The 112747-nt window shown below is 38.0% G+C and overlaps 3 protein-coding genes and 1 long non-coding RNA gene across 7 annotated transcripts; 2 read left to right on the top strand and 2 right to left on the bottom strand.

Annotated features, from left to right (window-relative positions):
• The first annotated feature begins 29528 nt into the window (after positions 1-29528).
• On the top strand, positions 29529-30372 carry LOC149820774 (uncharacterized). The gene is made up of 2 exons (XR_016426738.1): positions 29529-29691; positions 29800-30372. It is a non-coding gene; the product is annotated as an uncharacterized LOC149820774 (long non-coding RNA).
• Positions 30373-43236: 12864 nt separating this feature from the next.
• On the bottom strand, positions 43237-45984 carry LOC149820773 (uncharacterized). Its single transcript, XM_089983552.1, has 2 exons — positions 45743-45984; positions 43237-43911 (listed from the first exon to the last, which is right to left on the bottom strand). The coding sequence occupies exons 1-2, from the start codon at positions 45912-45914 to the stop codon at positions 43616-43618; spliced, it is 468 nt and encodes a 155-aa protein (XP_089839678.1). The 5' UTR covers positions 45915-45984; the 3' UTR covers positions 43237-43615.
• A 10767-nt stretch (positions 45985-56751) lies between these two features.
• Positions 56752-77160, bottom strand: LOC149820772 (folate-binding protein 1-like). Of its 3 annotated transcripts, XM_089982928.1 has the most exons (5): positions 76987-77153; positions 58100-58458; positions 57688-58022; positions 57183-57281; positions 56752-56908 (listed from the first exon to the last, which is right to left on the bottom strand). In XM_089982928.1, exons 1-4 carry the CDS (start codon positions 77063-77065, stop codon positions 57194-57196), a joined length of 861 nt encoding a protein of 286 aa, XP_089839054.1. In that variant the 5' UTR covers positions 77066-77153; the 3' UTR covers positions 56752-56908; positions 57183-57193. The 3 variants fall into 3 exon arrangements, with proteins under 3 accessions (XP_089839054.1, XP_089839053.1, XP_089839055.1); XM_089982927.1 differs by lacking the exon at positions 56752-56908 and having other exon boundaries at positions 56987-57281; positions 76987-77160; XM_089982929.1 differs by lacking the exon at positions 56752-56908 and having other exon boundaries at positions 56987-57281; positions 57627-58022.
• A 20374-nt stretch (positions 77161-97534) lies between these two features.
• LOC149820771 (protein LURP-one-related 8-like) lies at positions 97535-109463 on the top strand. Of its 2 annotated transcripts, none has more exons than XM_089983308.1 (3): positions 97535-97882; positions 101229-101450; positions 109341-109463. In XM_089983308.1, exons 1-3 carry the CDS (start codon positions 97592-97594, stop codon positions 109356-109358), a joined length of 531 nt encoding a protein of 176 aa, XP_089839434.1. In that variant the 5' UTR covers positions 97535-97591; the 3' UTR covers positions 109359-109463. The 2 variants fall into 2 exon arrangements, with proteins under 2 accessions (XP_089839434.1, XP_089839433.1); XM_089983307.1 differs by lacking the exon at positions 109341-109463 and adding an exon at positions 102829-103014.
• Positions 109464-112747: the final 3284 nt, after the last annotated feature.

Below are 112747 nucleotides of genomic sequence, written 5' to 3'. Positions count from 1 at the left end.
ACAAACTATCCTATTACTACTGCCGTTCTTTTCATTCTTCTTGAAGATCGTGAACTTGTCTCTTTCAAAAAGACCTTTTAGGACAAGAATTGGCGTGATACTATGCAAAAAGAATATGATGCACTTCTAAAAAACAAGACATGGACTTTGGTGCCAGATAGTGAAGCTCCACATGTAGTTGGTTGTAAGTAGATCTCTAAAATCAAAAGGCATGAAAATGGGTCTCTTGAGTGTTATAAGGCTTAGTAGCCAAAGAATACAATTAACAAGAGGACTTGTATTATTTTGAAACTTTCAACCCTATTGTAAGACCTATTACTATTAGACTGATTTTTTTCTTGGATGTATTGTTAGACAGTTGGATGTTCAAAATACCTTTCTACATGGATACTTGTCAAAAAATGTGTTTATTCAACAACCTCTTGGGTTAAAAAAATTTTAATGTCCCAACTATGTGTGCAAACTTCAAAGGGCTCTGTATGGCCTAAAGTCCTTCAAACTCTTGGCTTTGTTGGTACTAAAACAACACATCCTTATATCTATTGAAGAGTAATCAAGGTGTTGTCTATGTTTTAATTTATGTAAATGATATTATTATCATTGGGAGTTCATCTAGATTAGTGTAACAATTAATCGATAAACTTAGTACTGAATTTGTCATTAAAGATCTTGGTCCTTTACACTTCTTGAGAATATAGGCAAGTTTTAGTAAACATGGTATGATCTTGTCTTAGAAGAAATACATCTTAGATCTTCTCATGAAGGTGTCTATGCAAGGAGCTAAACCGGTCTCTACACCCATGGCTCTGTCTCCTCCTCTTTCTGCGAACTTTGGATCAAAATTCAGTAATCCTACCTTGTACAGAAGTGTTATTGGTGCCTTGCAAAATGCTAGTCTCACTCAGCCAGATATTTATTTTGCAGTAAACAAAGTGTAACAGTTTATGCATTCTCCAACAGACACTCATTGGGCAGTTGTGAAGCATATCTTACAATACCTGAAAGGAACTCTTCATTATGATTTTCTTTTGAAGCCATCCTCATGACCTGTTCTCTCTGCATACCAGTAAGTCCACTGGTGGCTATGCTATCTTTTTTTGGTCTAGTTTTATCTCTTGGAGCTCTAAAAAGCAATCTATTGTATCCTGATCTAGTACCGAGTCAGAGTACAAGGTTATTGCCAATTCCACAATTGAGTTGACTTGGCTTTAGTTTCTCTTAAAAGAATTGAAAGTGGCTTGCGTTCAAGTTTTGATCTTGTGTGCGATAATGTTGATGCTTCCTATTTAGCTACTCATCATGTCTTTCACAACTGTAGCAAGTATATTGAAACCGATCCTCATTTTGTGAGAAATAAAATTGCCAACTAAGAGCTTTTGTCAAGCATATCTTTTATCAAGATAAATTTGTTGATGATCTTACTAAACCACTTACTTTGCCATGCCATCAGTTGCTTTGTCATAAGTTCATTGTGGTCCCTATCCCATTGAACTTGAGGGGGGATGTTAGAGCATATAGTTCAGTTGGACCATCCTGTGTATTAGATCCAGTTCAAGAACTGGCGTTGGCTAAATACTCCATGATAAGCAACAAAAGATAGTTGCCAAAGCTATCTACATTACCTATTAAACTGTGTTTAGTTGTGTGTGTGTATTCCTTTGTGTAGTTTTAGAAATAGCTAAACTCAATTTTTGTTAGTCAAACAGAGATTTGCCTATACATCAAAATAGTAAAACTCAATTTGTGAGACTTACTTTTTTTTTACCTCATTTCTTTCACTTCACCCCAACCATCCCCATCACCACCACCACCACCACCACCACCACCATTACTACCACCATTTTTTTCACTTTACCCTTATCATCCCCACCACCATTCATCACCATTTTCACCACTGCCATCTACCATCATCACTCTTACCACCACCACTATACTCACCATTTGTTAGTACTTGGATGCTCCAATGCAGAATTGTTGTGGAGTGAAGAACTCAATGTTACGCTCAAAATTGCCAGAGAGGTCCATACTCTCAACTCACTTATAATTTAAATGTTTTTCTTGTAACCGTTTCTGTTATTGTTTCTATATGTTTTCCATATTTTTTCACTGCATTTATAAACTTGTAAGGAGTTTAGGTTTGGGGACACATTCCTAGGAGAAATCCCTTCACCCCCAAAAGACACGTCTCTTTGTATTTGAACATTGTGATTGTTGGAATACCCCCAGCAGTCACCTTATGGCCATATAGCCTTACATCTCCCACTTGGCCATAAGGGATTTCCTATGTTTATATGCTTGTTCTAAATCAAAACCTTGCATACACACTTTTTGAGTGATCTTTACTCACTCACAACTTAGACATATTTGAGTCCCATCTGATTCATATGTCTAGTGAAAACATCTTCAGTGACTACCTTGGTTAGCGAATTTGCTACCATGTCACTTGAAGAAATATATCATGAATATATTGATATTTAACTTCAATATGCTTACTTTTAGAGCTATCAGCTTCTATTTGTATTAGTTTTATAATAGCTTTATTGTAACAATAAAGTTGAATTGGATCTTTTGAAATATCCAATTTCAACTCATTTAAGAAGTGATTTATCCACACACCAAATGTAGTTGTCATGTTACAGACAATATACTCAGCTTCTTAGGTATGTTGTGTCACACACTCTTGTTTCTTGCATGATCATGTAATTACTCCACCTCCTAACACAAATATATAACCAGAGGTGGACTTTGCTTCATCTTTATCACCAGCAAAGTCAGCATCTGAGTAGCCTACAAGCTTTAAACTATCTGACTGATAGCATAGCTTGAGTTCCTTAGTTCCTTTTAAATATTAAAAAATCATTTTCACTGCTTCCCAATAAGAGAGCCTAGGATTACTTTGATACCTACTCACTAGACTTACATCAAAACTTAAATCAGGTTTAGTGCAAAACATTGTATACATCAGGCTTTCAATTGCCTGAGCATATGAAACATTTAACTTTTCTTGTCCATCTTTTGGACAATCATTCTTACTTAGTTTTTGGCATTTTATTACAAGAGAACCCTTTGCCTTGGTACTTTCTATTATAAATTTTTTTAGAATGTGGTCAAGATATTTTTCTTGATTTTGACATAGCAATCTCAATTTTCTATCTCTCTTTATCTTAATTTCAAGGATATATGAAGCTACACCCATATCCTTTATTTCAAATCGAGAACTTAACCATGATTTAGTCATATTTATTTTGTCTATATCGTTTCTTACAATTAATACATCATCAACATAAAGGGATAACACAGTAAACTTACTCTCACTATTCTTGGCATATAGATAGTGGTCCAAACTATTTGCCTCATAACCCAATTTGGTTATAACATTATAAAAAGTCAAATACCAATGCTTAAGTCCATACAAGAATTTATTTAACTTGTATACCTTATCCTCTTGACCCTTAATTTCAAAAAAAAATTGGTTATTATAATGGTTGTTTTGAATCAGGTCTAGTGCAAAACATTATATACATCAGGCTTTCAATTGCCTGAGCATAGAAAACATTCAACTTTTCTTGTCCATCTTTTGGACAGTCATTCTTACTTAGTTTTTGGCATTTTATTATAAGAGAACCCTTTGCCTTGGTACTTTCTATTATAAATTTCTTTAGAATGTGGTCAAGATATTTTTCTTGATTTAGACATAGCAATCTCAATTTTCTATCTCTCTTTATCTTAATTCCAAGGATATATGAAGCTACACCCATATCCTTTATTTCAAATTGAGAACTTAACCATGATTTAGTCATATTTATTTTGTCTATATCATTTCCTACCATTAATATATCATCAACATAAAGGGGTAACACAATAAACTTACTCTCACTATTCTTGGCATATACACAGTGGTCTAGACTATTTGCCTCATAACCCAATTTGGTTATAACATTATGAAAAGTCAAATACCACTGCTTAAGTCCATACAATAATTTATTTAACTTGTATACCTTATCCTCTTGACCCTTAATTTCAAAAATTTTTGGTTATAATAATGGCTATTTTGAATTTCATGTTAACCATTGTTGTGTGAAGGATGGTCGTATAGAGAATTGTCTTCTATATGGAACAAGTAGGAAAAAGCTTTTATTAGTTTCATATAGGCAACACATCAAAAGAGGCTTATATTGGTGAGAAGACATCCATTGGTTAGTGGCACAAGAGGTTTGGTTATCCTGCACTTAGTATAATGCAACAAATGTTAGATAATTTTGAGTTGCGATATGATAAGTTTTTTTATAATAATGTGTGAAGTGTGTTTGAAAGGAAAAAAATATAATTTACCTTTTGAACGTTTCTCAAACACTTCTTATAGTCCTTTAGATAATTTATTCTGATGTGTGAGGGTCTGCCTCAGTGACTTGCAATAATAGTGATAGATATAACATTACATTCATAGATGGTTATTCTAAGTTTGCTTGGCTTTATATCATTAAGCATAAATCCGATATGATGAATGGTTTTAAAAATTTTAAGATGCATGTTGAAAATATCATGAGAAAAAAGTAAACTTAACAATGATTTAGTCATATTTATTTTGTCTATATCATTTCTTACAATTAATATATCATCAATATAAAGGGATAATACAATAAACTTACTCTCAGTATTCTTGGCATATACACAGTGGTCCAGACTATTTGTCTTATGACCTAATTTGGTTATAACATTATAAAAAGTCAAATACCACTGCTTAAGTTCATACAAGAATTTATTTAACTTGTATAACTTATCCTCTTGACCCTTAATTTAAAAAAAAATTGGTTGCTGCATAAAAATAATTTTATTTAATTCACCATTTAAGAAGACCGCTTTCATATCCATTTGATATAGGTCAAGATTAAAATAAACTGTCAATGCCAAAATGATATGAATAGATGCCAGATTGACTACAAGAGAGTAAGTTTCTTCATAATTAATCCCTTCTCGTTGGCAATAGTCTTTTGCTACTAATTTTGCCTTGAATTTATCAATAGATCTATCTACCTTAAGTTTTTTCTTGAGAACCCACTTACTACCAATTGCCCTATATCTATTAGGCAAAGTGACTAGTTTCCAAACTCCGTTCTTTTTTATGAAGTCCAACTCATCTTTCATTGCTTCTTTTTATACTTCAAACTCATTAAAAACAATTGCATCTTCAAAACTTAAGTTATCAAGTGTTTTATCAAAATCCATAGAATAACATAATTTTTCACTCAAGAATCCATAATAATTATTCAAATACGATGGAGGAGTTTTTGTTCTTTTCTATTCAATTACTGGTTATAAAATTTTCTCATTATTCACAACTAGATTGTTATGCTCTAACTCTTGATTTGGTACCCCAAAATCATTTATGATATCCAGAATGACACTATCATCTTCAAGATAAAAAATACTTTCTTTTGTTTCTAGGAATTCTACATATCTACTCTCTATAAATTCTTTTTGAGAATTATATAGATGATATCATGTTGATCATTTTGGCTATTTTATGAAGATGCATTTGATAGTTTTGCTATCTAACTTGTTTCTTATTTAACTGGGAATTAACACATGAGCAGGTGACCATCACTTTTGTAAATGAGTCAAGTCTGACTTCCTACCAGTCCATAATTCATTGAGTGTAAGCTCTACAGCCTTAGAATGAACCTTTTTTAGGATATACATGACAGTGCAAATTGCTTCTCCCAAGAACTTCTTGAAAAGATTTGCATTTGCCAACATAAACCTTGTCATATTCAATAAAGTTCTATTCATTCATTTTGCTACACCATTCTGTTATGGTGTGTAACACCCCGGATTTCCAAAACAAAGCTAAGTTAAAATTTTCATGAATTTCTTTTTTTTTTTTCTTTGCAGCGGAACTTACAAAAACTTTTAGCAGCAGAATCAGACGATAATGAGTCGTCAGTTTTAGAAAACCCCAGGCACATTACAGGTATGTGGCCAATCAACTCATTAACCACCAAAGTATTTCATTTTATCGAAAACCATATGTTTATTACAACATCACTGCTTGGAAAAGCAGTATAGGTTCAATAAAAGGAAGCAGTACAACTCTGTCTAGAGAAACCCTGAAACTCGATGCCGCCTTGCTCCACATATCGTAACGCAGGTCCAACACCTGAAATCCCCATTAAACGGGGTCAGAACCACTGATGGTCTGGTAAGCAATCAATCGCATGTCCATTCAACTCAAGTAAATACGTTAACCATTCAGGGTCGCAGTTCGCAATAACAACGCTCAAGTCTCCATGACTTAGCGTATATCGCAAGAGCCTCCTTAGGGCTATAAGTTGAACATCTGCTCAAGTCTTCATGACTTAGAGCAAGCCTCATCAGGGTTGTGATTTGAATAACCGCTTAAGTCTCCACAACTTAGCCTTGACCCCTTCCGGGTCACAAAGGGATGTCTAGCTCAAGTCTTCATACTTGGCACATCCGTATCTCACGTATCTAAGAACAACTCCTCGAGCTTCGCTTAGTCAGGCGGATACAACACGGGTCTTTGCCTAGTCGGTCCAGTCGTATACCGATCATGACACCTTCACAAAGGTTATGCAGGACTGACTCAACAACGTCTATACACTCATACATTCAAGCATCGCTGAACTTAGAGCTAATGCATTATTTCGATAATTAACCTCTTCCATCCTTGGTACGCAGGCGAAGCAATTGTCCAGGCATCAACTCGACGTTCTGGGGGTTGATTATTCTATGTATTTTAGATACCCCAAAGGTCTGTTGACCCTATCCATAGTAGGACAATGTGTTTCAACTGGGAGAACCCTACTAGACCCATATTCTGATGCATCCTTTACTTGCAGTAGTTGGGTTCAATCCTTAGATCTTAAGGATAACCACGACCCCAAAACCCATGAGTGATTAAGGCCATCGTGGACTCTATCAGGTCCAAAGTTTAATACATGTCACTCAAGGTTGTACCATCACTGTCATTCCACAGTGAACATAATTCCTGAAGGGGTCTGCCAGTCTTACAATTACTTGGACAGATATTTACATGCCATTTAGGCAGCCCGTGCCTCAGCACTATGGGAGTATGTACCCGACCCCATTTAGTATGCCCCAACACAGTCATCAACTGAGGGGGATACCCCTAACACGATTTTCAACTGCGGGGTATATGTGACCTTAAGTCTTATTCATATGCATGCAGAACACCGCTCTCGGCACTGCGGCCATCACGAGCATCACACCTCTTCTGGGTGAAAACAACACACTCTTGCTCTTCGGCCCTTACGAGTCTGGTTGTGTAACCGTTTTCAATGAGCATGCATATAACTCGATCTAAATAGATCGGCTGCTCGGCGTATTTTTACGCAACGAGTCAAAACTTAGTTAAGGCGCAACCTCTACTTTGGCTCAGCGGCCCATACGAGTAAGGTGCCCTCACAGGCACAGGGATACGAGTCATTCTGGCATCGTTCCATCAATGGACATCATTATGTTGTTCAACTGGTTCCAACATCTCTTCTGCCAATCATTTCGTCAGCACCTCTCCTGCTCTATCGGCAGTGGTGCGATGAACCTTTCTACATCGTAGAAAGCGTGAACTGGGTAGCACTCTGTTATATGACATAGTATACTGCTATGTTCTTTCTGAGCTATTCTTAGCTTCTTTCAGAAATTTCAGCAACACTTCCTCTCTTTAACGGAGAAAGTGTGCGTTTCTTTTATCCATTTCAGTGACATCTCCCCTCTTTGGCGAGAAATCACTACGCTTAACTCAGGAAATGGATGTGCACCGTTGTGTGTACCTTGCATCTATCAAGGTTGTAGGAACCTTGGGCCATATCCAGGCCATATGTAATTGACTTAGTATTTACGAAAAGAGCATTTTGCCAAAAGGCGAAGCCTTTCAAATAGGGGCTTCATTCGTCAAGCAGAATCTTGAATGAGCAGCGGTAAGAGAATCACATTGACGATTTCGAGTTGATCTCCATTTGAACACTCATTTTACGCGCCATATATGTAGTATAAGCAGAAGACTGTGCTTTATACAACGGCGACGTAAAGAAAATGCATATACATATTGTTCAGGGTGTGTAACTGAACGAAATATTCTACATATATATTTGCAGAAAGCAGAAGCCTTGGTGTCTTTCAACACAACGGCGTAAGTAAATGCATAATCGAAAATTGCTGAAAGCAGGAGCCTTGGCATCATACGATGCGACAATGAATGGTAAATTACAAAGCCTGTGCGATATAAGACGCATCAGTAGTATCCAGTCGATATACAACTAAGTTTGTATCAAATGAGAGTTACGAGGCGAGCGAGTGAACACCGAAGTGTTCTAAAGGGCTCAACCAAGAACTATGGTAAGATACCATTTTTAAAAACGCATATACTGCGTATTCAACATATATATTCGACGATAGTTACGAGGCGAGCGGTTGAACACCGGAGTGTTCCAAAGGGCTCAACCAAGAACTAGGATCACATATTATTTCAGAAAGTATATGCTATATACAAACAATCAAATACTCAAGAGAGATGGATCAACGAAGCGAACTTACTTCAAATCATGGAAGAAACGACTATGGGGTACTTCTTCTGCTTCGAGCCTTCCTTCAAGAGGTCAGACTAAGTCAGATGAAGCTGACTTAGTTGAGAAAGATGTAGAGTAGGTCGAGCTGCTCAACCTATGTGGTTTAACTAAATTGGGTTCGGTCCAAGTCAACTGGGTTCAGCATGTTCGAACTCAGCCCAAGTAAGCTAAGTCTGGGTTCAGAAATCCAAACTAGAATCTTGACCAAAAAGGACTTTGACTTTGACTTCAAACCCAACTAGGTTCAAGTCAAGTCAATTGGGTTTGGACTAGGTCAAGTAGGTTCAGACCTAGGTCAGGTGGGCTAGGACCAGGTCAGGCCGGCTCAGACCAGGTCAGGTGGGCTCAGGTGGGCTAGGCTAGGTAGGGGAGGTTTAGGAGAGAAGGAGAGAGAGGGATGACGATTTTTCAAGGAGGGGGGCTCCTCTATTTATAGGCCAAGGAAGGCAAGCCTTCCTTGCCTTTCTAAAGGATAAGCCTTATCCACTTAAAGGATAAGGCTTAGCCTATTTACTAAACTACCCCTTGCTTTAAATTAAAGACAAGAGGTTCCTTTGGTGTGGGGCCCATATGGAAATTCCATGGGATATTTTTGTGGGTCTCACCAGATATTTTCTGAGAAATATTTTTGTGGGTCCCACCAACATTTCCGTGGGTCCCTCAAAAATTTTGGCTTTTCGGCTATTTTTTTCAAAAAAATCTGAGTACACCATTCTCTTTGTATTGATGTGACTAAGAAAGTTGGTTCGAGGAAATCTCTTGATTTTGTCCAGGTAGAAAGCTATGGCTTCTAGAGTGTTTGAGCATATATTCGCAAAGCGATGAATATCTTAAGTATAACTGGTTCACAGGAATTGATTTGTTTCGCATTCTGAGAAAAAATGTTATTTTTACCGGTAAATGCCTCATGAATTTTATTCAGATTTTGTCTGAAAAATTACGGGTCTTACATCATTACCCCCTTAAAGGAATTTTGTCCGCAAAATCTAGTGAAGAGTACAAAGTGAATAACTGAGGATACTTATCCCGCATATCAGATTCGGGCTTCCAAGTGCAGTCATCGATTCCATGATGTTGTCATTTCACTTTAACAAGTGGAATGACCTCTTTTCTTAGCACTTGCTCCCGTCGGTCTATGATCTCTACTGACCTTTCCTCCATCGTCATGTCTTCTCGAATGTCAATATCTTCATGTTGGATGATGTGAGAAGGGTCATGAATATATTTTCTAAGCATTGATACATGGAATACATTGTGTATCAGTGCATACTGCGGTGATAATGCTACTCGGTAGGCGGTCTCTCTGATCCGTCTCAAAACTTTAAAGGGACCAATGAACCTGAGGCTGAGCTTCCCCTTCTTTCTAAAATGAAACACACTCTTGGTTGGGGAGACCTTGATGAAAACCTTATCCCCAACCGCAAAAGTGAGCTCCCTACGCCTTTGATATGTGTAACTCTTCTGTCGACTCTGAGCAGTCAGTAGCTTCTTTATGATCATGTGGACCTGCTCAGTATAATGCTGCAACACAATGGGCGAGTCCAAGGTCCGTTCACCCACTTCACCCCAATGGATTGGAGATCGACAAGGTCATCCGTATAAGGCTTTATACGGTGCCATCCCAATGCTAGCGTGATGGCTATTATTATAAGCAAATTCAGCTAACGCTAGGTGAGAATCCCAATCACCTTTATATTCCAATATACAGGCTCTTAGTATATCTTCTAGAGTTTGTATGGTTCACTCAGATTGCCCATCAATTTAAGGATGAAATGCTGTACTGAACTTGAGTTTCGTCCCCAGGGCTCTCTGCAACTGCTCCCAAAAGTGAGAGGTGAACTTCGGGTCACGATCAGATATGATCGATATCAGCACTCCATGGAGTCTGACGATTTTCCGAACATAGATTTCTGTCAATCATTCCGTGGAGTATCGAGTGTTGATTGGCAGAAAATGAGCAGACTTGGTGAGTCTGTCTACGATCACCCATATTGAATCATGCTGTCTCTTGGATCGAGGTAACCCTACAATGAAATCTATCGTAATGCCTTCCCATTTCTATTTCGGAATCTCGATCTGTTGTATTTTTCCACTAGGTCGTTGATGTTCGATTTTGACTTGCTGGTAGATCAAACACTTCGAGACAAACGTAGCCACGTCCCGTTTCATACCCCTCCACCAGTACTTTCTTTGTAAGTCCTAAAACATTTTTGTACCTCCAGGATGGATAGTGTACTTGCTACTATGAGCCTCCTGGAGTACTTTCTTTCTTAGCTTAGGGTTATTTGGAACCCAAATTCTTTCTTCCATCCATATTCCTCCATCTTCTTTCAAATGGAAGAAAGTATCATCCTTTTTAGCACGAACTTTTAATTCCAAGTACTGGGGGTCCCTGAATTGTTCGGCTACAATGCGATCGAGGATCTCGATATGGATTGTCAAACATGAGAATCGAATCTTTTCTATTTCAGCCAAGAATGGCTTTCAGTTGACAAAATCCTCCATCAGCTTCCATTATCCTGCGAGGCTGGCAAGAGTGCCAACAGTCTTCCGACTAAGAGCATCCGCTACGACATTCACCTTTTCAGGGTGATAGGAAAGTGTGAATTCATAGTCTTTGAGGAATTCCAGCCATCGTCGTTGCCGTATATTGAGTTCTTTTTGAGAAAAGAGGTATTTTAGCTTTTTATGGTCCAACATGACCTCAAATTTCTCTCATACAGGTAGTGTCGCCAGATTTTTAGGGCGAACACCACTGCGGCAAGCTCAAGACCGTGGGTTGGATAGTTTTTCTCATGAATCCTTAATTGCCGTGAGGCATAAGCGATCACTTTGCCGTGTTGCATCAACATGCAACCCAGACCCGTCTCCGAGGCATCAGTATAAGCCACGAAGCCTCCCTGACCAGAAGGTAGAGTAAGAACAGGAGCAGTAGTAAGCCTCTGTTTGAGAACTTCAAAGCATTCCTTACACTGGTCGTTCTATTCAAACTTGACTCCCCTTTTCAATAATTTCGTCATGGGTACGACGATTCGGGAGAAGTCTTGGATGAACTTCTGATAGTATCTGGCAAGTCCAAGGAAGCTACGGACCTCAGTGATATTTTCTGGTTGCTTCCAATCCATCACAGCTTCCACCTTTGCAGGATTCACTGCAATCCCATCTTTTGAGATCACATGGTCAAGGAACATCACTTTGTCTAGCCAGAATTCACATTTTGAAAACTTGACATAGAGTTGGTTATCTTGAAGGGTTTTCAAGACTATTCTCAAGTGCTCATTGTGCTGTTCCTTATTCTTTGAATATACAAGAATGTTATTAATGAAGACGATGACAAAGCTGTCTAAAAATGGTCTGAATATCTGATTCATCAGATCCATGAAGGCAGTAGGCGCATTAGTGAGTCCGAAGGGCATTACTACGAACTCATAATGGCCATATCTCATTCTGAAGGCAGTTTTGGGTATATCCTCCTCTTTAACCATGAATTGATGATACCCGAACCTGAGGTCGATCTTGGAGAATACTCTAGCAGTTCTGAGTTGATCGAATAAGTCCTCAATCTGAGGCAACGGGTACTTATTTTTAACAGTTGCCTGGTTAAGCATCTGATAGTCGATGCATAACCGAAAGGATTCATCCTTCTTATTTACAAACAGCACCGGGCTCCCCATGGTGATACACTCGGACGGATGAACCCTTGCTCCATCAGTTCTTCTAACTGACATTTCAACTCAGTGAGTTCAGCATGCGCCATTCGATACAGAGCTTTGAATATCGGCGTTGTTTTAGGTAAGGATTGAATTCCAAATTCAACCTCATGAAGTGGCGGAAGTCCTGACAATTCCTCAGAAAACACATTGGAAAACTCTCGCACCACTTCCAAACTCTTAAGAGGCTGGTCGTTGGATTTTTCCACCGAGAGACTCAACAGGAAGGCCACACAACCCTTCTTAAGGTATTTTTGTACCTTAAGTGCTGATATGAGTCTTTTCTATGGAACATGTTTGGATAACCGGTATTCCATCTTAGGCAATCCCGATCGAGATAGGATCACTCTACCTTCGCAGCACAAAATCTTGGCATTATTCTGGGCCAACCAATTCATTCCCAGAATGACATCATATTGTACCATATCGATCAGGATGGCATCAGTAGGCAAGTGTTGCTCAGCTATCTCAATAACTAATTTTTTCACACACTGGATACATTTGGTGCGTGAACCCAATGGGTTGTATACTTCTATCATTTTATCAACTGGTTGCACCAAAGCGTGGAGTTGTTCGGTGAAATCATCAGAGATAAAGGTATGAGTAGCACCACAATCAAACAAGACATAAGCTGCATGTTCATTAATAGGTACGGTGCCTTCAATCAGGTCACTATTTTCGACTTGTTCAGTCGTTACAACATATACACGACCTACAGCAGGCCTTTGTTCTATTCTAGGCGACGGTCGTTGGAACTGAGATCGTTGTGGTGCTTGTCAAGAGGGTCCGACAGATCCGACACTACTCCTCTGTTCATTTGCAGTCTTCTTGGTGCAATCACTTATAAAGTGACCCATTTTGCCACAATATAGGCAACCACCAATGTCACGAGGACATGGCTTCCCAGGGTGGTTTACACGACACTTCAAGAAGCTGAAACTGGACTGTTGACCATTCAGAGTCGTGTTCTGTCTTGGCCTTACGACTTGTTGAGTATTGTTTCTACCTTGGAACTTTTTCTTTTGAAAGGGTTGTCATGAACCCTGGCCACTTGGGAACGTCCTCTTGTGGTTCCCACCGTTAACTATGGGCTTCTTTGCTACAATCACTTTAGATCGGGCATAATCCTCCTAGATTTTTGAAGTTGCTGCCATTGCCGCTTGAAAAGTTGAGGGCATGCTCGTTATCACTCGAGATCGCAGCCCTTCGCGCAGACCATTCACATACTTGTCGGCCCTTTCTTGGTCTGTCTCGAAGAACCGAGAGCAATACCGCTCAAGGTTTTGAAATTTGGTGGTATAGTCCATCAGACTCATACCGCCCTGCTCCAACTCCAGAAACTCAATTTTCTTCTTGTTTCTGGAATGCAATGGAAAGCGGTTATCCATGAAGGTTCTCCGAAAGTCAGTCCAAGGAATGACTTCGACTTGTGAGAACTGACTAAGCCTGGTGGTATCCCACCACTTTCGGGCATTATCTTTCAATCGGTACGTGCCAAAATTTGTCTTTTTCTCTTTCGGTACGCCCAATACCAGGAAGGTAGGTTCAGTCTCTTGGATTCAATTCTCTGCTATTTCTGGATCTACCGATGAAAACTGGCGGGTCAAGTTTGAGGAACTTCTCATAAGTTATTCCTCCCAAGTTCTCATTGCGAGGTGTGACTCGTTCTGGCCTCATTTCGCGAATGGCTATAACCCGGTTGTTGAGCGTCTTCAGCAAGAATCCTTGCATATGGGACTCTTCGCTCGGCATGGTTCTCCTCATCGTAGAAGTCATTTATCTATTCACACACGAGCACTTGTTTTTAGTTTCTCGATGTATATGAGGAAGTAAAAACTTTATTTACTTATATACATTCATTTACACAAGCATCACCTTAAACACAAATGTCATGCCGCACTAGCAGACTTAGGCGGTAAGAAACTATATACATGAGTCTATTGACTCTAAAACATCATCAGTCTCTTAAGACCTGGATTTCCTTGATGAAGATGAACTCATAAAAGTCCATTTGTGACCACATTGCCTTGGTTTAGGCACGACAAGAGTCGGCTTGGGTGACACTTCCGTACTCTCAAGCAAGTTTTGGGGATAGATGAGGGATGCCGGTCCACTCTCCCAATTGGCAGTATCGAGACTTGTGAAATCTGAAATTATGATCGGTGAATAAAAGGAATCCCTTCTTTCATTCGAGTCATTCAAGCTCGGCGTATGTGATGCCGGATGGTAGCTTGGCGAGTGATTGACTTCTACGAAGAAGTTCAAATCGAAGTCTCTCAGCCTTGGTGATCCATCATAAGTCGTTGGGGTATGGTTGCTCCCAACACTTGAGTGATGCGGTCCACTGACACGCGAGGTCTCATCCCTAAGACCCTTTGCTGCCCTCCGACCCATATCAGCGGTATATTTTCTTTGGCATTTGTTGGCGGAATGCCCATCCTCGCCATGAAACTGGCAGTCTTGGAGTTCATACGGGCATATCCATTCATCGTGCATGATATTACATCGATAGCAATAACTGCGAGAGTCGTGAGTTGCCATCTATACAAAGATGCACCCAGATCAGAACAAAAGTATAAAATTTATACTTACAGTGCGATATCGTGAACAAGACGAATCTTGAACCAGGTTTCTCAGACATGCTCTTATACCAATTCTGTAACACCCCGGATTTCCAAAACAAAGCTAAGTTAAAATTTTCATGAATTTCTTTTTTTTTTCTTTGCAGCGGAACTTACAAAAACTTTTAGCAGCAGAATCAGACTATAATGAGTCGTCAGTTTTAGAAAACCTCAGACACATTACAGGTATGTGACCAAGCAACTCATTGATCACCAAAGTGTTCCATTTTATCGAAAATCAAATTTTTATTACATCACTGCTTGAAAAAGCAGTATAGGTTCAATAAAAGGAAGCAGTACTACTCTGTCCAGAGAAACCCTGGAGCTTGATGCCGCCTTGCTCCACATATCATAATGCAGGCCCAACACCTGAAAACTCCATTAAACGGGGTCAGAACCACTGATGGTCTGGTAAGCAATCAATCGCATGTCCATTTAACTCAAGTAAATACATTGACCATTCAGGGTCGCAGTTCGCAATAACGACGCTCAAGTCTCCACGACTTAACGTATATCGCAAGAGCCTCCTCAGGGCTATGAGTGAACATCTGCTCAAGTCTTCATGACTTAGAGCAAGCCTCATCAGGGTTGTGATTTGAATAACCGCTTAAGTCTCCACGACTTAGCCTTGACCCCTTCCGGGTCACAAAGGGATGTCTAGCTCAAGTCTTCATACTTGACACATCTGTATCCCACGTATCTAAGGACAACTCCTCAAGCTTCGCTTATTCGGGCGGATACAACACGAGTCTTTGCCTAGTCGGTCCAGTCGTATACCGATCATGACACATTCACAAAGGTTATGCAGGACTGACTCAACAACGTCCATACACTCATACATTCAAGCATCGCTAAACCTAGAGCTAATGCATTGTTTTGATAATTAACCTCTTCCACCCTTGGTATGCAGGCGAAGCAATTGTCCGGGCATCAACTCGACGTTCTGGGGGTTGATTATTCTATGTATTTTAGATACCCCAGAGGCCTGTTGACCGTATCCATAGTAGGGCAGTGTGTTTCAACTGAAGAACTCTACTGGGCCCATATTCGGATGCATCCTCTACTTGCAGTAGTTGGTTTCAATCCTTAGATCTTAAGGATGACCACGATCCCAAAACCCATGAGTGACTGAGGTCATCATGAACTCTATCAGGTCCAAAGTTTAATATATGTCACTCAAGGTTGTACCATCACTGTCATTTCACAGTGAGCATAATTCCTAAAGGGGTCTGCTAGTCTTACAATTACTTGGACAGATATTTGCATGCCATTTAGGCAGCCCGTGCCGTAGCACTACGGGAGTATGTACCCGACCCCATTCAGTATGCCCCAACACAGTCATCAACTGAGGGGGATACCCCTAAGACGATTTTCAACCGCGGGGTATATGCGACCTTAAGTCTTATTCATATGCATGCAGAACACTGCTCTCTGCACTGCGGCCATCACGAGCATCACACCTCTTTTTGGTGGAAACAACACACTCTAGCTCTTCGGCCCTTACAAGTCTGGTTCTGTAACTGTTCTCAATGATCATGCATATGACTCGATCTAAATAGATCGGCTGTTCGGCGTATTTTTATGCAATGAGTCAAAACCTAGTCAATGCACAACCTCTACTTTGGCTCAGCAGCCCTTACAAGTAAGGTGCCCTCGTAGGCACAAGGATACGAGCCATTCTGGCATCATTCCATCAACAAACATCATTATGTCGTTCAACTGGTTTCGACAGCTCTTCTGCCAACCATTTCGTCAGCACCTCCCCTGCTTTATCGGCAGTGGTGCAACGAACCTTTCTATATCGTAGAAAGTGTTCTATGAACTGGGTAGCACTCCGCTATATGATAGAGTATACTGCTACATTCTTTCTGAGTTATTCTTAGCTTCTTTCAGAAATTTCAGTAGCACTTCCTCTTTTTAACGGAAAAAGCGTGCGTTTCTTTTATCCATTTCAGCAGCATCTTTCATCTTTGGCGGAAAATCGCTACGCTTAACTCGAGAAATGGATATGCACCGTTATGCGTACCTTGCATTCATCAAGGTTGTAGGAACCTTAGGCCATAGCCAGGCATACGTAATTGACTTAGTATTTACGAAAATAGCATTTTGCCAAAAGGTGAAGCCTTTCCAATAGAGGCTTCATTCGTCAAGCAGAATCTTGAACAAGGAGCGGTAAGAGAATCACATTGGCGATTTGGAGTTGATCTTCATTTAAACACTCATTTTATACGCTATATATGTAGTATAAGCAGAAGCCTGTGCTTTATACAACGGTGGCGTAAAGGAAATGCATATACATATTATTCAGGGTGTGTAACTGAACGAAATATTCTACATATATATTTGCAGAAAGCAGGAGCCTTGGTGTCTTTCAACACGACGACGTAAGTAAATGCATAATTGGAAATTGCAGAAAGCAGGAGCCTTGGCATCATACGACGTGACGACGAATGGTAAATTACAAAGCCTGTGCGATATAAGACGCGTCGGCAGTATCCAGTCGATATACACCTAAGTTTGTATCAAACGAGAGTTACGAGGCGAGCGAGTGAACACCGAAGTGTCATATAGGGCTCAACCAAGAATTAGGGTAAGATACCATTTTAAAAACGCATATACTACGTATTAAACATATATATCCGACGATAGTTATGAGGCGAGCAGTTGAACACCGGAGTGTCCCAAAGAGCTCAACCAAGAACTAGGATCAGATACTACTTCAGAAAGTATATGTTGTATACAAACAATCAAATACTTGAGAGAGATGGATCAACGAAGCAAACTTACTTCAAATCGTGGAAGAAACGACTTTGGGGTGCTCATTCTGCTTCGAGCCTTCCTTCGAGAGGTCAGACTAAATCAGATAAAGCTGACTTAGTTGAGAAAGATGTAGAGTATGTCGAGCTGCTCAACCTATGTGGTTTGAACCAAACTTGGTTCGGTCCAAGTCAACTGGGTTTAGCAGGTTCGAACTCAGCCCAAGTAGGCTAAGTCTGGGTTTAGAAATCCAAACTGGAATCTGGACCAAAAATGACTTTGAGTTTGACTTCAAACCCAGCTAGGTTCAAGTCAAGTCAATTGGGTTTGTACTAGGTCAAGTAGATTCAGACCTAGGTCAGGTGGGCTGGACCAGGTTAGGCAGGCTCAGACCAGGTCAGGTGGGCTAGGCTAGGTAGGGGAGGTTTAGGAGAGAAGGAGGAGAGAGAGGGGATGGCGATTTTTCAAGAAGAGGGGCTCCTCTATTTATAGGCCAAGGAAGGCAAGCCTTCCTTGCCTTTCTAAAGGATAAGCCTTATCCTCTTAAAGGATAAGGCTTAGCCTATTTACTAAACTACCCCTTGCTTTAAATTAAAGACAAGAGGTTCCTTTGATGTGGGGCCCACATAGAAATTTCATGGGATATTTTTGTGGGTCCCACCAGATATTTTTTGAGAAATATTTTTGTGGGTCCCACCAACATTTCCGTGGGTCCCGCAAAAATTTCGGCTTTTCGGCTATTTTTTTTGAAAAAAATCTGAGTACGCCATTCTCTTCGTATTGACGTGACTAAGAAAGTTGGCTCGAGGAAATCTCTTGATTTTGTTCAGGTAGGAAGCTATGGCTTCCAGAGTGTTTGAGCATATATTCGCAAAGCGACGAATATCTTAAGTATAACTGGTTCGCATGAATTGATTCGTTTCGCATTCTGAGAAAAAATGTTATTTTTATCGTTAAATGCCTCATGAATTTTATTCAGAATTTGTCTGAAAATTTTTGTGGGTCTTACATGGTGTATAAGACATAGTTGTATGAGACGTTATATTATTATCATTGCAAAATGTCTTAAACTTATCAGAGTTATATTAACTTCCCTTATCAGATCTAATAACCTGGATTTTTCTTTCTAGAAATCCTTCAACTTCATGTTTATATGCCTTAACTTTTTCTAGAGCTTTAGATTTCTTAGAAATTAGGTATATATATTCATACTTTGAGTAGTCATCTATAAATGTGATGAAATATGATTTCTTTTCATGTATTTCTACTGCTAAGAGTCCATATATATCTGTGTGTACTAAAATTAATAAGTCACATGATCTACTTCCCTTAGGAAAAAGGTTTTCTAGTCATTTTACCTGATATGCATGGTTCAAATCTTTCAAATTCTATATTTTTAGAGAAGATAATAATCTCATGCGAATTATTCTTTTCATTTTATTGACATTTATATGTCCTAACCTTAAATGCCATAAATATGCATCGACATTAAATACATAATCAATATAATAAAAAATATTCATTGCATTATTTATATGAGTTACATTTAAGCGGAAGAGACCATGGTGAGCATCATAGCGACCCCTGAGCTTCACTTTTTCATCTTTCCCAATAGTGACCTTGTCACCTAGAAAGCAAATTTAGAAGACCTTTTTAGCAAAATCTCCAACTGCTAAAAGATTACTTCTCATGAAAGGTACATAAAGTATATTTGTTAGTAGGAGACTGGTCCCTTCTACTTGGAGCCTGTAGGTCTTTATCCCGACCACATCACTATAGGTGTTATTTCTCATATACACCTTATGATCTCAAGGCTTTAGCTCCTTCAACTTCACGAGTTTTTTCTTTGACATAGACACATGTCGCGTCACCTCTGAATCAATCCACCAACCTAGGAGATCACCATCTACAATCAATGATTCAGACACAGTGCAAACTATTTCTCGTTCTTCATTTACTTGCTTTCCTTGATTCTCTTTCTTGGTTCTATTTGGACAATTATTCTTAAAATGCCCTACTTTTCTGCAAGAAAAATATGTTCCCCTGGTTGCAGTCATGGAGTTCTTGGTTTGCACTGGACCTTCATGTTGAATTTATTCTTTTTAAATTTCTTGAAGAATGTGCCTTTAGGCTTGAACTTGTGAGAGGTTATCGAAAAAGATTCTTGGGTATTCATGACTTCTCCCTTCCTGTCTTTTGACATGTGATCTTGCTCAATGACTCATTGCAGAGGGAGCTCAGTTAAAGTAAGACTTTTCTGGTTTAATCTCATGACAATTGGCATCATCTTCTAAGTTGGAGGAAGGTTGTTTAGTATGGTGGAGATTTGAATTCGCTCATGAATGTTATTTTAAGCTATGGCTAAGTCCTTAGCCATTACCAACAATCGATTCACATGATTGACTACATTATCTAATTCTTTAATCCTGTATGAATTATATTGCTCCAGAAGAAATTGAATATGGGTTTATGAAGTCATATCATATTTCTTTCTAACTTCTCTCATCATTCTCTTTGTAGTGTCAAAGTCTTTAAATACTCGGATGATGTCATCTTGCATAAATGTTAGAAGCGTAGATCGAGCAAGTTGATTGTCTTCGATAAACTTATTATGAGCTTTCTTCTCTTCTTCACTCGATTTATCGTTAGTAAAATTTTTACATTATTTATTGCATATAGGGTCTTGTCATGTGTTAATAGATATTTCATCTTCCTTCACATTCTGAAATTCGTCCCATTGAGTTTTTCAATTTTAAACAACTCAACCATGACTATTTAATTTGCCACATTCTTAATTATAAACAAATATTAGAATTAATAAAGCTTATTTCAACTAATATTTATAAATATAACTAGTTTTGATCCTTCTAAACGAATTTAGCATGAACGTGCAAGAATATGCACAAAAATGCTAAATTCTAAATACTTTTAATACAAACAAGTACTGGGTGGTTTTCAGAAACTCAGAACCATTTTTCTGCAATTTAAAAAAACAAAAGAAGCGGATTTATGTAAGCAAAAACACATAAACCTTTTTCTGTAACTTTCTGAGTTAAACAAAAAGTTTTTAACCCTCTTTCTTTAATATCACAAAAGATTAAATGCTATGTTCTGCAAAAATTCAATAAAGCATAACACTTTCTGAAATTTCTGAGTTTATCAGAAAAGATAAATGATTTTTCTGTTATTTTCAAAAAAGTAGAAGCCTTCATAAACAAAAATGAAAATAGAAACTTCAAACTGAAAATTTTCTGAGTTAAACAAAGTGATTCAACACTCTTTCTGTAATTTCAGAAAATATCAATAGCCTTTTCGTAATTATCCAGCAAATTATATATATGTTTGAAATTTCTTGAGTTTAACAGAAAAGAAGAGAACCATTTTTTTGTAATTTCAAAAAAGTCAATGTACTGCTTTTCTATTTTTCAGAAAAAAAACCCGAATTAACAACCTGTTAAAGAGATCCTTTTTCAGAATTCTTAAGAAATTTCAGTTTCAAACTGATTTTTTTTAATAAGTGAAAGCTTATATGTAAAAACCGAAAGGAAAAACCCGATTAGGGTTCCCTTTCTATTTTTTTTCTTTGTTCTTTTCTTTGAGAGAGAAGAATGACAACTGGAGCGACGTCGTCTTTTCTAGCAACAAGTGGCAGCCCGGTGTTTCTACTGGTGAGCCACTGCCTGAGGGTGGGTTTGAGCCATCCTTTGCTTGGAGGAGCGTCAACGCGTGAGATTTTTTGGTGAGTCACCATCCTCCCCTTTCAATGGTTGATGGCAGCGATAGGGACGAGGAGGTTCTACTACCTCCTTCGGCCTGTCAGGCGATGCCCAGACACCAGTAAAGGTAAAAGTCCCTTTTCCTCTCTTCTTCTTCTCCTTTTTTTTTATTCGTTTGCCACTGCAGCCAATGATCGGTCTGGTAAAGCAGAGGCCGGCTTTTTTTTTTGCCAACAAATTGGCGAAAAACTTCATGCGAAATGGATTTCAGGCAAGTTTTTCATTCCTCAGTGGGGTCGTAGTGTTGTCTGCCCTGCAAGCAGTGATTTTTTTCTACCGCTGTAGTCGCTCTCCGATGAGAAAGCGGATGCCAAAAAGGAGGGAAGAGGGCAGCAACTGAATCCTCTTCCTCTTCCTTTTTTTTTTCCTTTTCGACACTACGACCCCAGTCGTGAAATTAAGTAATTCGGGCTAGGAAGAATCTTGTCGATCGATGCACATAGAGAGAGAGAGAGAGGGTGAGAACGATCGGGCCACCACCGGTGGTGATTTCTTCTTCTCTACCCAAAAAAACGAAACCGAATAGGGTCGAACCCTCTTCCTTTCACATGTTTCTTTTTTTTTCTTCGACTTTATGCAAATCGGAAACCCTTGGTTCACTGTTTAAAAAAAAAATGACTTTTTGCTCTTTTCGATTTTTTTTTATATTCCTCTTTTCTAGTGATGAGTCCCTACCGTGAAAGGGGTGTTTCAGTCTGGCGTCACCGACGTTCAAATCTTGCATCAATACACTGGCATGCACATGCTGCTTTTGGTACTGTCATGGATCTGTCGAACCCGCTTTGATACCAATGTTAGTACTAAGATGCTCGAATGCAGAATTGTTGTAGGGTGAAGAACATGTTGTTACGCTCGAAATTGTCAGATAGGTCTACACTCTCAACTCACTTACAATTCGAATGTTTTTCTTGTAACCATTTTTGTTAATGTTTATGTATGTTTTTCATACCTTTTCACTACATTTATAAACTTATAAGGAGTTCAAGTTTTAGGACACATTCCTGAGAGAAATCCCTTCATCCCCAAGAGACTATCTCTTTGTATTTGAACATTGTAACTGATGGAATACCTTCAATAGTCACCTTATGGCCATATAGCCTTACACCATTGCTACCACTTTCATCTATCATCACCATAATCACCATCTCCATCCACCATCACCATCCTCACAATTGCCACCACCTTACATCCAAATAGTGATTATGGTATTGGTGGTGGTGATAGGGACAACTTGAAATTCTACTAGAGGGGGGTGAATAGTGAAATACGATGCAAGTTGATATAATAAAAAATAAAGCAATAAGGCACAACACAATAAACACAGGATTTATACTGGTTCGGTCAAAACCCTGACCTACATCCAGTCCCCAAGCAAACCACTTGAGCTTTCCACTATAACATCCGAGTCACCGGATAAATAGTACAACACCCTCTTCCTCAGAGGTCTTCATCTCTCAACAGAGAAGGGGCACACCCTCTTCCACAGAGGTCTTCTTCTCTCAACAGAGAAGGACAACACTCTCTTACACAAAGGTCTTCTTCTCTCAACAGAGAAGGGCAACACCCTCTTTCTCAGAGGTCTACTTCTTTCAATAAAGAAGGAATACAGTGAATAACAGAAAGTTACAATACTTCCTATAGAACCTTCAGGATGATATGAATGCACGAATAAAGGATTCTCAGAATGTTCTGTTTGTCACTCAGAAGATACTCTTTGTCAAAGAGTTATTTTTGACTTTTTCTCTTTCTTTTCTCTTTCTTTTTTCTAGGCTCTCTTTCAAATATCGAATAGGTATTTTTCTCGTTGTAAGCTCACTTGTCTATTCCATTCCCTTCTGTATTGAATAGTTCATTTGAGTGTGTTTTTATAGCTTAAAAAATAGTCGTTGGCTTTTTGAAATCGTAGCCTTTTTGAGATGTGAAATGTCATGTCATTTCAAAAAACATCTTTAGAGAAATTCGAGAAAGTCTTCTTTCCATAAAAGTAAAATATAGGATACACTAGTCGTTGTAATATTTTAGGTAATATATATTTTATGTAAAAAGTCTATTTCTTACAATAGTACATTGAACGTTGGATTGTAGGTTGTCATGTAGTTTTGTCTTTATCCTAATTAATGATTTGTGGTACATAAGTACTTCTTTACTTTAAATGAGTGTAAGTACAATAAATGCTTTGAGATATTTATTTATACATAGTCATGTCAGGAGTTTTCTTTATGTTGTGTTTTTCAAAGTCTACAGAGAGAATGAAGACTACAAGTAAGTCGACATTCTTGAGAAGGATATTTAACAAGGATTTCTTACAGGAGGTATTTAATGCTATACAAAGATAATGATGACTTCAAGTAAGTCGACATTCTATGGGTTTGTAAAAAGGTAACTAGAGTCTTTTCAAAACCAATATTATATTTGTTTTCTTTGTGTAGCCGATTTCATGTTTTGTCTTTTTCCTATATTTGAAATCATTTCTTTAAAGAAGGTAACTAGAGTCTTTTCAAAACCAATATTATATTTGTTTTCTTTGTGTAGCCAATTTCATGTTTTGTCTTTTTCCTATATTTGAAATCATTTCTTTAAAGAAGGTAACTAGAGTCTTTTCAAAACATATTATATTTGTTTTCTTTGTGTAGCCGATTTCATGTTTTGTCTTTTTCCTACTTTTAAAATCATTACTTTTCAAGTTGTCTTGTATATGATATAAGGTACAATTATTACATTTTGAAATCATGTCAAAATACCTTTTTCATAAAGGGTTGTAAGAAGGTACAATTATTTGTTTTAAAAAAGGAGCTTTTTGAAACTATCGTATACTTTTATGAAATAGTTTTTATGAGTGAGAATGTAATATGCAATATGCATGCTTCTGAAGGTTCTGTTACATATGACTCTAAAGAAGAAAAAATCTTCAACTTGAGGAAGCCGATCTCTTTAGATGGTCTTTAGGAGTGCATGGATCAACAAGTTTTTTCTTCAAGGAGTATGATTGCACCATAGTTGTACTTGAACAAGAGGTCTCCATCCTTTTTGAGTGAGATATCCTTGCATCAAATACTCGTTAGATATATGGCAAAACATATCCAGTCATTATATAACATTTTTCAAGAAGACATATTATCATATTATATGAAATCAAATAAGACAGTGTATCATATTATGTGACATCAAAACAGAGTTTCTCAACATTCTCCCCCTTTTTTATAATGACAAAATATGCTCCCCCTGTCAAAAAGACATTATGCATAGAAAGAATACTTATCATAAAAATATTGAAAAATGTTAAATACGAGTATTTTTCTCCAATAATGGAGACAGGTTTTCTCCCCATTTGTCATAGACAAAAAAGAAGGGATCAGAGTAAGTAGAGTTATTCCAGACCAAAATTAATGTAAAGTTATTACAGTAAAAAGGATAAATTATTACAATCCAAAAAACAAATGAGTTTATTCCGAAGGTGGAGAGGATTGAAGTAAACGGTTGGCTTGATCCGACTGGAGGGTCTGTAGAGTTTGCTGCAACGAGACTTGACGGCGAAGTATGCAATCCTGAGAACGCTGGACATCCATCAGTGCAGAGAAGTAATCAAAGTTGGATGTTGGATGTTCTTCATCAGAGCCGGGAAGGTGCAAGGACCTTAGATTGAAGGAAGTAGCATCGAGGACCTGAGAGGGATAGAGGATAACTTCATTTTGAAGGGGTACTTTGAAGTATTTTAAAATGGGAGTTATAAAACACCCGAAAAGAAGAGGCTGGAATTTTTGATAGCGAATAAAAAGGTCGAAAAGAATGTTGGACCAGTTTATCGGAGTAGAAAAAAAATTGCGTAGAGAAGGAGAGAGATTTTTCTTGGTACTAATCCCTTGTGTGGAGGCTTGGGATAGATATTGTGGAGAAGAATCTGGGCAATCAGTTGAGCATGAGGTTGGAGATTCCTCATGTGTCAGGGAAGTTGTGAGCAGTTGGTGCAGAGAAGAATTTTTCGAAGTACCGACCGGTCAAGCGGTACTATGTTGTCTAGGTTTACGCCAGTGGAAGGAAGGTTTAGAATTCTGCCTAATGAGGAAGCATGAAAGAACATCAGGCGTCCGCGTACTTTGGTGGTGATGGTAGTTTGCTCATGATCAGAAGAAAAGTTTGTGTAGAAGAGTCGGACGAGTTCGGGATAGTAAGCAGCTTGGGATGAAGAAGAGTCGGACTAGAGTCTTTTCAAAACTAATATTATATTTGTTTTCTTTGTGTAGCCGATTTCATGTTTTGTCTTTTTCCTATATTTGAAATCATTTCTTTAAAGAAGGTAACTAGAGTCTTTTCAAAACATATTATATTTGTTTTCTTTGTGTAGCCGATTTCATGTTTTGTCTTTTTCCTACTTTTAAAATCATTACTTTTCAAGTTGTCTTGTATATGATATAAGGTACAATTATTACATTTTGAAATCATGTCAAAATACCTTTTTTCATAAAGGATTGTAAGAAGGTACAATTATTTGTTTTCAAAAAGGAGCTTTTTGAAACTATCGTATACTTTTATGAAATAGCTTTTATGAGTGAGAATGTAATATGCAATATGCATGCTTCTGAAGGTTCTGTTACATATGACTTTAAAGAAGAAAAAATCTTCAACTTGAGGAAGCCGATCTCTTTAGATGGTCTTTAGGAGTGCATGGCTCAACAAGCTTTTTCTTCAAGGAGTATGATTGCACCATAGTTGTACTTGAACAAGAGGTCTCTATCCTTTTTGAGTGAGATATCCTTGCATCAAATACTCGTTAGATATATGGCAAAACATATCCAGTCATTATATAACATTTTTCAAGAAGACATATTATCATATTATATGAAATCAAATAAAACAGTCTATCATATTATGTGACATCAAAACAGAGTTTCTCAACACAACTGAAAATAAAATAAGCAGTTATAAAAAAAAGTAGGTCTCACAAACTGAGTTGTTATTTCAATGTATAAGCGAATCTTAGTTTTGCTGCCAAAATTGGAGTTTGGTTATTGCAATGTAATGCAAATCCCAATTTTGTTAAAGTCCAGTTTCACTCAATTATGTTTAGTGAAAAGGTAAAATCGTTAGAATTAGGTAGAAATCAGGTGGGTAGGTATGAGAGAAATATTCCGATATCTTGGATAAAATACCATTATTTTCAAAGATAGTTCAATCATTTTCTGAAAAAAAATCCAAGGCAGATATGTGAGACCATTATGATGTTACAATTAATCATGGCAAACTGACTTTGTGACACTGTTTGAGCGGATCCCATTAAAAATCTCTCTCACCATGTCACAGAGACACGCTATTTTTGGGTGTGTGTCCTTAGTGACACGAGCATACATGCCCTAACATGCTGACAGGAACACGACACATACAACATTATTTTAATAATGTTTTGATATTTTCAATAAAAATATATATTTTTACTATTAAAACATAAATTTTTTGTTAGGAAATTTTATTTTTAACCGCCTAACAACAAAATTAAGTTTAACCGCCTATGTTTTAAAACTTTTTAAATAGACTTGTATTTTCATTTTCTTGCCAACGTTACTAATTTAACCTTAACTGTGCTATAAACACAAAAGTCACATTCAATTATTTAAAAAAAAAGTAATTGTTAAAGTATAAATTAGGCCAGATAGACTTGTCATTCAACCAATTTAAGCTTTATTGTCGTGGGTGTCTTGAATTTGGACCCATTTCGATTCATCAGTCTGAAATATTTTGGTGACTGTGCAATGCAACTTTTCAATGGGGTTGGTAGTTTTCTTTTGTTTTGACTAACATTTTATGTTCGTGACATTTGTAGTCATATCTCTCGAGAGCTAGGTTATGATAATTTTGGGTGCACTGGGGATTAGGGTTTGAGAACTCTGTGTTTCTGTATTTCTCTACGTTTGCTAGTAGATTTCTTGTTCTTTCTGAATTTGAAAGGAGGAGGGTTAGGGTTTATATAGGCCCGGCCCCATGCCACCATTAAGTTCATAAGGAAGCCAAAATGTCTAGCTATAAAAGGCCATAGCCGGCCAAAATGACCAGTTATAAAGGCTCAAACGTTAGGCAAAATATATACGCCAAACAGGGATAGAAATGACCCTAAAAAGGTCAGATCTGTTCAAGACTGAGTCCATAGTCAAACCAGTCAACGATAAGGATGGCTATTGAACTGTTTTGAAACTTTTAATGCCCATGCAAAACAATTGGACAAGGTTTAAACAGATCCGAATAAGATCTAGAAAGGTCCGAATAGATTTAATGTAAAGTCAATAAATAAGATGGTCAAAGTCAGTTTTAGGCTTGAAGATTAAATCCATCCAAAGTATAAAAAAAATAAATCAAAGACCAAATCAAAGCCTAAAGCCCAAAGCCCAGGTCAAAGGGATCAAAGTTAAAGTCAAGATCAAAATCAAAGGTCCAAAAATATGTGATGCATACCCCTAATATCTAATGCCCTTAAGGGCTTTGCCCAAGGCACCCACAAGAGATTCTCAAAAACCTTAAATGTGAGACTAAACTTTTAGAGAGAACCTATTACCTACAACCTTAAGGAAAAATGAAAAAATAGAAGGAATGTATAAGGTATAGTTTTGAGCCAAAATCAACAGTTTTTCTCTATGTTGACTGCACAGTCCACCTAGGTTGATCTTTGGCTCTCATGATTTCCTGGCAGCCAACTGAGTTGATTTTTGACATTTTACCCATCAAAGTTTTGGTTGGGGATGTTTGGTTTGGATTTTCCCTTGCTAGACTACATCATTGATCCTAGGGGGGTTGGCAGGGGGTTTGGTGCAGTGGGGTGGGGGCTTTGGCTGCTAGACGGGAAGTCAAGGATCATCTCATGGACATTGCCCACTGCGCAAGCCAATGCATTACATAGGCCTTGGAGTTTTATGCTGTCAGCACGATGACTGTAAGTATGGCAGCGCAACCAGGTCTTCCTGTCGGGTTAGGTTTCTTTGGGTTATAAATGAAAAAAAAAAGACTAAAATGTTGGGGACAGATCTGACTGCCACAGCGTGTGTGAGAGAGATGAGGTTGTGATATTTTTGCTTTGAGCCGTTTAGTCCTGAATTTTTGTCATCGTAATTACAGCTATAACTCCTATCCTTCTAAGCTAACGATACGGGTTTGACTCCCGCTACCTGCTTGATATGAATCATATTACATCCATCATTTTCCTTATCCTGGAGGGTCAAAGGCAAAGCCTTCTAGAGGCTCCAGCACCTCCAAACAATATCTTGTTCAGTTCAGAACCTGCCTCATAAGTCTACTACAGTGATGCTACAGATGCTCTTCTGCCAGTATCCAGGCTTCAAGGAAGTTAGAACGGTGGAAGCAAAGCCAGGGATTTCTATTGTTGAAATGTGGATGAGATGCAATCGACCATTGCAATGCAGAGCCTTCAGGGCTTTAAGATGACCACAGAATTCAATGGCCATCACCTATGCAAAGGAGTGAGGATGGCCTAGTACAGTTCATTACATGATTCATGCTGGCATTGTTCTTGTTATGCACTATTAGTGTTAGTTTTAGCTTTTGTATGTTAAACATTCTAGTCGAGAAATTGTATATTAGTTCTTTAGCCTTACCTGTGGAACTGACTGCAATATTTCTTCAGAATTAGAAATTTTGAGTGATTTTCTTGATGTTAAAGCTGTACCCATGATGGGATATGTAAATTTTGTGTGACATCCATGGTATTGGTGCTTCAAGGAAGATGAAATGATTTGTCTGAAGACCACAGCATCTGATCTTTCTTGATAGTCTTACTATTTCTTTTTTCCTGTTTTGATGGCTGTAATGTGCAAAGTGTTTCTTGAAGGTATGCTTTTAGTTGGTCAATACTGTTCTTGTGTATCGAGTGTTTCTTGAAGGTATGCTTTTAGTTGGTCATTACTGTTCTTGTGTATAGATTCTTACAATCACCATTGATGCTGGAAGAACATTGCACACTGGTGAAGCAATGAACAATATTAAACAATAAACAGTATCTTTGTGGCTATGTTGTGAGAAAGCTACGTTCTTTCTGGTGATTATTTGACAGGGGTAGCTCTGAGCAATGGATCTGATGAGGACAGACTGGGATGGGAAAGAGAGACTTTAGATAGCAATTGGTTGTCGGCAAAGTTAAAAGCTCGCTGGAAACCTTGGTGGCATTCTGAAGAGATTTTTTGGCTGCCACAAAAATTGCAACCGCAGAAATGTGTGACAAAAGGTGGCTTCTTCTTCTTGTGCATGATATCTTCATACTTGTTAACAATGAATTTCCAGTAGCCATGGAGGTCGTAACTGGTTTCAATGTGGACGTGTTTTTGCGAATCAGTTTTGTTGAGATTGAGAAGGTAGATGAGGGCGCTTTGATCGTCGGGATCCCACTCCTTCGGTCGTTTCAGAACAGAATTCAGTGCCATCTTGGAGGATGATAAGTTAGATGGGTCGCCGTATCTCTTCCAATTCTGAAGAAAATTATGTGACCACTCACAGTTCTTGATGAGAAAGATGCCTGCGTTCAGTGACATCCAGTCGGGGTCTGCAGCATAAACCTGAAATAATAGGACAATCATCAATGATACCTCAAGCTGTGTTTTCATTTTTTGCCTTTTTTTCTCTGTTAACAGGAAATAATAGGATCTGCATTTAGCACTGAGAGCATCAATGTGAATGGTGCATGAAGCAGATGTCCTATCATACACACATGTACATGCATGTTGGGTGCTGTCACATGGATACGGCTGTGGATACGGGGATATGGACATTTTTATAAAGTTTTCAATATGGCTAGTATATAAGGGGATACACTATGGGGGCTAAAATGGAGTATCCGTGTGACAGGTTGGGTGAGTACAGACTCATGGTTGACCATTCACTTTTAAATGGACCACAGTTCTATGTAAAATATGGGTTGTGTTCTGTATACTGCTTGTTCTCTGCCCTCAGTCAAGAAACTTCACAAAGTGATGGTGGCATTCAACAGTTCTTGGCTAACTCAACTCTACTCATGATACTGCTACCAAGCAACAGGGGCAAGTTTTTGGGTCTCTTTTATAATTTTATCCTTCACTGTGAGGGAGTTTTCAAATTATATTCACAGTTGGATCTGCTTCAAGTTCTGTGAACCTAGGCATGAACAATGTCTGACATACAGCCAATGTCACAAATCTTGGAATCAAGATTTTCTAGGAAAGGGAAAATGGCGAATTCGAAAAATTAATCTTTCTGGAAAGTCTTGGTCAATTATCAGCATATGTAAAATTAAAACATGCAGAAAAGTATATAAATATAAAAATTATAGAAACTTCAATCATGATACTTTTGAAATACTATGATTTGTCAGGATTTATCTGGCTTTGGATATCATGATAAAATTGCAATATTTTCAAAATCTAGTATTTGTGACTAGAACAGGGACCAAATATGAGGTTTTTTGCATAGGATTATAGGTCTAAGGTATTTAAGTGCCTAAAGACCCGCATGTGCTGGGAACCCTGTGTGTGTTCTCGCCTATGCACAATTTGCCGGTTAGGATGTTTGCTGCAAAAGTTCCATGATCGACAAGATAGGATGCAGATAATAGGACTTCATCATATCTTCAAACAGAATCGATTTTTTACTCAGGTTCAGTGAGTGACAATATCATGTGAAACCTGAACAAGTTCATGAACTCTAACATAACTACCATCTTTTTTTATCATGACAGAGAAGTTTTGAACAGGGGATGGTAGAAGTCTTCAATATTGGCTACCAAACACGTCAGGGCCACTAATGCCCACACCTACTGTTCAAGCTCTTACAAGTGTAGGAGGCTATCCATTTTGCTAGAAATAAATTACAATTCATACCTTTTAATTTTATGAGTTTAGAGAAATGGAATTAATAGAAATTCTAGAAACAGAGAAGGAGATTCATGTTACTAACCTTGTCTGGGTAACCAGGCACAACCATCTTCTTTCCCCACTCTTCATAGGTACGTATGGGAATAGTGAAATTAAAGTCTGTAAAAATGGCATCAGAATCCATCCACATAAACCATTGAATTGTGGGGTTGGCCTTCATGAGATTTAACAGCAAGGGGCACCTCACCCATGTCCCAGTGAACCCTGTTTCCCATACCTCCAAAGCATACCATACCTTACATCCATGAATGTTACAGTAATCAATCTTATTCTTATAAGACATCATCATCACATATGACCCCTTGCTAGTCTTGCATGCCATGGGCCTTTCTCCAGTAACCAGCATGAACTCTATTGTTTCAGTCTTGGGCGTCGATCTCTCCACGTCTTCAGCAACTCGTGCCAGTTTTCGGCTTGTCCCGAGATTCCGAACAGAATCAATGGGAGTGAAAGAGAGCAGAACAGAGACAGGGATCATCATGGTGCATGCTAAGACCAGTGCTATAAGAAATGAAGTGATCACACAATTGCCCATTGGCAACTTCTGCAAGTAGGAGGCACCCATGAAGATTTTCTTTTATGTTCTGTCATGGTTGGTCACTTGTCAATAATAGGAAACAGTAAATGGAGTTCATTGCAGATGAAGATCACCTTGGATATGGAAAATTGACAACTAAGTTAGATATTTGCTTTGGAAAGAAAAATATCCCACAGGTGTGTAGCATGAAGGGCCCAGCTCAATATAATAAATGAAAATTATGTTCGTATAAAGAAATACAAAAGTTAGAGCGGTTATGCTTTTCAAAATTTGCTATATGTTATACCATTCTTTGTACCTTAGTGGCTTACTAAATTTGTGTTTGTTTTAACATCAATATCATGGACGATATTTCACCTATTAGTTTCCTGTTCACATTCTTAAGGCCATATTTATTATCATCATAATTATATAAAAAGGCAACAGCATCCTATGTTGTCATTATAGCCGTGTACCATCATGGTCATGATATTTTCCCGTTCAGCACCACTGTCATCATCATCATCATCATCATCATGCACCAATGTTTTTTATATGCCATTAACATTTAACTTACCCCCAGAATTGCAACCATCTTAAATATGCGTTTAAAGGAAAGAGACTTCTCTGGGCAGTTTCATGGTCGTGATGTCAATTGTCATTTGTAGGCATTTTCCACTTTATACTTGAGTTGGAGAATCAGTTTGCCCATCTCTCTGGTTTGGGATAACTTGCAACCTCAAAAGGCCATCTTCGTCCACCTTTTGAAAAAACAATCTCTCTCTATATATATACATATATATATATATATAGTGAGGAAAACATGAAAAAATGAAATACGATAAATGAAACATGTCAAACGGGTTTTTTGAGTTTTTTTGGTTTTATTTTTAATTTCTCAGTTACATATGTGATCTATGTACTTGATTTTATAAGGATCAGCTACTGGAGTGTTTGATTCCTATGCATGGCTGAGTTTTTATAAGGTTCAAAAAATCAACAGTCCAAAATCTTTGTAAAACTTTGAGGCTCCAAGTATCATTTTTTTATCGAAAACACATGGTTCTGGCATCAATTCCTAGTAAATTGATCATGCCCAACACATCTATGGGGTTGGAAGCACGAAAAAAGCATCAGAAAAGATGAAAAACCCATTTAACATGTTTCTCTTATATATATATATGGAACTAGAAACCTACCAAATGGGCACCGTGCCAAATTAAAAATGATATTGGATTTCTGGTATTTTTTTTTTGAAATTCTGACCCCCATAGCTGTGTTCAGCATGATTGGTTTACTAAAAAACAACACTTGGATCATGCATTTTGGATGGAAAATGGTAATTGGAGTCTCAAAATTTTATGAAAATGGTTGGCCATTCATTTTTGAAACCTTATAAAAACCTATTCATGCATCAGAATCAAATGCTTCACAAAGTGATTCCTATAAAAACAAAATATAGACCACATCTATACGTTCAACATTTAGAAAAAATACCGAAAATCCATTAGCATATATTATTTAGCACCATGCCCATTTTGTAGGTTTTCATATATATATATATGCAAACGTGTGAAAGAAGTAAGGTGACTCCTTTCTTTTTCCTCAATCCAAGCACAAGCTAAGGACAACCACTTGTCTTGTAGATAGACTTCAGTTGGTACTAATAAGTAGGGATGTCACGGAGGATCAAACCCTATAGGGTTCAGGTATGGTGACAAATAAGAAGACCTGGGTTCAGACCCGAAGGTCCGATTGATACATGGATCCTGGTATAGTTTATAAAATTTTATACCAGACCCGGGCCTGACCCGAGTTCTGATTAAGATCCACAAATTTTCAATGTAAAAATGATAAAAAATATTATTTTACCGGGTCTGGTCCATGTAGTTCTTATCAGCTCCGGGTATGGTTTATCCTATAGTAGACCCGATTGGACCCAAGTTTGAACCCAATACCATACCCGAAAATCTGGTCCAAGTCTGATTTTACCTGGATCCGAACCAAACCCCACCCCACCCGTTGACACCCCTACTAATAAGGGTGGACATCGGGCCGTTCTGCCCCAGGGCCCATTAGAGCTGAGAGGTCGGGTCTAGATCTAGATCTAGGCTTGCCAAAAGCCTGACTGATTCTTCCCAGATCTGTGCTGGGTTTCTTGTATTCTATTTGTTGGAGATATCATTGTAAATACAAACTAAATGTTGGGAAAACAAATCAAATAAAACTAAATACAACAAATAAACTAAATATAAATAGGCATTGTGTCCCAACATTTTCCCGGTTGGCCAAGTTGAACTGGTAGAAGCCTGAAGGCTTCAAACTTGTTTCACTTGTTTGCCATTTTGAAAGTCATCATACTCATTCTTCCTGAGATAATGGAGATCCTAGCATAGGAATGTCAGGGTCCAGGGCTACCCTGGTGCGCAAGGCTGTAGAGCAGCTAGGCAGGTCACTTGATGGGGTTCCAAGCAATGTTGAATCGGACCTGTATCGTTTGGCCAATGATTCAGGTGAATCAGCCGATAGTGATTCTCAAGTGAATCGTTCTGATTCGTGTAAAAAAAATTAATAAATATTACATATCAATCAGAATGCGACACGTGGTAAAGCTATTAAAATAATATTAAAAAATTTAATTTTAAGCTATTTTTTTATAATTATTAAAAAATAGCCTATTCAAGTCAGTATTGTATCGATTTTCTGGCGATACAATATGTATCATCCGATTCAGGCCGATAAGCACCGATACTGACAACACTGGTTCCAAGTCTAAGTTGATTCCAAGACAATTAGGGTGCATTTGAATGCCTCAGATCTCTAATACATGTACTGAATCTGGCATGAGAGCCATGCTGAGATTTGAGGTAAAACAAATGTTGAATTTCAGATCCTCCCTCCAAAATGAGGATCTGAGACTTTTTACTAGATATTCACGAATCTCTGGCTCAATTGAGGTTAAGGCCGGAGCATGCTTGGATCTAAGATCTGCGGATCTAACCCGATGCCCCTCATCAGGCTGGATCTTATATCTTCTCGCTCCCTTTTATCTCACAAAAAAAGGATCTCAGCTCCAAGGTAGCTTCAAATCTGAGATCCTGTATTTGATACACCTCCCTACTGGCTATGAGGGAAATTTTCTTGAGAAATTGTGCATTCTTCTACAACCTTGACTTGTTTCCTTAGTTGTAGCAAAGGCCCAAATTAATAAAGGATAACTAAATGACATTACATGACAATGCCTAAGAAGAGAGAGAGAGAGAGTGAGAGAGGTTGGGCTGGGAAACAAGCCTAGCCAGCTCGTGTTTGGCTAATAAAAAGTTTGTTGAAACTCATGAATAGGCTCGGCAAGCTAAATATGAACAGTAGGTACTCAGCTTGGCTCAACTCATATAAGCTCGTTGAGTAGTAATGCCGCTTGTCTGGTAGGAGCAGCTAGTGCCCGTCACCTTGTGTTGGAACATTGCAGGTTCAAAACCCAATGATATGGTTGTTTAACTGGTAGGGGTCTCCCTAAGCCCAGCTTGCCTTTCAATATATATATATTGATACATTTTACATGTATATTTTTATAATCATGTTTCTTTCTAAAAGAATGTGTTTTTTAATACATAAGCCAGCTCAATCTCGGATCATTTAACTCAGGCTGATTATGAGCTCAAACTCTGCTGGGCTGGCCACAAGAATGAGCTAAGCTTGAACACTTCAAGCACGTGTCATTCATCTAGTTTACCAGCCCTAAGGGTTGGGAAGAGAAATGTAGGTTTTTGGTAGACATTGAACGTTACATTTTACACTAGTTTTAGGCAAGGATGGACCTGTCAGGTAGGGAGGTTATCTAACATTTGTGTTATTACATGTAACAACATACTTTAAAGGAATGTATTTCAAATACACATACTTTAAAGGAATGTATTTCAAATACTTGTCTGGGATATTAAATGATGTTTTTATTGGCATTCTTCAAAATAAAACGGGAATATGAAAGCAACAATATATACTGGTAGATGCCATAGATGAAACAACACGAGTGCTCGGCATTCTCCTCAGCCTATCAACGCCCATGATGAGCTTAGGCCGTCATGTCGATGGTGATACACGTCTTAATTGTTCTCATCAAGCAACCAAACCTCTTTTTATAGACTCCCGAGAGAGGCCTGTACGGTTGCAATAACTGCCTTATAACCCCCGTGAGTTATGCCATCCCGTGATGTGCACATGTCAAACTGGGTCACGTCAGGTTGGATCACAATTATATTCCAACAGATTTGTCATGTTTTTTTTTTAAACAACTCTAGTTGCATTTGATTAAATAAACCAACAATGTGAACATTTTAGCCACTTTTATTACACAAAGGTCAACTTTGATGATTTTAAGACCAATAGGTAACATTAGGAAACACTTATAATAAATTAATTAAGTGGATTTTTGTAAATTGCTCAAAAAGGTATGAAAAAAGAGATGATTTTGGCATGAACCAGTATGAGATTGGACCGAATGGTTCTTTAAAAAATCAGTGCAATTTTTAATGGAGTAACCTCTCATGCTCCCTGCATATCATTTGCATTTTTCACTTCTCCATTGCCATCTTGCCTTCACTGATAACATAAGAAAAGTAACCAGAATCTTAGGTGTGTTGAGCAGGCCAGTGGCAAATTGGAGACAAGAAATAGGGTTTGCTTAGACATAATTAATATGGAGTTTGTTTATGTCAACTTTAACAAATGAAGAGAGATAGATCGGATGGGAAGGTATTAATGAATCTAGTGATAGAGACTATCTCGGTTACCATTGACACACAAAGTAAGCGATATGTTGTTTATATATAGGTGACAAATTAAGGCAGTGCTAGGCTTGGGGTTACGGTCTAGCAGCTAGGGTTGGGAAACTAACCGAGCAGCTCACAGCTTGGCTCGTTCATGTTTGTAAAATGAGCTTGGCGAGATGAGCCGAGTATGAGCAATAGGTGTTCATCTCGTATAAAGACAATATATATAATATACATGAGAAATATGTCACAAAAATGCTTTTGGTGTGGTGGTCAGTATTTCTTTTTGGATGAGCCAGCTTGGGCTTGGCTAGCCTAGCCTAGCCCCCGAGCCCGAGCTGGGTCCAGTGGTAAACAAGCCAAGCCCGAACAAGCTACGCTCGGTTAGTTTCGGCTCATTTTTGCAGCTGGATGAATCATACTGAATATGTCACCACTTTTCTCAACGCCAAGGGATCAGGTGCAATGTTTCCCATCCCCTAAATTATGAGGTCAGATTAGGTGATACTTTTTTGTGTTTTAAATCATCATCGCCCATAGTTTTTATCTTTGTGCAAGGATGACATCAGTTTCTTTGATGGGCTCCAGTTTTTGTATGGTAATGATTTAAAAAAAAATGCAAAAGAATTTGTATTTAGACGTATCGTCTGGTCTCTCTCTCTCTGAAATCCAAAACCGCTGTGCCATTCGCTCCCCAAGTTTTTGATAAGTGAGACCTATCCATCAAACCATCTCATCCAACTTTGACAAGGCATTTCTAGTTTGTTAAATATATAAGGAAAATAATTTAGAAATGCTTTCTTCATCTCAGTTTTATTTGTTTATTTATTTTCATCTTTTAATATTCTTGAAGACATGCCAGAAATGTTAAGACATGCGAGAAATGTTGGGACCTTTATACACGGATGCAGAATTGCAGTGGGGATGAAGATGTTGTTACGCTCAAAATCGCCAGGGATTCCACACTCTCAACCCTTTCACAAGTTTGAATGCCTTTAGTAACTGGAATTGTTTTGTGAATGCTTGTATGATTCCTTGTATGATTCATCATATTTGTACCATACTATTTCCACCGCATTTATAGTTGTGAAGGGTTCAAGTTTTTGAGACACACCCTTAGGAGAAATCCTTTTATCCCCCAAGAAACATGTCTCTTGGATTTGAGTATTGTGATTGTTGGAATGGCCCTCAAGAGTCACCTTATGGCCACATGGTCTTACATCTCTCACTTGACCATAAGGGATTTATTGTGTTTATATGTTTGTGCTCAATCAGAACCTTGCATACACACTTTTTGAGTGATCTTTACTCACTCACCACTTAGACATATCTAAGTCTCATCTGACTCACATGTCTAGTGAAAACATCTTCAGTGATTGCCTTGGTTAGCGAGTCTACTATCATGTCACTTGAAGGAATATAGCTCATTATTATTTTATTTTTCATAATCATATCATAAATATATTGATATTTAACTTAAATATGCTTACTTTTAGAGTTATCAACTCATGTTTGTATGTCTTATAACAACTTTATTGTCACAATAAAGTTAAACTAGATCTTTTGGAATGTCGAATTTTAACTTATTTAGGAAATTATTTATCCACACACCAAATATGGTTGTCATGTTACAGGCAATATACTAAGCTTCCTGAGTATGATGTGACACACACTATTGTTTCTTGTACGACTATGCAATTGCCCCACCTCCTAACATAAATACATAACCAGATGTGGACTTCATTTAATCTTTATCACCAACAAAGTTAGCATCTGAGTAGCCTACAAGCTTTAAACTATCTGATTGATAGCATAACTTAAGTTCTTTAGTTCTCTTTAATTATCGAAAAATTCTCTTCACTGCTTTTCAATGAGAGGGCTCAGGATTACTTTGATATCTACTCACTAGACTTATAACAAAACTCAAATCAGGTATAGTGCAAAGCATTGCATACATTAGGCTTCCAATTGCCTAAGCATAGAGAACATTCAATTTTTTTGTTTATCTTTTAGACAGTCATTTTTATTTAGCTTTGGGTTTTTTTACTATAAGAGTATCATTTTCCTTGATACTTTCTATTCTAAATTTCTTTAGAATGTGGTAAAGAGATTTTTCTTAATTTAGACATAGCAATATCAATTTTCTATCTCTCTTTATCTTAATTTCGAGAATATATGAAGCTACACCCATATCCTTTATTTTAAATCGAAAACTTAACCATGATTTAGTCATATTTATTATGTCTATGTCATTTCCTGCAATTAATATATCATCAATATAGAGGGATAACACAGTAAACTTAGTCTCACTATTCTAGGCATATACATAGTGGTCCAGACTATTTGCCTTATAACTCAATTTGGTTATAACATTATAAAAAGATAAATACCACTGTCTTGGTGACTACTTAAGTCCATACAAGGATTTATTTAACTTGTATACCTTATTTTTTTTACCCTTAATTTTAAAAAGTTCTGGTTGCTGCATGAAATTAATTTCATTTAATTCACCTTTTAAGAAGACCGTTTTCATATCCATTTGATATAGGTCAAGATCAAAATAAGCTACCAATGACAAAATAATACAAATAGATGCCAGTTTGGCTACATGAAAGTAAATTTCTTTATAATCAATACATTCTCGTTGAGAATAGTCTTTTGCTATTAATCTTGCCTTGAATCTATCAATAGATCCATCTACCTTGAGTTTTTTCTTGAGAACCCATTTACTATCAATTGCCCTATATCCATTAGGCAAAAGTAACTAGTTCTCAAACTTCATTCTTTTTATGGAGTTCAACTCATCTTTCATTGCTTCATTCCATAGTTCAGACTCATTAGAAGCAAATGCATCTTCAAAACTCAAGTTGTCAGGAGTTTTATCCAAATCCATGAAATAGTATAATTTCTCACTCAAGAATGTATAATAATCATTCAAATAGGATAAAAGAGTTTTTATTCTTTTCTGTCCAATTACTGGTTATACAATTTGCTCATTAATCACAACTGGATTGTTATGCTCTAACTCTTCATTTGGTACTCCAAGATCATTTATGATATCTGGAAAGACACCATCAACTTCAGTATCAAAATTGCTTTCTTTTGTTTCTAAGAATTCTACCTCTCTACTCTCTATAAATTCTTTTTTCAGAATTATATAGATGATATCTCTTTGATTTTTTTGGGTATCCCATAAAAATGCATTTGATAGTTTTGTTATCTAACTTGTCTCTCATTTAACTAGGAATCAACACATGAGCAGGTGACCCCCACTTTCGTAAATGACTCAAGTCTGACTTTCTACCAGTCCATAATTCATGGGGTGTAAGATCTATAACTTTAGAAGGAACCTTATTTAGGATATACATGGCAGTGCAAATTGCTTCTTCCTAAAATTTCTTGAAAAGATTTACATGTGTCAACATGGACCTTATCATATTCATTAAGGTTGTATTCTTTCGTTCTACTACACTATTCTGTTGTGATGTATAAAGCATAGTTGTATGAGGAGTTATACTATTATCAATGCAGAATGTCTTAAACTCATCAGAATTATATTCGCCTCCTCTATCAGATCTAATAACTTGGATTTTTCTTTCTATTAATCTTTCAACTTTATGTTTATATGCCTTAAACTTTTCTAAAGCTTTAGATTTCTTAGATATTAAGTATATGTATCTATATCTTAAGTAGTCATCTATAAATGTGATGAAATATGATTTTCTTTGTTATGTTTCTACTGTTAAAGGTCTACAAATATCTGTGTGTACCAAAACTAGTAAGTCACATGACCTACTATCCTTAGAAAAATATTTTCTAATCATTTTATCGGATATGCATGGTTCATATTTTTTAAATTCTATATTTTTAAGAGAAGGTAATAATCTCATGTAAATTATTTTTTATTTTATTGACATTTACATGCCCTAACCTTAAATGTCATAAATATGCACCAACATAAATGCACAATCAATATAATCAGAAATATGCATTGTATTATTTATAAAAGTAATTACATTAAGACGAAAGAGACCATGGTCAGCATCATAGCGACTTCTGAGCTTCATTTTTCTATTTTTCCCAATAGTTACCTTGTCACCCTGGAAGTGGATTTTAAAGTCTTTTTTATCAAAATCTCTCACTACTAAAAGATTTTTTCTCATGAAAGGTACATAAAGTATATTCTTTAGTAGGAGACTAATCCCTTCTACCTGAAGCTTGTAGATCCCTATCTCAGCCACATCATTATATGTGTTATTTCTTATATACACCTTATGACCTCTAGGCTTTAATTCATTCATCTCCACAAGTCCTTCCTTTGTCTTAAACACATGTCGCGTCACCCCTGAATCAATCAACCACCCTAGAAGATCATTATCTGCGATCAATGATTCAGATACAGTGCATACTAATTCTTGCTTTTGATTTACTTGATTTTCTGGATTCTCTTTATTGGTTCTATTTGAGAAATTATTCTTGAAATGCCCAACTTTTTCATAAGAGAAACATACCCCCTGGCTGCAGTCTTGGAGTTTTTGGTTTGCACTGGACGCTTCTTATTGAATTTATTCTTATTAAATTTCTTGAAGAATATGCCTTTAGGCTTGAACTTGTGAGAGGTTGTCAGAAAAGATTCTTAGGTATTCATAACTTCTTTTTTCTTGTCTTTTGACATGTGCTCTTGCTCAATGGCTAATTGCAGAGGGAGTTCAATTAGAGTAAGACTTTTTTTATTTAATCTTATAGCAATTGACACCATCTTTCAAGTTGGAGGAAGGCTATTTAGTATGGTGGAGATTTGCATGCACTTAGGAATATTATTTTCAGCTATGGCTAAGTCCTTAGCCATTACTAGTATTTGATTCACATGATCGATTACGTTGTCTGACTCTTTCATTCTGCATGAGTTGTATTGCTCTAGAAGAAGTTGAATGTGAGTTTCTGGAGTCATATCATACTTCTTTTCGACTTCTTTCATCATTCTGTTTGCAATGGCAAAGTCTTCAAACACTCAGATGAGGTCATATTGCATAAATGTTAGAAGAGTTGCTCGATCAAGTTGATCGTCTTCGATAAACTTATTATGAGTTTTCTTCTCTTTTTCACTTGATTTATTAGTTAATGAAGATTTTACATTGTTCAATATATGCGCCTTTTTCTGGCGATGAGACGTTGTTGTCACCGACTTTCGATTTCTGCATCAACATGCCCACACGCAGAGACTACTTCTGGCATCGTCAGGGATCTATCAAACCTGCTCTGATAGCAATGTTGAGACCTTTATACACGGTTGCAGAATTGCAGCGAGGGTGAAGATGTCGTTGTTACGCTCAAAATTGTGAGAGAGTCCACACTCTCAACCCTTTCACAAGTTTGAACACTTTTAGTAACTGAAATTGTTACTTTCTGTGAATGCTTGTATGATTCATCTTATTTGTATCACTGCATTTGTAGTTGTGAAGAGTTCAAGTTTTTTTGACACATTCCTTGGAGAAATCCCTTCATTCTTCAAGAGACACGTCTCTTGCATTTGAGTATTATGACCATTAGATAACCTCATGGCCACATGGCCTTACAAGAAATAGTTTAGATCACATCATTTGACATAGAATGGGTTTCATTGTGCATTCAATCTTAGACGACAAACCAATGGCTAGGATTGGTCCAGTGGACTGATCCTTAGCTGTCCAGATGTATCAGCCAGCTGGCTACGAAAGACATATATATAGAGAAATGAAAACCTAATAATGGATTTCTGGTGTATTTTTTTTTAATTCTAACCCTGTAGATGTGTCCAGGATTGATTACTAGAAATGGATACTTGGATCATGCATTTTGGATTAAAAAAATGGTATTTAAAGCCTCAAAAAATTATGAAAATTGTAGGTTGTTGATTTACAATTTTTTTGACAGGCAATTCAGTTCATCCATTATGTCGCCTCTCATGATTATAACCCATTGGAGTTGCAACAGATGCAAGTTATGGTGATCAAATCTGAGCCAATAGATGGATTTAGCATGGACAATTTCATAGGCATAAACTCTTGGATTGCATTTTTTTCAAAAATTATGATGACTTCAATAAAAAAATTTGTGGCATGTTTATAGCTGTTATTTTTTAAATCGCTAAAAACTTGAATGTCTTTCGCTAAAAACTTAAATCGCTAAAAACTTCAATAATATATCCTAGCCATTGGTTTGTCGTCTAAGATTGAATGCACAATGAAACCCATTCTATGTCAAATGATGTGATCTAAACTATTTCTTGTAAGGCCATGTGGCCATGAGGTTATCTAATGGTCATAATACTCAAATGCAAGAGACGTGTCTCTTGAAGAATGAAGGGTTTCATTATTTTTTTAAATCGCTATCTTCAACATGCCCACACGCAGAGACGCTAAAAAATTTAAATCGCTAAAAACTTAAATCGCTAAAAATTTGTCAAAATCTCTCTCTCTCTCTCTCTCTCTCTCTCTCTCTCTCTCTCTCTCTCTCTCTCTCTCTCACACACACACACACACACAGTATATATTATATGAAGAAACATGAGAGCCCGCAAACACAAGTATTACACAGGAACATGCTTTTATTTGATGGCTTACGAATACATAGTATTGCTGACTGCCATACTTGTAGTAGTATTACACAGCCAAGGCTTGACGCCTTTAGAACAGGATAAGAAATCTAACATTACAATGAGAGAGAGTTTCTAATATATTTAGTACGAGAGAGGGGTGAAGGAAAACCAGAGTGGAGAATGTTTGACGATTCTCAAGGGCCCCTCAAATTAAGACGTCATACATTACAACTTGGTATCATACTTAGAGGGAGTACTGAAAGGTTGACAATTATCAAGGGCCTCTCTCAGAAGACGTCATTAATAGGACTGCTTGATTGTATTACTGCAAAGCTAACAATGAGAGACAGAGAGAGCAATAATTAACTTGGTATCATATTTTTTTAGGAGAGGGGAGTGAAGGAGAAACCAGAGGGAGAGAGGTTGATGATTCTGAGGGGGCCCTGAATGACGTTATTGATGAGGCTGAGCCTTGATAGCAGATTCCCGGGGCTGCTTAAGGCGCTGCAGGAGCCCACAGGAGTCTGCATAGTCACCACACAACCACCACCACCAAGAAGGAGGCTGCTAAAAAGGTACTGCACCGGCTCCATCAGGAAAGTGAAGGCACCATCTGAATTGGTGTTCACCGTAGCAAGAACCGCCTGGTTGCTCCCGCACCTCAGTGCCACCGTTCCATCTGTGCCAACAAACAAATTATCAACATAGAAAACAACCCAACAACCTCCACAGATCAGTCAGGTCATGCTGTATATAACCGATTTATCGGTTAAATCCCATGTTACAATGACACAACAACACCATGTCCTAGCCTGTCCTTCTGTGGACAGTTCTGGACAAGGAGGGATGGGACACATTTTTTTCAAAGTTGTCATATCCATCCCGTCCTGACCTGTTTCAATGAGAAGGGCAGAACACTTTTGGGACAACAAAACATGTCCCAAACATTGTCCTGCCCATCTGTGCGTTCTGCGTTTGTGTGGGAATGTGTGCAGGAGTGTGCCCCATGCGTTTTGCATCCTGAGGACAGCACTGTCCGTGGAATAGGGTTCGTGTTTAGGGGACACAAATTGGCCACCCTCAAACGCACTGACACAACTAGGACACGAGCAGACATTATTTTAATATATTTTAATAGTTCTTATAATTTCTTATTATATTTGATAAAAAAATACATTTATATTTTTTATGTATAACAAATATAATCACCTTTTTATCCATTAAAAAATTAAAGAACTTGTGCCCGTGTGTCCTATTTTTCAGAAAAAATTACAAAACTCACATCACAAACATGTCTTGCATTAGGCTTAATAGACATGTGATTTTAGAGTGTGGAACTTGATTTCTAGCTTGATATAAAATTCTTAATTTTTATGGAGCTTGATAGAAAAATATTTTGGAGGGTAGTTTTATAATTTTATTAGGTTCTTTACTCCTTGTATTTAAAGAGGGCAATCCATCTTTTGTAAAAATGTGTGTATCTCAATCTTAATAGTAGATCTCACATGCGGCCGTGCGTAGGCAACTCCTGCTGAACTACGTAAAATTCTTGTTCCTTGTATAGTTAATTTTTTCTTATTTTGTTTCTATCGTGTTGAATCTTTTCTAACATGTATGTGGGGCTCAATATCAAATTTTCCAAGGTACACAGTTCACAAGTGAGATGTGAGATGGGGATTGAATATAATAGATCATCAGTTATACACAATATGTCCTGATCATCTGACCTCCCTAACAGGGAAGCAGATCAGGTCATGCTGAAAATGAGCGTTTTTGCTCATGCGGACATTGTGGCCGTCTGTTTGCATTTTGGATGAATGCCACGTGGTTTTGTTGACTTTTGAGATTTTTAAAATGCAAATCGGATGGCCACGATGTCAGCATGAGCAAAAGCGCTCATTTTCAGCATGACCTGATCTTCTTCCCCCTAACAGCATGTTCTAAGGAGGCATTTGAATAACCTCTATTTTTTTTTTCTTTTTGTTTACAAAGTTCACCGCCAAAGCAGATAATCTCTGGATGCCAAAAGGCACCCGGTGGGAGTTGAACCTGGGATGAAGTAGTTGGCACTTTCTCTCAGGCATGTCACCGCTCCGGCAACCCAGGCGGGTGTATTGCATTTGACACATAGCCTAGATTGGGATAAGAAATAAAACAGATGCTGAATCTCAGTTCTATCCCATAATGAAGACTAAGACTCATGGATCTTTACTCAAAGATCTCAAACACAAGGTCTGAGATGGGCGCACTCAAACGCACCATGCACGAGCTACTCGTTCAGCACTTTCAGTAACTGCAAGGCAGTAGCACAAAACTTCCCACTACATAACAGCATCTATAATAGCATGAATTCTCAAAATGATTCCAACTTAAACATCATGGAAGAAATAGTTCATCCTTGTCACATAGACTCTGGCAACAAAAATATGGTCCAGCAACACTCAACTGCAATTGCAAAGCAAAAAGAACGTATATATAGCAATAGATACTGTAAGATTACACGTTCATACTTGCAATCACAGAAGTGGCTGATCCACCAGAGCCAATATTGCCGTCAAGAGTGCAATAGACAACTCCGGCGACACGAATCAGCCCTGATAGGAAACCAAACAGACTAGCTTGTGTTGATGCAACCAACATAGCCACCATGATTAGCACTAGCACTAGCTTCATAGAACCCATTGTTGAAATGAAACCAAAAGTGAAGTGCAACTGTGAGCTATAAAGAGAACCAACAGGAACAATGGTGACAAGGAAGACAAGTGCAGTGAACACAAGGTGCTTCCTAACTTCAATTTATAGAGGGAGAAAAGGGCCAGTTTGGTGTGCCTAGTTAAGAAAAGGGAAAATGCTGCACTTGCTTAGAAAGTAACAAGCACCAAATTCATAGCCTTGTCTTGTTCTACTTCAGGCCTTTAGCGTGCCCCAACAAGTGGACATCAACGGGGAGCATAAGACAGAATATGAGGTCCCCTCTTATAACATATAATGGTCATATGCGTCCTATATGTTGATAGAATCTTGTCTGCTTCTGTTTAACAACAGAATTCATAAAAAATCATGAAAAGCTTGTGAGAGAATAAACATGAGATTAAGATAATAACTCTATGCAATTTTCAAGATTAATAACATTGGCTCTATATGTTAGGTGTAAGAAGGAAGGGAGAGAGAATTTAAAGGAGAAACTGAGCTGTTTTGGAAAAGGTGGTCTTGATGAGGTGGGATAGTCTCATATTGCTTGTGCTTGAGTTTGTTGTGGGATTTATAAGCCACATGTAAACTCATATACTTGTTCTTGAGAACAAGAGGGTGGGATGACCACCACACACACATGCGCGCGTACGCTAGTTGGGTTTGAGTTACCTTTTTACCCAAAGTTTCTTTGGATTTTTGAATTCTGTAACGGGTTATGGGAAAAGATAACGGGTTACGACTCCTCGTAGTCCATGCCCGTTATGGCTCTTCGGATTCCTTTAACGGATCTCAACCCTTCGAAGTCCGTTAAGGGGTCACGTCTCCTCAGAATCCGTAATGGGTCTTTCCACGCTTTGTAACCATTCGTGAGTTATAAAAGCGTGGTGAGGGTGGGGTTACGGGACAACAGAGACGCTCTTGTTTTCTGAAGAAGAGCATTGTGATTTTGCATCTCCCTGTTGCTCTCTCTTTCTCTCCTGAGTTATCTCGAAGGGGGTTCGTCTGCAACATTGGTTCGTTGAGGCTGTTTTCGAAGGACGATTCGTCAGAGTGCACCGTTCTGATCGTCATGGCTATTGTATCCTGGGGGAAGGACGCCGAACCCTGTTTTGCACTGTATGTGGGGGCAAATCTTCTCTAAGGAGAGTACTTTCGTACGCCTTAGCCTGTTACATAATCTAAACATGTTTCTGTTGTTTTCTTTATGTTCTTTGCATCTATTTGTTCGTATGCTATTGTCTAGATTTTGGTTGTATGCGGAAACCGACATGCCTGCTCCATGTTATTGTTTCGATCGTCTGTTAATCATGTTGTATACACTGTTGTATTTCCTGATTTATATCGTGTTTTATATCGTGATGACAATTGTGAAACTGTGTGATCTGAAAAATGATCCAACACTATATACTATAGATAAGAACAAATTTTTCTTTTTAAATTGATCAACAGTCCATTGATTGGGTTAAAGGTTAGTGATAAAAAAGGATTTGTTTATTTTCTTTTTGTCTAAGTTGCTGTGTCCTTTCTTTGGGAGTATAAGGAATATCCTCATTCATAGGTCCAAGATCTGCAACTATGAATTGAAAGGTCTCTTTACCTTTGTTTTTTATACTCTTTCAACAAATGACCATTATATCATTTCATAAATACCATTATCTTAGCTTAGCTAATAATGAATCGCTTCCCATTAACAATTAGGATTAGATCTCATAGAACGATTGTTCTAATGTATTATAGAAAATTTTGGCTTTGAGATGTAAGAAGCAAATAGTTCTCTGTGGTGGAGCAGATATCGCTCCCCCTCCTCTACTAGGGCTGCAAATGGATCGGATATGATCAGATATCTGATCCGAGTCTGACATGTATCCGGATTAATTGAATTCCTTAAGTAAGATCTCACTGTGCATTCGGATATGTTCAGTTGAACAATAGAACCGTTCAGTATTTTACATTGGATCTGAAATTGATCCAAATCAAAATTAGATCCAGTTGCATTTTTTTACATTGTTTTTCTTCTATTTTCCCGGACCCAATATTATCACTTGTGTTCCGGATTCTGATTCAACCTTACCTCATCGGATGATCTGGATTTGGAATCGAATCTACTGTTTGCATTTCGGATTCGGATCTGGCAGGACCCAGACCAAACCAGTTTGCACCTGTATCCTCTACCTCCTCCTCCAGGTATCCCTTCTTTCAATTGGGTCAACACCACCCACTGGATCTTCTGCTTGACCTATGGAACATTTCTCCATCAAAAGGTAAACTCGCCCACATAACAAGGTCCACAGGATGTGGAAAATGTTATGTATCGGATCTTACCATATCTAATGTGGCCTCATCTAATACAGGAGTGTGGTCACCCTAACCCTAATAGTTGTAGGTGATGGCATAGTGCTGTCGTAATGTAATAATCTCTAAGCATCAGCCAACCAACAGCCACTCATTTAGCTAGCGGGGTCCTATGTCTAGCCGTTGCTTTATCATGGTTGGACTTGGACATGTAAGGCTGGGTGGTGGTGTCCTCAACCCAGAGTTTTACCTCACAGGGAGGCGGACACATTAAGTAACCCGGTTCTCGGTGAGGGTTTTCCTTTGTCATAAAAAAAAAAAACTGCAGACCTAAGGGGTTTGGTGTAATGGGATGGGGCCTAGGCTGTTTGACAGGCAGCCTAGGTTCAAATCCCATGGGCATCGCGTAAGATGAAGCTTGGTGATTCCCTGGGATCGGGGGGTAAGCCCTCAGAATTTTACGCTGACAGGACAGTGACCATAACAGGCTGAGCCAACGCGTCAAAGTCTCTGGGCCTGGGGCGGTTTCTCTGAGTAAGAAAACAATCTGCATAATTATACTCTTAAATTTAGCAAGAGATTATGAACATGTTTTGAGCTAACTGCATGTCGAGCGCTTAAGTGGAAAGTTGCTTGTTCCTTGATACTCATCATTTCAGTTGCTTTGTAAATTTGATATGCTTCAAATACACCCATTTTTATTCAAACTAACCTTCCCATCACGCACTAATTCCGTGCATGAAGAGATAAAACCAGCAAATGCTTCAGGACAAATGAAGTAGGCTGAGACGTTTGCAGAAAACAAATGGGTTTAAACTCTGGGACCAAGCTGAAAGCAGTGATCCTTAAGTCCCAACAATTTGTTTCTGTTTTTTTTTTATTCAAGTATGCTTCATTTGGATGCCATGCTTGTTGAAATACCTTGAATTCTCTGTTATCAGTTAGTTATTTGAGTATCTGTAACATGCACAAATTTGATGGTTTTATTATTTTAAATTAAGCATGCAGGGGCACAATGCCATTGTGTTGCATTGGATTGAAATTTTTTGTTGCATTTAACAGACACCACTTAAGCGGATTCGCTGTTAACCAGAGGTGTTACTTAAGCAGATTCACTGTTGAGCACAACCGTGTAATTGTGTGCCACGCCATAAATGGGATGAAATCTGTGCTGCGTTTTCTTAGTCTGCATTAAGTTGGTTGTTTTTCTTCATACTATTCTGATCTCCAATATGTTCTTTTTCGGAATGCATTACCATTTTTTTTTCAGTGAAACAACACGTATTAACCAGCTCTCTGTCATACATCCAAGATATTGGACATAGAGGACTGAATGTGCCTCATATTGCCAATTAGTTATAGTGATGACATCCATGGTTCAATATGTGGATTTAGCAATAAAGTAGCAAGAAGAGACTAAATAAAATTTAGTAAGAAGCACCTGCAATATTTGTCACCATATTGTCTGTCACGGGCTTATTTTGGAAGCCACGTGCGGCACCTGGCAACCCAACCAGGTCAGCCTTTCTAGTTCAGAAAGCACGCAAACACCCCTCACAAGGGTGTCTAATCACATCCGAGCATACACAATCTCAAAGAGGGCAGCAAAGAGAGAGAGAGAGAGATAGCAGCATAGGCAACGAAAGCAACTTCCATTCATAAGTTGGCAATTACAAAAGGGGGGGAGAGCAAGAGAGAGAGAGAGGGGAGGGACCCGTTACTTTTCTTGGTTAACGGGGGATCTTAGGCCAAAGGCCATTTATAGAGCACTCGCAGGGGTCCTAAGAGGTATTTACATCAAGTAAGCAGGAATCAACATGGCAGGGTGGAACACACTCCCCCACCCAAACTGGCGTCGTCCTCGGCGCCATCTTTTTTCTGATAGTCTTCGATTGCTTGCTGAAACTGACGAATATTTCGTGGAGTCTCCCAACTGGCATCACTCACTGGTAGACCTTTCCATTTCACTAGATACTTCTTCACTTCTCCAAGATAGTTATGGACATGATCAATGATAAAATCAACTTCTCGTGAGACTAGCACTGTTGTAGAGGGGGCTCGTTGAGGAATAGGAGCTCGTTGAGGCAGACTGCGACTCAGATCTTCTTCATCTTCGTGGAATGGCTTCAGATTGCATACATGAAAGACAGGATGTACCTGAAAGCTGGGAGAGAGGTCTAGTCTATAAGCTAGCTTGCCGATTCTCTGGACGATGGGGAAGGGTCCATCATACTTTCGAATGAGTCCCCGATGGTGCCCCCGAAATATAGCTGTCCTCTCAGGGTATAATTTGACCAACACTTTCTCCCCAACTTGGAATTCAACGGCCCGTCGTCCCTGATCTGCCCACTTCTTCATTCGCTTAGCTGCTTTGTGTAAGAATGCCTTTGCTAGTTCTGTCTGATCATGCCAGTTCTTAACAAAATTATAGGCAAATGGCGCCTTTCCTCGACCTCGAGCAGCTAAGGAGTGCGGTGTCTGAGGCTGCTGTCCTATCACAATCTCGAAGGGACTATGCCCTGATGATTCACTCTTTTGAAGATTATAGCAGAACTGAGCTATATCGAGTAGATCCTTCCAATTCTTCTGATTAGCGTTCACAAAGTGTCTCAAGTAGTCCTCCAACATCCCGTTAATGCGTTCGGTCTGGCCATCAGTTTGGGGATGAAAACTGGTAGAGAAGTGCAATTCGGATCCCAACAACCGAAAGACTTCTCTCCAAAACTTACCTGTGAACCGAGCATCTCGATCACTAATAATGCTCTCTGGAATTCCCCAATACTTCACAACGTGCTTCACAAAGAGTTGAGTCGTGTCCTCTGCCGAACAATGATTTGGGCCTGGCACGAATGTTGCATATTTTGAAAATCTATCAACCACGACAAAGATGATACTGCATCCCTCAACTGTTGGTAAGCTGACGATAAAATCCATCGAGATACTTTCCCAAGGTCGACTCGGCACAGGTAGTGGCTCCAACAATCCTGCTGTCTTCTGATTCATGGCCTTGTCCTGCTGACAGACCAAGCAGGTACGCACGTACCCATCTATGTCATCGCGCATCTGCGGCCAGTAGTAAACTCGTTCTATCAAGGCAAAGGTTCTCTCTTGGCCTGGGTGACCAGCCCATAGGGAGTCGTGGCACTCCTTCAATATTTCTCGTCGTAGTGCCCCCCACCGGGGAACATAAACTCGACCCCCAACTGTCATCAGCAATCTATCTTGTTCCCAAAATCGCCTGGTTTTCCCCTCTTTCACCAGAGAAAGCAGCTGTCGTGCCATGGGATCCTTCCGTAAGCCCTCCCGAATTCTATCAAGGAGGTCACTTCGAGGTCCAGTACTTCTACTAGCATCTTCCAACAAGGCCGCCAGTCCAGCCTTCCTACTCAAGGCATCCGCCACTACATTAGTCCTTCTAGGTTTATACTCTAAAACCATGTCAAATTCTGCTAGAAACTCCTGCCACCGAGCTTGTTTTGGACTGAGCTTTTTCTGAGTTTGGAAGTAGCTTGTGGCTACATTGTCGGTGTAGGTAATGAATGTCGACCCCAATAAGTAGTGCCTCCAGGCACGTAAGCAATGGACTACGGCAGTCATTTCCCGTTCATGCACTGTATATCGCTGCTCAGCACTGTTCAACTTTCGACTCTCGAAAGCTATTGGGTGACCATTTTGCATTAGTACACCTCCAATTGCAAAATCCGACGCATCTGTATAGACTTCGAATGGTTTTCCTTGGTCCGGTAATTGCAACACTGGTTCCTTGGCCATGACGTCTTTTAGACCTTCGAAGGCTTGCTGACACTCTTCTGTCCACTCCCACTTTTTGTCTTTCTTCAATAATTCAGTTAGCGGCGCCGCGATAGCTGAATATCCTTCGATAAAGCGCCGATAGTAGTTTGCCAGACCTAAGAAGGATCGAAGCTCCGGAACCTTGGTTGGACTTCCCCAATCCTGAATAGCTCTTATCTTCTGGCTATCCATCCTTAAGCAGCCTTTCCCGATCACGTGGCCCAAGAAACTTATCTCATCCTGGCCGAACATACACTTTTCCCTTTTTACACATAACTCATTGTCTTTTAAAATCTTGAACACTATGCGCAGGTGTCGCATGTGTTCTTCCATATCCTGGCTATACACCACAATGTCATCGAGGTATACAACCACAAAACGATCCAAGTGAGGATAGAATATTTGATTCATCAGTGTAGAGAACGTTGCAGGAGCATTCGTCAAGCCAAACGGCATCACCAAAAACTCGAAAGCACCATACCTCGTCACACAAGTGGTTTTGGCTTCGTCTCCTTCGGCAATTCTGACTTGCCAATACCCTGAACGCAGATCCAATTTCGAGAACACACGGGCTTCCCCTAATTGGTCAAACAAATCAGCGATCAGTGGCAGGGGATATTTGTTCTTGACAGTCAGTTTGTTCAGTGCCCGATAGTCCACACAGAGCCTTTTGGACCCATCATGCTTGGTCTGGAATAAGACAGGGGCTCCAAAAGGGGCTTTTGAAGGGCGAATGATTCCGGCAGCCAACATTTCGTCTAACTGTCTTCTGAGTTCAACCAGCTCGAGTGGGGCCATTCTGTAAGGCACCATGGCAGGGGGTCGTGCACCTGGCACCAACTCAATCTGATGATCTACTTCTCTTCGCGGTGGCAACTGTCTCGGCAACTCCTCGGGCATTACTTCTTGAAATTCTTCCAATATTGCGGCTATAGGTGGTGGCACTTCCGTAGGAAGTTTCTCACTGGTTTCCTCTCTCATTGTCACTAGAAATGTTTGATCACCTCGTTGGAGGCCCTTCTTGATTTGCAGGGCGGAAACCAAACGAACATTTGGTGCCCCCAACGTCGAGGCAGGAATCATACATGGTGATTCTTCACTCATAAAGCTGACAACATCCAAGTGAGGCATAGGCACAGCCTTGCTTGCTCGTAAAAATTCCATCCCCAAAATGACTTTGAAGTCATCCAACGGAACAATAGAGAAGTCTGTTCTGCCAACCCACTGACCAGCCCCAACTGTCACATTTCGAGAGACTCCCAGAATAGGTTGTGCTGCGGAGTTCACAGCCTTTATGCGACTAACTTTTTGTTCCCATCGTAGGCCCAACCTTCGGGCCTCATCTTCGGCCATGAAATTATGAGTAGCCCCCGTATCGACCATTGCCTTCGTAGCTCTTCCGTTGATGGACATCGCTAGGTACATTAGTTCCTTCTTAACCGTGGGGGCTGCAGAAGAAGATTCTCCTAGCGCATTCACCCTTTGTACCGCCCCCATCCTGACGTCCTCCTCTACCGGGGCTTCCTCCATCTCAATGGCATTAGCCGCCCTTCTTCCTGCATTCCCCGCATTTTGATTAGGGCAATTTCGAGCAAAGTGATTTCCGCTGCAATACCAACACCGAAGATTTGGGTGAATCGGCCTGTTCCCTAGAATCCCCTCTTGACGTGCTTGTTGCTGATTTCTCTGATCTCTAGAGGGAGGTCGATACTGGTTCCTGGCTTGACCTCCGGCAACATTGCCTTGATTTGGCCGTCCCTGAGCGGCCCCGCGATTTGGGTTCTCAACTATCTGTTCCGCTATAGTCATTGCACTTATCAGGTCTGTCGGTCTCATACGAGTTAATTCCTGTTGAGCCCAGAACTGTAGGCCCTTTTTGAAGCAATACATGCGATCAATTTCTGACATATCTTCTATGTCAAGCATCATTGTGGAGAATGCCGCTACATATTCCGAAATACTTCCTGTATGCCTTAAGGCCATCAGTTTGTCACGAGCAAGCTCCTCAGCGTTATGTGGAAGGAAATACCCCCTGAGTTCCCTTTTAAAGTCATCCCATGATTCAATAGGGACCCTTCCACGTTTCATGCCACGATATTGCGTCCTCCACCATACAGCGGCGTTCTCAATCAAGTACCTGGTTGCCGTGCGTATTCGATCAGCATCGATGTCAATCTCTGCTTGATCGAAGAATTGTTCTACGTCCCATAGCCAGTTCTCCACGATTCTGGCATCCCTTTCACCTTTGAATTTTGCCGGTTCCACCGGTTTCAATTTCGGTCGTTCATGATGAACCACCACTGCATTACCCCCGCGATTCCCGGCATTGGCCACACCACCAATTCCATTTCCCAGTAGTCTTTCTAAGACTCCATATCGTTCCCGAAGTTCCCGCATGTCAGTTTCCTGAGCCACCAACCGATCAGATAGTTCCTGGACTGTGGCCCTCAACTCTTCGGCCTCAGCTCTCACATCCTCATTCAACTTTTCAAAATCTTCATGTGCACCTTCTAGCGCAGCTGAGCAACCACGAACATCACTTGTCAAATCTGTCATCTTTTTCTCCATCTTGGTCACTCTTTTATCTAGAGGACCAACCGTTTCTTCAAGGCGAGACATCTCTGTCGACTCTACAACAGATTTTTCCTTGTCTGCCTTTTTCGCTTTGTGAACTTTTCCGACGAGTTCACCAAACTCAGTATCCATTCTTGAACGTCACGAGGGTTTCAACAAGTACCCCTCCTTTCTACTTCCCAAATTCTCAACTAGGCTCTGGTACCAGTTGTCACGGGCTTATTTTGGAAGCCACGTGCGGCACCTGGCAACCCAACCAGGTCAGCCTTTCTAGTTCAGAAAGCACGCAAACACCCCTCACAAGGGTGTTTAATCACATCCGAGCATACACAATCTCAAAGAGGGCAGCAAAGAGAGAGAGAAAGAGAGAGATAGCAGCATAGGCAACGAAAGCAACTTCCATTCATAAGTTGGCAATTACAAAAGGGGGGAGAGCAAGAGAGAGAGAGAGGGGGGAGGGACCCGTTACTTTTCTTGGTTAACGGGGGATCTTAGGCCAAAGGCCATTTATAGAGCACTCGCAGGGGTCCTAAGAGGTATTTACATCAAGTAAGCAGGAATCAACATGGCAGGGTGGAACATTGTCAATCTCTCACCATGATAATGCAGGCGTAACACAAATAAAACTACATGGTGTCCGGCACACACGCCAACCTGATTCTGAAGAATACCATAATCCAACTGAAATGCCACATTTTGATTCATTGATATGCTTGGATTCAGGCTTCCAACGATGCATACGTGTGCCTGTGTTTCATTTTGACAATGACAATTGTTTTAGGGGGAAATTAGATGTGGAGACAAAAATTAGTGTGGCACATTTGCGAGAACATAACTAGAGGCACTCAGCAGGCATTTCGGTGTACCAACTTGAAGTTTTGTAAAAGTTAAAAATGACATACTAATGAGAATAATGAAAGAACATGACAAAGTTCATGACATAATTTATGCAAGAATATTTTGGAATTTAACTTTTAAAAATAATTGCCAAATTATGAGGTAAACATAAGTGCTTATTTTATTGTAAGCATCTGCACGACCACAGGTTGTTGGTGTGCCTTGTGATTCTTTTGAGCTGACATGCACATCTCTTGCAGATTTGTACTACCAGAAATAGAGAGACTTGTAATTGTTGTAAGAATCACATTAAATCTAGGTGTTCCCAAAATTTTTGGTCAAGTAACGATGTAATAAAGCCTCCAAAACAATGCAATCTTGCTCTGCTTAGTTCGTAATTTTCCAACCAGTCAATAAATTGGAGAGGGTCAGGATTTTAATCTCTAGCCTGGTGTTCAGAATACATAACTATGTAAGTTTTGGTTGAACCTAAATAATCCCTTCCCTTTTAGGAAAAACAAAAAACCAAATTAGGGCATATTGGCAACACCTGTGATTTTGAAACTTTTCACAAGTTTCTTGTGAATGTGATTCACAATCTCAGAACTTTCACAGGGTGTTGCAAACATGCGAAAATGCATCATGTTAAAGTGATTCAATCTGTTCGAAGCCTTAAAACTTGTAAAAGTTTTACACAAGTCTAACCCTGTGAATAACTTGCAATGCTTAGTTGTGAAAGTGATAAAGCAGTGACATGACATGACACATTCTCACATGATAGATTTTCACACAAAGTCAAATTCACAACCTAAAAGCAAACATCAGAAAGTTGTGTATGAAAAAGTGAATCATGTCATAAACATTCACAGAGGCAAAACTTTTACATTTCCTAGCCGTGTTCAAAACAAACAAGCCCTTAACAACACAAGATATCAAAAAGTTCAGGTGTGCTCTTTGAGCTACCTAGCTACCTCATATGGACACTGAGGCGTGCTCTGTACCCATGTCAAATGCTCATGGTGTCAAACAAGGCAAGGGCCTTGAGAAATAAAGTGCTTTCCTGATAACTTCAACTGAACCATATACACATGCATGTATAAGCTTTAAGTTAGATTTATAAATTACAATATGTTAGAATTGTGAATCATGATTCCATGAACTGAGTATGTATACTCATGCTTTGATTTCTGAATTATCAGTGTGTGTGTGTGTGTGCACGTGTGATGCACAAACCCATCTGAATTTACTTTTTTCCCCATCAGCTTATACATTGTGAGGTTGCCATATGACTGCATGTATCTGTAAATGGCATAAATTGTGATAGGGGATCATATGTATAGTTGTATGTTTTGTTTGAATGGGACAGGACACATTTGGAATGAAGCCAGTCAAGCCTTGCTTATGGCATAGCACTGCTTTTTGCATTAATAGATACACTGGTGGCTGTATCTGAAACATACTTCCTTGTTGAGGCATTCACACTTAACCTGAACATCAAAAAACAGGAAAAGAAAAACCAGAAAAAGGGCAAAGCCTTAAGACCAATCATACATAAAAATTAAATAAAAAAGAGCATTATTTTTACTGTAAAAGCAAAACTAGAATAAAATTTGATTTTCAATTCAAAATGATGACAAAACAAATACAACCCTCAACCAGAAAGACCATACTAGGACAGAACCATCCACAAGCTCTTGTATAACCAGAAGGAATGCATAGGTATTGGCTAATGCAAAATATCACTGGAATATCCCTTCCAACCTGCGTGAGCACTAGCGGGTTGCCGATCCTCTTCTGATCCTCTGAGTTGCCCGATGAAGTGCTGCTTGCTTCTGCCGGTGACTATATCTCTTCCTTTTACTGCACGTAATCCAGCAGATGGAATATAATGTCATAAATAGTGAAACTAATCAAGCCAAAACTGTAGCACCATAGCCTACGAAACCTACTAATATCAAATGCATACAACACAGACAGTGGTGAATGCATCAATCTCAAAAGGAAATAAAAATATTAGGGAAAGAGATGAAAGTGAAAACTGATTTGCTATGTACATGGTTAAGGTTTTCCCACTTGCAGCAAGGATAACCAAATTGCAGTTTCAATAGCTCTGTGTGGAATCTCTAGTAGACTAAAAGCAAATGAAAGTTACAAGACCGTGTTTTTTACTAACTCAAAATTTGTGTGGCTCATTGATAGACCTACAAGCAACTTCCAGCTATGCATGTTGAAGCATGATGAAGGTTACACTTATAGTAGAACCAACCCGAAGAGCAGAAGCCCAGCAGTAAGGACCAATCCTCCAACCGCCCATGAAACTTTCTCACTGAAGGTCATTTGGCCAGTCCATTGAAGGAAATCATTCAACAGCCCAAGCTCTTGAGCATCTTCTGATGATTCAGACTGTGAGCGCCTCCATGAATCTGAGATCGAGTCAAAAGTGGTTTTCCCACCATAGCAGAAGGAATCTTCAGTGATATGGTAACCGTTGCTAGATTGTTCTATAGAGAAACCTGCAAAGCGGCAAAGCTCTGAACCATTTGAAATTATTTCAGATGCTTTACTGCAAAGAATGTCCCTTGATCCACAAGGTGATAGGACCTGTCACAGCCACAGCAATATGAAATCAAGCAGTGATGAACTTTACCAAATTATCCAAAACCTCTAAGCATACCCACCTGGGTCTTTCCATCAACAGCAAAATAGGCATTTGAGCAAGACTGGAAAATTGCATCACAAAGAGAGGCACATATGACTGGCAGTCCTCGTCGAACACCAACATGTGGATCACATATTGAGCATTCCAACAGTTCCCATAAGTGCAAGCATTCTTCATTGGCTTCCCCAAAAGAAGCAAGTCTTCTGATGGATAGTAATGCAGGATATGTCTGAGCTACATCACAGCATGTGCTTTTCCGAAATACACGGCAAAGGGTCAAATCCTTAGGACCCTTTTTGGCTTTCCTGGGAGGATGTCCATCAAGTGAGAATGGAGGGAAGCGTCCACCAGGAGAAATACACACTCCACTTGATTGTTCTACAGTGCAGAAAAGCAAAAAATGCTCATTTTCTTAGGAAATCCTTCACAATATCAGCTCAGTGAGAATTTCTCAATTTCATTCCAGGAGAACAAGATAGATTTCCAATAGGACCCTTTTTTCGAAAATTGAGCTGAAAATACTTGTTAAAAGAATAAGCAAATACAAGAAAGTGACAAGCACCCCAACACAAACGAAAAAGGATCAAATTCCAAAATAAACAAGAGCCTACTTGAACTAATAAACCATAAATCGTCTACTTAACAAAATATACAAGTCCTCCGGTAGTTCTAGGTATGCTAAGGGGTGGGACATTGGCCCAGGTACCTGATGGGCTTCAGGTACCCAGCCCGGGAAGAGCCACATTTGGGTTGCATATGCTGCTCGAAGTCCAACTAGGCCCAAGTCAGGCTTAGATCATGGTAATATATTTTTCATGCAGCCTCGCCCATCTCAACCCAAGTCCGACCCCGTTAACAATATGCATGGGTCCAAGTTCCCTCAGACACTCATAAAACCTGACCATCAATGGATCAGTCATAATCCCTGACTGCCAGGCTTCAAGGGTCTGACCCATTTTCCAACTCTAACTATGCCAGTATTCAAAAATACCGAATGTAGGAGAGCACACAAGAACTGGTCCGAAATGGAGTGACTTTTTTTGTATGGCATGAAAATGAAGAAGATAACCCTCTTCCAGCAGTAACTAACTCGTTGCCCATATGATACTTGGCTGGAAGTAAGAAAAAAAGGAACCACATATTTAAATTATGGTCACAATAATGCAGTTCAGTTCAAGTTAGAGGCTTCTTGCATTTGCATGACATTTCAAGTTATATAGCCATTTCCTTGCAGAAGATGAAATTTTCACCATAATAAAACATCAAGTGGAGATATTTTACACAGTATAACATGACAGATTCTACAGAATTCATCCCTGTTACCAGGCAATAGAGCTTCATAATAACCACTAATGTCCTTGGTCAATGTTTGTTGTGATTGTGAAACATTTTTAAATGCAGCATAATTACACGACAACAGAAAACCTTGTTACTCATGAGTTTGAAAAGCAGTTGCAATTTTCATAAGCATAAAACAAATTAACTTATTTACATGTGTTGAATTTTGAATCAGATAAGGGAATTGAGTCACATGAATGTGATCACTTTTGCCTACAATCTTGTATTCATCATCCTGCTTTAGCACAGTTCACTAAGTTGCAAAGCGCCTAAAGTCTACAGTTTACTAAGTTGCAAAGCCTGAGATGGTGTGCAGATTATAACTTATTCCCAAATAACTCCAATATTTCAAAGTATCATGATGATAGGAGCTGTAAACTAGAACCCATGTAGCCGTGATATGGGTTGAGCAATGACTAGAGAATATCATGATATTATCATATGGTTTCTCAAAATTATGTTAAAAGCACTCTGTTGTGTTTTTTTGAATGATACCAGAAGGCTTAGGTGAAGGGTTTGAAAGGGAATGAAGGGAAAATGGGAAGGAGGTAGAGAAAATGGGAGAAATGAGAGGGGGTCTAGGGGATCGGATAAGTGAGAATGACAAATATGAAGGGTTCTATCTAGCTCTTAGTGGATCCTAAGATCTAGAGCTTCTCTAACACAAGGTTAAAGTTAATCCTACTCTACGGAGATTACAGTAGGATATCAAATCTCCAAATAGAGCTCTCAAAGCAGTTCATTAGCCAAAAGATGTTAATTTATTACAAGACTCCTTACTTATAGACCTATCATGGGTCCAACTTCCTCTAGAAGCCTATCTACCCACACAATTGTAATGAAATGTGATCAACACAAACAAATGCCTCTTATGGGAAAGAACAACATACACAAATGGAGACCACTTATGGGTCAAGATCAAGGTTGCCAGACTAGGAAGCGGAAGCGGGAAATGATCAGAAAGCAGAAATGAGAATCGATGCATTTTAAAATGTATATGAAGCGGGAAGCGAGTAATAAAAAACAATATAAAAATTAAATGAGAATTAAAATGGAACACAAATAAAAACTAAAATAAAAGTGACTTCTTAAATTTAATGATTTTTTAGTGTAAATTAAACTTTTAACAAAATCTAAAAATGATAACTGTCAATTTCCAGAAAGCACATGGAAGTGAGTGAGAAGCATGAAAGGAAACACATAAAAAACATGAAAAGTAGAGTGAGAGAACATATAATAGAATAGATGAAGCATGTGGAAAGCAAAGGAGAAGTGTGGGGGAATAGAGATTCTTATCAAGTTTCGGAAGCGAGGAGTATCAGGCTTTGGAAGCGAGCTTCCCACCTATCTAAGAAGCTTCTCGTAACTCTGGTCAAGATACAATCACAAACACAATGCCACTTATAGTTGTTGGGAGCACTCTCAACAACTCTATTTCAAGAGCATTATAAGGACTATAATGCCCTTGATAAAAAAACTAAATTACAAAAATAATAAACACCTAAAGTGCCCCTAATGAACACAACTAATTACGTAAAGAGAAATGACAAAAATACTCCTAATGGGTTTATTAAGAAGTCGATCAACTAAAATTCTGATGTTACATAAGGCAGAATGATGGTATTTTTCGAGTACTCTTCGCGAACATAGTGGCAATCCATTTCAATATGTTTGGTGCACTCATGAAATGTGTGATTGTCGTATATGTAGATAACGCTTTTATTGTCAAAGCATAACTATAAGGGTGATTGCATATGCACCACGTCTTCCAATAATCTTTTCGACCACACAATTTCAAATGTTGTGGTGGCCATGGCACGATACTCAGCTTCGGTTGATAACAACGACACCTTCTAATGCTTCTTGCATTTTCAAGACACCAATGAGTTACCTACAAGCACACAGAGACCGGTAGTTGAGCGTCTATCATTAGGATCTCCTCCCCAATCGAAGTCAGTATAAGCAATTAATTCAAGTGAGGAGAGGGAAAACAAAGCAACCTCCTTAGAAACAAAATTTTATACATATCTAATGATATACATAACGGCACTCATGTGCACAGTGGTAGTAGAGTGATAGAATTGATTGGCAGTATGGATTGCATGTAAGATATCATGTCTACTAATGGTCAAGTATGTAAGGGCTCAAATCATTTGACATTAAGGAGTAGGATCATCCAGAGGTGTGCCATCATGTATCTTCATTTTTTCATTTATCACTTCAAAAGTGTCCATTCTTTTTTCATTTGTAATTTTAGACATGTCTATGATGTCAAAAGCAAACTTGGATTAAGTTAGAAAATAACCACGAGTGGAATGTGTAACCTCAATCCCTAAAAAATATCTAAGAAAGCCTAAATCAATCATTTCAAAACTTTGTTTTAAAACATTCTTAATAAAACTAACTCCTTGTTTGTCTCCTATAGTGATGATCATGTTGTCAACATAGAAAAGGAAGAGAATAATACCTCCATCAGAATTCTTAATAAACATAGCAGGGTCAGTATAGCACGAGGTAAAACTCAATTTTACCATAACAGAACTAAAACGATCATATCAAGCTTTAAGTGAATGTTTCAAACAATGAAGGGTTGTCTTCAAGTAAAGCACATTTCCAAGAGGAACCTCGTATCTAGGTGGTGGGTTCATATAAACTTCTTTCACCATTGAGGAAGGCATTCTTGACATCCATTTGATAAATAAGCCAACATGGCATCTACAATCATAAGAATTTAAATGGAAGTCATCATAGCAAATGGGGCAAAAGTTTCATCATAATTTATATCATACTCCTAAGAGTAACCCTTGGCCACTAATCTAGTAATATACATTGTAAGAAGATGAAGCCCACAAACGAAGCTTCAAATGAGGCTCACAAAAGATCTCTCTCAATGAACACAATGGTTCATTCAACACACTCACAATAACCGAAATACTCAGAAGAGTATACACAACAAGAGAGGGAAAAATTATATAGCATTTAAGTGGGAAAACCCACACTCAAGAGAGTTAATATTACAAGGGTGAATAACTCCATATTTATAGAGCATAAAGGAAAGAGCTGGAGGGAGTTGTTGGGAGCCCAACGACTCCAATAGTACATGTTGCTTTTTTACTATGGTCAAAAAGTAACATGTCCTAAATTGTCCAAATTAAAAACCTAGCCTAATTCTAACTAGTTCCTAACTAAACTAAAAAAGATAACTAAACTACAAATACATTATATATGAATATTACATTTTTTAACATATATATATATATACACTTTTTAACACTCTTATGAGCAAAAACAACATACACAAATGAAGACCACTTATGAGTCAAGATACAATCACAAACACAATGCCATTTATGGATATGAAAAACAACATAAAAAGTATAAGGATTTTATTGAGAAAATGCTTGAAAACAAGCTTGACATACAAGAGAGGTTACACCCCCTATTTATACACAAAAGAAAGCAAAGAAGAGTCATTGGGATGTTGGGAGCACTTCCACCAACTCTATTTCAAGAGTATTATAAGGACTATAATGCCCTTGATAAAAAGAATAAATTATAAAAATAATAAAAACCTAAAGTGCCCCTAATGAATGCAACTAATTACATAAGGAGAAATGACTAAAATACCCATAATGGGTTTTACTTATTACATCAAGAAATATATATATATATATATATATATATATATATATATATATATATATATATATATATATATACTTTAACAACAATGACTAAAATGCCAATGATATAACACTGCAATACTTCTAGCGACCCTTTAGAGGGCATGGAACCCCCTTTTACATGAATATCCAACCCAAACAAGGGACCAAACCAGTTACAAGAAAATCCACCCAACATGAAAGATCTAAACCGAATAGACAAGGGAGATCCAAAGCAACTCATAAAAGTAAATAGTAACTACACATAGCCTATAATCTTCCTTCAAACGGGCATGGATCTGTTAAAATGTATCTCTCTTTATGTAAATATTTACATATATATATAAAGAGAAATACATATACATATATATATCATGTATATATGTATATGTATCTATCTTTATATATATGTAAATATGTATGTTTCTTTTTGTTTCTTTCTTTTCTTGTAAAACCCGCAAGGGTATTTTAGCCATTCCTCTTTTGCGCATATTCATAATTATGAATATGCTGTAATTCTTTTTACTTTTTCACTTTTCTTCTTTGTCTTTTTTCTTTTTCGTTTTTTTGTCCTTATTTTTCGTTGACTCAAAGTCAACTTGGAGGGCTCAACACTAGCTGTTGAGCCTCTCCAACGGTTAGAATTCTAACCGTTGGAGGGGCTCCAACAGCTAGTGGAGCCCCTCCAAGGCTCCTTCTCTTATTATAAATAGGGGAGTTCCCCCTTTGTATTCTTCACTTCTTGGAGCTTTTGTTCTCCAATCTTCTCAATAAAATTCTTTATATTTTGTATGCCTTTGTGCATTTGAGTTTCTTTATTGTACCTTTGTGTACATTTGTTCTAAGTGTTCTTGTGCATTTGTGCACATTGGTGGTGTTGTGCTCATCGCACACTTTATCTCATTTTTGAGATATTTTCACATGGTATCAGAGCTAGGCTTAAAGGAAAAGAAGATCGTGCTCTTTTTCTCTTCGTTGGAATACCTCGTAAAGCGTGCCATTAAGTTGTGGTGGTTGAAGTGAAGACTCGGCTCTTCATTCTATATTTTGGAAGCTTCCTACATCAAGAAGGGACTCATTTCGCATTGTGGTACGCATTTATTTCTCTTTGTATCCTCTCTAATGGGCGAAAAGGATTCTCACTTCTCTCTTGGCTTCAAATTGAATGGAACGAATTATCATGTATGGGCCGGGAATATGGAGGCCCATATAAAAGGAAAGGGGCTTTGGAGATATGTTCAAGGAACTATTCCCGAACCCGTACCAAAAATTACTACCCTTGACAAAGGGGAGATCAAGGTTCTTGAGGGAGAAGAAAGAGAAAAGGCCTTTGAAGATTACAATAAGAAGCATGAAGAATGGGAAATGAAAAACTACAAAATACTCTCATGGTTCTTCTCTTCGGTTGAGACCAAAATTAATGTCAATATTCTTAAGTTCAAAAAGGCATGTCAAGTATGGGAATATCTTAAAAGAATGTATACTTCAAGAGATTTGTCCCATAAATACTATCTCCAAAAGAAGGCCTTAACCCTTCAACAAGGAGAAATGTCCGTTAGAGAGTATTTCGCCGAGTTATCCACTATTTGGGATGAGCTTGCTCTCCAAGAACCTAAATGGAGCGGTGAGGCTATTGAATTGAGAGCCAAACAATTAAAAGAAGATCATTTCTTTAATTTTTTAAATGGGCTTAGACCCGAGTTTGAACAAACTAGATCCTCTCTCTTATCTTCTTTCTCTTCCCCTCCATTGGAAGATGTGCTTACCAAATTAAGTGGAGAAGAAACTAGATTGGGAATGAATAAAACCAATCTAAGTGTGTTGGCCGTTCCCTCTAAAGATGAGGATGAGGGTGCTTATGCCGTCTCAAGACCGGGGAATAATGTTAAAACCTATAACCCCCCTCATTTTAACAAAAATCAAGGAGGAAGAGAAAATGGTGGGCATTATGGAAGGAGAGATTATAGTAAGATCATATGCCATTTTTGCAAAGAACCAGGTCACATTAAACCGGTATGCCCTAAATGGAAGAAGATGGTGGCTATGCCTACTACTTTCCAATCAACCAAGGAAGAAGGTCATTCTACTTCCAATCATGCTACTTTGGCTCTCAATCAAATCATGGAAGCTCTTCAACCACTCCTCAAGGGATCCGTTTCCGGAGCCGCCATGACCACCTTCTCTCCTCCCGGTAAGACTCTTTGGCTCTTAGACTCGGGTGCATCCTTTCATATGACTCCAAATGTTTTTTCACTTTCTAAATACTCAAAAAATTTGTCACCCTCTTTTGTCTCCACTGCGGATGGGGCTTCTCTTGAAATAAAAGGAATTGGTGATTTTGAAAGACAAGGTTTTTTTATTCCAAAAGTTAGATTTATAGCAAAACTAAATTTAAACTTGCTTTCCGTCTCTCAACTATCGGATCATGGGTGTGATGTCAAATTCTCATCAAATAAATGTTGGATACAGGATCGCCGGTCCGGGAAGTTGATTGGGGAAGGCTCTAGGAAGGGAGATCTTTATCTCATGGAATTTCTTCAAATTCCAAAAACCTCTTTTTGTAATGTTGCCCAACATAAGGATATAAATGTTTGGCATAAACGCCTTGGGCATCCAAATATTGTCAAGCTTTCGTATTTACATTTTGCTAAAACCTTATGTAAAGACAATTTCAATTGTAATGATTGCATTCTTGGTAAAATGAGAAGCTTACCTTTTGGACAAAGAACTATGTTTTCAACCAAACCTTTCGAAATTGTGCATTCGGATGTATGGGGACCGGCACCCGTTGTGTCTAAGGGAGGTTTTTCATATTATGTTATTTATGTGGATGATTTTTCGAGGTATAGTTGGATATACTTCCTCAAACATAAACATGAGGTTTTCTCTACTTTCAAGATCTTTCACATGTTAATACAAAATCAATTCAATAGTAAATTACAAATTTTTAGAACCGACTCCGGGGGAGAATATCTCTCAAATGATTTCAAAAGTTATATTGAAAATAATGGGATTGTTCATCAAAGGTCTTGTCTCAAAACTCCCCAACAAAATGGGTTGGCCGAACGAAAACATAGACACATAATTGAAACTACAAGAACTTTGCTAATTTCTCAAAAAATTCCAAAAAGATTTTGGGCCGAAGCGGCTCTTGCATCGGTTTATCTCATCAACCGACTTCCATCTAAAAACTTGAATCAAATATCTCCATATGAAATCTTGTATAAAAAAGAACCCGACTACAATAGGTTAAGAATTTTTTGTTGTAAATGTTTTGTTCTCACCGATAAGAATGATAAATTATCCCCCAAAGTTATTCCTTGTGCGTTTTTAGGATATTCGGAAACCCAAAAAGGTTTTAGGTGTTATGATATTAAAAATGATAAACTATATGTTTCAAGAAATGTAACCTTTTTAGAAAACATAAGTGGTTTTGAAGAACACAAAACTCATGAAGATAATGTCGATTATTCTTTTTTGTTTGAACTATTATCTAGAAATGAAGATTTTTTTAGCGATGATGAATTAAAAGAGAATGAGGATATAAGTGAAAGTATTCCTCAAACCATTCATGATGAAGAAGAAATGATAAATGAACCAATTACCTATACTCATAGAGATAAAAGCACTTTTAGAAGTGCAATAGATAAATATTGTGATCTTAGTGAATCTTCCAACAACTCTCGAAGAACTGAAAGATCTAGGAAAAATCCTTCTAGATTTATATCCTATGAGTCTTTTTCTCCAAAACATAGGGCATGTCTTAGTGCCATTCACTCATATCAAGAACCTAGAAATTTTAAAGAAGCTAAGGAAATGATTGAATGGAGGGATTGTTAAATTATGTACATTAATCATATAATGTAATATATATATTTTATATATATATGGTAATACATATACATATATTAATATATATGTATATGTATCTACTCAAATATATATATATATAAAATATATATTTCTATTTATTTTGTCATAAGGGTAGTTTAGTCTTTTCCCTATTTTTGCGCACATTCACTTTTCGGATGTGACTGTAATTATTTTTCTTTTATTTTTATTTTTCTTTTTGTTCTTTTTATTTCTTTTTGGATGTGTACCTAAAAGGTACCTTGGGGGGCCCACCAACATAGTCGTTGGGCCCTCTCCAACGGTCACATTTGTGACCGTTGGAGGGGCTCCAACGACTATGGGTGGAGCCCCTCCAAGGCCCCCTTTAGTGATGTTATAAATAGGGGTTCTCCCCTTTGTATTTCTCCATGGCTTTGAGTCAAAGCCCAAGTTCTCAATAAATTGATTCCATTATTTTATGCATTTGTGAGTTATTTGTGGGTTGTGCTTTTTGTGCACAAGTGTTCTAAAGTGTTCTTATTGTGCTTTCGTGGTGGGTTCAATATCAAGAATATTAAGGTCTTGATATTAGTATCTTGTTGGAGATACTTTCACATGGTATCAGAGCCTCGTTGGAAGAAAGAAGATCGTGTATCTCGCCTCTTGTGAAGCACCTCGAAAATCGTGCCCTCGAGCTAGTGAAGTTTTTGAGTAAAGCATTTGCTCCGGGCAATATTTTAGAAGCAACTTTTGTCAAGAAAAGGTTGAAAATCCGTTAAGGTACGCTTTATTTTTCATCTTCTCTTCTCCATAATGGGTGAAAAAGACTCCCACTTCTCCCTTGGTTTTAAACTTAGTGGTTCAAACTACCATGTTTGGGCCGGCAACATGGAAGCCCACATCAAGGGAAAAGGTCTTTGGGGTTATGTTCAAGGATCCATATCGGAACCCGAACCCAAGCTTTCTATTATAGAGAAAGGGGAAATCAAAATTCTTGAAGGAGAAGATAGACAAAAGGCCTTAGAAGAATATTCCAAAAGGCATGATGAGTGGGAAATGAAGAACTTCAAAATATTGTCTTGGATTTTTTCGTCCGTTGAAACCAAGATCAATGCCAACATCATCAAATTTAAAAGGGCCTCCGAAGCTTGGTTATACCTTGAAAAAATGTATACGTCAAGAGACTTGTCTCACAAATACTACCTCCAAAAGAAAGCCTTGACTCTTCAACAAAATGATTTATCTATTCGGGAATATTTTGCCGAATTATCATCTATTTGGGACGAGCTTGCCATGCTCGAACCAAAATGGAGTGGAGAAGCTATTGAGTTAAGGCACAAACAACTTGAGGAAGATCGTTTCTTCAACTTCTTAAATGGTCTTAGACCCGAATTTGAGCAAATTCGGTCCTCCCTTCTATCGGCTTTTACCTCCCCATCTATTGAAGATGTCATCACCAAGCTAAGTGGTGAGGAAACACGTATGGGGATTTGTAAAAATAACCCAAGCATTCTTGCTACACCTTCTCAAAATGACTATGAAGTGGTCAATGCCGTGTCAAGACCCGGTAATAATTTGAAGACCTACAAACCGCCCCATTTCAAAAATCAAGGGCAAAATGATCGATATGGCAAGAGAGATTATAGCAAATTAACTTGTCATTTTTGTAAAGAACCGGGACATATCAAACCCAATTGTCCTAAATGGAAGAAATTCCTCGCCGCGGCTTTAGCATCCCAATCGGAGGAACGGCCTTCAACATCGAATGAACCTCTTTCGCTTCATCAAATTATGGATGCTCTTCAACCTCTTCTCAAAGGAGGCACTTCTGGAGCCGCCATGTCATCTTCTTCCTCTCTTGGTAAGACATTTTGGCTACTTGATTCTGGTGCTTTGTTTCATATGACTCCAAGTCATTGTTTTCTCTCTAATTATTCTGAAAATCGCCTTCCATCTTTTGTCTCAACCGCGGATGGAACCCCTCTTGAAATTAAAGGAATGGGTAATTTTGAAAAACAAGATTTTTTTATCCCAAAAATTCGTTTTATTCCAAAACTAAACTTAAATTTACTTTCCGTTTCTCAACTCTCGGACTATGGTTGCGATATAAAGTTCTCTTCTAATAAATGTTGGATACAGGATCGCCAGTCCGGGAAATTGATTGGGGAAGGCTCTAGGAGAGAGACCTCTACTATGTTGATTTTCTTAAAATTCCCAAGAATCAATTTTGTAATGTTGCTCAAAACAAAGATATTCATGTATGGCATAAGAGATTGGGTCATCCCAACATTGTTAAAATCTCTTATTTGCCTTTTGTTAAGCATCTTTGTAATGAAAATTTTGTTTGTAATGAATGTATTCTTGGAAAAATGAGAAGTCTTCCTTTTCCTCAAAGATCCATGTTTACAACAAAACCTTTTGAAATCGTTCACTCCGATGTATGGGGTCCAGCTTCGGTGATATCCAAGGGAGGTTTTTCGTACTATGTTATCTTTGTGGATGATTTCACTAGGTTTAGTTGGATATATTTTCTTAAACATAAATATGAAGTTGGTGGAAAAATTTCATATGATGGTTTTAAATCAATTCAATGGAAAGTTATCTTGAAAAATATATTTCCAATGAATTTAAAAGCTATCTTGAAAACTATGGAATTCTTCATCAAAAATCTTGTCCCAAAACCCCCCAACAAAATGGGTTGGCTGAACGGAAACATAGGCATATTATTGAAACCACACGAACTTTGCTCATTTCTCAAAATATACCGAAAAAACTCTGGGCGGAGGCCGCTCTTACCTCTGTCTATCTCATAAATAGACTTCCATCTAAAAACTTGAACAAGATTTCCCCGTTTGAAAAATTATACGAAAAAAAACCTGATTATAGCAGGTTAAGGGTTTTTGGATGTAAATGTTTTGTCCTTACTGATAAAAATGACAAACTCTCCCCTAAGGCCATTCCTTGTGCCTTTCTTGGTTACTCTGAAACTCATAAAGGTTTTCGCTGTTATGATGTTAAGAGTGATAAACTTTATGTTTCCAGAAATGTAAGCTTCTTGGAAAATGTTAGTGGTTTCGAAAAACTTGAAACTAATGATGAGAATATAGATTATTCTTTTCTGTTTGATTTATTAACTGAAGATGATGATACTAGCGATGATGAAACAAATCTAAATGTTGAAACTCATACTGATCAACCCATTAATGAAGAACCACATAGAGATCCTATAACCTACTCTCATAGAGATAGGAGTACTTTTAGAAGTGCCCTCGAAAGATATGATAGTGAGTCTACCCCTTCAAGTGAAGGAAATCTTCGTAGGACCGAAAGATCAAGAAAACCCCTTTCTAGGTTCATCTCATATGAGTCTTTTTCACCAAAATATAGAGCCTGTCTAAGCGCCATTCACTCGTACATAGAACCTAAGGATTTTGAGGAAGCACGTAAATACCCAGAATGGATAGTTGCTATGAACAATGAACTTGAAGCCCTAAAGAAAACAAAAACCTGGGAGTTTCAAGACCTTCCTAAAGATAAGAAAGCAATAGGGTGTAGATGGGTGTTTAAAGTCAAAACTAAGTGTGATGGGTCTCTTGAGAGATATAAGGCCCGCTTAGTTGCAAAAGGGTATGGTCAAAAATATGGGATTGATTATGAGGAGACTTTTGCCCCCGTTGCTCGGATGGTCACCGTCCGATGTCTTATAACTGTTGCTTCAATAAACAAATGGAACATCTATCAGATGGATGTTAAGAATGCGTTTTTAAACGGAGATCTAAACGAAGAAGTATATATGGATGTTCCTCCTGGAATGGAGTATCCTAAAGGGAAAGTGCTTCGTCTTCGGAAAGCACTGTATGGTTTAAAACAAGCTCCCAAAGCTTGGTATGATAGGTTTAACTCTGTGATGTTAGATAATGGTTTTTCATCATGCTTTACTGATACTGCTTTGTTTGTTAGAAAGTCTAATGCAGAGATTGTTATTCTGTTGCTATATGTGGATGACATGCTTATTACTGGGAGTGATTCTAAAGGGATTAAAAGCATAAAGTCCATATTAAAGGATAAGTTTGAAATGTCTGATTTGGGTTTCTTAACTTATTTTCTGGGTATTGAGGTTGCATACTCTCATAGAGGGTACTTTTTGTCTCAAACTAAGCTTGCATCTGAGATTATTGACAGGTCAGGTATTACAGATGATAAAGTTTGTGAAACTCCTACTATAGTAGGAGCAAAAATGAAGATTGATGATGGTGTTCCTCTCTCCGATCCTACTCCCTACAGGCAACTAGTAGGCTCGTTGATGTATCTAAGTATCACCAGACCTGATATCTCACATGCGGTGCATACGGCAAGCCAATTTCAGCATGCACCAACTTCTGTTCACATGGGTGCTATCTTGCGTGTCGTGAGATACCTAAAGCACACTATTAATAAGGGAGTTTTTTTGTCTTCCTGTTCTGAGTTAAAATTAATTGCTTATACTGACTCTGATTGGGGAGGTGACCCAAATAACCGTCACTCCACCACTGGTTTTTGTGTTTTCTTAGGAGACTCATTGATCTCATGGAGATGCAAGAAGCAGCAAAAGGTATCTCTATCATCAACTGAAGCTGAATATTGTGCCATGGCAACTACTACCATGAAAATTGTTTGGATTCATCAGTTGCTGGAAGATATGGGAATCAAAATTGAAGGGCCTACCAAGCTTTGCTGTGACAACAAAAGTGCGATTTATATTGCTAAAAATCACACTTTTCATGAGCGGACTAAACATATCGAGATGGACTGTCACTATGTTCGGGAGGCGTATCTCCAAGGAATCATTGACCTTCCATATGTCACGTCTGAGTATCAGTTGGCAGACTTCTTCACTAAAGCCTTGTGTGCTCCGCGCTTCAACTTCCTTCTTAGCAAACTCTCGGTCATCCTGCCCTAAGTTTGAGGGGGGGTGTTAAATTATGTACATTAATCATATAATGTAATATATATGGTAATACATATACATATATTAATATATATGTATATGTATCTACTCAAATATATATATAAAATATATATTTCTATTTATTTTGTCATAAGGGTAGTTTAGTCTTTTCCCTATTTTTGCGCACATTCACTTTTCGGATGTGACTGTAATTATTTTTCTTTTATTTTTATTTTTCTTTTTGTTCTTTTTATTTCTTTTTGGATGTGTACCTAAAAGGTACCTTGGGGGGCCCACCAACATAGTCGTTGGGCCCTCTCCAACTGTCACATTTGTGACTGTTGGAGGGGCTCCAACGACTATGGGTGGAGCCCCTCCAAGGCCCCCTTTAGTGATGTTATAAATAGGGGTTCTCCCCTTTGTATTTCTCCATGGCTTTGAGTCAAAGCCCAAGTTCTCAATAAATTGATTCCATTATTTTATGCCTTTATGCATTTGTGAGTTATTTGTGGGTTGTGCTTTTTGTGCACAAGTGTTCTTATTGTGCTTTCGTGGTGGGTTCAATATCAAGAATATTAAGGTCTTGATATTAGTATCTTGTTGGAGATACTTTCACAGGGATGCCATGGACAACGAACTTAGAGCCCTCAACAAAGCCAAAACGTGGGTTTTTCAATGTCTTCCAGAAGAAAAGAAAACAATAGGATGTAGATGGGTTTTTAAAGTCAAAACCAAGAGTGATGGCACTCTTGAAAGGTATAAAGCCCGTCTTGTCGCAAAAGGATATAGTCAAGAATACGACATTGATTACGAAGAAACCTTTGCTCCTGTTGCACGAATGGTTAATGTAAGGTGTTTGATCACCATTGCATCTATTAAAAAATGGAATATTTACCAAATGGATGTTAAAAATGAATTTCTAAATAGGGACCTTAATGAAGAAGTCTACATGGATGCTCCTCCTGGTATGAACATACCAAAGGGGAAAGTCCTTCGTTTGCAAAAAGCGCTTTATGGTTTAAAACAAGCTCCTAAGGCTTGGTATGATCGATTTAATGATGTAATGGTTCAAAATGGTTTTTCCTCATGATACACTGACACTGCTCTGTTTGTCAAAAAGTTTGATGCAGGAATTGTGATTTTACTGTTGTATGTTGATGATATGTTGATAACAGGTAGTGACATAAATGGCATTAGAAACATTAAAACCACTTTAAAAGAAAGGTTTGAAATGTCAGACCTGGGGTATCTGACTTACTTTCTTGGTATCGAGGTAGCCTACTCTCATAGAGGTTATTTTTTGTCTCAAACTAAACTTGCCTGTGAGATTCTTGACAGATCAGGTATTACTGATGATAAAATCTGTGAGACCCCTGAAATTGTGGGATCAAAAATGAAGATCGGTGATGGGAAACCTTTGGAGGATCCTACCCCCTACCGGCAACTTGTGGGATCTCTAATGTATCTTAGCATCACAAGGCCGGACATCTCTCATGCCGTGCATACTGCAAGCCAATTTCAGCATGCTCCTACATCCGTTCATATGAGTGTCGTTCTCCGAGTTGTCAGATACTTAAAGGGAACTTTAAACAAGGGAGTTTTTCTTTCCTCTTCTTCTGAGTTGAATTTAATTGCATATACTGACTCTGATTGGGGAGGTGACCCAAATAACCATCACTCCACTACAGGCTTTTGCATTTTTTTAAGTGAATCTCTGATCTCATGGAGATGTAAGAAGCAACAGAAGGTATCTCTATCATCCACCGAAGCAGAATATCGAGCCATGGCGTCTACAACTATGGAGATTGTCTGGATTCATCAGTTGCTGCAAGACATGGGGAATTCAATTAAAGAACCCACAAAGTTGTGTTGTGATAATAAGAGTGCAATCCATATTGCTAAGAATCACACGTTTCATGAGCGGACAAAGCATATTGAGATGGACTGCCATTATGTCCGAGAGGCATATCTACAAAAAATCATCGACCTTCCTTATGTAACGTCAGAATATCAGTTGGCAGATTTCTTCACCAAGGCGCTTTGCTCTCCAAGATTCAACTTTCTCCTTAGCAAACTTTCGGTCATTGTGCCCTAAGTTTGAGGGAGGGTGTTAAAATGTATCTCTCTTTATGTAAATATTTACATATATATATATAAAGAGAAATACATATACATATATATATCATGTATATATGTATATGTATCTATCTTTATATATATATATATATATGTAAATATGTATGTTTCTTTTTGTTTCTTTCTTTTCTTGTAAACCCCGCAAGGGTATTTTAGTCATTCCTCTTTTGCGCATATTCATAATTATGAATATGCTATAATTCTTTTTACTTTTTCACTTTTCTTCTTTGTCTTTTTTCTTTTTCGTTTTTTTGTCCTTATTTTTCGTTGACTCAAAGTCAACTTGGAGGGCTCAACACTAGCTGTTGAGCCTCTCCAACGGTTAGAATTCTAACCGTTGGAGGGGCTCCAACAGCTAGTGGAGCCCCTCCAAGTCTCCTTCTCTTATTATAAATAGGGGAGTTCCCCCTTTGTATTCTTCACTTCTTGGAGCTTTTGTTCTCCAATCTTCTCAATAAAATTCTTTATATTTTGTATGCCTTTGTGCATTTGAGTTTCTTTATTGTACCTTTGTGTACATTTGTTCTAAGTGTTCTTGTGCATTTGTGCACATTGGTGGTGTTGTGCTCATCGCACACTTTATCTCATTTTTGAGATATTTTCACAGGATCCACACAAGATGGTCCACTCCAATAGGCCTGATCTCTGTAACCGGTTGGTATCATTGAAGGCTTGAAGCTATGCAATTTGTAAGATAGGATACCACTAAAAAGTATTGAATCTAAAGAAAAATCTTTTCGTCTATAGATTTTTTTTTATTGTTGTAGGAAAACATCGTTCTTGTTTCTTCTTTTATCCTTTTCTATCTTTCCTTCTTTCAAACTCATTAAAATTTTCCCAATAAAAACAATTACACTTGAATTTTCCAAGGAAGTTGCCTCCAAAAATATGATTAATCATAGCAGGTTCTGAAAATCACAGTGTTAAAGAAGCAAGAGCAAGATCCACAACAATAGAAGGATCATGCTCCTAAGGAACCATCCAAGGGCATCATGGTTTTGTCCATTGGTCTGGTTTGGAAGTTTCAACCACAAAAAGTCAAATATTATATCTTGAAAAGACTGCTCTACATGATAAATGAACTATGACCTATATTATCAGGATATGGATAAGTGAAGGAACATCATGTCTGCATCTACCACACACACACACACACAGTCATTGGTATTGGAGTTGCTAAACTATTATTATTATTATTATAGCAAATCCGAGGAGAATTTAAACTAATAATTTTACTTGGGAAAATCTTGAAAAGATATTGGCAATTAAAAAAAGAGATTTAAAGAAAATAAAGAAAAATGACAGTGTTTTTGTCATGATAGAAAAAGTAGAAAAATAAATATTTCGAAAGAAGAGACAACAAATTTTCTCTTTAAAGAAGAAAATGAGCTTTATATGGAAGTAGTGCAATATATTAGCAAATGCATATGTTTTAGAGATACTGCAATAGATGTTCCATTATAAGCATGAAACAGGATTCACCAATATATGATAAAGAATTTACTGCAAGCAAGTTGATCAACTTCATTTAGTTTTCAAAATGTATAGCATGTTGATCCCACTGTTGTTTGTAAATTTCCCAAGAAGAGTTTGACAAGCACTGCTGAGACCTTTTACATCAAGTAATTAAATGCTCATCTAATCTATGTTTTCCACTAACAAAGACAAAGATAATAAAAGATGATGTCAATGATGCCTAATTCCATACCAGGATGTTTATGAATCAGTTACCCGACGAAAGAGACACTGCCTACTTGACAACCCTCTTAGACCAAATGAAAATGAGCCACATGGGAAAAATTACACTGAAAACATGCACTGCTACAGAATTTGAAAAGCAAGAAAGATGATAAATTTCAAAACCCAGCAACCAATAAATTGGACCCACCTTGGTAAAAACACAATATGAAAATATGAGTAGATGACTAAACATCACTTTCTATAATTCGTCTTATGATTGACGAGTTACAAAAATTCTGGTATGAAATATTAAAATCTCATTATCTATCTCCTTCACATGTTCTAAGACATGTTAGTAGGGCATTTCTTCCATGAGTTCCATCGCTGGCTTCTGAATCTTCAAGTACTCTCCTGGTAATTTTCATGAGTTGCTTTCTCATAATTGAAAATAAAAAATCACCTCATGTACTTGTTTAGGTGGGTGTCGCTGGTATATGCTTAAGAAGGCCATCAAGATGGTGATGCCATGACAGACCAGATACCCAAAGAATTATGTTCTTGATCCATTAGGAATCGTCATTGTTTGTAATGCTCTTCAACAATTCATGCTCTTGGTCGATTCAATCCACAATTGAAATGCCACCTATGAAACTTGCGGTATCTCGTTCGATATTAACCAAAATGCTTCTTCACAAATTACTATTTCAAAAACATGACCAAACCAGCTCATTTACTGACTTTCACTCGAACCAGGTTTGCCCAACAAGACCACATGGTTCGATTGAAGACCAGAGGCATCTAATAACCACCGTGGTACAATAAGAACATAATCACACGTACACCAAGAAACCACTCTATCAAGATAAATTGTAATTGTATAAAGAATTGCCTGGTGGAAATATTGCATCGTTTCCTTTCCCCTCACAATCAATCACTCAGAAACCGATCAGAAATTTATCGGCAGGAAGCTCAAGACATCATCGATGAGCAAAATTTCCAAACATATGGTATGCATCAACTCCGCATAGAATGCACAAACAAAACAACAACCAACAGAATCAAGAGACTCCTGTGCATCAAAATTAGCATAGAAAGCATGAACCCGACCACCGTAAATACAAGATTCGGAGACGAGAACAGCAACCAACTACATAAAATTCGATAAAAGAAAAGAAAGTGAATCATGGTCGCACGCCCAATTCTAAAATAAACAAAAGACGGGTATAACTTAGATCCTATTACCAACTAGAAAATAACCCAAATACCAAAGTGGACCAAAAAGAAAACAACACAAACATAGATAGATAGAGAGAGAGAGAGAGAGAGATTTACCTTTAGAGGAAAGAGTGCTGTACAGTGAGAGGCTGAAGAAGAGAGTGAACGCCGTGGAAGACAATAGCACATAACCCATCTCTCTCTAAGCTCCCTGTTTCTGCATTTTTTACATTGTTGACGCAGCAGCAGAAGAAGAAGAAAGAGAAGGAGAAGGAGACGAAGACGAAGACCAAGCGACCCGACGAACCCAAAAGAGAGCGACCAACGCGGCAAACGGGCCAAGACCGAGCCTAGCACGAGACGGGGCTAGGTACGAGCCAGGTTCGCCCACCCCCGAACCAAAGCCCGGCTTGGTTCGCCAGATCTCGCAAGGCCAACCAACTTCACCTAGGCTTGACGCTGCCAAAAGCTTAGGCCTAATCATAGCAAACGGGTCGGGTTTGGTATCGGAGTACCCAACGTGACTTGGACCTAAGGGGGTCTCTTTCAGTGTTTGCAACCTCAGATGCAGGTCGCTGCGATGCGAAAATCAAATCCCTGGGGTCCGACTCTGGTGTCTCAAAGGAAAAAGAAAGAGACAAAAATACCCCAATGGAGACTGTTTTGTTCCGCCGCACTTGCATACAGGGGTATCAACGGGTCGGGTTTGGTTCAGACCTAGGTGAAACCAGACCCATACCTGACTTAAGATGATGGTATCGTGTCTGGACCCGGGTCTAATTGAAACCATACCCAGATCATATAAGGATTACATGAACCAAACCCGAACCAAATCCAGTAAAATAATACTTTTTATTATTTTTACATTGAAAAATTATGGATCTTAGTCAGAACTCGGGTCAAGCCTGACTCTGGTATGAAATTTCACAAACTATACGGCTCCAAATATTAATCAGACCTTATTTATCACCAAACCCTGACCTCATAGGATTTGGTACGGGTCAGGTTTGGGTCAAACCCAATCCACTTACAACCCAACTTACATATCATAGGATGCCCTCTAAGTATAGGGATGCAAACGGGTTGGATCTGGAACGGCTAAATAAGTAGAGGAGTCGAATTGAGGACAGCAAAAAATTGCAAAACCAACATCCTGGATCTGACCCATTTGCATCCTCACCCCTAAAGCACAATTGTCTACTCTATAGTCGTGTTTAACACGCCCCCCTAAATGACCAGATATGGGTATAAAAATGCCAATAGTGTTTGAATTGACCTGAACCTGAGCCGAGTATTACGTGGGTGGGGTTTGAGTAATGATTTTTGTCAAATATCTTATCAGACTTGATCTTATTGTTGTGTCTGCATGTGCTTAATGAAACGTGCTTAATGGGGTTTTTAATTATTTTTTTTAGTTTTTAATTTTGACCGTACAGATGTGATCTATGTACTTGATTTTATAGCGATCAGCTCTTGAAGTGTGCAATTCTACACATGAGTGGGTTTTAATAAAGTTTGAAAAATCAACAGTCCAAAATCTTTGTAAATTTTTTAGGCTCCAAATATTATTTTTTTTATCAAAAAAATACATGATCCAAGTGTGGATTCTTCATAAATAGACCATGCCTAACACATTTATGGGGTCAAAACTGCAAAAGAACACACCAAAAGAGCAAAAAACCCCATTAAGCACTTATCATTAAGCATGTTTCATCAAGCAGCTAAGCTCTACTGTATATATACACACACGAAAATTGGTAGTTGTGCACTCGTTGGGTGCTCAAATGAAGGTCACTCATGCAGACTCGGCATGATTGGCCTTCATTTATGCACCTACCGAGTGAGTAGCTATGCATCACTCTATACAGAGAGAGAGAGTGAGTGAGGGGTAGGTGCTTAATGAAATATGCTAATAATATGTCCTTAATGGTTTTTTAGGTTTTTTCATTTTATTTTTACATTCTAACCATGCAGATGTGATCTATGTACTTGATTTTATAGGGATCAACTCTTATTCCGACACATGGGTCGGTTTTTATAAGGCTTGAAAAATCAATGGTCTAAAATCTTTGTAAATTTTTTAGGCTCCGAATATCATTTTTTTTATCGAAAAATACATGATCCCCAATACAATTATGGGGTTAAAACTGCAAAAAAAAAACACCAAAAGACCAAAAAAACACATTAAGCACATATCATTAAGCATATTTCATCACGCAGCTAAGCTCTACTATATATATATATATATATATGTATATATATATATATATATATATAAACAAAAATTGGTAGTTGCTCACTAGTTAGGTGCTCAAACAATGGTTAGCATAAGTGACCGGACTGATCACCTAACGAGTGAGTAGCTATGCATTACTCTATATATAGCGAGAGAGAGTGAGAAGTTGGTGCCTAATGATATGTCCTTAATGGTTTTTTCAGAGTTTTTTTTTATTTTTAAATTTTGATCGTATAGATGTGATCTATGTACTTGATTTTATAGGGATTAGCTCTTGAAGTGTTCGCTTTCGCCACATGTGTAGGTTTTTATAAGGTTTTAAAAATCAACGGTCCAAAATCTTTGTAAATTTTTTAAACTCCAAATATCATTTTTTCATCAAAACCACATGATCCAGGTATGGATTCCTCATAAATCGACCATGTCCAACACATTTATGGGGTCAAAACTACAAAAAAAAAATAAAAGAGCAAAAAAATCCATTAAGTATATTTCATTAAAACACCTACCCATTTCTCATATATATATATATAGAGAGAGAGAGAGAGTAAAGTGTAGGTGCTTGAACATTAGGTGCTTGTGATAAGTGCTTGATGGGTTTTTCAGGTTTTTTCATTTTATTTTTAAATTCTGATTGTCCAGATGTGATCTGTGTACTTGATTTTATAGGAATCAACTCTTGAAGTATTTGATTCAGCCACGTGTGGGTTTTATAAGGTTAAAAAATGCAACGATCCAAATCTTTGTAAAATTTTTAGGCTCCAAATATCACTTTTTTAATAAAAAACATAGGATGCAGGTGTGGATTCCTCGTAAATCGACCATGTCCAACACATTTATGAGGTCAAAACTGCAAAAACAACACCAAAAGAGCAAAAATACCTATTAAGCATGTATTGCAAGCACCTCTCTCTCTCTCTCTCTCTCTCTCTCTCTCTCTCTATATATATATATATATATATATATATATATATATATATATATATATATATATATATATATATATGTGTGTGTGTGTGTGTGTGTGTGTGTGTGTGTGTGTGTGAGTGAGGGGTGGGTGCTTAATGATACGTGCTTAATGGGTTTTTCTGGGGTTTTTTGTTTTATTTTTAAATTTTGACTGCACAAATGTGATATATGTACTTGATTTTATAGGGATCAGCTCTTGAAGTGTTCTATTTTGACACATGGGTGGCTTTTTATAAGGTTCAAAAATTCAACGGTCCAAAATCTTTGTAAAATTTTTAGGCTCCAAATATCAAAATTTTTATCAAAAATACATGATCTAGGTGTGGATTCTTCGTAAATCGACTATGGCCAACACATTTATGGGATCGAAACTGCGAAAAAAACATCAAAAGAGCAGAAAAACACAACTAAGCACGTACCCAATTATCTCTCTCTCTCTCTCTCTCTCTCTCTCTCTATATATATATATATATATATATATATATAGAGAGAGAGAGAGAGAGAGAGAGAAAGAGAGAGAAAGAGAGAGACGAAAACATGTATCATAAAATGGGTTTTCGGTGAACTTGGGTCAGATGCACAGCCTAGGACCTCGCTCTTGATACCCTCAAGTAGATTTGAAGCTTTGTCAAACACCATTGAAGTGAGCTCCCAAACAACCAAGCCTGATGATCAGCCCAAAGAAAACACCAACCCAATATCCTGAACGATCAATCCAACAATAGCCTACCAAAGAAGGGGTATGCCTTCAATATCCTAAAGGATTGACAGGATAGTAAATATAGAAAGAAAGACCCCAATACCTTCTCCATAGTGTCAATGAGCCAAATCCAAAATCAACCTCCCACCCACCCCGTCTGCCACAACTACCCGAGACCACTTGAATGATCTTTCCTCCTTCCAACCTTTCCAATCTCCCATAGGTCACAATCCCTAACATCTAATGATCCTCCTTCACCCCCCCCCGCCCCTTTACTTCAACCATGCATCGTAGCCTTTTACATTGTCCTTCATCTATCAACTAGAGCATGTTCGACACTTTCTCCCAACCTTTCAACCATGACCTCAATCTTTCACAAGAGATCCTTGCAAACTTCAAATTCAAAGCAACTTGCATAGAGAATAAGACTCTAGGAGCAAATATCCCTCCTCATCAAAAGGATGCATATCCTGCTCTTGATAAAGATTTGATGGATCTGCTCGGCAAGGTTGGGGGCGGCCCAAGCTTGAGGAAACCTAAACAGAAGGTTGTCTGTCTGCATAAACCCCTCTAGCCATATTCCCCTCTTCAAGATATTTTGAACTAATTGGAGAACTAGAAGCGGTCTAGTCTGTTCAAATCTCGCAAGAGTGTTTCATCTTTCAAGGCCTATATTGAAGAAGATGTTTTTAGTTGTCAAAGTGTATTTCATCTTGAAACACCCCTGGATGAGTTGGGGTTGAGTTTTATTGGAGTTGGGTGCTTTCAACCCCTAGCTTTTGGTGTTTCAAAAGTGTGGACCCAACTAAAATGCCTCAGAAGTCTGCTCCTACGTTTCTCGGGTTGACTCCTGTACATTTTCACATTTTGGTTGACTCTTCCATGCTTGTTCTTTCTAATATTGTTGTGAGGCAAAAGAGTTGACTCCTAAAAAATAGTTTATTCCTTTGTATAAGAGTTGACTCTTTTTATAAAAGAGTTGACTCTTGTACCAAAAGAGTCGACTCATTTATGCACTGAGTTGACTCCTGGAGTGAAGAGTTGACTCTTGATATAGGAGAGTAGACTCTTTGACATTGTTTATGCTTAGTTTAGCTCAAAGTTGACTCTTGTACTTGAAAGAGTCGACTTGACTCTCTTGAGTGGATTTTTCGATAAATATGGTAGAATATGTGTTGTTTGGACAGTTTGGCTTGGGTTTTGGTAGAACCAGCCCAAATCAATTGTACTTTGGTTGGTTAGACTAGTGTTGTTCTACTTATTGATCTACACTCATGTTTTTCATGAATTTTCAATTTAACTATGTGTTTTATTAAGTCTTTCTTGAAGTTATGTTTTAATAACAAAAAAATATATTTTTGTAGCTATTGGAAAAAGTGTATATGCAAATCTATATCACTTGCTATTACATAAAGTGTTCACAAATCAGTTTTCTGTAATTGTTCTATGAACTGAATTTTTTGTAGCTCCTACTTGTTTCCAAATTGTTTAGAATCTAATTTTTGTACATGGTGGATAAACAAAAATTTCCATAGCCCCTCATATTGCAATGTATGCCCAATATATGAAATAAAATTTTGTTTTAACTTGATGATTGTTTTCAAGAGTATTTTATCTGAAATCAAGATTGTTGATTTTAAGAAAACTCATATTTTAAAGATAAAATTTTCAGAAACTGAATGTGCATCATATTTCATGTGAAAATGAATGTTTGAGCATGTTTCTTGGTTTTACATGCATCTAGTGGTGTTGATGTTTTGGCTTTTGGGTAAAAGCTGGCTAAAAATGATATACATTTGTTTTGAAAATAAATTTTTTTGAAAACTTGTTAGAGATAAATCTTTGATAAAATATACATATGTGCTAGCTTAAGTGACCTAAGTTCTTGTCCATGTTATGATAGCTTAAATTTGTTTTAAGCTTGAGATTTTTTTTGTTAATCATATATGTAATGCTTGTTCGTTTTAACTCCTAGTAGTGGATTGGAGTTGGATGTGGTAAACCATCATTTGGTAGAATTTTTGCAGCTCAAATCATGTTTTGGTAGAGCTACCCAATTCTGCCAAGGGTAGGAGTCAACCCTTGTTGTTTGTAGCAGGTTGGGTAGACCTGAGGGTTGACCCCTACTTCTAGGTGTTGACTTCTCTCTCTGGACAAAATTGACTCATGTTTTTAAAATAAGAGTCGACTCTTAGTTCTGAAGAGTCTATTCCTGTTCAAAGGGGTTGACTCTTTGTTTTGAAAAAGTTGACTCCTAAAAAATAGTTGACCTTGTTCTCTATTTAAGCTGACTCTTTTCAAGAGTCGACCCTTTTTAGTGGGAAAGTTGATTCACTCTATGAAGAGTTACCCTTGTAACCTATGAATTGATTCCTGAAACATGGGGAGTCGATTCATGGGTGTGATATATGTTCTGATATGCCTATGAGTCAACTCTTGTGTTCAAGAGAGTCAACTCATGTGCCCCATAATGTGATATATTAATGTTTTGAGTTCGAGTAAAGGTTGTTAAGCCTAGGATTTAAGTGAACCATCCTGAGAATAGGTTGGTAGACCCATGTTTTCAGTATTTTTTAGCTTTATGCATTGATATGTGTTAGATGGTCCAAGGAGAGACTCAATTTATATTGAAATGCATAAGTGTATTAGCATGCATGCATGGAATGATTGTACATATGTAAGTTCATATTTTTTTTTCTGTCAATTGAGCTAATAAGAGTGGTTGTATGTACATGACAACATAACATTGTGTGGTTTAAGCAAACATGATCTTCTTTGGCTAGAATTTGCAAAGGTTATAATACGAAGTTATGGTGCTGATGTGGGCATTACATAGTTGTATGCATGGCATGATATACATTGGGGTACAAGAGTGACCTCATACATGCAAGGGTATTTGCACAAAAAAAAGAATGTATATTGCATAATAAATGTACGTGTAGCTGGTTGGGCAAGGGCCCAGGGTACTGGTGTGGGTACCTAGATAACTTACGTTAATATACATGAACTAAATTTTAAATAAGTTACACGGAGATTAAAAGTTATACCTTGATAGATGGGGTGACTTTAAATGAACTCTGCTCGTTGAGCGAGTTAGCACCAACCACGTGAAATGTTGAGTTGTCGATGAAGTACTCTCTGCGATATTAGGTTTAGACCCCTTCTTGGATACTGATGGTGAACCAGTCCCTAACCACAGTGGCTTAGGGGATGGGGATGAAAACTTTTTATGGAGGAGGTCAAAGTAAGTACGCTAGCGGTAGTGTATTATGACTTTTTTAATGAAAGGAATCTTTAACGAAGGGTTCTAAACTCTTGGTGCTAGTGTAATAATATGTTCTTGAGGTTAATAAAATACTTAAATTACCTATGTTTGAAAATACACCATCATGTAGACTGATGAACCTATAGTATCTCAGGCAATGGTGCCTATTAGACATAATTAATTAATAGTAAAACAAGTTGCATGTGCATTATGTAGAGAGCAAAAGAGACAAACCTAAATGGAGAAGGTAATTAAAATATGTACATGCATTTAGGATTGTGTATGTCATGGTATGTATGACCTATTGTTAGTATTTTTCTCTAGAGCTAGAGGATGTGTTGAGTCTTTTCCTTAAAGTGGGACATGTGTTCAACTATGGTTGTGTTTTGGACCTTTGGTAAGTCAGTTTGTTTGTAGACGTAGTCGTGTTCGCTATCGCAAGATGAGAGGTCAAGTTACTTGCTGAGACAATGGTTAGTCTCATCCCTGCTTACTTTTCTTTTTTCAGGTACCCACTGGTAGGTGTGATGTGGTGGCGATGGATGCATGAATTGAGTATCTCTGGAGCTTGATCACGGACCCATCTAGTCTTGAAATCGTTGCGTGTTTTGAGACTTTCACGTGTTTTAAATTTTTATATTTGATAAATTAATATTTGTAGTTCATCAGATTTTATAAATGGATTATATATTGATGAACTTTCTTTTGAATAAAAAGAAAAAGATGGTTTTGAATTTTGAGCTCAGTTCAGAGTTGAATATGCTTTCTCTTGATTTGGTTTTACAAACCAAGTTTTTTTTCATTGTGTTCTCTTTTCAATATCATTTAAAATTATTTAAAAAAAAATTGTTGATTTTTGGGTTCATCACACCGTTTGACACTGGCAGTCAGGTTTAAATCTCATGGGCATCACCCCCCATAAGCCAAAGCTTGGACACTCACTAGGGTCGAGGGGTAAGCCCTCAAAGTTTTATGTCGGCATGGACAACAACCATAAGTACAACCGTCTGAGCCAGCATGGCTAGGTCTCTGCACCTGGGGTGGTTTCTCTAAGTAAAAATTACAAAAAAGGTTTTTGAATGATTGGCATTTTGAAAATTATTTTTTGCTCAATGAAAGTTATATTTGTGTATATCAATGTTGTCATAATCGAATTGAATTACCTTAAACGTCTGAGCCGATTGGAATTGAATCAACCCTTCTTTAATGTTATTTCAATTTTCTCTTTTGGAAAGAAAATATTTCATTAAATTGACTATAAATTGACAAATAAACCACGGTCTCTTGGGATAAAGTGTCACCCATGGCGTTTAAATGAAAAATAAAGTAAAAACATTTTTTGATTTCAATGGCCCCCAGTTCTGGGAGTACCTAGTCATTGCATGTCTGATTGAGGCCACTTATGTCTCTAATGTTGCTTGAGTTCCCATTGAATCATATCCAATTTTCTTGAGAATCACCTTAATTAGTTTTTTTTTTTTTAGTTTTATGATAATTACGACATTTATTGGCCATTATATTATTTATACATTAAATGCATATGAGCGATTACTACAAAATTTTATGCTATTAATTACTGAAGTTGGCCGCAGTTAATGCTACAACAACCGTAGTAGATAATAATAGCATTAACTATGGCTAATAGTGAGAAAACTCACCCTATAGCCCCTAGTCAATGATGACTTTTAAGTAAGACCAAGGGCCATAGTTAATGGCAGTAGTCATTATGTGGTATTTTTTTTACATGCACAGGTGAAAGATCCAGGACTACTTGAATACAATTGCATCATATGCAATTATCAGAAAAACACATTAATGAAGTCTCACCACCTCCACGAGCGGAACGGACGCTTGCATAGTAGTAATGCATGACAAAAAATAATTCTTCTTTATAGCTTCTTACCTATATAATGAAATTAACATCCAAAGACAATGAATAATCATCAAACACATAGGAAATTCAATAACTAAATTGGAAATAAGAGAGCTCTGTCTTGAGTGTATCCAACAAGCAGGTTCAGTACCTGCTTTTTGCATATATATAAAAACACTGAGCTTATTGTTTTCCAGCAAAACACAAGCACAAGAATCCCCATGTATAATCTTCGACCAAGAGTCCTCATGAAGGTACAAAATGCCCCTTGCCATTCCTAGAATGATCTTAAAATGTGTCACCCAGTCCAACAACTCATGTTTTGATGTACCCTTGTCCATAACATGCACAAGAATCTCAAAATCATCATCTAATGTAACAGTATAATCTTAGAAAAGCATGAGTCCCTTGTTTTGACAGAATTACAGATGATCCTTATATAACCGTGTTGATTATGAGCAACTTGCGAGGGGAATCCATGGCAAACTGAAAAAATATTTACGAGGCAGAGCATTCTCATCAAGGATGTTCAAATAACATAAGAAGATGAGGAATTCATTAATGGTAGTGTCTAATAACGTGAAACTATCTAGTACCTACTTGGTGTAATAAGAGAAGAAAAAGGCAGTCGCAAAAGAAATGAACCAACATACCAAACAGAAATGGAGGTTTTGAATTTGAGATATTAACCTGTATTTTGGCAGGGCCAATGGAACTGCTAAACTGGAATGTCCATTTTCATGTGCAAAATCTTTTTCATTTGCAGGTTCAGGACATGATGATGGGAATCCAAGTGAATGCAAAACAGAACCTGGAAGGTTATTTGTCCCTGGTGCCTTTAGAGTGTCATTCATTTCTTCTGCAGAGTCAAACAAGAAAACATCCCATTGACATTATATTTCCATATTTTCAGCAATGTACTAGCTAAGGGCTTTCCCAAAGTCTATCAGAGTAATGGACGAAAATACAAAGTGGACATTGTGTCTTGAGTTAGAAAGTGAGCAGAATGTCACTGGCACGCACATAATGTCTCTAGTTACAAACGTGCATGCATGGACTCCCACACTCATGTACACACACATGCACTTGCATAGATGCACATACACAGGCAGGCAGACATACATACACACAAAAATGCATCAATAAATACTCTCAATTATAATAAGCAATCCCTTCACTAGCATAAACCAATTGAATAAATACTTATAATGGAGAAAGTAACATTTTCATTTGTGTGTTTGTCCGTGGAACAAACCAAGGACATTAGTGTATCCTCTCAATTATTCAAAATGCCTTCACTACTAGGTACACTAATTCCCAATGAACATCAAAAGAGAAGCTAATGTTGGACATTTCAGATCAGGTACAATCAGAGGTGACTCTGTTTGACACAAGGCACTTAAAGGGCAAAAAAGAGAGTGAGAGGGGGTCACATGAATGTACGTGATTAGTTTACATTCAATGAGGGCATGTGAAAAGTTCACATGAATGTACCAACCTGCATTTTGATGACAAAAAAATTGATACTCTCATTTAGTTGAAAATTCCATTGACAACAAATAATAGATATCTGGGTTACAATAAATGTTTGAACACATTTTGCACATAAGCTTTAAATCAAGAACCACAGTGATAAGATTTTGTATTGCTTGACATACCACAAACACGAGGTTAACACCATCGCTTGTTGAAGCCACATAGTTACTCATCTGGTGTAAGTTTTGTGAAGTATACGAGATGAGAGACCTGATCAAAATATGAAAAAACAAAAACATAATTTTTAGGGAGAAAAACAAGAGAAAGGTTGAATGTCATCCATTTTATATGAAATCAAATGATTCTAAAAAGTGGACACCATATCAGTTCAGAGGCACCTATGGTAATAATATTGTCTAATGTCGTTCATCCATGAGATGAACGGCAACCCAAAGCCACCATTTTTTCCTTTTTTTCAGTCGTTCATTTTTTGTGCTTTTTAGATGTCGTTCATCTACATGATGAATGGCTGTGAAAATTTTTGTGAGACCCATCTGAGAGGTAAACTATCCAACCATGGTTTTTGGGTTGTCGTTCATCACATGGATGAATGGCATCTAAGGCACCTCTGATAGTAATCTGTCAGAGGTGCCTCTGACATGATCCAATCTCTTAAAATTGATAAAAAAGCAAGGCAGAAAAGTTCAATCTGGACATTAGGTTACCTTTCATCTTTTTCCTCCCGTTTAGTTCCATTTATTTTGCCCTACATGTTGTAGTGCAGATCTAGAAGTCTCAAATGACATTGGCATCTCCCTCTTAGTGATAACCTCTTTATGAAACTTGGAGCTACGGGTGCGCCCGGTCAGACTCGGGCTGGATCTTGCCAAACCTGAATCCAAAGGCGGAGTTTGGGGGGGGGGTGACTGGGTTGTAGCCCAGTTCTGCCTCCCGGCCCAGTTAAAAAAAAAAATTTAAAAGCCCAGTCCTAGCCCAGCCCTGATTCCCGGGTCGGATCCAGCACCTGGCGAGGGCGGGCACCCGCCCCTGCTGAATCCGACCCGTTTAACTTATTACCCCTCAGCCCCTCTTCTTCTTCGATCTTAATTTTGAGTGACCTAGCCCTTGCCCTCGTCTTCCCCAAATCCCCTAACTCCCGACAATCGATCCAACGTCGCTCAGCCACCCAACTTCTTCTTCGACGCCGACCGCCCACGCTTCTCCTCCAAGCCTCTGGCGTTGCTCCCGTACTTCTGAGTGAGCAAGATGACGAGACACCAACCAAGCACGACGATGAGACACCGATCTTTTGGGTAATTTGACTAATCAAATATGTGCTAGTTTGATTTAATCAAATTATAGGTGGATTGGAGTGAATTTAATCAAATCAACTACGAAGTAGGGTTGATCCTGACCTGAAACAATTCACTGCATTTATTTTTTATCAAATTTTATTTAAAATAAAAAAACAATTTACCCATTTTGGGGATAAATCCTATTTTTTGTTCCTGAATGAGCATCTATGCATATATTCCTATGTATATATTATATACATATATGCAGATGTCTCTCAGTCTTTTATCTCATGTTAATTGTTTGACTCACAAATTAAATTAAAGTGGAAGATAATTGTTGACCGTTGACGGTAATTTATGTTTTTTTGTGCAATAATTCTACTTTATCTACTCATTTTAGTTGGAACAAAGCTAGGAGAAGGTTGTGTATCAGTGACTTCTGAATTTTAGAATAAGTCCTGATTTCTGAATTATAGAATCAATTATCTACTTTATCTACTCAAATTATATAGAATTATAGAAAAGTCATGACTTCTAACTTGTGTTTTAATATTCTGATATCCAAATTAATTATCTTTGGACAGTAGGAGAAAGTTGGGAATCAGTGAATTTATTTGAAGAACAAGAAGATATATTTGATGGTTGTGAATTAGTGAATATCGTTTCAGCGGTGCTAACTCTTATCTAGTTACTCTTCTAGTGACTTGTGAGTATATGTTTAACTCTTATCTAGTTGCAATTTACAAATTTATTGTTGTTATTTGTCCTGATCCATACCCTATGCACGATTATTAGTTTGTTATAGTTGTTAAGTGTTAATTGTTATAGTGTTAATTTGTTAATTGACATAGACTTATAGTGTTATATTGGTATTTTTTTGTCATTTATCACCAATCAGTAACTGTATCTGATTTGGTGTACTTGTATAGAATTGTAATGATTAATTGTGTAGATTATTAATAGTTTATGTGTTTGATTAATAATTTTATCATCAATCAGTAACTGTATCTGATTCGGTATACTTGTGTAGAATTGTAATGATTAATTATGTAGATTATTGATAGTTTATGTGTTTGATTAATAATTTTATCACCAATCAGTAATTATATATGATTCGATGTACTTGTGTAGAATTGTAATGATTAATTGTGTAGATTATTGATAGTTTGCGTGGAATTGCAATTTGATCCTGTAAAAAACATGTCAGACTCAGATCAAATATCCAGCCATATCTAATCTGTTTGCAGCCCAACTTGGAGCCATGTTTGAATTCAAGAAAAACGTGTGCAGATTTGTAAATAAAGATTCAAAATGAGTCATCACCAGTTGGTCCATTTTACTGCTCCTACATCAGCATAAGAACAAATGCATCTCAATTGAGTGTGAAACTTTCTGATAAAATTATACAAAAAACGTGCAAATAATGATAATCATGATCAAGAACATCATGCCATTTAGGCTGTTAGGACAATGATCGTAAGTACGACAAGCTGAACGAGCGCAACTAGGTCTATGATCGTGGGTTCGGTTTCTCCACGTAAATATTAAAAAAAAAAGAACATCATGCCTTCCGCTGTTGACGTAATACATTATAGTGGCTATCATAATCAATAGAGAATCCGGGCGCCTGTTGTCTAATCTGTTTTGCATTCTAAAACAATGGGAGTCGATATTTTTTTTTCCAAGAGAAAGCTGAGTTTAATCTGACACCTACCTGTTATACAACCATATATATACCATTTGGATTCGAACTTGCAACGTCCCAAGGTGATGTGCACTGACTGCATTCTAAAACAATGGGAGTCAAGAATTGACATCCAATATACTCCTTAGGGATGCAAATGGGTTGGATTCAGTATTAGGGTTTTGTGATTTTTGGAATCCGATTTGACTCTCCCATGTATTTAACTGATCCGAATCTGATCTGTTTGCATCCCTAGTACTCGTTCACTGAAAAGTAACTAAAACTTGAGAATTAAATGTAAATTATATTGTCTAATTGTAATGTACAACAGAACCGATACACTGTGAACTATGACTCAAGCAACAGGCTTCCTAGTGGACAAAAGAGGGTGCGAGGAGTGGCCAAGGGGCTCCTAGGTCTCACCTTGCCATGTCGAAGGAAAAATCTGTTGACCAGAAATTCTCACTGAGAACTGGGTCACTTAATGAGCCCGCCTCCGTGCGAGGTAAACCTCGGGTGGAGTCATCAATACCCACGCCCTTAAGGAGCCCACCAATCAAAGGCACTCACACAACCAGTGAGAGTCAAACCTGGGATGAAGGGGTCAGCACCTTTTCCTAAAGCTCATTGCCACTCGGGCAGTGTTTTGATGCATTATGTGTTGTCCTTATATTTCTTAGGCCTATTAATTATGTATTGTTATTACCACCGCGGGGTCGCACCCATGAGCAGAGGGGTGTGGTTGGTTGTAAAGGTATTCAGTTGAAGACGGGATCAAACCTCATTGGTGCATGAGTGTGTTCATAGCTTTCAGAAGTGGGTCACACGGAAGGCAAGGTGGTCGTGGGGCCCGCCCTGGGTTTTCCCTTGGTAGTGTTAGGGTCCCTCTTCATCAATTTTTTTTTTATGTACTGTCATTGTATTTCTTGAAACAACTTTATTTTGAGAGTCGATGGGATGGGGTTCTCCTAAAACAGCCGAAGGGACACAATATTTGGGGTGCAATGTCTAAGAGACATGCACGTGTCATTTAACATGCTGTGGCACGTGGTCGACATTATATTTTTTTTAGTGGTTTTTGTGGCTTGTTATTAAGGTGTATTTTTATATATTAAAACTATTAAAGTTTTATTTTTATATGTTAAATATTATAATTGTGTGTCATTTTTATCCTATTATTCATAAAAATCACCCATTTGTAACTCTTAAGTCCACTACGTTTGTGTCCATCTCTTTATCCACGTGACATTGGAGGCAACCATAATAGTACTTCGATTCTAGCTTGGTTTCCACGTAACATTTATGCTCTGTTTGGGAGCCTTCCATTGAGATGGAATGTAGTGTTGTGGATGGAGTTGTCAAAAAACACCCTCTTGTGAATGTTGTTAAAATGTGGTATTGTGGTTAGGGGTGTCAACGGTACCAAACCTTATAGGAACTAATATGATGATAAATAAGAAGACCGATTAAGACCTAGGCCCCGACTTGAAGGTCCAATTAATACATGGATTCGGGTATAGTTTGTGAAATTTTATATCAAAACCGAGCCGGACCCGAGTTCTGATTAAGACCTGCATTTTTTCAATGTAAAATGATAAAAAAAAATTAATACGGTGTGTGTCAAGGGTAGCAGCTACGGTGAAAATGAACATGATTACTACGGTGTTATAGAGGAAATAATGGAGTTGACTTACTTAGGCATGAATAACAGGGTTACGATATTCAAGTGTCATTGGTTTGATCCAACTGCAACAAGACTCGACAAAGCTTCAGGCATTGTGGAGGTGAATCATAAATCCAGGTTTGGAACATATGAACCATTCATATTAGCCTCGCAAGCTCAACAAGTTTATTATATTTCATATCCGAGTATAAAAAAGTCAGATAAAAATGAATGGTGGGCAGTTTGCAAGGTGAAATCCAAACTATACCCCGAGTATGATCAGTTACAGGAAGATGAGTTAGCTGAAGACAGTGATTACTATCAATCAGATGATGTCTGTGACTTCGCTTATGGTCACGATGTTGCGCATGATATGCATGTCATATCTCCATTGGCCGATGAAACATTCATAGAGGAATGTGATCCAAATGATGTACCAAGTGGATGGGCAAACAATGAAGAAGAAGAAGAAGAAGAAGAAAGTCAAACTAGTGACGAGGAAGAATTCTCAAGCTAGTGAGCAAAATCTTATACTACAAACCTCTATTTAAATGCATTGTAATACTTGATGTGAGTTGTATTGCAATACTTGGTGTGAATGATTAAAAATTTTATTTGAATGTATTGTAATACTTGATACGAATGATTCGAATGCATTGTAATACTTGATGTGAATGATTTCAATTATCTGAATATATTATAATTTATGCAATTAACGAATGATTTGAATTAGTGCAATACTTGATGTCAATGATTTGAATTATTTGAATGCATTGCAATGCTTGATGTGAATGACTTGAATGCATTGTAATACTTGATGTGAATTATTTGAATGTATTGTATGACATATGTTATTTGTTAGAATATGGTTCGTGGAGGTTATAGTGGTCGCTCATCCAGTAGTAGCCAGGCTCAAGCTTCATCTTCACGGGCTCCTGTGATAGGTATATCATATAACTAATTAGATGCTTGATTAGTTCAAATGCACATTCTGAGAATTTCTAATGTATTTTTTTACAGATAATGTTGCGTCTGTACACGACCCACCTACACCAGTTGATCACACAAGTCAACAGCCAACACAGGAAACAGGGTCTTCTCAGGCTGGCACAAGAAGACTCATTCGAATAGTGTATATCGATAATCGACCGTAAGTATTTTGTTTTCAATTATTGCATATCTTTTAAATATTTTATATTGATATTTACTGTGTAACAATTCATGTGCAGCACGAGGTTTGAGCCACAAGAAGTAGTACGGGAGATTAGGAATTCACTTCTTCAACATCTACCAGGACCAGTTGCTCAATAGAAAGAGTACCCAAAGGAGGTGTTAGACAGATTGTGGTCCTTATTCATGGTATACAGTTGTTCCTCATAGTTAATGTGTTTCATATTTAATTTATTTAAGCAATGTCTACTAACTTTCTGAAAATATTTGTAGGCTTCGAATCGCTTCGCAACTACGGTGGAAGAAAATGATGCAAGGAAGGTGTGGCAGAAGGTGGCTGCCAATCGATTTGCAGACATGCTGCACACTATGAAGACTGCAGCAAAAAAAACATCTGGCGTAGTAGATGATCCATTACTGTGGAAGGGTCATGGTCCTATTACTATCAGGAGAGATTACTGGGATGAAATGTGCGATAAGTGGGCGGGAGATACATTTAAAAATCGCTCTGCAAAGGCTTCACAAAATCGATCGAAGATGCCCGAAGCCCATCTACACACAGGTGGATCTAAGACATTTGGGAGCCACCTAAAGAAAATGGTAACTCATCAATATATAATATTAATTTTATAAGTATTGTTGCAAACTTGTGTACTAAATCTTTTGTCATTTAACTTCGCAGGAAACAGAAAAAGGAGGCAGTGTACCATATAAGGATGTGTTTGTAGAAACACATAAACGGAAGACCACGGGAGTCTTCGTATCAGAGAAGGCGAGAACGACAACGGTATGTATTAATTCTATTAATAATCATTGCAATATATATGCAAGTTATCATAATGTTATCATTAATTATTAATGAATACTTTAAACATTATTTTGTAGGAGGCATATGAGCAACAGATGGTAGAGCGATATGACGAAGACGCTACTCAGCATCCATCATTTGATCCTACAGCATGGGTGACTGCAGCATGTGAACCCAAAAAAGGTCGCATGTTTGGGTTTGGGAGTAATATGAACACTTCACCAGTTATTGGTTCTTCCAGTTACGGCTCACCGACTTCTTGCGCCGACATAAGCTCCAAGCAGCCGACTATTCTTTCCAGTGATGATGTACGCGAGATCATTAATGAATCACTGAATAACTACTTCCAATACACCGTCGCCCCCTTTCTCCGAAATGAGATCAAGGCCGCTGTTCAGGATAGGGGATCTTCGATTCTAGGTCCCTCTCAGGTATAATCACATATATAGTTTTTTTGACTGTTTTAAAGCACATCTGAGCATGGTAGAATCACATATTGAGTTTTTCTAGATGCCTTAGAACACATATGAACATGCTATAATCACATATTCAATTTTTTTACTGCCTTAGCACACATATGAGCATGATAGAATCACATATAAAGTTGTTTTGCCTGCCTTAGAGCACGTATGAGCATGCTATATTCACATATTCAATTTTTTGACTGCCTTAGCACACATACGAGCATGATCGAATCACATATATAGTTTTTTGCCTGCCTTAAAGCACATCTGAGCATGGTAGAATCACATATAGAGTTTTTTTAGATGCTTTAGAACACATATGAACATGCTATAATCACATATTCAATTTTTTGACTGCCTTAGCACACATATGAGCATGATAGAATCATATATATATATATATATATATATATATATATATATATATATATATATATATATCTTTTTGTCTGCCTTAGAGCACATATGAGCATGATAGAATCACATATAAAGTTTTTTTGACTGCATTAGAACACATATGAGCATGCTATAATCACATATTCAGTTTTTTGACTGCCTAAGAACACATATGAGCATATTATAATCACATATTCAGTTTTTTGACTGCCTTAGCACATATATGAGCATGCTATAATAACATATAAAGTTTTTTTACTGCCTTAGAACACATATGAACATGTTATATATCATTTATGATAGAATCACATATAAAATTTTTGGTTTTGCCTGCCTTAGAGCACATATGAGCATGCTATATTCACATATTCAATTTTTTTACTGCCTTAGCACACATACGAGCATGATCGAATCACATATATAGTTTTTTGCCTGCCTTAAAGCACATCTGAGCATGGTAGAATCACATATAGAGTTTTTTTAGATGCCTTAGAACACATATGAACATGCTATAATCACATATTCAATTTTTTGACTGCTTTAGCACACATATGAGCATGATAGAATCACATATAGAGTTTTTTTATTGCCTTAGATCACACATGAGCACATGATAGAATCACATATAGCGTGTAATTTGTTTCATTATATTTTGTTTATCAATACTGACTGTTCTTTTCTTGTGTAGGCTGCTAGCGATAATCAGGATAGTGGAGCTGAAGGGACAGATAAAGACAATGAACAAGAAGACGCACAAAATCTTGGCGATGATTAGAGGACTGTGTTGAAGAAGTTCTATTTTTTTTATTTTTCCTAATTGTAATTGTTGAATTGTAAATAATTAAACTTCTTAATTTTAAGGTGGAACGATTAATTGTTGTAGATACTTGTTATATGAATTTTTTTGTGTGGTTTATTTTTTATTTACAGGAAATATAAATTGTACAGGAAATAGAAATTGTACAGTTCTCGGTAATTAATTTTCAATTAATTTTTTTTTAATTTTTTTTCATGTTTGCGACGGATTAGCGACGAAACCATCCGTCGCTATTCATATTAATCTAGCGACGGAGTAGCGACGGAATTAAATCCGTCGCCAAGCCGTGGTCGCCGTTTAGTACCGGCGGATTGGCGACGAAATATAGCGCTCGTTATTCCGTCGCAATTAGCGACGGACCTGGCGACGGAATAATTCCGTCGCCAGTTAGCGTCGAAATATTCGCGACGTAAGCATACTGTCGCCTCATTGTCGCTAATCCGTCGCTAACCATGTTAGCGACGGAATGTGGTCGTCGCTAATCTACTACTTTGTTGTAGTGTAAGGAGGAGTCCTTTGCGCTAGATCTGATCTTGGGGCCGGTTTGTATTAGGCGCAGCAAGAGGTGGAGGTTCATCTGGCGGACGTGGTTGCTTACTTCTTGGTGGTTTGTTTGGATGGCGTGAAACGATGCTCATTTTCGTCATATTCGAGTTAACATTCAAAACCTGATGCATAAAATCTTGGTAGATGTTTATGCGATCTTGCGTATGCATCTTAGTGATCTTCCACTCCCTCCTGCTGATACTACCTATCCTTTGTCGCAATCTGGGCAAGCGGCTCTGGCGTGAGCCCATTTTATCTGTCTAATGTTCTTTTCTCTTGTGCTTTCTTTATTTGTTTTGGCTTTTGTTCTTGTTCAGTTCATGGGTTCAACATTTTGTTGATCTTCATGAGTGGTAATGTTGAATTACTTTCGGCTCTCTCTCTCTCTCTTTTGTCTTCCTTTTTATTCTTTCACACCATAAGAGAGGAAAAATCGACCGTTTTGAGAACAAAATGATAAGGAGGAAATGGGTTGAGAGAGAGAGCACGACGAGATGAAGGGGACGTTAGGTTGGATCATTCAGAACCCTTTTCTCAGGAAAACTTGAGAAAGCGATTCTAATAACCTGAAATATCATTTTCAACCAAACATGAGATTTCAGTCACCCCCTTATTTCAAATCATTCTGAGTAGAAATCACGGCAACATGTGAGATTCTAAGATCGCGTGCCTCAACTCGACAGGATTTATAATCAGAATGATTTCAAATCACAGGTTGCCCACGGGTTGATTTCAGGTGAATGATCCAACCGAACGTCCTTAAAATCTCACGGGTTGCCTTCCGATTCTAAATCCCGTCGAGTTGAGCCATCCAAAAGTACCCTAAATTTCTCTCTATCTCCTTTTTTTTCTCTTTTTCTTATGTACTCCACTCTTGGCTCTTCCTTTTTTTTTCATTTTTTCTCTTCATCTCCCCCCTTTTACTTCCTTCCTACTCTCTCTCTCTCTCTCTCTAAGGAAATTAGAAGCGTGATCAGCACAAACAATAGAAGCGTGTCCATGTTTATCATGCACCCAACCCCCTCTAGCAACGTGATCATATAAGCGCTGACGTGGACTGTCTGACTTTTAAAAAAAAGCACAACTTTCTTGTGGCCCATGTGTTTTTCCAGAAATGTGGGCCCCACTAACTTTTTTTTTAAAGAAAAGCCCACTACCATTTACTCGAACTCTCATATACGACTCTCTCTCTCTCTCTCTCGACTTGAGAGAGCGCTTGTTCTATAAATATCTTAAAATATCTCTTATTATGAGAGAGAGAGAGAGAGAGAGAGAGAGAGAGAGCTCGTGCACATTACACTGCACAAGAGGCAGCACGAACGGTGCAACTTCTACAAACCTTGCTCTCTTCACATATCCAATGGCTGCCTCTCCCCTCAGAGGAGGTCACCGTAAACAGCCCGACGGCATTCCCTCCGACGACGACGCAATCGCAGACAACTTCATCCTCTTCCCTCAGTTCTGCTCCCCATCTCCCTCCACCCTCACCATATGGCGAAGGTCTCTGCTATTCAATGGCAAGGGCTACACCGTCTACGGTTCCGACGGGAGGGTCGTCTTCCGGGTCGACAACTACGCATCGGACCGCCCCCGGGAGACTCTCCTCATGGACTTCTCCGGAAACGTTCTCCTCACCATCCGGCCCAGCAAGGTACGTGCTGCACCAGATCACCTACTCACTCTCGTCTACCATAAGCCTTCCTTGATACATTAGATGTTCATCTGTTTTGCTACTGTTCCTGATCAATCTATTACCTTCTCCCCTTCTGATTCTACTCGAAGTTGGTATTGTTGAAATCATGCATAGTGATATCAATTCTTAAAAGAAAAGGGAGAGAGCGATCATGCTTAACTCATTGGATACTATAGAGGATCCAGCTTGGTAGTCCTGATAGTTGGTCTTTTAAGGCCAAAATCAGCCATCTCTTTCTTTGGTAGGGCCGGGACCATGTATCATATTATCATACTTGACTACTGTGCAGCATGGTAATAACGTGCTTGATCTGAGTACTATCCCACACATTTATCAATGTTGTCAGTATCGGTATCCGCTCTGAATCCTTTGGCCACCGATTCTGCTGTATCAGCCGATACCTATACTCAACTGAATCATTTTGTATCGGACCAAAAATAATAATAAATTATTATGTATCAATCATAACGTGACATGTGTTAAAACTATTAAAACAATGCTAAAATTATTTTTTTAATATTTTTTATATTTATAAAAATTAGCCGGTTTTATGGGTGAAGCGTATCGATTTTCTGTCCATACGATGTGTATCGCTGATACGCACCGATACTGATAACGTGCTTTTATGCATTGCATTATTGTGCTTGATTAATTTTATATGATTCTAGCTCAATTGCCAGAGCTATGGCTCCATAGAGTATTAATTACCGTACGTGTACTAGTCTCTTGCTAGTTATTAGTGGCGTTCATGAAGGCTCCAACTCTTCTGGTAGGGGCAAACTCATGAGCATGACCAAGTTGACAGGACATCATAAGTTCGAAGCCCATAAGTGCACATCCTTCGCTGCAAGGCTGAAGCTGGGTTTACTCCCTAGTCAAGTGGGGCCTGGTCGAATTGCGAGGCAGTTTTTCGTAGGAAAAAACTGAAGGTAGATTAGTCATTCAGAATGGCTCAAGGAATCACGCAACCTTCGCCCTTAAAAAAAAAAGTATAAAGGGGCCGTTTTTATCTAATGTGAAGACTTTGGAGTTCATGTGGGTCAAGTAAGGCAGGGCTGTCGTGGGGCTCCACCCAGGGTTTTTCTCACTTTGGCATAAAAAAAAAAACTTAAGTTCAGCAACTTAGTCACGTTCCATGTGATGTCAAACGCATCTCTGACTGGCGCTCTGTGTGGACCTCATCTGACCCTTTTAAGTGTCCTTTTGTGTTGGTACAAGGGCCAACTCAAAAATCTCTTTATATATATAGAGAGAGTAATGGATACGTGCTGAATGAGTATTTCATGTTTTTTTTTTTCATTTTTTTTTTAAATTCTGACTGTACATATATGATGTATGTACATGATTTAACAGGAATCAGCTCTTACACATGGGTGGGTTTTTATAAGATTTGAAAAATCAATTGTACAAAATCTTTATAAATTTTTGAGGCTTCAAATATCATTTTTTTTTCATTGAAAACACGTGATTCAGGTGTGAATTCCTCGTAAATCGACCATGCCCAACACATTTATGGGGCTGAACTGCAAAAAAAATATGAAAAGGGCAGAAAAAATCATTTATCAGAAAAAATATATATATATGGTGCAACCTAATCATATATATAAGTCTTTATAGCAAAGATAGGCAAATTAAGTGATTGTCTTTGTGTGTTTAACTATGATAATATTAAGTGAAAGCGGTTTGTCATAGAGTTCGTTATCATGTCGGAGCGATCCGCCAGAGGCCACCCTGATGCCGTTCATCCATGCGATCATTAACTGCTTCCAAAATACCAGCGGTTTGTCATAGAGTTCGTTATCATGGACAGAAGGATTCCAATCTGCGGTTGACAGGCACTCTTTGCTATAATATAAAATCTTAAAATATTCCTTGCATTAACCATCGATTGATTCTTTAATTATAAGATCACTTTTGTCGATTGAAATAATTTCGACAAAAAAAAAAAAAACTCTTCCCATCGTCACTCTTTCCTATTCATACCTGTCATCACCATGTGTTCCGAAAACAGTAAATTTTCAAAAATGACACCTAAATTATTACTGTAAGTTTTTGAAATGGTTCAATATTACATTTAAGTTTTGTCATGGTTAATTAAAAAGAAAAAGGTTTCCTTCTGTCAAGATTGCAATCAAATATTTGATTTTTTATCCTCAGAAAAATATTTTCAAGAATGCGCCAAGCCTTTTAGTAATAATAAGGAAACATGCCTAACTTGGCTTATCAAAAAAGAAAAAGATTTTGAAGGTATAGTGAATTTACCCTCAAAATTCAAGACAGAAGTTTGCTTAGGGGAGACAAATTTCAGATCCTTATTAAGGAAGGGAAGCACCCTTATTTGTAGTTTTTTGGGCAGATATTCCAAATATGTTTTCTACGTATATAAGATTTATCAGGATGATAGGTGGTTGGTTTTGAATGAATGACTGAGATTCGAATAAGGGTTAGTTGCCTCTTGGTTTAAGGAAAGAGGTTTTGAGAATGGATGGCTTTCTATTATGAATTTAGAAAGCAAAGGCGTGCAAAATGGCTGCAAAATTCACCCTCAAAACTCAACTTGGGATACTAATGGTAAGCTTGCTTCACAGTTACTGGCTTCGAAGAAGAGAAGACCGACTTAAAATTGATTGACATGGATTTGATTAATTGAGTATAATTTTAAGTGCATAGAATGACATATATTAGATGGCACTAATTTTTAGCACAATACCATAAATAACTGTGAATTAGAAAATATAACAAACATGGCCAATTTATTATTTTCTTAACAGTTTTGCTCTTTGGTTTGGTAGAAAGTCATGAAGTCTAATTTTTCCAGGTAACAGCTTGCATGGTGCCTATTTTTTTCAGGTGACTTAGACAAGTGATTTGACCAAAGTGCCAAATTTTTTAGGCGACAAATGAATAAAATCATCCAGAAAAATAATTGGCCAGATTTTTCATAATTTTCGTCATGAATTAGCCATGTTTGTCATATTTTTTTATCTCTGTGCAAAAAATGAGTGACATCTGAGTCTTTGTCAGTTTTAGGTGTGTTTTTAACAATTTCAAAATGAAAATTTTTGCTGCACTTTGAAAATTTCCCAATGAAAAATAAAGGATTATCGACCTTATAAGAAAATTGAGATTATATATTGGCCCTTTTTTCTTTCTAAAAGAAAAGTAATAAACAGGAATTATGCTTTATTAACTTATTAATGTACTAAATTGAACCTCTTAAGCTTTGTTGCTAGCATGCATAAGTGCCTCTTAGTGGTTCATCTGATCTATACTGATGAAACCTGCCATTTTTGTCTTTTAATAGAAACTGAGTATCTTAGAAAGATGGGAAGCTTTCAGAGGAGATTTATTTGGATTGGCTGGCAAAGCTAAACCACTGTTTACAGCCACCAAGGGTCTTGTTGGGAACTCAAGGTATAAGATCACAGTGAGTGGCACCCAAATGGACTATCTTATTGCTTGCACTCCTGGCCAAGGTTGCTACAAGATTTACCATCCAAACTCTCTCTCTAGCCCAGTAGCAGAGGTAATCGAACTTAGCATTCCTTACAAAGAGCATTCCTTACATGATATATGTCTTGTTTGTGGTACCATAATGATGGAAAATGGGTTTGTGCTAAACCTTATGCTAAATGGGTTATTTGGGCTTCTCCGGTGCTTTTTATGCGGTTCCGGCCCCATAAATGTGTTGGGCATCATCGATTTACTAAGAATCAACACCTGTAGTGTATCATGTGTTTTCAATGAAAAAAAATGATGTTTTGAGCCTCAAAAATTTATAAAGATTTTGAACCATTGATTTTTTAAACTTTATAAAATCCCACCCATGTGTTGGAATCAAATGCTTCAAGAGCTGATCCCTCTAAAATCAAGTATCACATCTAAAATAATAAAAAATGCCTAAAAAACCCATTTAGCACGCGGTTTAGCACCAAATGGGTTTAGCACGGACCCATTACTCCCATAATGATACTTCTAATTTCATGCATGTTTTGTTGTTAGTGGGACTATGAACCATATGTTGCACCAACAACTGCTTGGTCGCTGTGTCACAGGGACACACCAACTTATATACCCCTGTGTAGTGTCCCCTTGTATGCTATTCTTAATTAAAAACTACACAAGAGTCTGTGTCCCGTGTCATTTTTTGTCGTGTCCATGTGACATAGCTCGTTGCTCCAATACTGATAAGAGAAGTGCCACATGAGAAATAGAAAGAGGCCCTAGTTTTTATGGATTATACTTCTTTTTGTCTTTGAAATATACTAAGGTGGGGTGTTTGGATGATAGATCGCAAAACATGGTTTTCTTAAAACCTAGTTTCGAGTATGGTTTTTGAAAGACTCGGGAAACATGATTTTGCTGTTTGGATGACAGTACCACAGCTAACTTTGCTATCTGAAAACTATGGTTTATTAACCCGTTGTTCTAATATTTTCATCGAATTAACTTATAACAATTAATTGCAGTAATCATTAGTGTGTGATTACTAGGACTCGTAAACGAGCTTTATGAGAAGAGACGAGCTTGAAGTGATCAAGCTTGGCTCCTTCTTGTGGCAAGCCTAGCCGAGTTCGAGCTCATAACCAGCCCAAGTTAAACGAGCCAAATTCTAACCCCCTTGTTTACAGAAAAAATACTGTTTTCTAGCTGGAAGAAATAGAATTACAAAAAAAAAAAAATACATGTAAAATAGATTTCTTACTACTTAACTAGCTAATTCGAGTCAAGCTGAGCTGAATTCCAATTGTTCATATTCAGCTTGCCAAGCCTATTTTACGAGTTTGAACGAGCTCTTTACAAGTTGAACATGAGCCGAGCCACGAGCGACTTGGCTTGTTTCCCAGCCCTATTGATAACGCGCTTAAACGAAAGATAAATGGTTGTTTATCTGTAATTGACAGGTTAATCAAAAGTGCGTGAACATTCCAAAAGTGGCATTGGGCAAAGACGTGCTCAGTTTGTGTGTGCAACCAGGAATTGATCAAGCAATTGTCATGGGGCTCGTCATCATCAATCACGCAATGAAATGATCCATATCACTTGACCAACAAGAAGTCTCTCTCTTTTTCTTACACTCTAATCCATGGTCAAATTCTAACAATATGTAAATGAAGTAATAAGAGTTTCATTCATGACTTTCTTTTATGACAAAAAAGACCAACCAGAATTTTTTGTTAACAACCGATCCTTCTTGATACTTTATTTCTGACGGGCAAATAAGACTAGGATGGCTCCTGCAGGCAAGGATTACAGGTAGGGGTGTCAACAGGTCTGGTTGACCCAGAACCGACCCGGACCAAATAGGGTCCGGGTATGGTGAGAAATAAGAAACCCTGATTAAGATTCAGGTCCAGACCCAAAGGTTCAATTAATACATGGATCCGGGTATAGTTTGTGAAATTTTATACCAGACCCAGACCCAACCCGAGTTCCGATTACGACCCATAATTTTTCAATGTAAAAATGATAAAAATGTTATTTTATCGGGTCTGGTTCATGTAGTTCGTATTGGATCTGGGTATGGTTTCTCTTGTAATAGACCTGATTAGACCCTGGGTCCTGACCCAATACCATACCCGAAAATCTGGTCCAAGTGTAGTTTCACCTATGTCGAACCAAACCCGACCCGTTGACACCCTTAATTACAGGGCATGCATGGTGAACTATGTCACAGGGATTCTTGAACTTTCGTGTCCCCTTATATACTATTAGAAGAATTTGCACAAAACACCGTGCCCCACGTTCTTTTGGGAGTGTCCATGTGACATAGATGATATATATCACCCTTTATGATGATTTGTGGTCTCTTTAACCTCTGAAACCTGGGTTGCGAAATTTAATATCTACAAAGTTGATTTGGGGTCTTATTTATAAGAGCATAGAAAGTTGAATTGAGATCAAGTGAAATGTGATTGCACACTTTAAAGTGTGTTGCTGCACCTTAGCACCCACCATTTGCTGTTGGGACCCACAGATGATAGGCTGTATCTCCGCAGCACACTAAAAGTATGCAATTACAATGCACCTAATTCTCTCTTTAGAAGGTAAAGGCATTTTAGGCACTAAAACCCAAAAGTTATGATCACAAAGGCTGTGTTTGAATGCCTTAGTTCTAAAATATGAGGAATAGGATTTGAGAGACAATGATCTATGGGTTCAAAGATCCATGTATTTTTATGAAAATATGAATCTTAGATCCTTAAAAAGTTAAGATCTGACATACAATGTTTGAATGGCCATGCATCTAGGTATGGACCAGAGTTGTCACTCGAGGAAGCAGGAGCGGGAAGCGGAAGCGAGAAGCGAGGTACTTTTAAAATTTTAAGAAGCGAGAAGCGCGGGACGACTTAGGAGCAAACTGGGAAGCGACCTAGGAAGCGTCTCGGAAGCGAACACAAAGCATTGCTTATATACATAAATGTAAGCACATTAATATATACTAGCAAAAAATGAAAGTTGAAAATTGAAATCATGTTATCAGTCAAAGGTAAAATCTATTTACCCAAATTATCAAACAAGAAACAGATCCATTAGGATGTTATAGATTACAAAAATCACACGTTAATTCCTGGATAAAAGACATAAAAGAAAATAGACACAATATTGATCGTGAAAGTATAACATACATTAGTATGTTTTGCATTATAGCACTATTCTGACAGTATAAACTGAGTGGCTCTGATGCAACGAGTTGATAGAAAGAGTAAAGAAGTAAACTGTGCAAAAATTAGAAGAAAATCCTATTGACTTGTAAAGCTTATTTGCAGATTCTGCAGTGTAAAGTAAATCCATTGAACCAGTCGATACGAGCAGTTGGTGCTTCCAGAAGCCCTTGGAGACAACCCATTTTTCTTACCAAAAATCTGATGGATCTAAATCGAATTACATAAAAACCCCAAAAATCGATGTTGGGAACCACCAAACGAAGCAGTGTAACCCGCCCCCTTAACAGAGGAAATGAAACCCTCTTGAAAGGGAATAAAGAAGGAGATTAGGGAGGAAGAGAGAGCGACAACCAGAGTCTGGTATGTCTGCGTAGAGGAACAAACGACATTCAAGGATGGTGAACTCCCTTGACGGAGCGTGAGCTGTTGGAAAACCTCTATTCTTCGGTTTCCCCCTCTTTCTCTTTTGAAAACTCATGGAAGGCAGCAAAATCAGGAGTGTGAGTTGCAGTGAGGATGCAAGCTACATTTTGGTGGCAACTCTATCGCCTACATTTCCTGTTTAGTCCTATGAAATTGCATGCTACTTTCGAGTTACGTGAGATGGAGATACGTGATGGAGAGAGGAGATGGAGATACGTGAGATAGAGAGAAGAGATGGACAAATGGGTACGTAGTACGTACTTGAATGGATTCATCATCGGTCGGTGGAAGTCGTCGGACGTCGGTGCAGGTCACCGGATTTTGGATTTCGTCGATCGGTTGACAGAGAGAGGAGAGAAGGGAGAAGGAGACTCAGATTCAGCAGAGGCGTAAAAAAAAACCCTAACCCCTTTCGAGTATTGTTTTCATGGGTTTTTAAAAATCTCTTTTTTGCCCTTACTAAAAAAACTCCTCTTTTAAATTTTTTTGAAAAAAAACTTAAAAAAAAAAGATAAAACAGTAAATCTCACCTTGCAGTGCCCCTTTAATGGGGTGTGTGTACCCCTTTAAAGGGGTATGTGTACCCTATTAAAGAGATATGTGTACCCCATTAAAGGGATATGCATACCCCATTAATGGGGTATGCACTTCCCAAAATAAATGCATGCTTCCCTATGCATTTCGAAAGCACTGTGTTTCGTGCTTCCGAAGCACGTATCGGGGAATCACGCTTTCCCTACTAGACATGCGCTTCCGGTAACTCTGGTATGGACCCCACACCACATCAGTAGCTCCTCACAAAATTTTAGATATTCAAATCTGAGATCCAAGGCTCTCAAATAGTCAAATTCATTCTAAGGGCTGGTTTGTTTAATTCTTATACATAGGGATAGCAGGGCAGGGGACAAAGTCTCCACCCCATCCCCGTTTCAAAATTTTGCCCTCCATCCTTGCCTCCATTCATACACAAGTTTTGATTTTAGCTTTCATCTCTAGTCCATGTCCTCCATCTCCAATCCAAACGAGGTGAGGCGGGGTGGAGCCCCATTTTCTCGATCCTTCCATCATTGCCGCCTTCTACCGTTAAAGGAAGGAGAGGAGAGAAATGAGAGCTCACACTGCTCGTTAGAGGAAGGAGAGGAAGAAGAGATGAGAGATTCGAGAAAAGATTTTATGTTAAAGTTAGAAATATATATATATATATATATAAGATTTTATAATATGTATAAGGGTATAATAGTAATTTTCTTATAAAGATCGATCATGGGGCTGGGCTGGGTGAGGCGAGGGTAAAAGTAAGTCCACCCCGGCCCGGTCCACTGCCATCCTTACCTATAGAAAGAAAAGGCCTTTCATGGGAATGAAAACAAATTTCAAAAAAATCTTGCAAGCTCAGCCTTCCCATAAAAAGGGGAGGTACGAAGGATTTGCACATGAAAAATAGTAGGTGGTGAAAAAAATTAAAGACTACTTTTGCCAGTATAGCACTTTCTTACCATAATGCCTAGATATTTGTTTCACTCGTGATGAGAAAGGAAGGGCAAGGGATGACAGTTCAACATTTTCTTATGAAAAGTACATATATCAAACAGAAACATTTTTCAAGAAGACAAGTTGGGCCACTAAAGACAAGGTGGTCTTGGGGCCCCACCAAGGGTTTTCCTCGCTTCAGCGAGGGTTCCTCATCATAAAAAAAAACCTTCATCCACTCTTGCAAGACAGCCATTTGGGTTCCTCTTAATAAGAACATCTCATCCAATACATCAGTAGTTCCTACGCGTGGTCTAGTGTCCCGTGCGAACAGGCAGACACTTATAAAGTGTTCACCCCTTTCAAAAGGGGGGAGAACTGTAGGCATGGATGCCCCCTTTTTAATAGAGGGGGTACGTGTCACCCCAATGTTGTGCCAAACATTTTATTAGTGTTCAGCTCCAAACACTGGATCCGCTTCAATCAGTCCACAACAATTTTTTTAGACACCTTGCTCATAATTTAAATGAAGTGAGCATGAGAAGCAATGCACAAAAAATTGAAGCGGGAAGAAGTATTTACAAAATGACTTAACATGTGATCCATGAGAGAAGTGAATAAGAAGTAAAAAAAAAGTAGATAGAGCATGTGCTTTTACTTAAATGTATTTTTAAAACCTTTAATAATATAAATACAGTCTTTTTATATATATATATATATATATATATATATATATATATATATATATATATATATATATATATATATATATATATATATATAGGGTAATTGAAACATGTTTACCAACCAAATATGTTTTCTGGTATGAACCAAGATTTTCATAAGCTTTTTTACTTTTTTTTCGAAAATTTCACTGTGTGGATGTAATCTAGATGCTTGGTTTTATAGAAATAGACTCTTGGATCATTCAATTATAATGAATAAGAATGATCTTTTAAGGATTGAAAATCAATGGCTTAGAATTTTCATAAATATTCAAGCATAAAAAATTGCATTTCTTGATCTGATTACAATGATCCAACAATCATAATAAATAGATCATGCCGAACCCATCTGCGGGATTAAATTTGCAAAAAAAAATTATGAAAATTATAATTCATACCAGCAAACATATTTGGTTGATAAACATATTTCAGTTTCCCTATATAAATAGAGAAAGAGAGTAATTAATGGGTAGGTGACTAATGCTTTTTTATGCTTACCGCGTGCCTACCAAGCTTTGGAAAGATTGTTTCTATTTTTTCTAAAATCTGACTATACGGATGGGATATAAATGCTTGATTTTGTGGGAATCAACTTTTGGATCATCTGTCCAACACAAGTTAGGTTTTTATATGATTCTAAAATAATCTGTTTACAATTTTTAAAAATATTCAATGCTTAAAAAATTAATTTTTTCTCAAAAAAGCATGATCAAAGTGTGATTTCCTAGCAAATCGATCATGCATAACACATCCGACAGGGTCAGATTTTTGAAAAACAGTTTGAAAACCCTAATTCAAGCTCGGTAGGCATGCCGTAGGCACAAAAAGTGTCAGGCACCTCTCTCTCTCTCTCTCTCTCTCTCTATATATATATATATATATATATATATATATATATATATATATATATATATATATATATATATATATATATATATATATATATATATATATAAGATTTCCATTCTCAAGAAGCTAGTTGCTCATAAAGCTTTTGAAGTGTGATGTAAGCATGTCATTCTATGCTTCAAAAACAGGCTTCTTGAGAAGCAAACTTTTTGAACTTTTAACATGATCCAACTGACTGACCGACAACCCAGCTGAACCAATTCAACTCATTCATTATTGAGAATCTTGCAATCCTATATCTTTGATGTTTAGTTGTAAATACCACCAACTTACCACAGAAAGTCCACTCTCCTTTCATCATCTATCACCTCATATATCGTATAATTAGAAGAAAAGTGCAACCCTCCAATCCACTTTCAAAAAGTTCTCCAGGGAAGAATTCCATGGAGCAACTCTTATTGTATTTTTTGACAATCAGGAAACCAACGGTGTCTCCAATCACAAACTTGAAACAAAACTAAGTGAGCTGCAATATAAGATATTTTTGTTTTCTTGATAACAAGGAAAAACTACTACTCTGGTTTGGAAATCTCCTTGCTGCAGGCCAAGAGATGCCATATTGTGTCGGTATCTAGGGCTGGTAACGAGTTGAACGAAACGAGCTTGAGGTGTTCAAGCTTAGCTCGTTTATGTGGCAAGCCAAGCAGAGTTCGAGCTCATAATAAGACTGAGTTAAACGAGCTGAGTTTGAGTTGGCTTGTTTGTAGAAAAGATACATTGATTCTGCGCCGGAAGAAATAGAATTACAAAAAAATACATGTAGAATCTGTATAATATATTTCTTACTACCTAACGAGCTTATACGAGTGGAGCCGATCTGATCGGAGTATCTATTGTTCATATGCCCAACCCAGTATTCACTACATAAAACTCCACGAGTGTTCTCTCTATCCACCGGGAATAGTTTTCTGTTGTCTTCAGCCTTCTGTCAAGGGATGCACACCACGGGTATCAAACTCTACAATTTTACCATGAAATTTCATAATTCATATATCCAAACTGTGTGCCCATCGATTTTTAACTCTGCATTTATTGCCCAATTAAATCAAGTTACTGTTCTATATTGCTATCTTTATATAAATGTTCATGTCATTAGCTTTTTCAACTTTATTACTATCCCATTTAATCAAGGGACTGTAGCATGTTCTCATCTTTACATAAACTTTCATATTCTAATGAGAATATATCTCTTTGACCAACTTTCATTGCACTTTTCAAAAGTTGCAGGTATTATGTTAAATTAGCTAGAAAATCGATGCATATGGACATCACTAAGATCTTGTACAGTTGCTACTTCCCCAAGTAGATTTTTGTCCTCCTATTCTGCTTTTATTAACAAAGGAAGAAAAAGATGGTTGGATGATGCATCATGTCATGTAGTCTTGATGATGTACATGCCGTGTAAGGCTTTTCAACCCCGAAGTTGGATAAAGTTTTCCTCATTAGACCATGTGAAAAATGAGCCAGATGTGTTCATATCAGGGTTACCGAAAACTCTACTTGCACGCGGGGAACCCATTTTCTGATAAACTGTTTTCGAAATCAGAAACCTAGCATTTTCAAAACTTTTTAGAAACTTCTAAAAATGCATGAGAAACCTGTTTCCTAGAACATGATAAACTCGTTTCACATCACATGGGAAACCTACTTTGTATGAGAAACTCATTTCTCTTATTTGCAAAACATGTTTTAGGTACAGTTGTTGCACGCATAGTCACAAACGTTTTTATTGGCAATTTCTCGTTTTTCAAAAACTTGTGAGAAATTGAAAAAAAAACCATAAATCTCATGTTTTTTCGGCAAAATCTTGGCTATTAAAAAAATAATTTAAAAATATATAAATTATTTTTTATAAGAAAATATTAATAAAATTTATTTTAAAATAAAAATACATGTTTTTTTTGCGATTAATAGCTGTTTAAAATGTAAATATTGCGTTTAAATCACGGTATTTATGTTTTTTCATAAATCTCACGATATTTTGTAAATCTCGTGAGAAATTGCCGTTTTAAACTTTCAGGCAATTTTTCGCGATATTATCGCAAGATTTTCATAAATCTCGCGATATTTGTCACACTGGTTGCACGTTTCTCTTAAACAAGAAACTTTTATATGCCTAATCCTACAATGAGTGTTTTTATATCTAAAAAAAATGTCTGGCATGTAAACATCTTCGATCATGGTGATGTTCCGATTTACGGAATTGCTTGCTTGTGGCCTATCTGATATCGAGCTCCGAGAATACCAACCATGTTGTCCCATGTCATGTTGTTGGGCCCCACAAGAAACTGGCCAATAACCAGTTAAAATTAGTGGCACCCAGTTTGAATAAGACACGCGTTGCTGTGGTAAACAGGAGGATCACTTTTTTCTTTTTTTGCATTGCACCAAACAGCTTCTCTTGAAAAAGTGTCCAGTTCCGTAATGTTTGTGTCTCAGGCAAAAGGACATGGAGAAAATAGTATCAGAGACTATATGGGTATGGACTGGCACATGTTTTTTTCTTTTTTTGATAAGTATGATATGGTGACATGGATATTTTAATATTTTTATTTCAATAAAAACTGTTCTAAAGGGCGGAAATTCCTGTTAAGCCAGTCCGGCATTTTAACATGTAAAAATGCAGCTATATTAAAATGTTGTTAAAAAGCACCGGCACCATTAATATAAGTCACTAGAATATGAGAACTGGAAAGATGAGAACTAACGTGTGAGCTACGATTTTCATGGATGTTTTTTTCTCTTGAATCTAACCATACGGATGTGATCTATATGCTCTTAACCATCCGATTTTGATGCATAAACGAGATTTTTTTAAGGCTATTAAAATTAATAGCTCATAATCGTCATATATATTCAACCATTCAAAAATTGCATTTTTCATTGAAAATACACGATCCAATGGTTGATTCTTAGCAAATTCACCATACCAAGCACATCCACGTTGTTGGATTTGCAAAAAAATGTTGGGAAATGCCCATATTTCTAGTTCTTGACTCTTAAATTAATACCATTAGGTGTCGTGTCATGGGGTGATACGTGCCCTAAATGACGTGTCACCAGCTGTGACATGGATTACAGCAAGGGTTGTCTTTTCACAACGGTCAAAATCGTTGTTGTCAAGTATATTATCAACCACCAGTTTTTAATACTTTTAATATTATTTTAGTGAATCATAACCCCATTCTCCAACTAGAACTCAGGTTTAATATCAAAAATATTTTTATTGATTAAAAAACAATCAGTGTCTTTGTGTCTTATTTTCTGAAAATATTTTGAACATACTAGTTGAATTGGCCTCGCGTGTCCTTGTCTCCAGGTATCTTTATAACATTGCAGCTGTGAGTGTTGGACATAATGGGTTTGGGTCCAACCCACACGGTGACCCCGTTTGACACCATTAATGGACCAGATAATGGGGTTAGTGGGTGGGAGTTACGTGGATGTGGAGAGACCACATTTACATAATTGCTTATTTCTCCCATTATATAAGGGGTAGGCTGCCATGAAAATGCTGAGAGATTCATCCTACCCCAAATATCACATAAGGTTTTTGTAGTAAAGGATCCTGCTCACCGTCGACCTAAGGCCTGAGCTCATCGTGGGCGTCGACCGGTTGAGGAGAACACCAAACTCACCAAGCATCTTCATTCGCATACCATGACATCATCAGGTATGTTTTCTGTAATTGTTTTTACAGGAAATGCCAACATTGGGTTATGGGCTCAAGTACCACACATTTCGTTGCACATGGGTGCGAGTTGGCCCTTTCGATGATTGACGCAAACTCAAGCCTGCTAACATAGACTCAAGATTGTTGTCGTTTTTCTCGGTGCCGACAGGTAACTGAACCGGGCCGGCACATGTGTATGCCTGTTCAAAGAGGTTCGTTTGTGGATCCGTGTGTACCCCTTTGCAGCTTTCGTCGGAGCCAAAGGGGGAGTCACACATTCAGTGACAACAGGCGAATAGGGGTTGTTGTCGATCACCAATGCCTTGTCCTGTCGGCCGCCGGTGGAGATTGTTGTCCCGGCGACGGAGATTGTTGTCCCGGCGACGTGCGGCTCTTTCCGGGGAACCCCTACACTGTCAGGTTGCAGGGTGGTCGTCCATTGTCGGGGTTGTCTCATAACGTCGCCAGAGGGGGGAAGTTGTTTTCGCCGGATAGCTGACATCCATCCGGTGACATGTGACAACCAAGGTTTTGAAAACCCTTATTTTCAAAACCTTGTTTGCTACTTCAGTCGTCGGGCTGGGGTTTTCGGCCAGTGGCATTTCGCCAGAGAGCTGAGAGGTCCGTGAAAGACAACAGCCTTGCCAACACCGTTGGTTGCCTGGCAGCATCGTCGATGTCTCATCTCAGATGTCGAAGGGGCTTTTGCCCTTACCGGTCGCCATCACCAACGACTATTGACCGCGATGAGGCCCTCGTCGGTGTCGATCATCGTGAGGCGATGTGGGTCGTCGGTGGGGGACGCAGGTCGTCGGCAATGGCAGGCTGCTCCGGCGACAAATAAGAAAAAAAGGGTAAAAATGGCTCTCTTACCTGTCGTCGGGGGATGCGTCGCTGGAGGCCGTCAGGGTCGATACGGGTTCCGCCGTGAGCAGGCCGACGACGTGGGTCGCCA

This window comes from Nuphar pumila, chromosome 12 (assembly GCF_984573655.1).
Source record: "Nuphar pumila chromosome 12, dmNupPumi1.hap1.1, whole genome shotgun sequence".
Lineage (NCBI taxonomy): Eukaryota > Viridiplantae > Streptophyta > Magnoliopsida > Nymphaeales > Nymphaeaceae > Nuphar > Nuphar pumila.
Note: the sequence above shows the minus strand (reverse complement) of the source record. Positions and strands in the feature narration are given on the sequence as shown.

Coding starts and splice junctions, on each gene's coding strand:
- LOC149820773 (XM_089983552.1), bottom strand. CDS start 45,914: ATGGGTTCTATGAAGCTAGTGCTAGTGCTAATCATGGTGGCTATGTTG. Junction 43,912..45,742: donor AGCCACTTCTGTGATTGCAA/GTATGAACGTGT, acceptor TTGTTGGCACAG/ATGGAACGGTGGCACTGAGG.
- LOC149820771 (XM_089983307.1), top strand. CDS start 97,592: ATGGCTGCCTCTCCCCTCAGAGGAGGTCACCGTAAACAGCCCGACGGC. Junction 97,883..101,228: donor TCACCATCCGGCCCAGCAAG/GTACGTGCTGCA, acceptor GTCTTTTAATAG/AAACTGAGTATCTTAGAAAG. Junction 101,451..102,828: donor TCTCTAGCCCAGTAGCAGAG/GTAATCGAACTT, acceptor TGTAATTGACAG/GTTAATCAAAAGTGCGTGAA.
- LOC149820772 (XM_089982927.1), bottom strand. CDS start 77,065: ATGGGTTATGTGCTATTGTCTTCCACGGCGTTCACTCTCTTCTTCAGC. Junction 58,023..58,099: donor CTGTTGATGGAAAGACCCAG/GTGGGTATGCTT, acceptor TGGCTGTGACAG/GTCCTATCACCTTGTGGATC. Junction 57,282..57,687: donor GCTGGGCTTCTGCTCTTCGG/GTTGGTTCTACT, acceptor GATTACGTGCAG/TAAAAGGAAGAGATATAGTC.